The following is a 144179-nucleotide window of genomic DNA, read 5'->3' as shown; positions in this document are numbered from 1 at the left end:
GGTAAGGTTACAACAGAGAGTGAGTTGCAGTAGGAGATGAGGTTGCAGTAGAGAGAAGGTGATAAGAGAACCGACATAGATCTGTGTAGAGGTGAACCGATGGAGAGACATATGTGTGAGTTACAAAGTTCTTTTGTAACAAGGATATTACTTTTATTTTAATATATGACTTTGTAATCACTGAGTCAGAGCTTGGTGTAGGGGTTGGTGCTCCTTGGGTCGGTGCCCTAAAGAAGGAGTGGCACTCCTTGGGTTGGTGCCCTAAATGTTGTAACCAAGGTTTTCATTGTGAGGTTGGATTGGAGCAGTAGTCTCCAACAACATTTCTCATCAAGGTTTTTCCCATCTTGGGTTTTCCTCATACACTTGATGTTATGTGATGTCTCTTTTATGTGTGGTTGCATTAGTGTTATCTTCCCATCTAACCGGTATGTCTTCTTTATGTTAGATCAGTTAATCGGTATATACACATAGGATACAAAAGGGAAGGATAATAGAGATTCCAAAGGAAAAGGAAAGATGGGAGAAGGAAGATTCACCAGAAGCAAGATCAAAAGAAAACAACATAGAAGACCTCCTACCCGTAGAAGACAAGGAAATGCTACCGCCCACAAGACAAAGAAAGTGTGGGAAAAGAAGGGATCATATGGAAGAACTGCAGAAAGTGAACATCCCAGGATCCATCACCGGAGAAGCAGACATGGAGATACTAAACCAACAAGATCTCCACAAGCATGGCAAAACAAATTTGTAAGTTATGTGCCCCCTTTCTTTGGTTACTATTTTGCATGTAAAGAATATGGCCATAGGGCAAATGAATGCACAATATGCTCTTCCTAGAAAAAATAATGTTGTTTGTTGGAGGTGTAATGGCTTTGGCCATAAAAGTCATAATTGAAGAAGGATGAACTTGTAGTCATATGGCAACCAATATAGCAGCTTTGCTCAGTATGAAAATGGGGTTAGAGCATATGAGAAACAAAATGTTGCGTGGAACAAAAGGAGAAGAGGTTTTGTTCCTGCAAGATCAAGTGGTCAACCAGTTTTGGTAGCCGGTTACAATAGCATGACCAAAAGAAGATGGTCAAACCGGTTTGATAGTAGGTCCTCCAATATTGTGTATGGCATGAAAACAGTTTGCTTCTACATCAATGCTTTTGGTCATGATGCAGAATCCGATAGAGCAAGGACCAACCAGAAAAAGAAGGTAAGACCTGCTCCCAAGACTGAAAATGGTAAGAAGAATGAAGTCATGCAGGTGTGGAAGAAGAAGGAAGTAAGTAGAACCATGGACCGACATTGTGCATTCAATGCACAAGTGATATCTCCTAAGGCTTAAAGAATATGCAAAACCTTAGGGGGAGTAGTACATTGACCATATCATTCACCCCCTTAGTGGAAGAGGACAAATGGAAGAACATGTTGCTGCCAACATAAAGGAAGAAAATGAGATGACAAGTGTGTGTAGTGGTTGCCTTGGCTACACACCTACAGATGAGAGATGGATCATTGTTGCATGTGTCAATGGATGGAAAATTTGCAATTGAGATTAGAAGCAAATTGACACAAGAAGACAAGTGGTAGAGGAAGGTGCTCTGGTAGAGATGATGGACCGGTGTAGGAAACAGATGTGTGCAGTATGGTACTGGTATGAATACTAACCGGTATTGCAGGTTATGTAAGACAATGAGGTCCAAGATCATTGCATTAACTCGGGAGGCATGGATTGAGGTGATTATGTCTCAGGTGGTATTGGAAAAGTCTTGAATGACATATGTTGGCCCAATAGTTGACCTTGTATGCATGCATCTTTGTGGGCTAACCGGTTTGATTTATGGCATGATAGTGATATTGTATGGCATTGTGTACACCTAGGGTCATGTCATCTGCTGTGGTGGAAATGGTGGAGTTGATAGATCATCAGATTGATCATATATGCACAACTCAACCAGTATAAGGGGCAGGTTGGCTCTGGTTTAAAACCTAATAGCCAAATGAGGATATGAGATCTATGACATAGGGGGAGTGACAAATGTCTATGGCTGTAACTGGTATGATTGTGTCTTTGGAAGTGTCCGGGGTTGTGAGATATTTCAATGTCTATCCAATTGAAATCACAACTGGACCACTGGGAGAGTTTCTTGCAAAGAGGGAAAGTTACCTACAAAAGAGAACATGCATTTGGTATCGGAAGAGAAACAAGTGGTATCAGTGTCAACTTCAACACTTGGTATCAACAATTTGGGGTCAGAATGGCTTCTGCATATCATGGGGAGATGATGTAGTCTGACCGACAAGTATGTTGTATTCACTGACACATGTGCCTTCAATTGGTTTTAGACTTGTATATGCAATAGCGTTTTGATTTGTATATACACTTGGTTGCTGAGAAATTGGTGTCAGTTGGTGATTGAGCCCTCCATCTCAAGGGCTATGAATTGAGAGGATCCAAAGTATGAAGGTAAAAGGAGGAGAAGCATTTGTTAGAGAAAAAGGGGGGAGAAAACCCTACCAGTGCCCTTTGCCATTGTTGTCAAAGGGGGGGAGATATTTTGTAGTATGCCGCATACTACATGTGTGAGAATTCATGGAACACACAAAGGGAGAGAGAGAGAGAGAGAATCTATAGTATGCTAGATACTACATGTGTTGACATTGATGCCAAAGGGGGAGATTGTTGGTATTGTGTTGTCATTAATGTCAACACATGTAGTATCTAACACATGGTATGAAAACATGGCATCAGAATTGATGAAGAGGCAAAATGATGACATATGTAAGAGAGAAAGATGTTGGGATGTTGATTGTGATGAAGAGATGAAATGTTACAAAAATCACATCAACACTAGAGGGGAAGTATGTGTAGGCCACCGGTATGTTGTTAGATGTATAACTACATGACTCCCACCGGATTAAGAGAAGTCTGATAGTAAGTGTGCTCAATCGGATCATGTGTGTCTGATTGAAGATCTATATGATCAATGTCAGCTAAGGCATGCTAGTGCAATGCCGGAAGAAGAATGTGATGACAAGGATCCTCTCCCACCGGTAAGTGGTAATAATGAACTTATATCCCAACATGCATGGAACGCAACATATCTCTTTGAGATAAGACAAAAGAATTAAAGACAAGTGATTGAAGGCTCACACCGGATCAACCAGTGAAACACTAAGTTGCCTTAGGTGCATGAGATCAGAGATATGCACCAGATCAGTCGGGTAGACATGATGAGTTGCCAGTCAGAGAAGGAAGGATATGTTTGTCACTTTGACAAACCAATTGGTAGGAGAACTGGTCAAATGATGAAGAAGACAAGGTTGAGTAGTTGCAGACAGAGAGTGAAACCGAATTGAAGAAGGAGAAAGGTGTTGCCACAAATGCAGATAGATGGAGTTTGTTGAAGGTTGATGATATGGTGTCATCAAGGTGGTTACCGACAAGTATGTTCACTGGTAAAGATGACAAGGTGCAAAAGTGAAAGGCTTCCATTTGTTGAAGATGTGCATGAGGTAGGTTGGTAAGTGTGCTGACCGGTTTAAGTGTTCCATCGGAAGAGAAGCAAAGTGCAAGGTTGAAGACATAGTTGTTAGGGTATAACTGGTAGAGTGTGTAAACCAGTATATGAACTCGATTGTGTGCTATTGGTTGGTGACCAAGTCAGACTGACATAGTGAGCCAAGGTGGATGTCGACAAAGGTGCCATGTGAAGGTGAAGTGGCATGCATGCATGCACATGTTGGTGAGGTCATTGGTGGTTGGTACAACATTAAATGGTGACTACGAAGCTTGAGGAAGGATGACAAAAGATTGCGGCTAGAGATTTAGGAAACAACAGAGATCCAGGATAGAGAGATATAGCATATCGAAGTGGATGAAGGAGATGACATCATGCATGTGATTGACCAAAAACAAGGCCGAAAATCATGCTATAGACGGCTAAAGATAGAAGACGTGCGTTGAAATGTAAATAGGATGGCAATGCTCATTGATGGAGAGTTGATCATCAAGCAAGGACACGATATCAAATTGGATATGATATGTCATGATGATCAAAGATCAGATTGGATGCAAATTCAGTGCATGGCAGAAACCCTAGCGTGCCAATGTTCAAACTCATGTTTAGGCGGGAAAGTGTGGATATAAGAATGTGAATCAAAGATGTGAATGGTGTTGCTGCATGAGAGAGTGAGGCTAGTGAAGAGAGCCAATCAATCAAGTTCTCAGCGTCAATCAGAGAAGAGACTGAGTGTGTGAGAGAGAACCGGTCTGAAGAGTTCAACCGGTGAGAGTGAGACAACTGGAAGACTGTCATTAAATCTGACAGAGGGGTGCACCGGTAGAGAAGATCCATAGAAGATTGCAGAAAAGAGAAGAACATAGTGAGAATCAGTGGAGAACTGGTAAACTGAGAACTGACAGTGATCAGATAGCAAACAACTGATAAAGTAAAGAAGACCGGGGGTGGCCAACAACAGTATGATAGAGAGAAAAGAGAACCAACAGAGATTAGTGTACCAGCAAAGAAGTAGAGGCTAAACCAGTAAGGTTGCAATAAAGAGTGAGTTACAGCAGGAGATAAGGTTACAGCAGAGAGAAGGTGAGTAGAGAACCGACAAAGATCTGTGTAGAGGTGAACCGGTGGAGAGACATATGTGTGAGTTACAAAGTTCTTTTGTAGCAAGGATATTACTTTTGTTTTAATATATGACTTTGTAATCACTAAGTTGGAGCTCGGTGCAGGGGTTGGTGCTCCTTGGGTTGGTGCCCTAAAATCAGGGGTTGGTTCTCCTTGGGTTGGTACCCTAAAGTAGGAGTGGTACTCCTTGGGTTGGTGCCCTAAATGTTGTAACCGAGGATTTCATTATGAGGCTAGATTGGAGCAGTAGTCTCCAACACCATTTCTCACCGAGGTTTTTCCCATCTTGGGTTTTCCTCGCACACTTGATGTTATATGATGTCCCTTTTATGTGTGGCTGCATTAGTGTTATCTTTCCATCTAATCGATAAGTCTTCTTTATGTTAGATCAGTTAACTGATATATACGCATAGGATACAAAAGGGAAAGGATTTGGAAACCATTGCTAACGTATTAGATCAGTTAAACAATTTATAATGTATTACAAACTCATCTAATGTACGAAGTGATCGACATTTTAATGTATAACTTTATGAGCCTAATTTGTAATCTAGGCATCTTATGTTCATGCATAAAATATGTTTTAAAAATATGGGTTATTACATTAGGGTAAACTATTAAACCAACCATTAATTTTTGTTTGTGATATCAATTTGTAATATTGGGTGATTTATATTTTTTGTGAAAACATAAAGAGAACTTTTTGGATTTCAACAATTTTGGAAGTCTTTTAGGTGATCTATTATTTAATGACTCATGGATTGAGATTGAGATATCAAGGTTGTTGCATAAATTGTGAGAATTTTAGTTTTATACCAAATTTGATTAAAATACTTTATTTAAATAGTGGTATTAAATCATATCACTTGATTAACATATACAAAGGGTTTTAAATAATTTGCATACATATTTGTTAGGGACATTACAACTGGCAAGGAGGGGTCCAACTAGAGCGTTTTCTAACTTATAATAGAGTGGTGGTTCTTTAATGGCTTTCCTAGTGGTTGTGTGAGGACTTTGAGTTGTTGCACACCAATCCAATTTGTCTAGTATGTGATGGTGAAGGTGGTAATTTGACCATAGTGCATGGGACATTCCCCAAATGGTCGAGAAAAGTATGCAAATGTTTAAGCTCTAAAACAACCTTGCTAGCTTGAACTTGGATTTAGAGGACCACAATAGAGATACCAATAATTTGGAATGAAATGGCAAAATTTATATCCCTAGTAGAGTTAGGAAAATTAGTAGAATTTGTATATTTACACATACAAAAAATAGTCCAAAATCTAAAAGCCTAAAAAGCTAGTAAAACCCAACAAGAATTTTGTCCTCATCTCCAAAAATGATATTGTGCCAAGTGAAGAATTTGTGCCCTAAATGTTGAAAACAATCACATATATAGTGTCTTGCATTGAAATGTCCCCCTTATTTTTTTTCAATTTAAACACCACACAACACCTGTTAAGGTTAGGAAAGATAATCACAATATTGCTGAAAGATAACCCTTCCATTTTCAAATCACCAAGAGCCCAATGTGGGAAGGTGAGAGCATACGGTGAATAGGGGATTGTTAGCTTCAATAATCAACTGAAAATACAATGTTGGGCGGCAAGCCAGCCCCTTCCGCTTGTCTAGCGGGCAAGAGCAACTTAAAGTAGAATCACTCAACCACTTTTTAGCGGGAGGACAATCATTACATTTCTAAAAAATAGAACACTCTACCACTTTACAGCGAGAGGACAATTATTACAAACCTAGAAATAGATCAGCCAACCACTTATTCAGTAGGAGGACTATGAAAACTTCTGAAATTAACAAATAGGCGGCTAGGCCATCCCCTTCCACTTTTTAGTGGGAATACAAAATGTAAAATGCAACTAAATAAAGGTTGGTCAGTACTACTGAATTCAACATTACAATGAGAGCATTAGCTTGCAGATTACAATAGAAAAATGATATTCAAGCACACCAAAATGTTAGGAATCAATCCTCTAACAAATAAGAACTATCCAGCATATGAAGAATACTTAAACAAGTAAATAACCCAAGTCTGATAGGAAAAACAACAATATAATAATACAAGCCAACAAGACTAGAATTCACCTAAATGCTCATAACTTCGTCCACGTAGCTCTGAATGACGTGAAATCAAATGCAAAGGGGGCCAAGAGACAAGGCATCCACTCCCAAACCAACCAACCGTTGCAACTCGGATCAAATCATCACTACACACTTTCCATTACTCTCTCCATCATGTTACAGCCTAGGAAGTAGGGTGATTTTCTCTAAAAAATCCAAATCAACTCCAAAACCCACACAAATTAGCAAAATGAATCGCCTAACATTGAGGAAGACATAGGAAAAATACCCAAAAGTGACAACTGGACTCCTAGAGACTTATGAACGAATTTCACTTTCAGCTCTATGCAACCAACAAACTCCAAAACTAAAAAAACACACTCCAAAATTCAGAAAACCACAAATATATTCATCTTCGTTGAGCTCAATTTGCTCCTCTTGATGAGAAACGGTCACAAGGTTTAGCTAGGCGCTATCTCTCAAGCACGAAACTGAAGGCACTAGGAGGTACGAATCCCTTGAAGCAAGAGTCTGGAATAATTTCGACATCACTTCATTATATTAGCAATGGATAGTCTCAAATGAAGGCCAAGGCACTTATTTATAACTTCCTCCCAAATCGAACCTCCTTTTCCCTCCAATCTGGGACTAAACTTGATGACATTCAAATTTTCCTTAATTTGCATTTTCATTTCATTTCATTCCTTCACCAAGTCATCCCATTTTGCCTAGACAAATCACTTTATTAAAATGCAAATAATACATAAAGTGAGCATCCAATATATAATTGAAAAAATGACTCATAATATTAATATAACTTAAGCAACCCCTTAGATAAATTGTTCATTTTTGCCTTAAGTTATAATTCACTTAAAACACCATTTTCATCAAATACTAAACTTGCCAAAACAAGCTCCAAGAATATGGAAGATCAAACTTAGAGAAATGCCCTGCCAAGTATAGCCACTGCACTGAGTTGCAAAAACACTGCCAAAAATAGCATTGCTATAAATAACACTTACTAAAAATAGCATACTACCAATAATAGTAATTGTGTCCACATGCATTTTAACTACATTAAGAGCAACCATCACAACTTACTAAAAATAGTAAGTCCAGAAAAGTCTTCAGATCCAATTGCATGTCACACCATCGCGAACCTCTCTGAAAACCTAGAAAAACTCAAAAAAATGAGTTGTCCTCGCCCCCACTTACTAAAAATAATAAGTTTACAAAACTCCACTGATTGCTACGCATGTACTATCATTGCGAAGCTTTCTGAAAACCTAAAAGGAATCCAAAATCAAAACTGTAAAACTCCAACATGCAAGCCACCAAAACTACCTAAGCATCCTCCTAGAAAATAAGAAACCCTAATTCTGCCTCTAACTGACCAATGGGTCTTGGGATTGACCAACAATCCCCAAAACAAACTAGAGCAGAAAAGGGGACATTACATGCATCTTGGGCTAAAACCTATTATCAACATTCCAATGACATTTGTCTCTCCTTTTGAGTTGCAACAATCTATTGTATGATCCTATACCCATTCTTTACTTTTATACATTGTTCTACGATATTACTAAGTTGTTTATGCCCTTTTTAAGTTTTTAATCAAATGCTACTCTTGGAATTTGTGCTTGCAAATTGAAGATGGAACCATTGTAGCATGGAGTACATGTAGATCATCCATCCTATCAAATCCTTTTTATACGCTCTTGTTATTGACTATCATGTTGGTTGCTTCTTTACTTTAAAATGCATGATTAATGGTAGTTTGCATGCAAGTTAAAGTAGGCACAAAACATAAGGGTGAATAGTGTGTCCTTTATACTTTTCTCCATTTATTTGACTTGCTTTGACCTTTTGTTTTGAATGTAACAATCTAGTATCCAAATGACATATTTTGAGCAAAAGTTACCAACTTGATCTAATTCCAAGTTGTTATTCCCAATGCTTCGAACCTAATTCTCAAACTTCTTGTTTTCAATCTTAGTTCAAGACCATTAGTGCTAACTTGATGTAATGTCCCTGTAAAAACATCAAATATATCCAATAAAATTGCAATATATTCGACAAGTGAACAATAAAAAATGAATAATAAAATATTAGATAATTAAAAATGATTACAACTCTCTGAAGTTTCTGATATAAACTCTGATTCTTATGCACAAGAAGATGATGTTGATCTGTATGAAAATCTTCTTGATGTTCCTGAATAATGTCCTTAAAACCATGCATAAACTTGGATATACATCTGCCTATCTGAGATATCGATGTTCCTGATTTATGACTATAAAATCATGCATTGAATTAAGTATATGCCTGCCTGAATACATTAGATTTTATAGACCTTTGATCTGATTGCTTTACATGATTGAAATCATTATAAGCATGCGATCTGGCTTATGAAGCCTTCCCTGATTTGGCTATGACTTTATGCTTCCATGGTGAAGTTATTGCTGCTCAGCTTGAGCGATCAACACATGGAAATAAATATCAAAAAATGTTTTCTTATCTTGTTCCCTACCCAACTCTCCATATTGATCTTATACGTTCCTCATGCCTCTTCATAAAGGGAGGCGATTATTTGAAGGGAGGTGTCTCAATGAAACAATCTTCATTCTAATCATTTACTTTATCTTAAGCGCTGCCCTTCTTAACTATACTCGTTGCTAACAAATGCTGTCTTCTTCAAGCGCTACTTAAGGTATAACCTTTGTTGTCTTGTAAACACTTTTGGTTATCATTAAAAGCTGATCTGAAGATAGTCGTTGCCTTTGCATCTTGCTTACTCCTGCCACTTCATTATTAAATCACTCCATAAGGTCACTTCTTAATAAGGTGATCGCTCCTACATACTGCTTTCCTTATGATAGTAATATTATGTCTTCAAACATTATAATCGCTGCTTTTATATATATATATATATAATCGTTGGCATTTATCAGTCATATAACAAGCCTTTAAGCACTATTTTTTTCTCTGTACTTTCATTGCTGGCTTGTATTCATTAATTTCTGCTATTCCTTCACTTCAATTATAACTGATATTCATAGTTATTCCCTACTTGGCCAATTAATATTTGTGCATTTGACTTGTGCAATTAAGAATATAGTCGATGAGGATTAGTTAATACACTGCTTTTATCTACAAAGTCGGTTAGCAATAAATAAAAATCTGAATGCCTTGCTTATATGCTAATATGAAGAGTGCTCGTCTTTTAATCATCTTGAAATAATATAATATGTCCTTAAAATGATTAGCGGCCTTTGGCCTTTATGCTTCTTTGTTAACCAATAGAATCATTACACTTGAACCCATTTTACTTAACTTAAAATTTCTCATGGACCCAAACCAACTTGTTTCCAACTACTCATTACTTGTCAAGTCAATTACAAAAGATTCAATTATGTATGTTGGAGTGCTGTATAAAAAGACAAAGGACCTAATTCGTTTTAGAATTGCTCTCATAAATTCACATGTAAATCATTTGATTACTATCTATAACATTACATCAACATATCTAGTAATATGGACAAAATTGAGCATTTACATTCTACTTCTAAAAAATTGTTCTAAATCCTTGAATTGGTCAAGGATTTAACTTAGGTCAAGGTGGAAAGCTAGTTAACTCCCTTCCCTAGCATAGCAAGTTCCAACTATGCTTTGAGCATCACCATTTTTAAGCAATTAGGTAAATTAGAAAATAGACTTGAAGAGCACAATCCAAGGCTGCACAACTTCAAGGTTGCAAAAAGAGGTTTAAAGATTTAGTTTTCGAGATCAAAGCCACACGTAATTTTACAACCTAGAGTCAATTTCCAATATGTTGAAGTCTAACCATGGTAGATTTGATAGACCACAAAGCCTATGATATAACAAATCTTCCACTTATAGCACATAGATAGCACTATTTTGGAGCTCTGATACCAATTTTCAGAGGCTTGGACTCACGCCCAGAACTTTGCGGCACTGAACTTGCAAACAATCGCCTCAAGGAGACATGACATCCACAAATCGGACTACGCCTCACGGAAATAGATCTAGGTACTCCATCTTAACGCGGCACAAAAGAACTCGGAAACATCGCACCAACATACAACTAACTTCAGAAAATAAAGAATCCGCACAAAACTTGAAGAGTAATGCAAAACTTCACGCTGCATGAAATAAAGACATTCAACACAAATTCCACACAATAGCATTTGGGGAAAGGAGTCCATTTCATTGCCAAAGATGTATCTATAACATTACAAGAACCCAGACTCGGATTGCAGAGGTCGGGTTACACCGATATTGCCTGGCATTCCAGCAAAACCCAAAACCCCTAAAATACAAGCACAAGGCGACTCGGAAAATCCTAAGCCCACTCATCACTCATATATTTAATCCCAACACTTAGAAATCCTAACCAGTACTCATAATTACAATTGCATTGCAAAATATCAAATCCGCACTAACTCGCTCCAGAATTACACATAGCACTCGAAAATCCTTCCAACCTCACTCTAGGTAAATGCGAGGCGACTTTATACTGAATCAGCCACAACCGCCTAAGAAACAGACTTTGCATCGGATGACTTGGGAAAGCTGAGCGCACACAGATCGACCCAAGTCGGATCGACATCATGCAACTTACATCTTAACGCGACGTGTAGGAATCGGCCTCCAACTGAGCTCCAGCTGGCACACGATCTCCCCGCATCGGTCGGGATGCGCTTTCTTCTTTCCCAACAAAGCGTTGAGTTTCATGGGACATGGTCGGCTCAAAAAAGACCGCATCGCTTTTATTTCACAAAGAATCCGACTCGGCTCAACATCTGCATTGTAATCCACCTTATCCAATTGATCGGGCGATTGGGACAGGTCGTGAATTTTGGGCCATTGCGCACCCAGCGATCTGCCATCTACAAGATTCGCATTACATTCGAACTCGGACTCGGATCGGGCGACGTCAAGCTCAACAGTGCAACCTTGCGAACGGAGAGGCGAAACGAATGTTCATATCCCCTTACATTCTCCCCCACCTAAAATAGGTGACACCCTCGACGTCGGTGCTTTGTCTTCACACCACGCAAAGACCTCTTCGCATAGGGGTGCGTTGCACAATCTTACCCAGATCGGGTCGAGCTCCCTTGCAGGAACTCTAGGACTTTCTCTTCATGATGCCAAAGCGACTCAGCTCGCTCCCAGGTAGCAGTCTCCTTCAGCTCACCTCGCCACCAAATGAGAAATTCCTTATATGACTTTGATCCATATCCACGCGACCTCATTGCCAGAACCTCTGCAACTTCTTTGTCGGGTCGGTCTAATACATTTGCAGGTCCTCGACTCGGGATATTTCGGACTGCATCCTCAGGATCGGCATAATGCAGGCGAAGTTGGCTCACATGAAACATAAGGTGCACTTTTCAATGTAGCTATTATAAAATAGACTCGAAGAGCACAATCCAAGGTTGCAAAAAGAGCACATTTCAATGTTGTCTTTAGACTCAACCATTTTATCTAAATTAGTTGTTATATTGATTACTTGATTAATTATCTCACTAATTTGTAAAAGAATGTTTTCCTTCTTTTCAAATACTATACAACAATGAATTTAAGAAACTAAAGATCTAAGAATAAATTAATAACTTTTAACCAAATAGTACATATTCAAACATGAAAAAATAATTACATTAGATCAAAATGGTCAGAACACAGAAACAAATGATGAATGCCTATATAATAATCAATTTTAGAAAAAGGCAACAAAATTTGATGATAATTATATTCATGATGAAACTAACTAGCATACCTAATTTTTAAAAACCTATGTAAAATATGTTAAGAGATATCAAATTTCAAAATGTGATTCATAAATATGAATAAATCATGAACATGAATATAATAATTTTTTAATCAAAAATCTCAATAGATCTAAGCAAGTTAGAAGAGCTGCACCCAACTCATAGATTGATGCAATAGAAAGCTACACAGAGGTTCAAATCTCATTTACACAATGTAAGCTACAAAGAAAATTAATCATTGTTAGAAATCATTCAAGAGAGAATGTTTGCATAAATGTGATCTCATTATATGCAATGACATCTACAATTTAGTATAAATTAATATTTTATAATACATGAATTTAAAACAAATAAAAATCTAGAAAAATCTATATTTACAATTGTTTTTATTTATTAATATTAACACAAAGATTATAATAAAATTGATTGTGAAAATGCTTCAAGGTGAAATGGCATGTAAATGACCACACTACCTAGCACATTGAAGAAATATATTGAACTAAGATACTTCATTATGTGGTAAAATGAGTGATATAACATATTCATACAATGTCATCAATAACCAATCTTAATCAAAACTTAAGAACACTCTGTAGAGGTGGTTGGTCACAATAAGCATTATTCTTACCACAAAGAATCATTTGTACATGCTTCTACATATATTCATCTATTGCAAAGTTGTAAAAATAAGAAAGCCCTTTTAGAAGACAAGAAAATAAGCTCTCACATTAATGACAATGGGCATGCATTTGCCGCACCTTCTTATTAAAATGGCTATATGACCATATGTAAACATTTGTACTCGAAAATGCAATCAGTTTTAAAAAATTATATCACTAATTTAAATGTTGGGGAAGTGAAAAAGATTGAGAATACTAAAAAAATATTCAATGAGGCTTGAAGAAATGTCAAAATTGGATTGAATTGAATGAGTTTTAACAACGTCCATGAGACCATTAGTCTATGGGACTGTAATCTCCCCTTCTCTGCAGTGATTAGTTAAGTTGGTCGTTAGTCTATTTTGGAGGCTCGTAGGCTAGTCGAGAGCATAAATTAGGGTTTCGTATTTTCTAGGAGCATTCTTTGGAGTTTTCAGGGGGTGTATGTGGTAGTTTGACAGTTTGAATTCTAGATTCCTTCTGGATTTTCAGAGAGCTTCAAGATGGTTCGACATGCATCTGCATTGGGTGACTTTTTCCAGACTTACTATTTTTAGTAAGTGCGACGACTGCTCAAAATGTGGTTAAAATCACTTTGGAAACACTTACTATTTTTAGCAGTATGCTATTTTTAGTAAGAACTATTTTTAGCAGGATATCACCAGGCCTGCTCAGATGGCTATTTCCGACATATCAATTTGAACAGTTGGTTTTCCAAGCATTTTTTGGTGCTATTCTTGACAAAGGTTCTTTAGCTCAGTTCAGTGACTCTTTCTGACAGAGCAATTCTCTCAGCTTGTTTCCCCATATCCTTGGAGCTTGTTTTGGTAGGTTTGGTATTTGATGAAAAATGGTGTTTTAAATTAAATTATAACTTAAGGCAAAGGTTGGACGATTTATTTTAAAGGGATTGTTTTAAGTTATATTGATATCTAAGTGATTTCTTTAATTATATATTGGGCGATTTATTGTTGAGGAAAAATACTTTATAAAGTGAAATATTAATAAGACAAGATGGACGCCTTATGGAGAAATAAGTTAATTTTATAATATATTTCACTTATCTACCTTGGATGCCACATTATGATTTTATTGTCATTTTTATAAAGTATATTTGCTCCTATGAGAAGGTCGATTTGGAGAAGGAGAAATGAAATGTAATTTCAAAATAATGTGAAGTGAATGTGCATTTGGGTTTGGCGTTCGTTTGGAGGGAATGTGAATTTGAATTTGGAGACACAAAGTCTATAAATAAGAGTGTTGGACTCTTGTTTTTGGTATCCAAGAAATTTTATAGTGCAATGATGTCGAAATGCAGAGTGAAAGCTTCGGGGAACACTTACCTCCTAGCCATAGCTTGATTTCTTGCTTGCAATACAACAACTATTCGAGCCAAAGACTACTCTTCATTCAGAGGAGTGGATTGAAGATAATGTTGCAGATTTATATATTAAATTTCTGATTTTTGGGAGTGTTGTAGTGTGTTCTTGTTGCTAGTCGCGGAATGTGCTGAAGTGGATTTTGAGTCGCAGGTCTTAGTGTGTCATTCTCCTCGTTCTGGGTATTTCATCTATCTTTCTTTATGGTTTAGGCGATTATTTTTGCAAGTTTATAGAGCTTAAAATGGTGTTTTGGATTTTATTTTTGCAAAATTGTACCTTAGCTGGTCGTACCATGTGGCTGAGCACTTTGGAATGCGTGCATAAATTATTGGGGTCGGTTTGCCATGTTTTGTTGTCCTAGGAATGATTGCCTACCTCCTAGTGATCATTTGCTTTCAGTTTCATGTCATTTGGTTAAGAATTGGGTGAGTTGTGAGTGTTTTAGTGGGATTTGGTGTTGCTGGTCTGTGTGTTTTCAACGTGCTGGGAGTATATCAGAATTAGAGTTTTTGGTGTTTGGAATTGTTTTTAGTGTGTGTGAGTTCATTGGGGTGAAGAGAAAGGACTCAATTTCATTTGCAATTGTTGGTCATGTTATTGCACTTGGTTCATCACTCTTATATACTATGATTCATATTGTAATTTTGGTAGTAGTACTAACAACAATTTCTATTGTTCTTTTTGTCCCACTGCATAAGTGGAAGAGGCTGACCTTGCCATCTATATTTAGAATAGTGATTTCCCTTAAATTCTAATCAATTTGTGCATTGTAAAGCTGGTTAATAGTACTAACAACTATCTAATTGGATTATTGCTCTTAGTCCCACTGCATAAGTGGAAAAGGTTGGCTTTGTCATCTATTTTGAATATTGTAATAATGTCCTCCCACTGCATAAGCGGTATAGTTAATTGTAATTTCATTTTTAGTCCTCTTGCTGAACAAGCGGTTGAGTGATTGCATTATTCAGTTTTTTAGCTTGTCCTTGGTTGGTTTACCGCCAAGTGATTACATTGTTTTCATTATCCTGTTGTATAAGCGGAAGGGGCTGATATGCCACCCGAAGATTGTAATCATTTTCAGTTAGTGGCATCTAACGATTCCCTCGACACTGTATGCTCTCACCCTCCTAGATTGGGCTCTCGATGATCAGAAAGTGGAGGGTTACTTTCAACATCATTTGGTTTTCATTTCCTAACCATAACAAGTGTTGTGTTGAATGTAATTGTGAACAAAAATTGGAAAAAATTAAGGGGGATATTACAGGGACCAAGAGCATCCTTGTTAGAAGAACCAAAAGAGAAAAGAAACTAGCACATGCACCCCAAAAGTTGTGCAACAAAGGAAGAAACGATGGCTAAAATGAGTTGTACATTAGAAAAGGACATGGTGTTGGTACAATTCCACCCAAGACAAAGGCAAATGGAAATAAATCAGTTGTTTTTCCACTTAAACTATGTTTGAGATATCATTGTAATTTTGCTTGTTTTTTAATAGTCGTTTATCCAGATTTTAACCGTCTTTTTCAACATAATTATAAGTGTATATTAATCATAAATATTTTCTTGTGTTGTATTTTTGCTTTCAATCCCCTGTTTTTCCCCCCTTAACCCTATCAGTGGTTTAGTTTGTCGCATGACTAACATTAAGGTATGTTGAAGATTTGGAGGCCAATCAAAACGCATCAATGCAAAGTAAGATTTACAGGCTTTTTGATTGTTGTCATAAATGAGAGGCAAAGCTTTAGTAAAGATCACTAAAAGTAATAGTGATCTCCCATCCCTCACTTTACAACGACCTTAATGAAGGGCAATTAAAATGCTAGCTTCTTGAGACAATAATTGATTTGTTGTACTTAAGGATCTAGTATTTAAAACCTTTGGTATTCGTCATTACTAATATGGGCTTTAAAGTTAAAAGCATATTGAATCAAAACATTGAAATTTCCATTTTCAAATGATAAATTTCGCTCAATAGTAAACTCCCAAATCAAATGAGATAACCATCTAACATAACAACAGACCAGAGGAACGACAAGGACATGGGAGCGGAGCGGCAAGGAGAGCGGCGAGCGGGAATTTCAAATTTCAAATCTAGGAATGGCGGATTTCCTGGGGATGGCAGTCTTTCTGTGGGTGGAACTGGTAATCATGTTGGTTTCCAGGCATCTCAGGGTACTGAAGGGGACAAGGAAACAGTCAAATCGGTGGAAGACAAAGATTCCAAAATCGGGGACCCACATGATAGAGGTAAGGAAAAAAAATGGTCTTCGCTTTTTGGAGTGAAGTCGTTGGTAAAATCAAGGCTACCAGAAGTTAAAAATATATCCGATCCTGCGACAGGGGTTGTTGCTATTTCTATTCCGGATAAGCTGGTTGATCTTATTGTCTCTGGATTAGCTATGACCTTAGTTGGAAGGTTTGTTGGTTTTAGCTCTAACATTGATGTTGTTAGAAATTTTATAAGGAGGAAATGGGCTCTCAAGGGTCAAGTGGATGTGGCGGCTTTGCCTAGGGGTTTTTTTTCCTTTGCTTTTAATTCTGAAGAAGACATGAATAAAGTTCTATGTGAAGGACCATGGATGTTCGACAAGTCAACTTTGGCTTTACAGTAATGGGCTCCAAACCTTTCTCTTGACGAGTCCTTTTTTGTGTCGGCGCCTGTGTGGACGCGTCTCTCGGGCCTCCCGTTGGAGTTCTGGAATGAGGAAGTCTTCAAGGGGGTAGCGAGTTCTTTTGGAGAACTTATCTTGATCGATCCAATGACTGCTGCTAAATCAAGGTTGGTTTTTGCACGTATCTGTGTTAATGTTAATCAAATGACGGATATGCCCCAATCTATTGAGATTATATCTAAATTGGGTAAATGGACCCAAGTGATTGAATATGAATCGCTCTCGTTTGCTTGTTTTTATTGCAAAAAGTCAGGTCATTGGGCAAAATCTTGTCCGCTTAAGAAGAGTAAGAATAGCAAGAGTGATAGCAGTTTGAAGCAGAAATGGCAAACGAAAGATAAGAGAGAAGATCCACCAATAGAGTGTGTTCCTGATAAGGAAGTGAATGAGCTGGAAAATGAGGAGAAGAAGGATGTGAATAGTAATAATGAAAAACTTGTTTGTGCCTGCTCTAATAATCAAATAGAAAGTACCAAAGAAGAAGAGCAAAGTATAGAGGCAAATGCGCAAAAACATGATCCAGAGGACCAGAAGGGGGGGCCTGTCAGTCAGGATAAAGTAGAGAAGAGTTCCAATGATGATGCTTCTGCTTCATCTTCATCTTATACAAAAGCAAACGGGGAAGACTTCAATGAAGTGCCAGACTACAACATCTCTGATTTTGAGCCTCTTTTGTTTTTAACCAATGGAAGCCCTAAGCCGTTTCAATGCAAAACCCCATCTAATAGTGTGGAAATGGTGGCCCTGGAGGGAAATCTTAGGATTCTCAGTACTAAAGAGGGAAAATCAAAGAAGGAAGGACCCAATGGAGGTATCTCAACTAGAAACAAGAATAAGAAAAATGCAAATGTTGGAAGCCACAACAAAAAGAAGGGGAGACCTTCTCTAAAAAATCAAAGGGAACAGGAAAGTTGGAAGAACTGTGCTGATGGAACACAAAGCTCCATCGAGTCAGCTCTATCTCCAGTTAAAGTATGAAGATAATTTCTTGGAATATAAGAAGGTTGAATGCCCTTCATAAGCAGGATGTGTTACGTAATATTATAAGAGATCATAAATCGGATGTGGTCCTTGTTCAAGAAACTAAGATGTGTAAGGGTAAAGTGGAAAGGATCAAAATATTTAAAAATAATGGAGTTATAGGAACTAATTCGGAGGGTGCCTCCGGAGGAACATCGATTTTTTGGAACCAAAAAACTATTAAAGGTAAGGAAATCATTTCAGAAATCAATAGGACTTTTGTGCTGCTCGAGCATATTAAGGATAACTTTGTTTGGGTTATCACTAATGTCTATGCGCCTGATACCAAAGCTAGAAGATTTAAATATTGGAGAAGCCTTGCAGAAGACAGATTCAATTTTGTTGATAAAAGTTGGATAATAATGGGAGATTTTAATACTCCACTTAAAGAGGATGAGAAGATAGGAGGCCTCCCCTTGCAGCTTGATTGTAAACAAGATCTTATGGATTTTATCAATGATCAAGCTCTTATGGATGTGGATCTCCAAGGGATCAACTATACCTGGACTAATAGAAGAACTGGAGCTGATCTTATTCAAGTAAGGTTAGATAGAACCTTGATTTCTCCTGAGTGGTTATCTAAGTATAGTTGTTCTTTGGCTTCTATTATTAAGATTGGATCTGATCATTTCCCTATTTCTTTTATTGCCAATTCTTTTTCTGCTAAGAAATTTCCCTTTTAGATTTAAAAAAGCGTGGTTATCCCATCCGTCTCTGGAAATTTGTGTTGCTGATTGGTGGAGCTCTGAGGTTGAGGGAACGACTTTATTTAGAATAGCCAAAAAGCTAAATATTATAAAGGCCAAAATCAAAATTTGGAACAAAGAGACATTTGGGGATATCTTCAAAAGTAAAGCCCAAATTAAGACTGAAATAAAAGAAGTCCAAGATAAAATCCAAGAGGATGGGCTTTCAGAAGATTTGAGATCTGTTGAAAATGGTTTGTTGTTTAAATACCACACTATTATTTCTAATGAAGAGACATTCTGGAGACAAAGATCTAGAGCCTTGTATTTGAAGGAAGGTGATAAAAATACCCGGTTTTTTCACTTAACTGCACTTAAGCATAGGGCGGTTAACAGGATTTCCAGGTTATCCTGTAATAGGGGGATTTTAACAAATGATAATGACATAAGAAAGGAAGCTCTGGATTATTTTAGCAACCTCCTGGGAGAAGTGGATGATCTTGACGTCAGTAATCAAAACCTCCTTTTGTAGGCTATACCTTCTACCTTGACTGAGGAAGACAACAAATTTCTCTCTTGGATACCTTCTAGTCAGGAAATAAAATAGGCGGTCTTCTCTTTTCAGGGAGATAAGTCTCCTGGTCCAAATGGTTTTCCAATGTTCTTTTTCCATTCCTTTTGGCACATTGTGGAGACTGATATCTGTAAAGGAGTTAAAGAATTATTTGGTTCTAGAAGGCTTTTAAAAGAATTGAATGTGACATTCATTGTTCTTATCCCGAAGATTTCGGGAGCTGACTCTCTCAATAAGTTTAGACCTATTAGTCTTTGTAACTTTGTTTACAAGATTTTGTCTAAGGTTCTCACTTCTAGATTGCTGGATATTCTTCCCAAAATTATTTCTGCTCAGCAAAATGGTTTTGTCCCTGGTAAACAGATTCTGGATTCCATTATTTCAGTTTATGAAAATATTCATTCTCTAACGGCTGCTAAAAATCGGGGCTTTTTTCTTAAGTTAGATATGTCTAAAGCCTATGATAGAGTGAACTGGCATTTCCTTTTCAGGATTATGAAAGCCTTTGGATTTGGAGAAAAAGTTATTCAGCTCTGCTCTCAATTGATGAAAACTTCCTCATCTGTTGTTATTGTCAATGGATCTTCTTCCAGTTTCTTCAAAAGCACTAGAGGTCTAAGACAGGGAGATCCCATCTCCCCTATCTTGTTTACTATTTTAGCTAAAAGTTTGGGTAGATTTATTTTTAAAAATGTGGAAGAAGGTAATCTCAAAGGTCTGAAACCTTCTTCGTCCAATATTACTTGTACTCATGAACAGTTTGTTGATGATTTGATTACCATGGGGGAAGCTACTATTAGGGAAGCAAGAAATATGAAGAATGTTATGGATATTTATGAATCTAATTCTGGCCAAAAAATTAATTGGGATAAGAGCTCTATGTTCTTCATCAACACCCCTGTTCAAAGACAATTAAGGATTGAAAGAATTATTGGATGTAAAATTGTTGAGTTTCCCTCTACTTACTTGGGGCTTCCCCTTTGTATTAAGCCTGCGGATAATTTTTAGATAAAGCTGGTTGACAGATTCAACTTTAAACTGGCAGGTTGGAAAGGGGCTATCCTTAGTCAAGCGGGCAAGGTGGCGTTGCTTAAAGCTACTCTCCAAAACTTGCCTATTTATGCTCTCAGTCTTTTTAAAATCCCTAGAAAGTTTGCGGAGGCAATTGAAAGAATCCAAAAAAAGTTTCTTTGGTCGGGAGTGGAAGACAAGAATAGAATTTCCCTTATAGCTTGGAACAAAATCTGTTCTCCCAAGGCCCCTGGGGGGTTGGGTTTAAGGAATATTAGCTCTATGAATAATACTTTATTAGCAAAACAAATATGGAGAATGAAAGGGGAGGAAAGAAAGTGGAATTTAATCTGGAAAAAGAAATATCTTCACATGCAACCTTCTGAGGAAGAATTTCTGGATAAATCTTTTACAGTTGAAGGTTCTGCAATTTGGAATGCAGTTCAATTGGCTAAAAGTTGGGCTGCTGCTAGAAGAATGTGGAAATTGGGGAATGGAAGAAGTATAAGATTTTGGGAAGACAGATGGCTTATGGATAAACCTTTTGAGGAAATTCCAATCCTTAATGATTGGAAAGATTGGTTCAAAAACAAGCATGGGGGTTTGGTTAGAGATTACTGGAGAAATGGGAATTGGATTGAGTGTAGCCAGCATTGTCCGAGTTTAAAGTTTCTTGAGATTTTGCTTTCTTCTAAAATTTTGAGGGACAACAAAGAGGATAGTTTGATTTGGAGGGAGACCTCGGATGGGAATTACTCTGTGTCGTTGGTTGTGGCTATCCACAACAAAGTTATGGAAGAGATTCCTATTTGGGCTAAAGTGTGGAATAAGAAATTAATTCCTAAAGTTAATATCTTTTTTTGAATCTTTATCCAAAATAAGGTATTGACTTTGGACAACCTTCAAAAGAGGGGATTTGTTTTTCCTAACCGGTGTTCTCTTTGTTGCAGGGAAGAAGAGTCTGCTTGCCACATTCTCCACCAATGTACTTTTAGCCTGGAAATTTGGAAAATTATTTTTAGTAGGTGGAAGTTGAGCTGGGTTTTCCCGAACTCTCTAGATGAGTCCTGGCAGCAATGATACTGTCCTAATTCCAACCCTAAGATTGTGGAACTTTGGAAACTTACTTTCCCTAATGTTATCTGGAACATCTGGAAGTAGCGCAATAATAGGATCTTTAGGGATAAAAGTGCTAACCTTGAAGTTGTGGTGGATAAAATATATAGAGGTATATTTGAATGTCTCAATGGTACTGATCATGGTTTAGCAGCTAAAGAAGACTTTAATGATAGATGGAATCTTTCTATCACCAAATCCAGAAAGGAGAAGGGTAGGGAAGGTCTGGCGTGGTGCTTTCCACTTCAGGGATGGATAAAGGCCAACTTTGATGGGGTGTCGAAGGGGAATCCGGGTAAAGCTGGTTATGGGGGCATTGTCAGGAATTTTGCTAGAAGTTGCCTAGTGGTTGTCGCTGGTCCTCTGGGTAGTCAAACCAGTCATTATGCTGAAGCTTCAACAACTCTGAATACTTTGATAATTGCTAAGAACCTAAATCATGACAACTTATGGCTAGAGGGAGACTCACTAAATATTATCAAGTGCTTGAAGGGGGAAACCGAGCCATCATGGTCTATAGAAAACATAATTTTTAAAGCTAGAGAAATTATTGCTAGCTTTAAAGTTATAATAATTGAACATGCCTTTAGAGAAAAAAATTTGGTTGTGGATGGCTTGGTGAACCTAGGCGTTAATTCTGAAGCTCAAACCATTTGGCACGGGGAAGATAATATCAATTTTAGTATTAAAGATCTCCTAAGAAAGGATAGATTCACGGAGAAAGAAGGACCGCACAATTATGATAGTTGAAATGAGTAATTTATGCATTTATAGAAAGGTTATGATTACTTGGCAAAGTGGCAGAATCATAATCAAATATATTAACCCTCCGCACACTTTGTGGGTTAACATTTTCAAAATTTTGAGAGACAACGGGAAAGAAGCTCTAAGTTTGCAGAAGAACAGAGGTGACATTTTGAAATTGAATATGGGAGGGGATCTAAGGAGGGAGGAACCAAATAACATATCCAGATGGAAGGAAATGCCAAAAGTATGGACGAAGCTGAAAAAAGGGTCCCTGACGAATTTTATGGAGAAGCTGGTTGATTACGATAAAGGTAGGGTTAATCTTGCAATCTCCAAAATAACTGAAAATTGGAGTAACGGGTCTTTTAAAATCCATGGTGTGAGGTTCAAATTGGACGCGGGCCTCATTGCGACTGTAACAGGCATGCCCCACTCAAGTCTCATTTTAGAGATCTTAAGGTTTCCAATAACGCGGTTAAACTTCTTCCGCGTAAGGAGAATGAGAGGGCTAAAATAGATAAAGCCATGGGGGGTTATTATGATGCCTCCAACATCAAAAAAATTTGGGGCTGTGTGTTGAATGCTATCATGGAATACATAACAGTGGAGGGTCGTTTTCCTAGGGCCCATACTTATCATTTTGTGCTATTAAACCACTTTAGGCATGAAAAAAGAGTTTCCCTGCCCTACTACCTCTTCAGGTCTTTGTTGAGGTCTCTCAACAAACACAACAAGAATCCTTCGAACCCGGTGCTTCATTGTGGCTCCATTCTGCTCATTTATGAGCACTGCAAAATCCTTGCCATTCAGTAAAACAAGAGATTGTCTGCTTCTTCAGGGAAAGGCAAGAGAAAGCTGGAGGAAGGCGGACCCAACAAGGAAGAGTTGACTCAGAGCAAAAAGAGCAAGAGTGCTACTGGGATGAAAACCCAAGAGAACAAGAATGACATAGAGGATACCGGAAAAGATGGCAGTGAAATGGAAACGGATGAGTCTGGAGGTGAGGAAAGTTGGAAAGATGAGGATGTGGGAGCAGAGGAAGATGAAGCTGAGGACATGTTCGACCAAGATAGTCCAATTCACAGTGTTAGCTTAGGCAATGTCAACAGCCAGCCTATGGTGGAGAAGGATGATAAGGTTAATGAGGAAAAAAAAATAGATTCTGAGAGGGAGAAGAATAAGGAACCCGAGAAGGAAACGACTAAGGATAGTCTGAGTAAGGATAAGGAGGGTGTTGGAGAAGGGTTATTCCTGGATAACCTCAAAAACCTTACTAAGGCTAGATTGGGTTTTGATAGGTGGACATATGGATTTTTGAAGAATATAGAAAAAAATGGTAAGCAGATGGATGAGAAAAGGAAGGAAGACGATAGGAACCAGAAGCAATGGAAGCGGGACATGGAGGAAAAAGCTAAGAAGATGGAAGCTCAGATTGACTATTGGGAAGAAGGTAAAGCGGTAATGAAAAACCTGTTGGGAATGATTCTGAACATCTTGACTGCTATTACAAAGAACCTAGAGGAAATCTCTAAGGTCCTTGAAAGCTCCAACTCTCCCAAACCGGTGGTGGACCTCGACATTGATGAAGATGCTATGGAGACTGGGATCGGGGAATCTACTCCTGGTGGAGCGACAAAGAGAACTAGGGCGAGCTTGAAGAAAATTGTTGTGGCGTCTGCTAAGGAAATCCCTAATCTTAGGGATAATATCAAAGAACTGTATGGGATTAGCAGTGGCTAATGCCCTGAAAAACATAAAATAGTTCATTTTCTGTGTTTTGTTTGGTTTGGCTAGTTGTCGCTGGTTTTTTGGGGCTTTTTTGTTGGATTTTTCTAGTTACTATGTGGTTTTTCTTGTTACTATGTGGTTTTTCTTTTGTATGTTCCTTTTTGGTTTCTTAATGCTATTGTCTCGTAAGGATCTTTTGTAAAAGGGTTTCGGAGCCCCTTCAAAACCTGTTTTTACCTTAATCAAAAACAACAGACCAGAGGCTCTTCGTTGAAGCTAAATCTTGATATACAAACCTCAATTAATGACATCACATACACAAATACATAAACTGCATTAATCCCAGTAAAACAATGCAAAATACACTTTTGAGAATTGACACGAAGTAAAATGCATTGAATATTGGCCATTGGCACCATTTTCAAACCTTTGAGCAAGTATTCTCTTTGAGGGTGAGGGAAATGGTGGGAATGTTGGGAATGTGAAGCCCAATAGTCAGATGACCTTTTGCCTTCTCCCAGCTATTCGTTTCATACCTGAATATGATTATATAAATTGTTGTGTGCAGCCCATGTATGATGTAGATTGGATATTGATTAATACAAGTTATCTCTGCTTGAGAGTGGACATAGCCTTTATGGTGAACCACTATAAATCTCATGTCTCGTGTCCTTGTTGTGTGTGATTTTCTTTTTGTTGTGTTTTGTGTTGATTATATATGTTTTCTTTGCTTGTTTTAAATTAACAATTGGTATCAAAGCTTTGGTGAAGTTATTGAGCAGAGATGGAAGAAGACGAGGCTAATTCCGTCAGTGAAGAAATTCTCAGCAATTTCGACTTGGAAGGAAGTCAGGTTGTGCAAATGAAGGCTGAAACAATCTGCCATGTACATTGGTGGGATGGCTAGAAAAAAAGAGGAGGTTTCAACAGAAGAGGAGGAGGATGTTGTGTATGTTTCCTTCTCAACTCTTGAGGAATATATCAATAGTTTTGACTGAGAAATGGATGTTGTCCTTGTGGTGAAGGGGGATTTTGGTGGCTCGCAAGTAGAAGCAGAAGAGTATGAAGAAGCTGAGGCAGACGGTGATTGTCCAGAATCTATAGACGATGTGGTTTTGTCAAGAGACAAAGAGAGAGAGTCTCGTGCGTGGAGAAGAGTTCTGTAAATCTCTTTCAGTTATTGTTAATTTCTTCTGCATAGCTTTCATATCATAAAAATTAAAAAAATTAGAAAACTACAAAACCCCCCAAAAAAAAACAAAAAAAAAACTAAAAACGCAAAGATTCATTTAAAAATCAGAATTACCATACCAAATTTCAGATCTAGGGTGGTATACCACAGTGGTATTAGAGCACAAATAATCCCTGCCAGCCTATGAACAATATACAATAGTTGGATGAGTGATCAACATTATTTAACTTATACCGGGAGAGGAATTCACAGATCACATTTTATAGCGAGTGACACCTTGGTAGATATCATGGCATAGAAAGAGAAATAGAAAGGGAAATCTAGGTCTCCTAGTTTCGATGCCAGGATAGAGAGAAAATTTTAAACTATGATGGATATGTTGTCACAACTGTTGGGACATATGGTAAAGCAAAACAACACTCAGCCACACACTACCCCTTCAGGTGAGAGTAATGGTTCAGGACAAAATGGTGGCCAAAATGGTGGCTTAGGGGAGCAAACTACCACTACAAGGTCAGATACTAGACGTCTTCAACCATCCTTTACACAAAGGGATGCCATACCTGCATATCAGGCCAACCCACATGAGACACACACTTCCTTAACAAAGGAGATTAGACAAAATTACACAGAGTACATGACCTTACCTCATGAGATTAGAGACATGTTGTCACTAGAGCAGTTCATGAGCCAGAAGAGACAGCGAGGAGGACCACATGGCAGAACAGATTACAGGGCACCACAGGGTAATTGGGATTTTCAACAAGTTGTGGGCAAATTGACCTTGCCACATTTTGACGGGTGATAAATGTACAACTCGTGCCTAGGTACAGAAGTTGGATAATTACCTATCACTGAAACCTATGTCAGAGGAGGAAGCGATCAGGTTCGCCACCTTGCATTTGGATGTTGTAGCGCATAAGTGGCGGTACTATGGGTTGATTACACTGGGGCACCACTACATAACCTCCTATGATGAGTTCACCAATAGACTCATCGAGTGCTTTGATCATAAGGAGCAAGAAATGTATTTCAGGGAGCTTGCACAACTCAAGTAGCATGGGTCATTAGAGGCATGCATATCTGAGTTCCAGAGGCTATCACTGATGGTGACAAATATATCTAAGAGGAGGTTGATAGTGTTATTTATAGCGGGGCTTTCAAATCCTTTGCACAACTAGGTTAGTGCATTTGACCCACCTACGCTACAACTTGCCATGAAGAAGGCTAGGACCATGGAGCATGCTAATTCAAGGAATAGGTCATCCTCCAAACACTTTCCAAACAGTAAGGAAAAGAAACCCTTTCATAAAACTACATAACAACAAAAGAAGCTATTTCAAAAACTTAACGATGAGTCCCTGAATGACTTGAGACGTGGAAATTTGTGCTTCAAATGCAAGGAACCATGGGACTCCAAGCATAAGTGTGCTCCAAAAGAGAAAGCAAACAAGTTAGAGTACCTATCAGGAGATTATGCAAGTTCTGAAAATTCAAACCAACAGACTGAGCATGGTAACAGTGGAGGGGATACTGCATCAGAAGGTTCAGAAAAGGGGAAGGATGATGAGACACCCATGGCACGCCTCTCTAGCATTCATAGAGAGGGATCATTCAGGATAAGAGGGGTCTTAGCAGGGCAGTGAGTGATCACCTTATTGGACATAGGGGCTACTCATAATTTCTTTGATGAGGGACTCGTGGCCAGGCGTGGTATTTAGACAGAGGAGTTCGAGGGGTTCAGAGTGAGTGGCAGATGGTTTCATCCTCACATGTACCATGAGGGTTCTCAACCTTCCCTTGAGGTTGAATGACTATGAGTTTAAGGCCAATTACTATGTGGTTGGTTTGGGGGAAATGGATGTCATCCATGAAATGGCTTCACATGATTGAGGAGTTCCACCTCAACGTGCACATCATGGAGATGAGGTTTGAGGTAGATGGGAGGAAGCATGCGATGAGGGTTATGACAGATAGCAGCATACTCACAGTGTCCTTGAGAAGAATGGAGAGGTTGATTTGACATGAGCAGATAGAGTGGGCAGCAGAGTGTGTGTTGATGCCTACAACAGTTGAGCAACAAAAGAAGGATTATCCTCCACAGATACAGGAGATATTGACTAAATGCAGAAAGGTGTTCAGTGACATTCCACCAGGGAGGCTACCAGACAGGGGAATTGAGCACATCAAGTTGGAGGAGGGTGCAAAACCTGTCATCATCACCCCAGACAACTCAAATATGAGATAGAGAAGACAATAAAGGAGTTGTTTGATATAGGACACATTAGACCCAATAAGAGCCCATTTGCATCTATGGTTGTGTTAGTGAAGAAGGATGGGACTCTATGCATGTGCATATAATAATATGCTTTGAACAAAAAGACAATTAAGAACAAATACCCCATACCTCGTATAGATGAGTTGATTGATGAGTTGCACAGGGCTTGTTACTTCTCTAAGATCGACTTGAAGTTTGGATACCATCAGATATGGATGAGAGGAGGATGTGGAGAAGACAACATTTAGATGTCACTACAGGAATTTTGAGTTCCTGGTTATGCCATTTGGCCTAACCAATGCACCTGCTACATTTCAATCTTGTATGAACAAAGTGTTTCAACATCAATTGTGAAGTTTTGTGTTGATCTTCTTCGATGATATCATGGTATTCAGTCGGTCTTGGGGAGAGCATTTGAGATACTTGGAGGAGTTGTTAAACATTTTAGAGAGGGAGTCCTTGTATGCCAAGGATTCCAAGTGCGGGTTTGAGATGACAGAGCTACTCTATTTGGGGCATATCATCAACGCAGAGGGTGTCAGAGTTGATCCGAAGAGGATCTGGGCTATCATTGATTGGCCTCCACCCAAGAACCTTACACAACTTAAGGGGTTCTTTGGGCTTTGCGGCCTCTACCGATGCTTCGTTAAGGGTTTTTCACAGCAGTTGGCACCACTAACAGACTTGACGAAGAAGGGGGAGTTTCGTTGGTCAGATAAGACACAACAATGTTTCGATAAGTCCAAGCAGTTAATAAGTTCATGCCCAATTCTCGCTATACCAGATTTCACTAGGCCATTTGAGCTACAGTGTGATGCTTTGAGTGAGGGTATTGGAGCAATGTTGATGCATGATAAGCACCCGATTGCCTTCAAGAGCAGGAAATTGAAGGGTATGGAGAAGAGTTACAACATATATGATAAGGATATGTTAGCCATCATGCATGCATTGGCAAAGTTCAAGCAGTATCTTGTGGGCAGCAAATTTGTTGTTAGAAGGGATCATAATAGCTTGAAGCATTTCTTAAATCAAGGAGACCACAATGATAGGCAACAAAAGTGGGTTGGTAAATTGCAGGATTACGACTTTGACATCGAGTATGTCAAAGGGAAGAGGAACATAGTTGCTAATGCCCTATAAAGGAGGCTTCATTTAGGTGTTATTGGTGAGATTAGGGATGATTGGTGTGGGTTAATTTCTACCGAGTATGCGAAGGACACTTGGGCAGCTAGCATTGTTGATGGATCAATACAGGATGGCAGGTACATCGTTGTAAATGAGCTCATCATTTACAAGGGGAGGATATTGCTAGTACTCAAGTCAAAGATGAAGAGGAAAATTTTGAGGGCCTTTCATGACGTCCACATGGCAGGGCACCCAGGATACTACAAAACTTATAGGCAGATTTGGGAATGTTTCACTTGGAAAGGACTCAAGACCGAGGTCTTTCAGTATGTCAGAGAGTGCCTTATTTGTCAGCAAAACAAGCAAGAACATTCCTTTCCAACATGATTGTTGCAGCCCCTACCCATTCCTGATAGGAAGTGGGAGTGTATTTCTATGGATTTCATCACGAGCTTGCACAAATCTCAGAGTAGGTACTGTATTTTTGTGGTGGTGGACAGGTTGACAAAATTTGCTCATTTTTTTGTAATTGCCACCACATACACAACAGTACAAGTTGCAAACTTGTTCTTCAGAGAGGTATTCAGACTCCATGGGTTGCCTCGGAGAATAGTCAGTGATCGGGACAGCAAGTTCATGAGTCATTTCTGGCAGGAGTTATTTAGACTCAGTGGGACAGAGCTTACTTCGAGCACTAGTTACCATCCACAGACAGACATACAAACATAGATTGTTACTAAGTGGGTGAAAGGTTACCCCAAGAACTACATAGTGGGGCAACAAAAGACATGGGTTAAGTGGTTACATTTGTGTGAATACTGTTACAACATCAATTACCACATGTCTATCTGGATGACACCATTTATGGCGCTGTATGGGTATGACGCACCTAACTTTTTGGATTTGTTACTAGGAGATAGTAGAGTGCCGAGAGCCAGAGTCGAGGCATTATGAAGTCTTTGAAGAAAAATTTTCAAAGGGCACAAAATTAACAGAAGTAGTATGTTGATCAGAGACAAGTGGAGCATTCATTTGAGGTGGGTAATATGGTGCATCTTATGTTGCAACCCTACAAACAGTCCACTCTCAGGAAGAGTGGCGCCAAGAAACTCAAGCCACGACATTATGGACCATTCAGGGTTATTAAGCATATTGGTGAGGTGGCTTACGAGTTGGAGTTACCAGTTGATAGTCTAGTACATAATGTTTTCCATCTGTCTTGCCTCAAGAAGGCGATTGGACATAATGTGATACCTTCTACAGTGCTACCATCCCTTGATGAGGAGGGGAAATTGATTTTAGTCCCTGAGGCTATTGTTGATGGCGATGAGAGGGGATTGAAGAAGAGGGTTATTAGGGAGTATCTAATGAAGTGGAAAGATCAACCAACAGAGGATGCGACATGGGAGAGTGAGCAAATTTTGCAGCACCCAGCATTGAGGTTGCTTAAGGACAAGCAATCTTGGGGAGGGAGGACTGTAATGTTCCCTCTTTAGACAAACCAAATGGTAGTTGGAGGTTGGCCTATTATTTGTTCCCATAGGCTAACAGATTGTGTAGGGGGCCCATTCAAGGGCTTAGACAGACACTTCAGGGCTTTGTGGGCCACTTTGGTTAATTTGGGATAGTCTCCTAAATTTTAGGAGGGGTACCTATTTTTTACGGATGGATTGAGAGTTGTCTAGGACACATAAGGAGACCCCGAGACTATTTGAGGAACTTTTGGCACAGTTCCTAAATTTTAGGAGGGCACGACTAGTTAGCTCACAATGGACAGGCGGCATCAATGGACAAGTGTCTTCAAACAGAACTCGAAACGGAGTCCAGATGAGCAAGTTTGGAATAAATTGGAAATAATTTAATTATTTACTAAGTTTGATTTCAATAATTTATTAATTAAGTGATTAATGTAATCACTCATGTTTATAATAAATCAAAATAAGCCTTGGGCCCTCTTCCGTAGGCGTGGCAATTCATGTGTTATAACTTAACACATTTGGCCCCCTTTTTATGAATAAACACCCCTCAAGTTGCATCAATCCATTATGGAGGGAAATTTATTAATAAACATTGTTTAAGTTTATTAAAATAAAATAAAATAAATTAAAACAATGCAAGGAGGGAAAGTTCGAACCTCCTTTGGAGGGAAAAAGAAATGAATAAAGGAGAAATTGGGTGCCATTTTTCCATTCATTCAGTTCATTTCTACTCGATCATTTTGGTGGAGGAGCTCTGAGAGGAGTTTTCTACAGCAGTGACTTCCAGGAACGATAACTCTTGGAGGAATTAAGGGTGGGGTCCCATGGAGGGGAGCTTCCTAAAAAATAGAGCTGGAGCTGTTGAGCTTTTTTAGGAATATTTTAAAGTTGGCGGTCCCATGAATTTTGTTTTGCACTTCAGCTTAAAAATTTAACGATGTCATGAGCTTTGTAGTTCAGATTAACTTAAGTTTAAAGTTTAAACTCCTAAATTTAAGTAAATTGGTAGTAAACAAATTTAGTTTTTTTTATAAAATTTATGTAATTGACAAATGGCATAATACATTCCTAAGCTGGTGGGGCAATTTCTATCCCCACCCCATTTTCACCAGCTTAGATTTTCAAGCCTAAAAGGTAGGGGCTCTATTTTTTAGGAAAAGATTCTAATTAATCCCGTAGCCAAAAAATATTTTTTTTCATGGGACCGCCTCTTCCTTCAAAATAGAGCTTAAACCCCCTCCATAGGACCCCTCCCTAAGAGTTGGACAAAACCCCATCTCTCCTGGTGACAAGACAACAACAAATCAGATTGCAAATCTTGTACTAGGCAGCATTTCAAATCAAGTTCTAAGCCAATTAGAAGCAGCCGTACGGTTACAGGCTGAGGTCACATTCCCATCATAGCTGAGCGTTCATTCCGCAGCAGCATACAAGAGGATTCTAGAGATTCAGATCTGTATTTTATGCACTTGTCTTCTGGGCGTGTACATTTCAGATCAGCCACATCACTACATTAACTATACAGTTTGGTGTCCACAAAAAACCCAAGCGCTCAGTTTCAACAGTGGAGGCAACAGTAGACAGTCACAGGATAAAGACAAATCGACCCAGTCTTGCTATATACAGATCTGATCTATTTTTTGCAATGAAATATTGAAAATGATTTATTTAATTTCCAGTACAAGCTTTAAGATTTTTCTGTATATCTCTTTCAGTTATTGTTAATTTCTTTTGCATAGCTTTCATGTCATAAAAATAAAAAAATAGAAAAAACTCAAAAACGCAGAGATTCAAGAAAAATCAGAATTACCATACCAAATTTCAGGTCTGGGGTGGTATACCACAATACAGAAAGAGATTTTCCCCAGGAGTAGGAGCATGGCACTTTGCTAGACTCCATTGATAGAGTTTCGGGTGGAACAGAGACAACCATCCCACTTGATGTCGGAACCTGCGAGAATCGAGAGGCAGTAGAGATTGTGGATATTCGAATTCCCATGGAAAGGGAGTCGAGAGAGAGCAAGGCACAAATTAGGATTTTCCCCAAAGACCAGAATCCAAAATGTGTTGATCCCATGGAAATGATTTTACAGATTCTAGGCAACTTAAATGTCATTAAGAAAGTTTTATGGCTTGTTTCAAATAGTGGCAGTTTTCTCATTGATTCAGACACCACCATTACCTTTCTGGAAGAAGCAGCGTACAGTTCAGTGATGGAAGAAGTTGTGAGATCGGAGGAAGCGAAAGGGTCAGGAAATGATCTGAGAATTTGTAGCGGAGGAATTTTGTTTTCCCTGGCTAGTTCCAACGATGATAGTGCCAACTTGGTTGAGGAAGCTGCAGTTGATGTTAATGGGGTACAGTCTGTTTCTCCCCTGACAAACATTGTTCCTAATGCCGCCGCTGCAAATGCTGCAGGGATGAAGAAGAATTCGTTGTGTTTGTGCGTGGAGAGGGTGAAAGAGGGCATCGGCAGAGTAAGCGATGAATATGTTCAATTGGGCATAGACTGCGGGGAATAAAATGAGGGCACGACTCGAAGTGAGGGAGGCATTCTTGTGTCGTCATGGTGGAAGCTTGTATTGGAGGATGTGATCACTGAGAATTGTGCTATTTGCAAAAGCCACACCATGGAACTCTATAGTAAGTGTCAGTTCAATCAAACCAGCGAAGAATGTGAAATCGTATGGGAAGAAAAAAAATGACAAGCCTTAAAATGATTTATTAGATATTGAATTTTTGAGAGAAAGGTTGGCTCAATTGCTGCTAGGTGAAGACATTGTTGTTGATGGAAAAGGCAGAAATCATAAGTGCTACCTTGTAGGATTTATGGATGTTATGGATGGAGTATACCTTGAATATGCAGAAAGTGGTGTTCCCCATTGTGGATTATTGTACATGTTTGTGCTGGAAAGGTAGCATTTGATGATGGCTTTGACAAGAGAATTATAAATTCTGGCCTGCTGTGGAGAAGGCTTATTCACAGTGTTCGAGAACAGTCTCTAGTGAAATTAAAATCTTTGATGGGTCTGGTGTAATGTGAGTTTTGGAATGGAAGCAGAGATGTGGTTGTGCATGGCTGTACCGGTTGGCCTTCACGGGGGAGATTGTTGGGAATGTGAAGCCCAATAGCCAGATGACCTTTCGCCTTCTCCTAGCTATTTGTTTCATAGCTGAATACGATTATATAAATGGCTGTGTGCAGCCCATGTATGATATAGATTGGATATTGATTAATACAAGTTATCCCTGCTTGGGAGTGAACATAGCCTTTATGGTGCACCACTATAAATCTCGTGTGTCTCGTGTCCTTGTTGTGTGTGATTTTCTTTCTGCTGTGTTTTGTGTTGATTATATATGTTTTCTCTGCTCGTTTTAAATTAACAGGGAATACCCTGCCTAGTATGAATCATCAACAAATTATTACCCTGACTATAGAATGAATTGGGTGGGCAAGAAATGATATTACCTGCATGTATGCAAGAAATAATGATGCACAGTGTCTACCCCAAGCTCAGCAGCAACGACCCTAGATTGATGTAGCAGAGAGAATGAAATGGGAATAGCTGATAGAATACTATTACGATTGCAGCTGCTATAATAATAATATGATTCAATTTGAGGTCTATGTTTAGTGCCGTGTTTGAGTAAATGATCTATACAGGGATCTTTCTCAGTTACGTTTCTTTGAAGATTCAGATGTTGTGATTAATACCTTCAGGACAGAGAAACGAATCTTTCCCTCTTCCACCACCGTCCAGCGAGGATAACGCTTGGCTTTCTAACTTAAACATTTCACAAGTGTAGACGGGTGTCAATTTAAAACTGAAAGCTAGAAATTCTAAATGAAGCTCTGAGCTCCTTTTAGTGGTTGTTGAGTACATACATTATAGACAAAAATGAAGGTTGGACAGTTATAGAAAATATTCCTCCTCATATCTCAGTAGAACAGAACTCAAACTTTTATCCCCCATCTCTGAAGAGGAAACCTTAAGTGTCTTCATCGGCAAGAAAAAGGATTAAGTGTTTAGTCCAATGGTTTTCCCCTTGGTTTCTTTAAACCTTATGTAGACTGTAAATAAAGAGACGTGCAGCTATATGACTCAAGAAGACAACAAAAAGTTTTGGAACACTTCAAGTGTACCTTCCTTACCTTGTTTCCCAATAACAAGGTGGTGGATAACTATGGACAATTTTAGGCATGTTGTTCTCTGCATTACTGTTTAAAAGATCATCACCAAGGTTAGTACTTATTGGAAAAAACAAAGAAATGTATCATATATGTATAGCTATAACCAGGCTGTCTGGAATGCTATATATATATAGGCAGTCTAGAATGCTTAATCAAACTATGTAAGTTCAGCTTTATAATTCGAATAAACATCATACCTTTCGATACAACCAAAAGTTTTAAGAGATTTGAAACAAAGAATTTGGAAGGCCAAAATAGCCCTTTTGACCTCTCATAACACCAAATGAATCTAATTGTGATATTGCTTAACATTATTAAAATTCATAACAGACAACCAAGTAAAGAAATTAATATACATGTGTATCTTTCAGGCATTTACTTCATCCCTGACATGACTGACCCTTCTCCATTTACATGCTATCCAAGAATGTCTCTTCTGGGAAACATATAGCAAGAAAAGTTTGCATTGAGATGGTTCACAATAATGTATGGGTTGCATATTGTGAATTAATTTTTTGGAATGACATGTTTCAGCATCAAATGTTCTTCACTCAGAAGAAAAATAGTGTTCACAAGTGTGTTTACCATCACAAGCATCAGGTTCTTTCCCACAAAATTCAATGATATTGTAAGAAAATGACACTTTAGACTTTCTGCGATCTCACAAATATCTGTAAATCTGCAAAGGAAAACTTTAGGCTACATGCTTGGCTGGTCCACGGTCCACCTATCCAACTAGTGTACTTGCTATTTATAACAGCTAAATTATTTAATCCGTCCAAGAACATATAGTTACTCTGTTATAAAAACTTTTACTGTTTATTGACATACATAATTAAGTTGGAATCAAGGAAACTAAAGTTACAACAATTTATAAGGTCATTCTAAATGTCACCAGTCTTATAGCTCATCAGATTGTGGTTCCTCTCCAAAATAGAGCTTTTACTTAGTCTTGATCTTTGGGTGAATAAATTATAATGTACCTATATAATTCCCAGGTTTCAAATTGGAATTAGAAATGCTGCTCTCTCGAATTGATATTGAGCTGTGTATACTGCTGCTTGCCCTCGACTGTGCTTCCACATTTAAAGTCCTCACTACATTCTGAAATCGACGCCTAAAAGTCGGTATTCTTGAAATTAACTTTGCAATCCCCTGTAACCTGTAGGAAAGCATATAAGCAGAAGATCATCAATCTGAAATGGATTTGAGGTCTCCATGCAAAGACAGAAATTAGCCAAATGCACAAAACAATAAATTTTCTTAGAAAAATACCAAAAGTGAAACCAAAGTTTTAGACCATGTTAGCTAAAGATGAAAGAACGAAATGTCAACATGGTCAGATGTAAGACACATAAACAAGTCATATTGACCATGTGGACATACTCCTCTTCAACCTGTCTTGAAACATTGAAAACTGTAGAGAACTGCTCATCGATGCAACCTTCCGCATTTCATCAGAAACTCATTTTGAGGATTAGATTGTCTTTCTTTTACTTGTAATATTTTATTGTGGAAGACCTAAAACAAGGCCTTTCTGAATTACATTTTGCAGAAATATTATATCACTCACATTAACCTGCTGAAGTAATGCTACATAAGATAGACATTATTGATATTAAGTGGTTAATCAGGGTAGTAAACCATTTGTGAAGTAACTGTGGTGACATTGGCATTGCCTGCATGCGGGTGCTGAGCTTGCTGATGCCACAAAATTTGGAAAGATTAGAGGCATATTTTGGGACCCGGGGAATTTTAGAGCATTGAAATACTCTGGCAATGAGATCAGTTGCCATCTGAAATTTTTTGGAGACTTCTTGACAATAGTTCCCACTTTGCAACTATATTAGATTGTATTGTTAAGCTGTCCTGTTAAGAAATAGTTTTTTCCTGTCAAATTCAGATAAGTCCCATTTTTGGCAGCCATGTAAAATTAAATAATTTATTTATTATGTTATATTAAACTATTTAAGGCAGATACAATTTAATTTTTAATTATTTAAATTAAAGTGATATCTGAAATCAAAAATAAAATATTAATAAAGTCACTTATGACTTAAATATTAAAATAAAATGGTTATCAAAAATTATTATAAAAAGGTGGTGAAGGAATTCATTCAATCTTTTGGAAAAATATATTCTATCTGGAGCACTTCTAGAGGAGCTTGTTTTACAGCGTCTGAAAGCCTAAGGACATAAACCCTAGGGATTTCTAAGGAATTGGACAAAAACCCAGTTCCAGTTGGAGGTATCATCCAGATATCTCACATTGTATCTACTTAATATTTCAAATTTGTGAAGTCTCCACAAGGGACAAATTTACAGAATAAAGGTATTTTCACGAATATATTCATTATTCTCCATGGTAAACCTTCACGAATAACTCCTGCCAGAAGTGACCCAGGAATCTGCTGTTCCTATCACTCCATGGTAAACCATGCAATCTGAATACCTCACGAAAGAAAAGATCGGCCACCTGTGCAGCTGAATAAGTAGTCGTGATTGGGAAGAAATGTGCATACTTAGTCAACCGATCAACTACCACATAAATGTTGTCACTACCATGGCTTTAGGCAAGCCCGTGATGAAGTCTATAGACAAGCATTCCCACTTCCTGTCAGGAATAGGAAGCGGTTGAAGTAACCCTGCAGGAAAGTTGTGCTCCTGCTTGTTCTGCTGGCAAACATAACACTCTTTGACATACTGAATAACATCAGACTTAAAACCCTTCCAAGAGAATCTCTCTCGAACCTGCCTATAGGTCTTAAAGTAACCAGAATGTCTAGCCATAGGTGAATCATGGAAAGTCCTCAATACTATGCACTTTACTTCAGAACCTGGGACTAGAAATATCCTCTCTTTGTAAATGATGAGGTCATTCGCAAGAGAGTAACTGTTGTCCTGTACTGTCCCATCAATAATACCAAAGGCCCATGGATTCTTGGCATACTCTGCTATAATCAAGTGTTTCCAATCCTCGGAAATAGCTGCCAAGGAGCTCAAATGGCGATGGCAAGATAAGGCATCAGCAACAATGTTCTGAGTCCCTTTGACATATGAGATGTCAAAATCATAAGACTATAACTTGCCGACCCACTTCTGTTGACACTCATTTAGATCCCGCTGCCCAAGGAAATGCTTCAAACTATTATGATCAGTTTTGACACAAAACTTGCTGCCAACTAAATATTGTCTGAACTTAGCCATTGCATGCATGATAGCCAACATTTCTTTATCATAAATACTATAGCTCCTCTCTGGACCCCTAAGCTTCCTACTCTCATAAGCTATAGGATGACGATCCTGCATAATCACTGCACCAATACCCTCTCCACATGCATCACAATGAAAGCTCAAAAGGTTTGGTGAAATCAAGTAAAGCAAGAACTGGACATGTAGTCATCAATTGCTTGAACTTCTCAAAACACTCATGTGCTAGAAGTGTCCAAACAAATGCACCCTTCTTTGTCAAATCAGTAAGTGGTGCGGCATGCCGTGAAAAACCACTAACAAACCGACGGTAGAAGGCACATAAACCAACAAATCCCCTGAGTTGAGTCAAGGTCTCAGGCATAGGCCAATCAACAATGGCACAAACCTTATCAAGATCCATGTGAGCTCCCTCTTTGTTGATAATGTGACCCAAAAACAAAAGTTCTGCCATTCCCAATGCACACTTGGACTCCTTGGCGTAAAAGGACTCCCTATCAAGTATGTCTAAAACAGTATCCAAGTAAACCAGGTGCTCCTCTCAAGTTCTACTGTAAACCAAAATGTCATCAAAGAACACCAGAACAAATCTCCTCAACTGAGACTGGAAGACCATGTTCATAGTGAACTGAAAGGTGGTTGGTGCGTTGGTTAACCCAAAAGGCATAACCAAAAACTCATAGTGTCCACAATGACATCTGAATGCAGTCTTCTCAATATCCTGCTCCCTGACACTGATCTGATGATAACCTGTCCTCAAGTCAATCTTAGAGAAATAACAAGCTCCGTGGAGCTCATCTAACAACGCATCGATGCGAAGAATGGGATACCTATTCTTTATAGTCCTTCTATTCACATTCGATAATCAATGCACATTCTAAGTGTCATCTTTCTTCTTCACCAAAACAATTGATAAAGCGAAAGGAGACTTACTCGACCTTATGTCTCCCATTGCTAGAAGTTCTTTGATGGTTTTCTCAATTTCATCTTTCAACCGCTTGAGGTGCCAGTAAGGTGCAATCATGATGGGTTTGGTGGCCTCTTCAAGCTCAATAGTGTGCTCTATGCCTATATCAGGAGGCCTACCAAGAGGTATGTCACTAAACACCTTTGTATGCTTAATTAACTCTAAGCTCCTGAATATCGGAATGGTAAAGTGTTTTATGCTGCTCTTCAGAAGTAGACATTAGTTTACACTCTGTTGCCCAATCCACCATGTCATGTCTGATAAGTCTCTCCATTCTTTTAAGAGTGATTAATTTTAAGTTGTTGGCCTTGATAGCTTTAAGAACATGATTAGTCCCATCAACCTTGAATTTCATGTCCATATCTCTAAGGTTGAGTGTAAATTCACCTATTACATAAAGCCACGTCATGCCAAGGACCACATCCATGTTTCCCATGTTAACCACATAAAAGTCAGCTTTGAATTCATAATTAGAGTTTCATGGGTAAATCTGAAATCATTCTATCACAAGTCAGCACATTAACATCAGCAAATTTCACCCTTATGCCTTCAAACTCTTGAGTTTGAATCCCACGTTTCTCCACCAACCGTGCATCTATGAAGTTATGAGTTGCACCTGTATCAAGTAGAGAGATGACTCTTTGACCAGCCAAGAGTCCACGCAACCTAAAAGAACCTTCTCCTTGCATGCTAGACATATGAGCTTCCCGTAAATCAAATTCTATTTCATTTTCAACTCCCTTCTCTGAATTTTCAGTCTCTAAATCATCTTGATCAGCTTGCTGGCCTGTGTTATCAGTCATGTTTTCTCCCTCATAAAACCACTCCATATTCCTATTTTGACCCTTAGGCTTGAGGGGACAATCATGGTTTTGATCATAAGGGCCCTTACAATGTAAACACGGCTTCCTTTATGCAAATCGTTAAGTGTTTCCCTGTCCAAAGGTGCTGCAAACTTCTTCCCTTGATCCACATTTTCTGATTTCCTTGGATCAGACTTGTTGTCATTAAATGATGAGGACTGTTTGGAGTTGATTGGAGTGAACTTACTACGAGGAGCGGTAAGTTCCATGCTACATGCCTTCCTCGTTCCATGCTACGTGCCTTCCTCGTGGCTTCTTGCAAGGTAGGGGGATCAAAAGCCTTAATCCAACCCTTCATAGGCTCATAAAGACCTTCAGCAAAAAGAATGACCAGCCTTCTCTTTGAGATGTTAGTTACCATAACTAAAAGCTTCTGAAATTCACTAATGTAAGATTCCAAGCTGCCCATTTGACTTAGCTGGGCTAGATCCCTAAAATACAACTCTGGATCTCTTTTATCAAAACGCTCAACCAATCTGTCAGTGAATTCTTGGTATGTAGTAATAAGGTCATGATGCAAAGTCACCATCCCATGGTGCCACCAATCATGGGCCACCCCATCCAAATGCAAAGTTGCAAACTTAATAGCATCTTCTTCTGACATAGGACGTAGGGTCAAGAAGGTATCCAACTTGCTAATCCAAGCTCTGGCTGTAACTCTACTGCTGCCATCAAAAGTAAAAAGTGTGAGCTTGTTGATTGCATATTTGAGATCATTAGTTTTGTTCCAAGGTTTCTGATTATTCCAATTCCTGTTATGATCTCTCTTCTGACTAATATATCTGTCAAAGTTAAGGTGATCCTTAACTCTCTATGGTAATCTATCCCACTCATCATGCATTGCCATGATATTGTCACCAAAAACCATGTCATCTCCAGCTTCGGAATCAACCTCATCTTCAGGTTCAGCTCTAACAAAAGTGGGGCGTGTGGGTCTGTCATATGTGCGTGTGTTAGTCACACGAGCTCTAGAATGACCAGCAATACTGCCATTCTCTTCTTGATTCTGATCATTACCTTTAGGTATTGAAAGTTGTTGCATGGCGGTAGTCAGCTGTTGCAACACTATTGCTACTTGTTCCTCTCCAAATGCTATACCTCTCATGACCTCCCTTGCCTCGTTTTCATCATTTTGTGTAGTGTTTCTGGTGGCTTCTTCATTCTTGTCACCCATATTTTCAATTCGGTTCTGATCAAATTGAAATCGATTTCCCTGTGAACCGAATCTCCTGCGGGTATAATACCTGTGATGCCCAAACTGTTGGTGATGCATATAAAATCCCCTAACCCTCCAAGATGGCAAGATCAGAGCTCTGATACCACTGTGATGAACCCTTGCTAGTTTAATTCTTCAACCTGTTGTAATTTATTATTTTTTCTCTGTGTTTTGATTATTAGAGATGGTCTTTCAGAAATAGACAGAAGTTGCAGAAGGGTTTCTTTAATTCTCAACACACATTGAAAGAATACATGAAATTAATCAACTGAAACAATAAACTGGAGAATTTAGAAGCATACCCGTAGGTCCTTAGCCGATTTATTAAATTAAAAGGATTCAATCAGCAACTTACAAAATTCTGATTTTTTCTTCTGAAAACTATTCAAATCTGCTCTTATTTAATACTAAGACGCCCAAACAGTGGGAAGATGGTGCCAATAAATGAGCAAGCTGTGTGTTTGGGAAAAGAAGCCTCCAAACCATAGAAAAATTAACAGCAAATAGGAAACCTACAACAAATCTGCCCTGTAAGAAGCCAAATCTGCCCCAATTTGAATCAATTTGACTTCTGAATGAAGCCAACCACAACTGCAACAATTCAACTAATCTTTCACAGTTTCACCATTACCATGCACTGAAGAATAAATGTTCTCCAATGAAGAATCTAGTCTCAAACCCTCAAGCTCCAAAACCCAGAGAGGAATGAGATATCAAGTAATCAACAACTAATGAATTTGATTTCTCAAGGGGGCGGCTTTATGCAAAAACCCACGATTTTTATTTAGGGTTACTTTTAGGGTTATAGAAAATCTCATAAGTGTCAAAACACTTTTAATTTGGGGGCTCAACTATAGAGAAAAATAAAAGTCACTTAAATAAATTTAAGTGAAATATTTTATTAAAAAGTCAATGTGACTTTATAATAAACGTCATTAATTAAATATAGCCTGTAATTCACTGAAAAATTAATATCTATCTCAATATGACTCCAAAAGATGAATCGTCAAAAGCTAGAGATAAAGCTCCCAAAACCCATGTGACCAGGGGCCTGTCTAAATATAGCCAACTTCCCCTCTATAAATAGCCAAAATGCTATAAATAGCAAATCCCTCAAATGGAGTCAGAAACTGCTCAAACGAAGCCTGAACTGAACCCAACACTGAACTGTCTCCATGACCCTCTGTCCATACCCTGTTAGCCTACGAGGGTCCAGGAAATAAGCTAACTCATCAACTCTCAAGCCATGACTAGAATGGGGACATCACATCTGCCAAGGAAGAAACAATAATACGGCACAAAGAGCTTACTTTAAGCAACCACTTTGCATTGCAAGATGAAATTTTCTTCAATTCTCCATTGGGTAAGAGCTTATGTTCACAAAAATAATATCTTCTCTAGGATGTCTCCTAAAATAGAAAAGAGATAATGCTTTTAATAAATAAAAAATTCCTAAAATCTATACAAAAACAGAGACTGATATTATACTTTGTTTTTCTCATTTACATGAATATTGAATACACTAGGAGAGATTGGTTTTATAGAGTATATGAAAACTAATTAGAAACAAAGCACCGTGGACCTATTTTTATTTAACCAAAGTCAATTAGAAAATAGCAAATCATTCCACAAACTCACATATAATTCAGAAGATAATACACACAGTTCAATAGGCTGCAGTGATATAATTTCATTTATGATGACACTGCTAAATTTTTATTGGCTTTAGTTCAAAAATACAATAATTAAATTTGTGACATTCTGAGGAACACTGGATAGAACACATCTTGATTGACCCACATTTGATTCAGGAGGAATGTCAGCCAACTAGAGGGGGAAAAAATTATAACAGTTGACAAAATTTATATTCTTATTAGAAAAGGATACCACAATCCTCTTACCTAAGGAGTCTACCAAAGCCACATAAAATTTCATCTTTGTAAGCCAAAGACCATTCACATATTGTATCAGAGCTCAATAATATGACTGTTACAAACACAAAATGAAGGTGGAAGGAATTACCTTCTACTTAATGCTTCCAATTCGGCTCTTCTTATATCATCTTCGGGAGAAATCCCTCCATTTTGCCAGGCTTTCATACGATCTGGAAAACCACTCAGTAGTACCAATTTCTCTAAGTAGAGTTCTTCACTCTCCTGTAGATTTTCAGCCATGATTTGCTCTTTTATAATCAGTAATGGTTCAAAGAACCACTCAAACACTCGATCTTCGGGTCGATTAAGGGATGTCAGTTCAATTCCATCAGCTGTTAATTTTGGCAACCAGAAATCAGAACGATTTGGTCCAGGAAAGCTACATGTTAACATAAATCTATTTATCATAGCAAATGCAGTTATAAAAAACATCTGTACATACACAACATAAATCCTTCTGAATTGTATTTTGCAGAATGAAGAAGATTCTTCAAAATACAGTAAGCAGGTAGCCCAGTAGTGAGTACACTGTACTTCCCTGTATGATTCCACTCCTCTATGTCTGAAACTTTGACAACATCCTCATCAACTAGAGCCATTCCAATTGTTTTGTAGGATTCAAAAAGTTGATCCCATATCTGAAAATGAACTGAACATCATTCAGTATGACTTAAGTAATATTGATTAGCTAGCAAACACCACAAATCAGATATTATACCAAAAGGAGAAAGTAAAAGAACAGGCCCAACTTTCCTGCACAGTATTTAGTTCTTGTATAGTCTTCTTCAATGACTTTGTGCGCTGAGGGCCTCGCCTTTCATTACCTGGAGCTATAGAACCATCCTTTTCATCCATTATTTCCTTATTAAGTGAATACCGCCTCGAAAATCTTCCAGACAAAGCTGCAGTATTGCGGCGGTACTTGAGCCTGGCTGTCCAATGTACAAAATCATTACAACAGACAATCTTACAAATGAAAATACACAGATTTCACAGATGCATTCAAACCAAACCTATTTGATAAGATCAAAAAGGTAAACCAATGACATTGAATGGAAAAAAAAACTTTCCCAATGCTAATAAATGGAAGAAAATTCAAAATAGAAAGTACCTACGAAAGCAGGATCCTTCTCGCATGTACAAAAGGTCATTTGTATACTCATCGAATAATGCTACAGAAGATACAACATAGGCTAGTCCTAGATAAAATGAGGATTCCTGGTTCATCCACAGGATATAGTCTGTGAGACAATGGGAACAGAAAATATGTGTAGTGTATGAATTATTTTAAAATAACATAATAGTTAAAATAGAAATATTGCACTTAAATTTAGAGCAAACAAGAAGAGGTTAATACAGAGTACTAATTGGAATAATAGAATGAACAATACTCAACAATTAAAATGAATGTATACCTGGTATACAACAACTCCGGCGTAAAGGCCAAGGAACAAACTTGACATGATTGCACTTACTAATGCAACAACCACTACCAAAGGCCAAAGCAAGATAGCAAGACCTGCAAATGGCACACAAACTGTCTCCAAGAAGGGACCCTCCCTCCCTATCAGATCATGCAGTAATCTTTGCCATCCTTTATAAAGCATGTAAGGAGCTTTAAACAGTGCTATCAACGACATCATTGGCACATCCACAATGACACCAAGCAGCCCTACTAGCACACAACCTGGTAGCTGTAACAACCTTAAAGAAAATACCAAAAGCATAATCAATTAAGAAACTATTTTCTTTTAATTATATCAGTGACATAACAGAGAGAATGGTGAAAAAAATGATATAATGATCTCTCAAAATAATAAATTTGAACTCATTAAAAACATACACACAAGCACACCCACCCACATACATGTGTGCAAAGTCACACACACACGCATAAGCATACATTCAAATTTTTACACTCTGAGAAATCAGCAAAACAGAAACCCTTCTAATGTCAAATCAAAGGTGTAGTTAATGGTGATAGTAGACACAGCGACCTTGAATGCTTTGGGACACTTTGCAACTTCCCTCAGCCAAAAGTGGAGCCATAGGAGTTAGCCAACATTGCTAATCTGATAAGAATTATAAGTATACCTGTAAAATGGAATAAATCTAAGCAAGGAAAGCCTAAGCATGGAACAAAACTTGGAATCGGAGACTTGTTGTGACCTTTTCACACATCGCCCCATTGCAAACGGGGACCCCCTCTTTCCTCCTTTCTGCTTCTGTTAGTTCAGGGTTTTTGGCAGTCAAGTGGCAATTTTGAGCTTTCAATGCCCAAGTCTCATTTTTTATGTGGTCATGTTCAGATGTCTTCAATGTGCAAGCAATGTTAAATTTTGAGTTTTGAAGTCATTAGGATCATGTTGAAAAGATTTAAAATGTTAGATGGATCCTAATATTTTCTGAATGTTGAAGCTGCAACTTGCCCTAAAATGTGAGAGAAAAATATTAAAATTGTTGCAAATTGGTGTGATTTTTGTGCTAGAGCATCAAAAGTCCCTATACTATCACTTTTCCACTCCTAGGAGGTAAAATAAGCTAAAAATGCACATAGTCCCAATAGACTTCTATTTTCTACACTCAAATCTTGATGAAATGTTAAAAGTCCCGATGGAAATAGAATTTCCATTGTGCAAAATGATAAAATTTGATAAGTTTGGGCTTTTTAAGTGTGAAAATCATTAGAGTCCCGATGGAAAATGTTTTTCCACCATGCAATTAAAGCATTAAAGTGAAAAGTCCTAATGGGAGGTGTTTTTAAACTCAGTTTTAGAGATGAAAATGATGAAAGTCTCGATGGAGCATGAATTTCCACTCCATCTTGAGCAAAAAAGAGTTGATTTAATGATAAAAATGGACATAGTCCCGATGAGGTGCGTTTTTCCACTTTTGGACTTAATTTGAAAATGATTTTGTGTGTAGTCCCGATGAATTAGGAATTTCCACTCAAAGCAGTGGAAGTGTCCCGATGGAGAACATTTTTCCACCAGGCCTACAAGAGCAAAATGTATGAAGAATGTGTGTCCCGATGACCCACATTTTTCCACTCAAAGGTAAATAACCAAGTTTTATTACAAATTGAGTGTCCTAAAGAGGTTCGATTTTCCACTAAAGGGGAAATGATTGAAATGAAATGAAATGATGATAAAGTTAATGTGTCCTGATGGAGGTCGATTCTCCACTTGGGCCAAAATATGAAGAAATGATAAAGTTAATGTATCCTAATGAGGTTCGATTTTCCCTTGGAGGGTATTATGATGGATTTTGATGAGTTTTAATGGGAAATTGAGTCCCGATGAAGGGCGAATCTCCACTTCAAGGTATTTTACATGGTTTTGATCTGTAATGTCCCCTTCACAGTGATGTGCATTCAGTGGTCCATTGGCCTATTCCGGAGACCCGTAGGCTATGTGGAAAGGAGAATTAGGGTTTCCAATTTTTGTGGAGTTCTGCTCGAGCTTTTTAGGGTTTACCTGGAGGGAATTCTTCAGTTTTGTCTATGGTTTCCTTTTGGGTTTTTCATGAGCTCCAGGGTTGCATAACATGCATTTGATTCTTTGGTGAAGTGAGAACTTACTATTTTTAGTAAGTTAGGGTTTGGTTGTTTGGATGATGTTGTCTTACTGAGTTTTCCAAGCTCTTTCTCCGGGTGCGAAGATCATGTTTTTCGGAGGAGTATTTCATGACTTACTATTTTTAGTAAGTGGTGGTATTGAGAAATTTTATTTTTAACAGTTTGGACAGGGTCCTGATCCTGCAGCAGTTCAGTGGTCTTCATTGCTCAGCTTCATCTTGGATTTTGTTGATAATCAGTATTGGAGTCATAAGTGATTTAATTAAATATTATTTCCTTATCCTAAGGTTTAATATTTAATTATTTTATTACTGATTAATGATATATTGGGGACCTTAGGAAAAGACATTTATATCTCATATCAATGTTATATTTTCCTAAGTTAGGCGTTGAAATTTGAAGAATGCATTATGTTATTATTGAAGACTTAGGCAAGTTTGAACTTGTTTAAATTATTGGTAAAAATGCAACTTGGGCGCCCACCTTGGGAAATGAAACGAAATGTCATTTGGACGCCATGTGTGAGTGAAATGAAATGCAAATTGGAGGTGAATTTGAGGGCATTTACATTTGAATTTCAGAGGAAAAAACTATAAATACAGGTGCTTGGCCTCCCATTTGGATATCTTGAAAATTGCATCGTTATGCTGCCAATTTGGCAATAGAAATTTGAGCTTTGAAGTGAGCCTTCCTAGCTAAGTGCAGTTTCGTACTTGCAAGACAATACCTAGCTGATTTCCATGTTCTCTCAATGATCTTTGTGAGTTTGTTGAAGTGTGGGATTGCTGGTTCTGCTGTAGTTCAAGTTTTGGTGTGTTTTCAGGCTGCTGGGAAAGTCATGGCTGAAGCATATTTTCATTCATAAGTCTCCGTGTGACCTCCTGCTGCTGGGTATTGGCTCTTTGTTTTTCTATGTCCCAGGTGATGGTATTTGTAAGTTTTCAACGCTAATCTCTGAGTATTTATTTTTATTTTGCAAATCGAACTTTCCAGCTTTGGCGTTTCTTCGTGTGGGCATTTTGGAAGCGAGTTGAGTTGAATGGGATGTTTGGAGGTCAGTTTGCTGATTGTACTTGGTCATTAATGATATATTAGCAGTTTGGGAGTTGTTTGGGGATGTTGGTGTGAGTTGTGAGTGAGTTTTATGCATTTTAGTGTGTCTGGGTGTTGCTGGTTGTGCATTTCAGCTTGCTGTCATTAAATTACAGATTTCCAGAAGTTGGTGTTTGGGTGTGCCTTTCGTAGTGTGAGTTGGTTAGTTGATTTGAGAGTAATTTGGGGTGTTTTTAGGTGAGTTTGGAGAGAGATTTGAGCATTTCTTAGTTTCTTGAAGCTGCTGGTCTGCGTGTTATTTTATCAGCATTGGACAGCATTACTTCTCTATTCTATCTCTCTATTGTATATTGTAAGGTTAAGTAGTAGTACTACTAACAATTTCTGGATTGTAAGCATTCCCACTGGAAAGTGAAAGAGGCTGGCTTGCCGCCTATATTTTCATATTTGTTACTCACATAGTTTTAAAACTCGGCGACTCGCCTCGGACTCACCACGGACTCGCAAGTCCTTTGGCGCCGCGAGTCGACTCGCCGAGGCGAGTCCAGGCGAGTCCTTGCGAAAGACTCACGAGAAAGACTCACGCGAGTCTTTTGCTCGGACTCGCGAGTCTTTCGCAAGGACTCGCGGGCCCAGAAAAAGATGCCCGTGAAGGGTTAAAATTGCTTTTTTTTTTTCATTTTTTACTTCATTTTCAGCTTTGTTTGGTTTTAGCAGGTTTGTAGGGTTTGAAGGAGTAGAGGGAAGAAGAAAAAAACAGCAAGAGAGATCTAGGTAAGGATTTTTTCTCTTTTTTTTTTTTTTCATTTGAATCATTTCATTGTTTTGAAACTGAAAAAAATCTTGAAAAACAAGGGGATATGCTACCAAATTTTTTTCTATTTTCTTTCCTAAGTTATTTCCTCATTTTTTTTTCTTGTTTTTGAATGCTATTTTTCCCAAATGATTCATTGTCATTTTTTTTGTTGATTTTCCATAAAACCCAGCTGATTTTTTTTTTTTCATGTTAAATCAGCAATGGCAAGTTCAACTCCAAGGGCAACCCAAAGGTCAGGAAGACAAAGAGATAAAGCATGGAAATATGGGATTGCAGGAAGCAAAAAGGGGGAGGTCACTTGCACCGAATGCACAAAATGGATGACTGGTGGAATCAATAGATTAAAATACCACCTTGCACAAATACCTGGATATGGTGTGCAGGCATGCCCCAAAACAACTCCTGAAATTATTAGAGAGATGAAGGCCATTCTTGCTGAGAATGATATGCATAAGGAAGAAAGACAAAAAACAAGAGAAGCCATGGCAGCTGCAATGAATCCCACATTGTCCACTTCGGGTCCCATTGGTCACACTCAGGGTCGTCAGTCACTTTCATCTTTTGGTGACAATGAGGGTGAGGCTAGTGGCACTCCTGTTAGATCAGACCCTAATTTTTTTGTACCAGGCAATGTTCCAGGTGCACAACCTTCACTTGAAGGTACAGGATGGAATAAAGAGAAGCATGAACAAGCACGGATAGCAGCTTCAAACTTTTGGTTTTACAATAATCTATCTTTCAATGCAGCAAACAATGTGTATTGGGAAGGTTTTGCTAATGCAGTAACAGTTGCGAGTAAGGGGTTTAAGGCCCCAACAGGTCATGACTTCAGTGGGCCATTGCTAGAGAAAGCTGTGAAAAATACACAAGGTGTGGTTGATGATCAAAAAAGGTATTGGAAGAGAAAAGGATGCAACATTTTATCTCATGGATGGACAGATGGACGAAATAGGACTCTTCTCAACTTCTTGGTGGCTTCAAATGGTGCAATGGTATTCATAAAGTCTGTTGATGCCTCAAATGAAATAAAAAATGCAGAGACTTTGTGTAATCTGTTGGATGGTGTGGTTCAGGAAGTTGGAGTTGAGAATGTTGTCCAAGTTATCACGGACAACGCAGCTGCATATGTATCTGCAGGTAGAATGCTTATGGAGAGGCATCTTTCGATTACATGGAGTCCTTGTGCTGCACATTGCTTGGACTTGGTGCTAGAGGACATTGGGAAGATTGGATGGGTGAAGAAGGTGGTTGAAGATGCAAGAAGTGTCACCAAATTCATCTACAACCATACTTGGGTGCTTGCTTTGATGAGAAAACACACAAATGGCAAGGATCTTGTGCGACCTGGAGTGACACGATTTGCTAGCCACTTCATCACTTTGCAGAGCATTCTTAGTGCCATTCCTCATCTTAAGCAGATGTTTGTGTCAGATGCTTGGTTGGGGTCTGCATACTCCAAAAGACCTGAAGCAGAGAAGATTGTGAGCATTGTTTTTGATGAAGAGTTCAATAAAAGTGGAGAGGAGTTGACTGCGGTAAGAACAAACACAAAAGTAAAGTTTATACAATCTTGTCTATTTGCTGATTTTATTTTTTAGGGGTTGATTTTGTACTAATTTAAAATTTGTTTTCATTTTTTTAGGTGACAGAACCTTTGGTAAGGGTTCTTCGTATGGTGGATGGAGAGGGCATGCCAATGGGTTTCATTTATGAGGCCATGGATAGGGCCAAAGAGGCCATTTCACATTACTATCGTGGAAATACAAGAAAATGTGAAATCCTTTGGCGCATCATTGATCGTAGGTGGACAAACCAACTCCACCAGCCGATACATGCCTTCGCCTACTTTTTGAACCCGAAATTCTACTTCTCTGATTCATTTAGGGCTGATGAGGAGGTCATGGCAGGTGTTATTACATGCATTGATAAGATGACACCTGATCCTGAGTTGAGAGACAATGTTCTTGATGAGTTGGAGGTGAGATTTGACATTTGCACTTGCTCTATCTTTATTTATGAATTCGGAAATGTTCATTATTGAATTTGAGTTTGACACTTTGACTATCTATTTCTGAATTTGGAAATGTTCATTGTTCAAGATCTACAAAAGTGCAGAGGGGAGACTCTTCTCATCACAACTAGCAATTGATAGGAGAGGAAAACAACAACCAGGTAAAAAATTTAGTAACTTAGTTCAATAGTGCAAGAAAAAACCTAAAAACTTGATTGTTACATTTTTTTCTCAATTCTAATATTTCTAAATGTTTTTTGTAGATTTATGGTGGGAGAATTATGGTGCCGGCACACCTAATCTTCAAAAGATAGCTATCCGTGTTTTGTCTCAGCCATGCAGTGCTTCTGGGTGTGAACGAAATTGGAGTGTATTTGAGAGCATTCACACAAAGAAGAGAAATAGATTGTCACAAAAGCGGCTCAATGATCTAGTATTTGTTCGGTACAACCTTCGCCTTCGAGTTAGACAGGTGGAGGGTGTTTCACATGAGGCAATTGACTTGGATGAAATTGATCCATATGGTGATTGGACCATGAATGAACAAAATGATGGTGATGATGTCCTCCTTACCGAAGAAGAAATTGCAGAAATAGAGAGAGGAGCAGCACAAGATGCAGAAGGAGCAAGATTGGATGAAATGGAGGATGAAGATGAGGACGAAGATGAGGACAATGATGAGGACTTTGACTTTGAAGAAGAATCATCTCACCATTTAGATACCACAACACCCACTGCTACTACTTCTAGCTCAAGGCCTAAAAAATTGAGCTATATTAGGAAAAATACAAAGAGGAAGATGTAGTCTTCTCTTTGGTTTGTTCATTCACATTGTTGTTTTTCACATTTGGAGTTGGACTTGGACATATCATTATATGTAATTTTGTGAACATTTATATACTTATGCTGCCATTATAGATTTTAGAGTTGAAAGTTGAAACTTGAATATGCTGCAAAACTTGAATATGCTGCCATGAATGATGAAATTTCAAATATTGCGTGTTTGTAGATCATATGACATGTGTAATGTTTCAATTATGGCACTTATGTTCTCTAAATGCATTAATTTCTTTATGTTTTTTTTGTAAAACTACGGTTTTTTTTTTTGCCGAGTCTTTCGCGAGTCTTTCACGAGTCCGAGTCCGAGTCCAAATTTTTGGTTTGCCGAGTCCGAGGCGAGTCCGAGATTTTCAACTATGGTTACTCAGTCCTCCCGCTGCATAAGCGATTGAGTGATATCTATTTGTAATGGTCCTCCTACTGCATAAGCAGTTATGATCCTCCTGCTGCATAAGCGGTTGAGTTGAGCTTGTTTGGTGTGTTCAGTCCTCCCGCTGAAACATTGCGGTTGAGTGATTCATGTTTCTGGGAGTGTTGTTCCCTTGGCTGGTTTACCACCAAGTTTCTTGATTCACCCGCTGAATAAGCGGAAGGGGCTGGCTTGCTGCCCATCATTGTATTCAGCACTTCAGTAGATTATTACTAACGATCCCCTACTTCCATATGCTCTCACCATCCCAGTCTGGGCTCTCGGTGATCAAAAGGCATAGGGTTCCATTCAGTTGTTTGGATTTCATTATTCTAACCCTAACGGGTGATTGGTGTGATTGTAATCTTGCTATTAAAAAATCAAAAAAATTAAGGGGAATATTACAATCAAGTCTTATTGTCTAGATGGAGGTCGATTTTCCATTCAAGGCATAATTATCAAAATGGGACTAATTTAATTGCAAATGAAGCGTCCCAAAGACCCACAATTTTCCCCAAGAGGCTGGAAATCAGGTTTAAGTGAAATTTTTGAGGTAAAATGAACACGATTTTGATTACAAGTGTGTCCCAATGGAAATCGATCTTCCACCATTTGCATATGGTGGATAAACGAGGTGAAAATAAGGTTATGTGTTGACATCCCAATGCATATTGATTTTCCTATGTGGCTGATAAGTGCAAATTTTATCCCACATTCGCTGTGTGGTGACTTTTCAAGGTGAAATGTGAATAAATGACTCAATCCAGCAACTATTTTATTATTATTAAGTGACTGATTTGAAGTTTGGGCGGATGGAAGAGCTAGTGTGAAGCATGCCATTGCCAAGTGAAGGGTGCGATTTTGTTTGAGCCATCAATTGCCTCTCTATTGGAGGTCACTAGGGCTGAGAAAGGAGGTGCCATTGCTGATTGAAGATCTGAGACACATTTCCAGCCACCCTTCCTATACATATCATTGCTTCCAGACATCATTCCCATGCAAGATGTCATTCCCAGCTGATAATACAAGGCCAAAGATGTGACTGATATTCAGTTGATTGGGTGAAGTCGCTTCAAGTTCAAGTGTGGTGCAATGATTGTGAGGGTTTCCAGCCATTGAAGTTCAGTTTGTAGAGGTGTTTTCAGACCTTTATACTCAGAAAATCTGACTTGAGACAACATTTTGGATATCAAATTTCCCCATTTTCTGAGTTTGAGGTGTTTTCAGACTTAAATAATCAAAATCAGACTCATTCTAAGTTTGAAATTCAAGCTCTTGGAAGGCGTAATGCCTTATTTTGATTGAAATACCCGCATTTTCAGAATTTGTATCACATATTGTTTAATTTCTGATTTTAATGAGCTCACAAGTCTGAAAATCATTAGAAAATCAGAGCTTAGGGTAATTCTGAAAATTAATTATTTGAGTTATTTTACATGTTATTGACTTCCAACTTCGTACAGGTGCTATGTCTAAGGCGGGGATAGCTGTGAGAAAGACTCAATTGAAGAATGTACAAGAAGGTTACTATCCGGAGTCGCAGATATCTTCCAGATGGAAGAAAATTGGAGATACAAACATAGAGTACTTGGATAGAAAGAGGATGAAGTGGAGAATGTACGAAACAAAGAATCATCTACCCTCTCCCTTGGCGATCAATATCATGAAGAGTGGAATTTACCACACAGCTGGTTTTCCACCATCAATACAATGCAAAAAAATCATGGTTGAGGACGCCCAAGCTAAATTTGAAAAGAGATCAAAGTCATGTTTGACAGTTATCAATAACGAGTGGTTCCTTGAGACTATGCGTCACCACTCTAAGTTACCCAAGAGACTCCTATGTTCAGACTTTAAGGAGGAGTACAATGATTTGATATTTCTACTCAACGGATTCATGGGAGCACCTTAAGGGGCGCTATATGAAACATGGATGTTTTACTTTATTGAAGATATAGCGGATGGAGTAGTGATGATCAATTGGGCAAAGATTATAAGTGACAACCTAGACATCCAATTGAGGAGTTTGGAAAGAATGAGGACTTTCTACATGACTTCCTACCTAGTCTACACGCTAGCAAGGCAAATAGTTTACAAAGGATTGATATGCAAGGGTGAAGTTGGAAACAGGCCTAGACAATACAAGATGTACGAGTGCTATCCACAACTCCACTTGCATGAGATTGATCAATATAGAAGGGTGAACGATGCTTTCACCATGTACATCACAAGATTGCTGCAAGGCGGAATACATAAACGATTGTCTAAGGAGGCAATGTCACTCATTGAGAAGTATGGATCATGGTATATTCAGTTTCCTACCTTCACATACCTAAGGATTCAGGGATTCACTTCAAAACCATACAAGCTTCTTAGGTATCCAACAGATAAGATGGTGTTACTTGAGGTAGTGTGGCAGCTATCAAAGTTTGATTGCATCCAGAAGGCGAACCACAGGCAAGGGATCACTTTTCCCATCATGCTTGGGAAAATGATGGAGATATGCCCCACCGCAACAGCAGCAGAGACAGTAAATGAAGAATTGGATTTTCTTTCATCTTGGAATTTATAGAGCCAAGGATCGATTTGATCCATTTTAGAGAATTTTAACAACTAAGGGAGGAAAGTTTACACACAGGATTGACATCGAGGATTATTAGGCTAATCTTATGGACGAGCTCAAAGTTAGAAGGAAGATGTGATCTCGGATGTCAATGGATTTCATGAGGAAGTGTAACTTCTTCTTTATTCGAGACCAGGTGAAAGATGATGGAGATCATATTCATCCACAATATGCAAAGCAAAGGGACAAGCCTATTCCATTGCCTAATTGGTCACAACTTGAGTTGGTAGATTTGGGCATTTCAATAAGAGATGTGAGTGATTGCTCCAGAGAATGGGTGGACAAGCAGATTAATGAGTTGAGAAAACAAAAGATCACCCTAACCTATGAGAAGATGAGAAATGAGGAGTCCTCTCTCAATGATGATGAAAACAATAAGCAATGTTAGAATGCATAATGACGAGGAGAGTCAGGCTCCTAAAAAGAGGAAAGGTATGCCTAGAGGATCACAAACAAAACACAAGGAGATTGTTAGTCAAGAGTCAAGGCATAAGAAGCATAAGTCTAACACTCCTCAATCTACCATGAGTTCTTATGTGAAGGAAAGTGATATGACAAAGAAGAACAGTGAGTCTAAACAGGTTTTCAACACGGAAATCCTACCAAAGAATGATCAGGATGTACATGCATCAACACAATCCACACCACATGAAAATGATGAAATGCAGCTAGGATCTCCCAAAATTCAGCTTGAGGTCCTGTTGATGTGTTTTTTATGCACATGCGAACACAGAATAAAATACCTAAAGGTACCTTATCCTCTCTTGAGCAAAGTTTCTCGACTGCTGAAGATCTCGCCGAAGGATCAGTCGAGCAACTCCAAGGTTCTTGTATGTAGGTTTTCTACTCGTGGATAAGCTCTCTGTGGTACGATGTGATTTTGCTGGAATCACAAGGGGACTTACACTTGATGATTGAACGTCTGATTTGCTTTGAATATTGCTAGAACACAAGATTTCACTAGTCTAGATTTTGAAAAAAAAAAGGAAAAGAATGAGGGCAAGGAAAGGATTTAATTCGGACACTAAGAATGTAGGAGCAATGAATAATCTTTGATGAAATTCTAACTAAGTCTTGTTTTGACATCCCAAGATCATCTCCACAAGGTTAGTGTGATCTTCGGAGGAAAACTTTATGATGTTCAGATCATCGCTACAAGCATAGACACCATCAGGCTGATGCATATCAATGAAGAAGCGACAATTGAAGTTAAGCTTAAACTGAATGATTCCAGTTGACTACACAAGGCAAATCTGCAATCAACAAACTGCTAGTAGTATGGATATACGAATTTCACCATCAATCAAACACATTTCTTCCACTCATCTAATAACATGAAATCAAATCTGAGAAGTATAGAGACCATGCAAATTGTTGAATCGACCCATAGATTTCACCATTTCTTCAATGAAGTTTCACAAGCCTTTTACAACAACATTTTGGCAACAATCTTTGCCTTCTCTTTCTATTCTACTCTAATTGCTATTCTATCAATTGACTATTCACTATTTCTAACTATTCACCTTCTAACTACTGACTAACTATCATCCTTTACAAATGAGGAGCCAGGGCTTATATAGCGCCCTCAATACAATTCAATGGCTTAGATCAATTTGAGATCAATGGCTGAGATTTTACAACGAAAACCCTAATTAGGGTTAGTTACAACAAACTTAATTCTAACCAATGAAATAATTGCATTATTTGGACACATGTCTTCTTTGGAATATTCGACCAATGGATAGCCGGGGTAGGTACATTGAAATTAGTGCCATCTTTGATGAGTCAGGTACATTGAATCTGGACATGCTGAAGTGGACCAACCCGACTGGAGGAGTGATGACTGGGATGCCACCTTGTCTTTCCTTCAAATGTTGGACTGGAAGAGGTCGTCCTTGATGAGGCTGGGCTGGAGAAGGTCGTCCTTGTTGATGCTGGGCTGGAGAAGGTCGTCCTTGTCCTGGCCTGGTCTTCTTTCATCTGCCAAAACAAACCAAAAGATGATTAAGGACACATGATAAATTCATTTCAACATAGCATTTTCAACTTAAATCATCAACAAAAAGATATTAACATGAAACTTGCCCAAGATTTTCTCCAGGAACAGACCCTATAAGAATTTCGCCCTGGACCCTTTGGAAGGGTCAGGAGCGAAATTCCAACTTTAGCTCAAAATTCACATTTTTGAAGGTCTCCAGGAATAGACCCTATAAGAATTTCGCCCTGGACCCTTTGGAAGGGTCAGGAGCGAAATTCCAACTTTAGCTCAAAATTCACATTTTGGAAGGTCAAACATTTTTCCAAGGCATTCCAAATAGCTTTTCTCACCCTAGTCTAGGCCTGACTTAGCACAAAATTTGGAGAAAAGGATGGTTTTAGTGTTTTTCGCTCTGGACCCTTTGGAAGGGTCAGGAGCGAATTTCTTGTTTGTAGCTCATTTTTTTCATCATTTCGACTTCAATCCACCTCACAAGGCAAGGAAACACTTCTCTTCTCTCATCCAACCCAAGTTTATCTTTATTTTGCAAGGCAAAATAGGTGATTGAAGGATTTTCGCCCTGGACCCTTTGGAAGGGTCGGGAGCGAATTTCCTCTTCTAGCCTAAAATCATCACTTCTGGAGACAACCATCGACTTAAGGGCAATCACAAGGGCATCTTTTACCTTGGTCTAGGCATAGCTTAGCATAAATTTGAAAGGAATAGATTTTAGGATTTTCGCTCTGGACCCTTTGGAAGGGTCAGGAGCGAAAATCTCATTCTTGATCCAAAATCATCATTCTTTCAACTTGAAACTTCTTTGCAAGGTAGAATGCCATCCTTCATTGCCCTAGGAACAAGGTTTCATGTCCAAGAAAGGTCAAAAAGTAGGCTTATAAGGAATTTCGCTCTAGACCCTTTGGAAGGGTCAGGAGCGAAATTTCCTTTCCTGGCTAAAATCCTTCATTTTCACAACTTCCAAACACTCTCAAAGGCAAGATCATGTCCATTTCCCCTTTCAACATGCTTTGGACATCACAATTTGGTCAAATAGGGAAGGAAATGAGGTCTAGGAGGATTTTCGCTCTAGACCCTTTGGAAGGGTCAGGAGCGAAAATCATGATTTGGGCTTGATTCTTCCTTTTTCCAACTCAAAATCACCTCAAGAGGTAACTAAACATCATCCTTCACCCAAGGGATAAGGTCTTAAGCCAAAACAAGGTCAAAAGAATGGGCTTGCAAGGAATTTCGCTCTGGACCCTTTGGAAGGGTCAGGAGCGAAATTCACCTTCTTGGCTAGAATCCTTCATTTTTTCAAGGCTTTCAAACATTTCCAACGTCCAAACATGTCTACTCTTCCCTTCAAAATGCCTTGCAAATCAAAATTTGGTCAAATAAGGCAAGAAATGAGTCTTAGGTTGATTTTCGCTCTGGACCCTTTGGCAGGGTCAAGAGCGAAAATCTTGATTTAGGCTTTAATTGCTCATTTTTCAAACTTCAATCTTCTCCTGGAGGCAAATATAGATTGTTTTCCACTTGAGGAACCAGGTTTTAAGCCCATTCAAGGTAGCAAATGAGGATTATAGTGAATTTCGCTCTGGACCCTTTGGAAGGGTCAGGAGCGAAATTCCTAACCTTGGCCAAAATACTTCACATTTCTACGTTCCATCACCTCAAAAGGCAGAGACATGTTATTTCCTTCCCAAATTCGCCCATGGAACAAGGTTGGTATCCAAAACAAGGGAGCAAATGAGGCTTATGAAGAATTTCGCTCTGGACCCTTTGGAAGGGTCAGGAGCGAAATTCCTATTTTTGGACAAGATCCTCACTTTTCAAAACACTTCTCAAGGCAAGAACACATCAAGACTCACACACAATGCCTAATAAACCAACGCCCATCCAAAACAAGGAAGGAAAATGAGGGTTATAAGGATTTTCACTCTGGACCCTTTGGAAGGGTTAGGAGCGAAATTCCTCTCCTAGGCTAGAATCCATCATCCCAAGGTCTAAAATCTCTTCTCCAAGGCAAAGTTGCATCAAACCTTCTCAATTATGCTTCAAAAGTCTATAGACTTGGTCAAGCTAAGGAGAAAAATAGAGGAAATATGAATTTCGCTCTAGACCCTTTGGAAGGGTCAGGAGCGAAATTCACCTTAGGCCATGATCCTGACTTCATTCTTTCGCATTTCTTCATTCAAACAAGTGCTTTTGCCTTCATTAAAGCCTAGGAATGCGTTAGTTCTAGGTTTTGGTCAAAGTAGAATGTCTTATGGAGAATTTCGCTCTGGACCCTTTGGAAGGGTCAGGAGCGAAATTCGCTTTGAACCCTTTGGAAGGGTCAGGAGCGAAATTTGACATTTTGAACTCTCCGTCAGGATCATTTTATGGAATATAACATTTAAGTATAAGTCACTTATATTTTAAGTTATATTCCATATATACTTTCAGGATGTTTGAGAGTAGTTTCGGACCTCCAGGAGTTATATTGCAAAATCTGGTTTTTGGAGGATTCTTCAGTTTTCTAGACTTAGTCAAATTTCAGGATCAGGACATTCCAGACTTAGCCAAATTTCAGGATCAGGGCATTCTAGACTTAGCCAAATTTCAGGGCATTTGAAGATCAGGATGACATTCCAGACTTCATCACTCACCAACTCGACCTAACTCAGACCTTCAAGGATGATACTCACTCACCAAGCAAGACACAATTAGCAACAAGAGCAAAACCAGGCCCTAAGGAAGACTCTCAAAGAAACCCTAATTTTGGGGCCCTGTGGACTCACCCTGGCTCAAGCAAAGCCTGCAATCCAACGATCCCCTCGACAACACTCATCCCGCAAAGGCTAATAGACAAAACCCTAAAAGACCTAGAAAACAAACCCTAGAAAGCAAAAAGCAGGGGTCCCCATTTGCAATGGGGCGATGTGTGAATACGTCACAACAGGTCCATTTGGGCAACGATGTAGTGGATTTGACTAAGGAGAAAGCTGATGATGAGGTCATTTCAGCCTTGAGACGACTTCATGAAGATCATCAACTCAAAGATGGGATGGAATTCTCCACAGTTCCCAATTGGTTGTTGAGTAGCAGGGAGAAGAAGAAAGTGATAGAGGCACAGCCCATTGAAGATATTGATGACTTCCTAGCCCGGATTGGCAAGAATAAAGAGAAGAAAAAGGCGAAAAAGTTCTCTAAGATCATTAGAGATGATACAGGAGCATGCATTGCACAAGTGGTTGTCTCTAATGGTGATAAGACTAGAGATGCGATCACTCCTTTGGATTATCAAGTCACCACAATTGACCTTGGACCTACTACAAAGCAGGAGTTCAAGAGCTGAATGATACCGCTAAGGCAATTGAGGCATGAATGGATAGAGTTGTAGAAAAGAAAGAGATGCTAGAAATTAAAAACAAGAGACTCAAGGAATATATTGAAGGGTTGAATTCCTTATGGCGTGAGGATCCTACCTTTGTCTCACCTATTGCTATTGCTCATGGATCACCCTTTGATCATGAGGCAATATGGAATATACATATCAAGAGGTTGGTAAATGGATAGAAGATGTTTCAAGGCAAGCGGATGATTTCCTAGCTTAGTTCGTCCAAGCATATGATAAGACTACGATGCTCATATTCAAGATGCAATACTTGGAGGGAGTGTGGGAAGATTTCCAACCGGTGCAAGAAAAGACTATGCCTTGCCTCAGGGTGTTGAAGCAAATTCCTACTTCTACATTGATCTAGGAGGGAGTTGTTCAAGAAGGTAATGTGTATTATTTCCATGGATGGTATTGTTCTTTGGCCATGAGGAAGTTAGTGTTTGATCATGCAAAGCAAGAGTGCATGGAGATATACGAATCAATTCAAGAGATACAATCCAAGATCCTCGCACCTATTGAAGAGTTATTGGGACAAGATGTCCACACTTCCAGCAATCTGAATTTGGAAAAACCGAAGGAGAAAATGAAGTTTATTTACTTCAAACAATTGGAATCCGTCAAGAAGAATAAGCTAAATGATTTGGTTTCTCTCATGATTCACATCAACAACTTGCAGAATTTATGCAGGATTGGGAGAGCATTTTCGATGCTTGCTCAGATGCCTTGGATGTGATCGATTTGCAACAGGTCTACCAAATGTTACGATGGAGGAACTCAACTCAGTCTTGGCTAGATTCGTTGAGAATGCAGTTAGAGAGAGGGATGCAAGCCGGAATCTTCTAGAAGATTCTCTACTTGATGACTAAGTGTCATCCCATTGGACCCCATTTTTTATTCCACTTTTTTATGTAAACCCTAATTAGGGCAATGTTGGCATGATCTTGGCCCTTGATTCTAAATGAATCTTAGCCACTCATTTCAGTTGGAGACTCTATATAAACCCCTTTGCCTCTCATTTGTAAGGGAGAGATTTTTGAGAATTGTCGCCTATAAGCTGTTAGATTGAATTTAATCTAAGTTACCGGTTTGGGTTCGGATTCAGCAAAAAAAAAAAAAAAATTCCTGGGTATGGGTACGGGTTCGTCCGTACATACATACATATATATATACATTATATATTTTAATTATATATATATGTTCAATATATACAATCCATACAAAAATAAAATATACAATGTGACTTTCCATACATAAATGATAAATCCATAATTGCCAATGCCAATAAATATTCATATATCGCAAATGTAATCAGTAAACTAATAACTAAAGTCTAATATCATATTCATAATTTGCAAAAAAGATAATATTCAAGTTTCAAGTCTTTTTTAAAAAGTCGTAAAGGGGCGAATTAGGGTTTTATTATTAAAAAACTATTTTAAAAAGTCCTTTTTTATTTTTTTTTGATACGTGGGCCTCGTTTTTGGGAACCCACGGGCCTGGGTTCACGCAGGTCCTCCTAGGTTCGACCTGGGTTCCACCTAGGTCCTTCCCAAGTGGTCGGGGACCCTGGTCCCACAGGGAACTTGGCCACCTAGGAAGGACCCAGGTTGAACCCGAGCCGAACCAAGACCGGGACCCAGGCCAAAAGGGGAAGAACCGGTAACTTAGAATTTAATCATTGAAACTTGGTGATTTTATTGAGATTTTGAAGTATTGTGTGGTTGTCATACCTCCAAATTTATATTAGAATTTGTTTCAAGTATTTTTTTAGTTGAATGAAAGAAATTGTTGAGTGCATTCATATGAAATTCATTTTATCCATACCACTAGCTTCTTGTTGATTGTAAGTTTGCCTTGTGTGGTCAACTGGAATCGAATTTGAAGTTAACTTCAAATTGTGCTTGCTCCTTGATATGCATCGCATTGATGGTGTTAGTGTTGTTAGTATGAATTTGAACATCTATTAATTACCTTAGATGATTGCACTAAGCTTTTGTTGAGTTGGTCTTTGATGACAAAGCCTAGCCTAGTTGAATTTCATTTAATCATTTGCTATCTCTTGCATTCTAGGTTTAAGATAGGATTAGATTAGAACACCTAAACCCTTCCTCTTTTGCATTTTATTTGGAAATCTTTGTTAGAAGTAGATTGAGAGCTCATATTGCAATATCTTAAGTCATTTGAAACTATTCGCAAACCTACTCCATTCATGATAAGTTCAAGTCTTCAATAACAATTACATAAGTCCCTTTGTGCATACAACAAAATCACATTCGCCATTGAGTTACCCACATGTCAAGAATTGATATTAGAAACCTTAGAATCGTCATAGTTGATCAAATATTTAGCATCTAAGGTGATTTTGTTCAAAAGGGTGTAAAATACTTTGGTATTTTATTCTGAGTTAGAGGTGCCTAAAAAAACACATCAAGAAGACTCAAAAGTTCTAACAAGTTACAAGAAACTATGCAGTACATCTCTAAAGAATCAGCATAGAAAATTGTTTTGTTTCTGAAAGAGTTGTTCCTGTTGACATGTTTTTTATGACGACGTCTAACACAAAATAAAGTTACCAATGGTCACTTCACTCTCTCTTGATCAAAGTTTAACCGTATGCTAAGATTGCGGAAAGTTCAAACGGCTAACTCCAAGGTTCCTTCATGCAACGGATGTGACTCAGTTGGCGGATGTGATTGCTAGTAATCCAAGGGGCCTTACGTTTGGATCGTTCTTTCACTTCTTCACTGTGGCTGGAACTTCATCATTGGATAAGGCAATTTTGTGATGTTGTTGCTTCAAATGGACTAAAATGAACTAAAAATAAAGGGGAAAGGGTTAGAAGGATCTAAATCTATTCCTAAGGGCAATGATATCAACAGTTAATGCTTTGGTGGACAAATTCCAAATAAACCAAGCTCTGCTTTGCTAAGATTAACTACAACTCCGCAAGAACTGGTGCAATCTTCTGAGGATGTTGAAGGATATTCACATTGAGAAAGTGCACTTGAATACCCAACACAGCACAATCCAAGCAACTATCACAATCGAACTTAGCACAAATTTGGGGTTCAGGCTAACTTTACACTGCAACTTACAATCAACAAGATGCAAAAAGTATGAACCATGGAAATTCATCAAACACCATTACATTCTCTATTGAAATCAAAGCACTTTATGTAACAACTGAGAAAAATAAAATTCTACTCTAAGTGAGGAAGGTGAAACCATGCAAGCTTTGAAAAGATAACTTAAGTGGACACCATCAGAGAACAATGTTTTACTGTTATTATCTCAAAACTTATCGCAACAATTTCATACAAGTCCCCCTCGTACAAATTAGGGTTTTCCATAAAAGATTCTCCACTCAAGATGCAACAAGGTGGGAATCAGCAATTAATACCCATGAAACCCATATACAATCAATTCGAATAAGTCCAAAAATGCCATCCATTCATGCATTAAATGCACCCCATTACATTAAATTTGTCCAACATACAATGGATATTCCCCATACAGAAATAAATGCCCATCATTCCTTCGTGTGATGGCGAGATGCGGAAGGAATTTGTCATAAAACCATAAATATGGCGGTTGCATTCAAAAGATTATTCATGCACTCAACATGCACTAACCGGGTCGCCACTTAGTCAAAATATTCCAACAATAAATGCGTCGCCACTATGCCTTCACGTGACGGCTCCATGCAAAAGATGCTTCATTGACTCAACATGCACTAACCCAACTGCCACTTGGCGAGAAACCCCTGGAGAGAGAAAACTTTATCTGGTAAGAATTTTCCTAAGATTTTGAATTTTCCTTGCCTTGGAGACGATTTTTCATCAATTCTGCACATTTCCTATTTTTTCAAATTAGGGTTCCACGGTCCAGGAGAGAAAAAATTCCCTCACGACTCCAAATCTATCATCATTTTGAAATTTGGATGATTTTTGATGCCCGAAAATGGATTTTTCTAAATTTCTCCCAGGTGGAAATTCCTTGTTCAATTCATCCTTGATTTCTTCCTTGCCTTAGAAATTGTTTTTTTTACCTTCAATTTATCCTGGCGTGGAATCCATGTTGTGAAGGAATTCTCCTTTGGAAAGAAATTTGTTCCTTACCCCTGAGGAAGAAAATTCTTCATGCCTTAACTAGTTTTCATGATTTTCAAGAACTATGTCCTAAAGGAAGGACTTTCCATCACTTAGCCAAATTTTCACCTTTTCCAAGAATTTGTCCTGAAGGAAGAAATTTCCAACACTTGTCAATTTTTATCTTTCCTGGAATTGTGTCATGAAGGAAGAAATTTCCATCACTTAGTCAATTTTTCACTTTCTCGTGAAGGAAGGAATTTCCATCACTTAGTCAATTTTTTCACTTTCCTGGAATTTCTTCTTCTTGGGCGCAATTCTTCCCTGAGGTAGGAATTTTTTGAATTTTGAACCTTTTTTCCTGAACCTTGATTTTTACGTCTTGCTTCCAACCTTGGGCACATTTTGGAACAGGAGAAGAAATTCTAGAAATTTGCTCCTTGAGGAAGGAATTTTTTGTGCTCTTTGAATTCATCATATTCGCAAGGAGCTTTTCGACCAATTTTCACATCTCCTATTTTTTAGGAACTTTCCTAAAATTTAGGACCCGGGTCCAGGAGAGAGAGAATTCCCTCATGAGTCCAAATCTGCGAAAATCTTCGAATTTTGACAAGATTTGGTGTCTAAAAATAGGATTTTTCAAAATTATTCCCGAGGGGATTTCCTGCATTTCCATCCCTTTTTGACCTTTGGATTTTCATGCCTTAGAGAAATTTTCAATTTTCCAACTTAGGCTTGGAATTCATCATTTCCAAGCATTGGAAGAATTTTCAATTTTCCTAACTGGGTATAGAATTTTGACTTTGATGGATGAAATTCTTGCTCTCCATGGATACCTATGTTTGGTGCCCTCTTGACACTTTGGGCGGTATTCTGCATTGAGGGAGGAATTCATGATGTTTAACTTTCTCCTTCATTACCTCCCTTTGGCGCCTCCTTCCCTAGGGCGCTATTTCCCTTTGGTCAAGGAATTCAATGACTTCCAAATTTTCCTTCCTACTTGATTTTTGGCGCCCTCCAAAGTGCTAGGGCAGAATTTTACCTAGGCCAAGGAATTCACAATTTTTCTATCCCTCCATGCATACTACAATTTGGCGCCCCTTCTACTTCATGGGCGCTATTTTCCAAGGAGTAATTTCTCCTTTTCTTCATCATTCCAAGAGCATTCCATTTGTGCGCCTTACCCTGGCTTGGGGTAGATTTTGACAAGGAGGAATTCATGATTTTTCGTCTCTCCATGCATTCTTCATTTTGGTGCCTCTCCTAGGCCTAGGGTGGAATTTTGCCTTAGTCTTCAAATCTTGCACTTCTTCCATTTCTCCATGGGGATGTGAATTTAGTGCCCTTCCTTGTCTTAGGGCGGAATTTTCACCTGAGGAAGGAATTTCACTTGTTTTTGGACTCTCCATGACTTACTGATTTTAGCACCCTCCCTTGTCTTAGGACGGAATTTTGCTAGGAGGAAGGAATTCAATGCATTTTGAACTTTCTATGACCCCTCACTTTTGGCACCTTCTTCTTGATTTGGGCGCTGGATTGCCTGAGGGAAGGAAATTTTTCTTTCTTCCTTTCCTGCTGCCAGACTCCTTCATTCGGATGTCAGATTGACTTACTGAAGGATTTTATGTTGCTTTCCAGACTTGGATGATTTTTTGAGCTTTCCACTTCACGACTTGATGCCAACACTTAGCCATTTTTTACTGATTCTATCTACTTTTCAAACCTTCCGGATTTAGAAATAGTCGTGAATGCTTGATCTTCATCGCTTGCCTGAATAGTCATGTCAAAAATAATCTTTCCAACAATAGAAACTTTTCAAAATGTCAGCGTTAGACCCTAAAACATGACACATAATTACTTACTATAAATAGAAACTAACTAAAAATAGAAAATACTAAAGATAGTAAGTTTGATTTTTGGCAAAATGAAGACATTCTGGGACTCAGTAAAATCCCTAAAAAATAGGAACTTTCTAAAAATAGAAAGTTGCTTCGTTTTGGCTCAAATTTTACTGGGAGGTTCCTTGAGGGGTCTTGATTCCAGTGATATGTTCAGTTTTTCCAAAACCCTAACAAAAACCCCTAAAATCTAGGACTAAAGACAGAAACCCTAAAATTGATGAAACAAGCCCTAGACTTCACCAAATTCACTCAAACGAAAAGCAGACTTAATCAATATGACCCCCAAACACTTGCAAAGTAGAGAGACTGACGAGACAGTTGTGAAAAGATCCAAAAAACAAAGCCAAAAGATCGGAAGGGCCTAAAAAGTAAGGGGTCCCCATTTGCAATGGGGAGATGTGTGAAAACGTCACAACTATTCCCATAGTTAAATTACTACAAGAAAAACATGTTTTTGTTAACCTTATTTCTTTCTTAGATTTACAAGTTGACTCCAACATAGGCAAAATAGGATGGGTTTGATGTTTTAAGAATCTATAAATTTTGGTTTCTTAAATGTTGCGAATATCTGTTAGCGGTTTCCTATATTGTTTTTTTCCTATAACAAAATTCAACTCATGGGACCTTTTCTTGTTTGCAAAAGGTTTTCTGAATTGCATGGGTTGTAGAATATGTGGTCTCCTCTTCATTGAAAGTGATGGGAGATCCCTGCAAGTTGGGCAAGGAAGCAATTTTTTACCTTATCCTACATATTTTTTAAAATTTTCAATATTCATTATGTTGTCAAAGGGTATGCAATATAAGTGACCCTCATTCCACACTCAATCATAGCCTTCCAGGATTGAATTTTTGTTTAAAAATTGTTCCTATTGTGTTTTCCAATAAACTCATAGTTGTGTTGTTTCTTATGTTGGGATACAAAGATTGTTAAGTTACGTTATTCTCTAAGAGTCTTGTAAGACTTGGTAGCTAGGAGACCTAATCTCTTATGTAGAGGCATCTTGACTCATCAGCAAACTCCATCCACCAAACATAGGGGAGGCTCATTCTATCTATGGATTTATCAAAGAATAACCCATTCTTTGTGATAATTTTCTAATTTGCAAGAGATGATTTAAACACAATAATTGTTTCTATCAAAGTCTCAAAAACTCACAAACTTGTGAGTTGTTTGAGGGAATAAGTTAGTCACCCTCAAAATAACATCCTACAAAGGCCAAGCCCATGTGTTTTTATCGATGTTCCAAAACTCACCAAGTACTCATGAGTTGTTTGAGAGGACAAGTTACTAGCCTAGTGCTTGGCTCCACATAGAAAACACATCTGAACACATCACAAATTCTACTACAAATGCACCAAAAACATTTTGTAAACATTGAAAACATAAATCCTTGGTCTAATCTAATGTCCCCATTTTTAGCAAAAGTGATTTGTGAACAATTAGCCTAGCTTCCAAATTCTTTCTAAGGCTAATTGGTGAACAAGTGATATTTTGGTTTTGGCCATTCCTTAATGGCTTTAATCTTCTCTTCATCTACACTTACTCCTTGTGCATTGATCATGTGACCCAAATAAAGGATCTCTTCCAAGCCAAACTCGCATTTTGAAGCTTTAGCATACAAATATTCTTGTTCCGAGATGTTTAGGGCTTCCCCAATGTTTGAGATGTCATTCCCATGTCCTATTGTAGATAAGAATGTCATCAAAAAATGAGTAGGTACTTCCTTAGTTGTTTCTGGAAAATATGATTCATACACGATTGAAACGTTGGTCAAGCATTTGCTAGTCCAAATGGTAGGACTAAGAACTCAAAGTGCTCATAATGACACCGGAAGGCAATTTTAGGAATGTCTTCTATTCTCATCCTTATTTGATGATACCCTGATCACAAATCAATTTTGGGGAAGTATTTGGCTCCATGGAATTCGTCTATTAACTCATCAATTCTTGGTATAGGATAATGGCTTTTGATGGTTTTCCTATTTAAAGCCCTATAGGATAATGATTTTTGAGGGTACTCTGGATTCTAAACGGACGATGCTTGGAGGCTTGGGAGATGGTGGCTAGAGTTACATGTTCCTCCTCTTCTCCCCCCTTGTTTCTTTTAGTAGGGTTTCCTTTCCCCCATTCTTCTTCATCGAATAATGCTTCTATTTGGCGTGCTTGACCTTGCTTCTCGCACCTATGTCCCGGTCTCCATTCTGCCTTGGATTTGAAACATAAGTTGGAATCTTCACGCTGTCTTTTACAATTGTGCCCTGGTTTCCACTTTTCCTTGCATTTGAAGCATTATCCCTTCTTTATGTATTACCTTTTGTCTTTTGTTGGTTAACGGATTTGTCCTTTGAAAATGATTTTGAAATTGACCCACTATGCCCAAAGGAAAGACAAACCAAAAAACTAACAGTTGGAGAAATTGCTATTTAAATTAGCAATTTTCCTCTGAATTTTAGAGGTACAGCTCCCTCATAAGATGTAATTTGATTTTCCTTATATTGGATATGCTTTTTACCGGAAAGCGAGAAATGCAGAGCTTTTTAACCAAAATACTCTTCAAAAGGAAAAGGGGAAAGATTTTTAGCAAATACATAATCGAATAGAATACAAAGATTCCACCATATTAAAATTTATAGAACCTAAACATTACCCTTCCATTCATTCAAAGCTAAATTTCAAAGTAATGTGCACATGCGAATTCCATTTTTTAATCCAACAAATTACAAGAAAGGAAATCCAGACACAAAATGTTTCAACATAAGAAGAATAACATAAGAACCATAACTCGAAGTTTATAATTCACAAAATTGCATTCAGATTTCTGCTTATGTAAACCATCAAAACTATTAAGAAGTCTTTTTATGCGAAAACGAAAGAAAATTCCTCTTCATCTCTCTAGATACTAACTAATATAAATAGAACACAGTTCATAACCGTTTCTTTAAAATAGCAATCTTTGAAAACGACAGTTCCAAGAAAAGAATTGGAAAGTTACCCAAAATAAAAACAAAAACGGCTCGTAAAGCCCGACCTATGTCATCTAATTATAAGCCTATAGGATGAGACTTATCAATTAATGAGAGGTGCAGGGTTCCTTCCTGCTAAGATTGCCAACTGGAGTTGGGTGTCATGTATTTCGGCCTTTGCCTCCTCTTCCTCCAACACAAAGATATTCCTCATGTATTTTGCATAGCTTCTTTTGCATTTCCAAGCCAGGGAAGTCAATCCAGAAAGGATGTCTTCCTATGGGTCTTCGACCATTATCAGGTCGGGTTGAAGTATGAGAGCAACACCTTCTCTTGGAAGAACCATTTTGTACCCCGTCGACTTGACCTTAGTCATAGCATTCGCCGAATTTCCGACTTCAGGTTCGTAATTTGGCGAATCTATAAAAACTTAATAAAGTTCAAAAAAAGCCGGCCAAAATTCGTACGGCTAGCCTAGCCGTCACTATTCCCGTGCCCTTGTCCAGCCACGACTTTCTCATCACCATCGGTTTTTGGTTTTTCGTAAAGACATTCTACCAGAAACTACTTTATTATTATTGAAAGGTGAACATAAAAGCTTTTATATTAATTAAAAAATTTCATAAACCTTTCTGCATCTTTCGTTAAAAGATTTACGTTCATTAAAAATAAAACAAAGATGATTAATATAGTTTTATTTATTAATACTAAATAGATTTAGATTTATTTATTGTTTCATAATTTTAATTTATATTAAATTTTCATTGAAAATTTAATATTTAATACATTTAATTTATTATTATTTTAGTTTATTTTTAATATGTTTATAACGCTTTCAAATCTATTTTGCAATCTTAAACTATTTTGATAATTTATCAGATATATTATATTTTTTTTTTTAAATTATTTAAGGCAAATTTAATGTCAATTTTTTTCCGAATTTTTTGCGTTTGCCGAATTTCATCCAAATTTTATGGTTGCTGAACTCGAATTTGAATTTGAACGCGATGACTTAGGACTTGACTAAGCACTAGTTTAATTTGCTTCAGTTTCCAAAACTATGGCTGCAAGAATTTCCCTCTGCAAAAACTGATTGTGAACTTCGGCTCGTCTTTCTTCTCACTCCAAAAAGGAAGTTATCCTTTTGTATTCAACATAATTGGCCTTTTCCCTCCACGCAACCATGTTCAATTGAGCAACAATGTCTTCCTACTCTCTTTGGATCCAATACAAATCGAGTTGGGCGATGGGGAGTTGATCTTCATGAGGGAGTACCATACTGTTTTAAAGCAAGGGAATAACCCATATCAAATGTTGGCTTGAGAGATTCTGAAACGGAAATTGTAGACACCTATTTCTGTCCACCCAATTAAATAAATGATATATTTGTTTAATTACCAACTATTAATTAATTTAATATTTCATTAATTTATCCTAACTATGTTCTTATATTAATTAAATAAATTATTCAATTTATTTGATTTAACTCACTTAACCATATTCTGACAATTAATTAAATAAATAAAGCATATTTGTTTAATTAATCCCATCTCTTATATTTAAATAAATTAACATTTATTTAAAGCCCATCCCTCACATTTAAATATATTAATATTTATTTAAATTCCTAAATCCCTCACCCACTTTCACTTTCTAGAAATTGCAAGTTGCAAGTTAAACCTCCTAATCATTTCTAAACCCCTATTATTAGCCTAATCATCCTCTAAGTGTTTGCACATTCCTAAACCAAGGGATTAGGGAAGAGTCACTTCTCAAAATATCAAAGGCTCTTACAAAGCATTAAAGGCCATCTCCCTTCCACAAGCAACCCACATGGGTCTTGTTGTGACCTTTTCACACATCGCCCCATTACAAACGGGGACCCCCTCTTCTTGCTTAACGTGTTTTGAATGTCCTCGTCGGTGATATTTAAGTGCCCAAGTGTTTTAAGGTTCTTTAGGGGTTGTTTTCTCACTCTTGAGAGCTCATTCAAGTTAGATTTGCATTTTATCTCAATAGGTTTCCTTTTGTTTCGCTCAAATTTTGGTGAATTTGCCTAAGTCCCGATGCATTTTATTGAAAATTTCATATGTCTAGATGATTTTGAGTGGTTAAATTATTTAATTCCTGATGAAAATCCATGTTCTAAGGGTCAAAATGTCAAAATTCCTGATGGGAGATGCTTTTCCCCCCACATTTCCGATGACCCATGATTTTCCTCCACTCAAAATCCTAATGGGAGAAGAATTTCCATTGGATTTCCGATGGACCTCTTTTTTCCCCCATTCAGATTCCCGATGCTAAGTGATTTTCCACCAGGAGGGCAAAATTTGACTAAGTGTTGGGGAATCCTCTTGATGACCCACGTTTTTCCCCTAGAAGTGCAGATGACCTTAATGCGGATGAAGTTCATGTTCCTGATATAGATCGATTTTCCACCAGAGCTATTCATGATCAAATTTTAAGGATTTTAGTGCGGATGATGATTCTTGATGTGGGGCAGATTTCCCCAAGTGATGATTTTGACGAAATTTGATTTGGAAAGTTGTCCAGACAAGGGTCAATTTTCCCCAAAAGTGATTTTTGGAGCTAAGTGATGAAATGTGTTGGAATTTTCATTCCAAATAGGGGTCGATTTTCCCCTAGAGACATTTTTATGCAAGTGTGAAGATATTTCATTGGGATTTTTATCCCAAAGTAGGACGATTTTCCTCCAAGAGCATTATTTTTAATATTTTAATTATTTTTATTGGGATTCTTATCCCAATATGGGGCGATTTTCCCCAAGGGTTAAAATGAGTTAAATTTTGAAATATTTTAAATGAGTGGGCCCCAAATTTAAATTATTTTTGCAATGGTTAACGATTATTTTAAAAATAAAAAATAATTAATAAATGATTTGCAATAAACATTTAATGATTTCCACCTTCTAGAAGGAAATCGATTTTTCCCAAGCAAGCATAAAGGCAAATATTTTATCCCACATTGCTTGTGTGGTGAAAACTCAAGGCAAAAACAAGTTTAAAAAGAGAGGCCAGCATTGTAAAAATAATATACTTGCTGAGTGTGATTGCTAAGTTGCTGATTTGGGTGAATTTCTCTAATTGGACGACTTTTGTGAATTGTCAACTTGACACCATTGAAGCTGGAAATTGATTTTATTATCTATTTTCTGCCTATTCAGACCTAGGCGATATTTTTTTTGACACCATTGGAGCAAGTTTGGAGAGCTACATTGCTGCCTTGGGCGATTTTGTTGGGTGGTGCCATTATTGAGGAGAGGCGATTTTGTTGGGAGGTCAAATTCCTCCATTTTTGGGTGACTTTCCTCCCTGTTGGTTGGAGCAATTGCTGGGAGTTTGCTGTGATTGCCATCAGACCTGATTTTCTTCCATTGCTAAAAACTACTTTACCTCCATTGTTGACTGGGAAACACATTTTCAGACCTACATTTCATTCCCAGCTATTTTCCACCTAAAGGCGATTTTGATAGAGGGCTGTTTGGAGGAGTTTTCAGTGCATTTTCAGAGGTTATTGCTGTTGTTGCAGGTCTGAGTCACCATTATTGCAGGATGTCTTCAGACTTGATTCCATTTCCAGCCACTTACTAAGTTAGGCGATTTCACTTGGAGGTCATTTTTATGTCATTCTTTGGTCATTTTCTGGGATAATCGACGTTCAAGGTGCTGGTAAGTCTGAAACTTCGATTTTCCGACTTGTCTTCAGAATAATTTTCTCTTACCAGCCCTACATTCATACCCGAAATTGATTGTTTTGACCTTGGGAAGATTGTATTTACATTCCAGGTGGCTGCAACATGATTTAATGACTGATTTTAGATGTTGCAGGTTGTCTTTAGACTTATTGGCAGCCATTAGAGAGCTTGGGAAGGTGTCCTCAGACATTTTTGAAGTGAAAATCAGACTTTCACACCTTTCCTAAGACATTTCCAGATCTGGTATACTCATTTGGACTTCAATTTTCATAATTTTCTGAGTATATCTAGGTGTCTCCAGACTTAGTTTTACATATCAGACCTTAGTTAAGTTTGAAAGTGATAAATTTTAAGGGTTTTGTGAGGGTTTTACACCCTAATCTTGTTGCATTTAAGTTCTATTTTCAGAATTTGGTAGAAATTTAGAAATAGCTTATATTTTCATCCCTAAAATTGTCTAAATCATTAGAAATCAGAACACTTTTAATTCTGAAAATAGTTATCAGGATGATTGTTTCTGAAGTTATTGACTTCCATCTTCATACAGGTACAATGTTGAAATCCGGAATTGCAGTTCGGAAGGAGCAGCAGAAGATAGTTTAGGAGGGATTCTACCCAAAATCCAAATTGTCATCCAAGTGGAAGGAGATTACAAATACGAAGATGCACTTCCTGAACATGGAGCACATGTGGCAAAGGATGTTTGGAACAAGAGACCAAATCCCCTCTCCTACTTATGCAAACATCATGAAGAGTGGTATCTATCATGCCGCTGGATTTCCGCAATCTGTAAGTGCAGAGTGTTGATCCTAGAGTGCACAAGGCACTACAATCCTCTCTCCCTAATGATCAAGACTCCCAAAGGTGTGACCATTGCTTACCTTGCCGAGGACACCATTGCCGAAGTGTTTGGAATTCCCCGCAGTGCAGACATGAAGAATAGAATGAAGGATGAGTATGAAGCGAAGTTCAAAGCTAAGGCGGATGCATGCAAGACTATAGTTAACAAGGAATGGATGATCGAACCTAGACCTCATCATTCCAAGGCTCCAAAGACACTCATGCACAGATTTGAAGGAGGAATATAGCGACTTGGTATTCCTATTGAACCGAATGATGGGGATGCCACAAGGTGCATTATACGATGGATGGATGTTTTACTTTATCCAGGATTGTCTGAGAGGAACAGTGATCAATTGGTCAAAAATCATAAGCGACAATCTGGATTTTCAGCTGAGGAATGTGGAGAGATCCAAGTCATTCGCCATGACTTCTTACCTTGTGTATATACTTGCGATATTTGTCACATATAAAGGATTGGTATGCAAAGGTGAAGTCGGGAATGGACAAGGGCAGTACAAGAGTTATGAATGCTACCCACAATTGAATATGAAAAGAATTGAAGATTATAGAAGGGTGAATGATACATTCACCATGTACATTACAAGGATGTTGCAAGGCGGAATCCACGGAAGGTTGTCCAAAGAGGCAACAGAATTAATTGAACAATACGGATCGTGGTACATACAGTTTCCCACTTTCACATACCTGAGAATTCAGGGATTTCAGTCCAAACCATACAAGCTTCCTAGGTATCCTACAGACAGAATGGTCCTATTGGAAGTGGTGAGACAAATTCTGGAATTTGATTTCATCCAGAAGGAGAAGCATAGAACAAGGATGACATTTCCTATTTCCGTAGGAAAGACATTGGAAGTGTGCCAATCCGCTGTTGCAGCTAGTTCGGTGATTGAAGAGATTGCATTTTATCATCTTGGAACGTACAAGAAGAGAGAAAGATTTGATCAGCATAAGAAAGTTGGAAGGATTGGAGGAGATAGATTCATACACAAGGTGGACGTTGAAGATTATTGGGCCAACCTAATAGACGAGCAAGCAGTGAAAAGAAGAATCTGGTCCAAAATGTCTGTGAATTTCATGAGAAAGTGTGAACTTTTTCTCATTCCTGATCAAGTGTTAGATGATCAAGATCATACTCATCCACAATATGAGAATGAAATGAAGAAGGCTATCCTATTGCCTAGTTGGTCTAAGCCAGAAGTGACAAATTTGAACGATTTGATGAGAGAAGTCTTGAGTTTCTCCAGAGGATGGGTAGACAAACAGATGAACAGATTGGTAGATATGGGTGTTATCTTCACGTATAATAAGATGAAACAAGAGGAATCCTCTTCTGAAGATGATCAGAGGACAATCAACGACATAAGGATTCATGCAAATGAGGAGAGTCAAGCTCCAAAGCGAAGGAAGAATACACCAAAAGAAACCAAGGCTAGAGGGAAGAAGAAGCAAAAACCTTTATCTCCTCTCAGTGTCTCATCAATCAAGGAGATTGAGATGTCAGAACCAAACAGGGATTTTGAGTAATGCTCAAACACAATGATATTACCAGAAAATAATCAGGAGTTGCATGCCACAACCACATCTGCACCACCTAATGAAGATGGTGAACAACCGGGGTCTCCCACGTCCTTTTGGAGGTTAGCTTGGGGAAGAATGTGTATGATTTGACCAAGGATAATGATGATGATGATGATGTTTCTCGGCGTTAAAGGAACTTGATCGAGAGATGTGTCTTGACGACAGGATGGAGATGACTGCTATTCCCGATTGGCTAATGAAGAGCATGGAGAAAAGTAAGAAGATGATAGAGGCACGGCCCATTGATGATATTAATGACTACCTAGCTAGGAGAAATCAAGAGAAAGAGCCTAGGAGGGCTGAGATACTTTCGCACATAGCTAGAGATGAGACCGGAATGCGGATTGCACAAGTGGCCGTCCCTATTGGTGATGTGACTATGGATGCAGCTACTCCCATGGATTTCCAGATCACTTTGGTTGCCCTAGGACAAACCACAAAAGAGCAGGAGTTCCAAGAACTCAATGATAAAGTTCAAGTGATCAATGCGAGGGTGGATAGGGAGATTGAAGAAAAAGAGAAATATAAAGAAGAGAATATCAGACTTAAAGAGTACACTGCAGGGATAAGGCGTGAGAATCCCGCCTTTGTTTCTCCTATTGCAGTTGATTGTGGATTTCATGTTGATTACGAAGCAGCGAGAGCTACTCTCAGAATTGGGAAAATGGATTGAAGATGTGAAGAGACAGGCCGATGATTTCCTTACTCAGTTTGTCCAGGCATTTGATAGGACAACGGCACTTATATTCAGGATACAGTATTTGGAAGGAGTTTGGAATAATTCCAGCCTATTCTAGAGAAGACTATTCCCCGCCTTAGAGTTTTGAAGAGGATTCCTATGTCCACGTTGGTAAAGGAGAGAGTTGTGCATAATGGAGATAGATACGATTTCCATGGCTGGTATTGTTCATTAGCCATGAAGAAATCCATTTATGAGTACAAGCGTAAGGATTGTGCAGAGATGGAAGGATCAATTCAAGAGATACAATCAAAGATCCTTACATCTATTGAGAAGTTATTGGGAGTAGATGTCAGTGAGGCTAGTGGCCTACACTTAGCAAAATTGAGAGATAAGACGAAGTTCATATACTTCAATCAATTGGATTCTTTGAAGAAGAATCAGATGGATGATTTAGTTTCCTTGCTGATCCATGTCCACAATTCGCAGAAGTTTATGCCAGATTGGGAGAACACCTTAGATGCTTGCTTGGATGCGTTGGACGTGATTGATTTGCAGCAAGATGCCTTGCCCAGAATTTCCATGGAGGAGTTAGATTTTGCATTGGCTAGATTCTTGGAGTATGTTGTGAGAGAGAGAGAGAGAGATGCAGGATGGAATCTTCTAGAAGATTCCTTATTTGATGATTAGGCATTATTTCATTGGGCCATATGTTGGTGGCTCCATTTTTTATGTAAACCCTAACTACGGCAACTCATGATCTTGGCCCTTGATTTTGATTGAATCTTGGCCATTCATTTTGTTTTAGACTCTATATATACCCCATTGCCTCTCATTTGTAAGAGATATTTTTGAGAATTGTTGGTATATGCTAAAGACTTGAATAAAAATCATTGTTCGAATAGATGGTGATTTTTGTTTAAGTGTTGTCTTGCATTCAAGGTTCTCAATTCCTCCAAGTTAGATTAGAATTTCCTTTCAAGTATTGTTAGATTGAATGAAAGAATTTGTTGGATGCATTTGTGTGGAATCCATTTTGTCCATACCACTAGCCTCTTGCTGATTGTAAATGTGCCTTGCGTGGTCAACTGGAATTTCTATATGAGTTTAACTTCAATTGTTATATGTCCATTGTTATGCATTAACTTGAATGGTATCAATGTTTGATGGTAATGATTTGAACATCTTTGAGATATACCTTAGATGATTGCACTACGCTTGTGTCAAATTGTTTGATTAGATCATGAGACCTTACCTAGTAGGATTCCAGTAAATCATTCACACTTTTTCTTGCATTCTAGGTTTTAGAATAGATTTCCTAAACCATATTTCCTTTTGTCCTTTTTTTTCAAAATCTTTGTTAGATTAGACCAAGAGCTGAATTGCAAAATTCTAAGTCATCAGCATACCTATTCCAAATCCTATTCATGAAAAATCTCCATATTGAACAATTACGTAAGTCCCCAAGTGAAAACAGCAATTCACATCAACCATTGAGTTACCCACATGTCAAGACTTGATCGTAGAAACCTTGGAATCGTGATATGAACTTCCTCGCAATCATAGCATATACAGCGATTTTGTTCAAGAGAGGGTAAAATACTTTGGCATTTTATTCTGTGTTCATATGTGCGTAAAATACATATCAACAGGTCTTTGACTAATCTAACCCACCTTTACCCCTTGCACATTCCCCCAACCCTTGGGTAAAAGATTTATCCATTAACCTAACCATCCATGGTAACCTTCATGTCTCTTCAAGCATTTAATGCTTTGTCCCCCTCTCCTCTCAAGCCTTCCCTTGTTGACACTTGTCAACATGTGATTGGCTTTTGAAGGGGAGCACATGGATTGAGGATCAACACTTCCTCAAGCAATCCTAACCCTTCCTCAATTAATTCAATCTCAACCCTTCATTTGCTCATTTTCCCTATAAATAGAGCTCATTCCTTCATTGTTGGAGGTCACAAGAGTTATCCATGCATTGTTACTTTGCTTAGAATTTGAATGTTTCTTGTAGGAGTGAGTTCTATTATGTTTTAGCTCTTCCACTAGTTGGAATTGCTATTTAACCTCTAATACTTCATTTGCATCCTCGTTCAACACTTCACATAATCAATTATCTCCCATCCTCCATTTGACATCCCTTTGTTCTAGTGCTCAAGCTGATGGCATACTTCACATAGCAACAAGATCTTGGAGAGAAGGAGGACAAAGAAGAGTCATGGCATAGGGAGCATCATGGGGAAGTAATTTTGTTTCATTTATTTCCTAACTAGCTTCTTGTGTTAATCTTCTTTGATAATGCTTTGAATGGATTTGTCTTCATGCAATGCTTATGGTTGAAAGCTCTTACTAACATGATTTCATATTGATTTTACTAATCTCCATTTTCACAACGTTTCAGAAATAATTGAAATTCTAAATTTTTACTTCCCCAATAAACACGCCAACCTATCAGCTTACCGTTTTTCTAGCTAATCCCTAAAAAAAGAATATGGAAATTTGCCACCTTCCACTTATGTACAGGGCCATCAACTCATTAAATTTTGGCTACGAAAAATAATATCACCATCCTTCAAAAATCGCATCAGCAACTTTGCATGCTTTAGCCACCTAATTTGTCATTAAGGAGATGTACCTCCCATATCCTCGAGCAGATTACACCTCAAAAAATGGAAAATTTCATATAGCCGAGTGGCTGCAAAAGCTCTTGATTCTTTGCACGAGAATTGAATCACCAAGCTAGACGATGTCAACTTGGGTGGCGCAGTACATTTAATATGGTCAGGTGACAGGCAAATTTCGGAACCGTCTCAAGACAAACAGCACAAAGAAACAAGATAGTTGGTCAGTCAAGGACTTTTAGTAATTTAGAACCAGTGCCATGGTTCAAAAATACCCCGACTATCCGACTTTATAGACCTCGACGTTATTTAATGACTGACGATGCCAATTTATCTTAGATGCTCAAGAAGTTGGCGATTCTCCAAACTCTAGAAACATGATGGTTGGGCTCAAAAACATGCGACTTAGCCAATAATTGCGAAAGTTGACAAAGGGGAAAATTGAGAGTTGGCCTTTTAATAAGGGCAAAATGAAAGTTTAAAATTAGGGGTAACATCTTTGTAAGTTAGAGCGGATTTCCCTCCTTCGTTACGAAGAGATTTGGCATGGTTATTGGAAGATTGATTCCTCAAAGTGTATTTGTCTTTTGTGGGTGTGACATCCATATTTAGTGCTTTTTGAATTGCATCCTTGAGTGATAAAGGGTTAAGGGCAATTACCAAGCCACAAATAGAATCTTTTAGTTCTTGGACAAATAAGTAGGCTACTCTTCTTTGGGATACTTCAAGTACCATTACGGAAAGTTTTTGGAATTGAGTGACATACTCTTCCACAATTCCTTCTTGCCTTGGTAGTGTGAGTTCCCTAAAATACTACTCGGGATGTTTTTGGTCAAATCTTTGGATGAGTTCTTAGGTGAGTTCATCATAGGTCGTTATGTGTTGATCTTGAGTAAAGAGGCCATGGTGCCACCAATCATGGGCTGTCCCCTCCAGGTGGATCGTGGCAAACTTGATGGCATTTTCTTCAATCATTAGGCTAAGTGCAAGGTAGGTGTCCAATTTTTGGATACAAGAACGTGTCGTTATCTTTCCCGATCTATCAAATTTGGGAAGGGTCACTTTGCTAATTCTATCTTCTAGTCTTGGTCAAGTTGCCCTCATTTCCTACTTGGAGTTCTTTGTGTTTTTATGTCATAGTAATCCTTTAAGGGGATATCCTTCTTAATTTCAGGGTCTAATCTTGAGTATGCTTCCCAATTTCATCCACATAATCCATGATTGGATTGTTTGCTTCTTCCTCCATCATATCCTCTTCCTTGGGTAGGAAAGGAGGTCTTGTTGGTCTAGGGGTTGAGGCCCTGGGAAAAATATTATTATTCTTAGAATGGTCGGAATTAGCATCCCTCCCATGGGTTTGGTTGGGTTGGGAATTGTTGCTACTCATGTTTTGAATAGCTTAGAGGAGTAATCGATTTGTTCTTTCATTTCTCTTGTTTTGCTCCACCAAAGCTTGAGTGAGGATTCTCAGTTCGTTGCTCATTTATTCGAGCCATGGTGTCATTTGGTGTAGGGTGGTTGGTAAATGCAAGTTTTCTCCTTTCCCTTTCTAACGCCTTTTGAGCCCTTTGACTAGTTTGCATCGACTATTTTCCACAAGGTTGCAAGATTATGCTCTAATACCAATTGCAATGTCCCTTGCAGGAACCTTCCTCAAATTGCCCTAAATTGCCCTAATTTGCTCTACGTAGGGTTTGGAATGATGTTCAGAACTGAGATTGTTGTATTAGTTCCTTAATCTTGAGCCAGCAATCAGATTAGTAACACAAAATAAACATAATATTCAACAATGTACACATATAATTTCCATGCTCATGATATTCAATTAATGTTGTTGGAGCTCCATCCAATCAATCCATTACTATTGTGAAGTATCATCGGAGGTCATACAAGGTGCCTTTGAGCCAATCGAACAAGTTCAGGGGCATGGGAGTACAACTATCTTATTTCTCCCTGCTTAACTCTTTAAAGATCAGGGGTACGGAAGCACATTCACCATTTGACCTCCTGCTTAACCCAAATGGACCTTTGGCTACTTGCCCTCCTTATATGTACTATATCTCCCCCCCAACAATAGAACATCTAATTGGTTGGGGTTCTAAAGGATTTATTCATTTTATCTTATTACATAAATATACAGATTTAGAAACATATAGTCAGACTTAATAAAACAGAGATGACATTATTAAGATCATATGAAGACTATTTTACACATAAACGTATATTTAGTCATAATGTAGATCATACCACCAAAATTAATATGAATACTCAAATTGCTGATAAAATGATTTGTATATCTTTGTTTGAAGGGTACGTGATTGTTTCCCTTGCTGAAAATGCATATACTTTGATTTCCTTCTTGCCTTGCTTGGAATTGTCCTTTAATACTAATCCATCGATGGAGGAGAGTGGTGTCTTTTCCATGTGGTGCCTATTAGTAATCGTAATGACCATTGGTTCAACGCATCCTTTCACCATAACTAATATGTCCTTAACTAATTGTAGCCAATTCTATCTCATCAAAATGGATATGATTATCGATCACACATTTAGGCATTTGCACAATTTAATCGATTAGACACTACAGTCAAATATCATCTTCTATGTTCTTGTCCTTGAAGGTAGACGAAGCAATGTTCAATGAAACTCCATTTGCTGATTAGGTTGTCACGAGGGACTGTCAGATAATGTGATCGTTGTAGGGGGCATTACAAAAGGAGAGGTAAAGCATGGTGCATTTATTACTAACATTCTTTGTCAAACCATTGAGGAAGTAGGCCCTCAAAATGTCGTGCAAGTAATAACAGACAATGCCAAAAATTGTAGGGTTGCTGAGTTATTGATTGAGGAGATGCTACAAAAAATTAGCACCAAAATTGATTGGATCAAACAAGTGTATGTTGAGGCCAAAGACATCCAAATGTTCATCACCAACCACCATACGTTACAAAGCATAATTAGAACATTTTTGAAATTGGAGTTGTTGAAGGTAAGTTAAATAATAAATATGTTTCACTTTAGTAAACATTTCATTTTAATTTTTGTAAAATAATTTTTTAGTTTATTTTATTTTCAAACAGGTTGTTAAGACCCCTTTTACCTCCAACACAATTGTGTTGAGACGCCTTGTGAAGGTGCAAGAGGCACTTTCTAACATGGGCGTTAGCCCATTGGTCCACATGGAGGCAATCTAGCACTATACAAAATTTTGTGGGATCGTGTAGAGTATCCCATATCGAGAATGATCCATTATATCGACATGGATAGGCCTTGTTTGGGTGAGATATATGATGGCATCAACTCAATGATTGAGAATATGAAATTCATCATAAATGCCAAAAAACAAGATCTTGAAGAAAACCTCTTCAAATAAATACACAAAATCATTGTAGCGAGATGGAACAAAATGACCACTCTGTTGCATCTTCTTGCCTTTGCATTGAGTCCCAAATATTATAGTTCTCAACTCCTTCCTTTCTATGACATCAAGAGTTGCCCCATATAGAGATCCTGAAGTCACTCAAGGGTACAAAGCAACACTTTGCAGACTCTTCACTAATCATGATATGCGGGATGCAATGAGAGCTAAGTTCATGGGTTTGCAACAATTGTGGTCTTTATGCTCTTCCAAACAAGTATATAGTTGATGCTCATAGTTGGTGGTACTTCCATGGCGAAGCATACACACACCTACAACCACTTGCAATCAAAATTTTATCACAAGTTTTATTAAAAAATCTTTTATCTATAAAGTTTTATTTATAATTTGATTTTATAATTTATATTTTTAAATTTTGTAGCCCTTAACCCTCTAATTTTGTCTTAATAGGTTGCTAGTTCATATGCATCTAAGAAAAATTGGAGCACATACTCCATCCATTCAATAAAGTGCAATAGACTCTAGACAAAAAAGGGAAAGGACTTGGTGTTTGTGCATTCAAACTTGCAGCTCCTTACACACAAAGAAAGTGGCTGCAAAGAAGGGGACACAAGGAAGGGGGATATCAACCGAGAGCGTATTGACTTGGATGCTTCCACTGCCTACTTTGCTGCACTTGATGTTGACAATGACTATAACCCAACTAGTGAGCAAGAGATTGCTAGTGCTAGTGCTAGTGCTAGTGCCAATGGCACTACTTCTGGTTCTTCTAATTTACCACTACATATATCATCTAATATGAATGATAATGATAGTTTTGATGACCCATATGATATTTGATCAATGAGAGCTGATTGTTGGCACTTTACATTATTATTTTTTAACTTTAATATATATCATGACATTCAAGTTTGACTAACATTTGACTATTAATATGGCGGTGTATTTTGAACTTAATTACTGCTGCAAATATGTATAGATTTCTGATTTTATATATTTTTCTATGGACAAACCAAAAATGAACCCAATCCCCAAAAAAAATTGACCAACCCAAAAACCAAAACCTCGAACCCGAACCCATCCCCAATACCAGCAATTTATAATATAATGAATATATATATATATATATATATATATATATATATATATATATATATATATATATATATATATATATATATATATATTATTGGCATGGCAAACTTGTCATTGCCTTTTTTGTTTTCTGATTAAATGGTATCCTCGTGGCTAAATTTGTTTGTTGTACTTTGAATATTATCCTAGAGTCTCCAAATGAAGAATTTACATTTTGAAAAGAGTACTTTGAAACATTTACAGTCAGGTGGCCTTGGAACGAATCTGGAAGATTGTGAAACTTTTGCCTAGAAATTTATATTCTATGTACAAATCTCCTAAATTCATTTTGGCTTATGCAAAGAAATTTGTTACAAATACACATCACAATGTCAAAATGGCCTAGAGGTAAGGATTTTACACACCATTTAGCAATAAACCTTGCTTATTTGAATGATTTTGTCTCAACAATTTGATTGTGGTTGTATGTCTATTGGGAAGGATTGTTTTGTTACCACTATTTACTAATAATCTTCCCCGTACCTACTTATATTCACAAAACCAGCTAGAATTGATTGTCATTGTCTATACATGAGTCAAGATGACGAATTTATGGATCCAGCCAACTTCAGCATGTCCTCTCTACTCAATTACGAGAAAAAACTAATCTCCTAAAGTTCCCTCCAAAGAGAACTTAATAGGGCATTCATTTCATGATGTAAGTGAGATGAGAAATTAACATGTGGTAAGTCCTAACTAACATCAGAGCTCCCACACTTTTTTAATGGAATTAAATAGGCCGCCAGAATGGCAGAGCCCTCTCACAACAATTATGGCTGACATTCTCTCTACAGTCATACTATTGAAGACAAACTGTTACATCCCACTTGTGCCCTAGACGTTTTATGTTATTTTATGCAATTATACTTGTGCTCGGTATGATGGAATGATGATTCGCAACATATATTTTGGTTATTTAGCATTAATCATGATGGAATATAAGATGTTTTGCTTTTGTTATTAAATAATGCAATGATAGAGATATGTCAGGATTTCAGACTAACTACTTGAAATTGGCCAAGTGTGTGCAGGAGATCGTCATCCTCCGAGAAGGGAGGGGAAGTATCATCAAGATGGGAGATAACGAAAGAGGGACTCAATGCCATCTATAACCCTAACCGTAAGTTGAGTCTAGTTGATTCGCGTTAACCTTGTTACTGTCAACCAGTTGTGTCAAGTAATCCTATTTTGGTCAATGTTGATGATTAGGGTTGAACTGTCCTAGACTTGGAGTTGGCAATCTTTTCTTGTGGCTAAACCTGTGTGAGATCCTAGTCCTTACTCCTTACGTTTCTATAGTTAGGAAACTCTTTGATGTTAAATATTTATTATTATTAAAAAAAAATCATTTGTGCATATGTATAATATATATTCAAATATATATTATATGCATACATGTATATATACGTAAGTATATGTATGTGCTCAAGACTTTAAGAGACACATACGTAAACATGCGTATATAGATAAGTATTCATATTATATATATATATAGATAGATATTATTTTTTTTTAAATTTTAATGCTAACTATGATATGGCATTGCTATGAAGCCATATATCGGGTGACTTGGTTTAGTATTAGATTAATACTTTATGAAGCGCCATTTGATATATACACATGCCAATGGATTGGTAGGATTTGAATACATTAATTGAATCATATTCGAACCCAAGATTGGAATGGATAGCGCCATAGTGGCTGGCCGACGATTGTGGCATGTTCTTCAAATTCATATGAGATTCATTGAAATTAAAATGAGATTTATCTAGAATGGGAAAAACCGTTTTTGAATGGAGGATATAGAAGACCCTTTTTGGAAATCTGAAGGGGGGGATGATCATTTTTTTTCATGACGAGAAGTGATTGTGCAGAAAGAAAATAACTTGTAGCTCTTTTGGGAGCACATACGACATTAATTGGAAGTTGAGTTGGGCAACATACCTAGATTTTATTGATAAGTGGCACCACAACTTAGGACAATTCGTGGAAACTATAAAGGATTTGAGGGAGGCTGCATAGTTTGGAAAGGAAGGCACAACAAGTCGCATTTCCTCTGAATACCAGGTCATGTTTGATGTAAAACTGGTACAGCTCTGTTATTTTTTTTCCTTTGGTTCTTATTATATGAAAGGAAGTACCTTGCATTGTTTGAACCAAACAATGGTATCGTATTGAGCTGAAGCTTGTATAGGAAACTCTAAATTGCATGGAAAGAAATGCATTGCTCTATACGGGTTACTGTAGTTTCTCATAGCTGTATTTAGTTTTGGAACTGAATTAAACCCTATTAAGAGGCTTAATCGAAATGTAGAATTGAAACCAAGAAGAACAATTGGATAAGTTTTCTTAAGGCAGAAAAGAAACTCATAAATAGAATTTTGTTCTATGAGAACTGGAAAAGATTGTTTGCATAGAGATGCCGAGAGTCATAAATTAATAATGACATTTCTTGAATTTTATTTATGTTCCTAAAATGAATTAAGGAGAAGTTTATATTTCCAGCTCTGTTATTAGCTAAGATTAACCAGAGAATAAACCCTCACGAAGGTGTATGCACAATCAACCTTAGTATGGAAAGGGTTAGATAGACATAAGGGAGCTTGACAGTGCTCATTTATGCAGATTGAGTTATTTTAAAGCATTCAGTTCACTTGAATAGTACAGTGACAGCTCTTGCAATTAACTCTTGCTGAACACAAAAACTTAGTGTAAACACGAGGACTAGCTGCCTTGTTGCCTATCTTACTTTTCCCACACTAAGGTAATATTTTAGACTAAGGACATGGAGTATTTAACCAGAGGGGTATGAGGACGCCTTTAAAAACAGTAAGGCTGAATCTTTAATTTCGAATAAGCAATGATACTCAGTGGAGGAATAATGTTTAAACTCAAATTATGTATTCTGTGATTGGATACCAAGTAATTGACAAGTGAACACCCATTAAATAAGTTCTTCGAAAAGAACCTATGTCCTAAGTCCAAGTTGCAGCCGAGTAGGGTGATGAACATTGCCTTTGTGCATAAGCGTGATTGAAACTAAATTAAAACCTTTGGCCAAGGTGATGCTCTATCTATGAGCGTCAATTAGTTCATTAATCCAGTTGTACAACCCAGTCAGAGGTCATACTAGTTAGGGGTAGCCTATAGTGTGTGACTGACTAGGGATTGTGTAGGATTAAAACACCAGTCTCAAATGACATGAGTTCAACTTCTTGTTACCTCCTTGCGAAGGGTCAGGCCTTTCCAGTTGGAAACAGCATAGGGGACTAGAAAGTTCATGGTTGGGCGAAAAAGCACCCTAATGATACTTTCCCTCCTCCAAGACATTGGTAAAGTTATGTAAAAGATCAAAACATTCATCACGAAAAATGTAATCTTTGAACTTCTCTCTCTCTCTCTCTCTCTCTCTCTAATTGAAAAGTTAAAATTTTCATTTGTACTAGAATTTAACATCGTAGAATATATCAATGTTTCATTTTTCAAGTTCAGTTTCAGTTCAATGTAGTTTTTTTTTTGTTTAAGAAAATTGTTACAAGGTTTCTATTTCTTAATCAGTTTCAAGAACTGTAATTTTAATTTCCATGGTTAGTGTATGTTACACTAACAGTACTTAGTCATAATGCTATGCTTGGGCAACTAAGGCATAATAAAAAGAATAAAGATGTGACAGAATTCTATAACATATATAAATATATATACTCCAAGTTTTGACTTTTGACCATAGATGAAAAACTCGGCGAGCAATTCAAAAACTCGCGAGTAATCGCGATCCATAATCCCGCGCGAGTTAATCGCGGAAATACTCGGGGCGATTTTTTTATATACTCGCCGCGATTTTTTTGGCAAATAATCGCTGTTAATGGCCAAAACCCGCCCGAAACGCGGCACAAAATGCGAGAAAAACACGACTTAAGTCGCAGGCAAAAAAAAAACCGAAGTCTTTATTCCATTTCGCGGCTCGCGCGACTCCGGAAGGCAAAAAACGCCACGCGATTTGCATAGGGTTTGCATTTGCACGCACGACCAGGTATCTTTTTGTATTGTTTCATTTCGAATACACAGTCATTTTGACTGTGTAATACACAGTCATTTGAAATGACTGTGTATTACACAGTCAAAATGACTGTATTGTTTGCATTTGCACGCACGACCAGGTATCTTTTTGTATTGTTTTATTTCGAATACACAGTCATTTTGACTGTGTAATACACAGTCATTTGAAATGACTGTGTATTACACAGTCAAAATGACTGTATTGTTTGCATTTGCACGCACGACCAGGGATCTTTTTGTATTGTTTTATTTCGAATACACAGTCATTTTGACTTACACAGTCAAAATGACTGTATTGTTTGCATTTGCACGCACGACCAGGTATCTTTTTGTATTGTTTTATTTCGAATGACTAAGACTGTGTAATACACAGTCATTTGAAAATGACTGTGTATTACACAGTCTTAGTCATTTCAAATGACTGTGTATTACACAGTCACAGTCATTTCAAATGACTGTGTAATACACAATCATTAGTAATTAGTAATTACAATTTACAGTCATTTCAAATGACTGTGTATTACACAGTCATCAGTCATTTGAAATGACTGTGTAATACACAGTCATTTGAAAATGACTGTGTATTACACAGTCACAGTCATTTCAAATGACTGTGTAATACACAGTCATTTCAAATTTTCAAATGACTGTGTATTACACAGTCATCATTACACAATCACAGTCATTTCAATTTTCAAATGACTGTGTAATACACAGTCATTTCAAATTTTCAAATGACTGTGTATTACACAGTCACAGTCATTTCAAATGACTGTGTATTACACAGTCACAGTCATTTCAATTTTCAAATGACTGTGTAATACACAGTCATTTCAAATTTTCAAATGACTGTGTATTACACAGTCATCATTACACAGTCACAGTCATTTCAAATGACTGTGTATTACACAGTCATCATTACACAGTCACAGTCATTTCAAATGACTGTGTAATACACATTCATTTTCAAATGACTGTGTATTACACAGTCATCAGTCATTTGAAATGACTGTGTAATACACAGTCATTACAGTCATTTTGTAATGACTGTGTATTACACAGTCATTTGAAAATGACTGTGTAATACACAGTCATTTTCAAATGACTGATGACTGTGTAATACACGGTCATTTGAAATTTTGAAATGACTGTGTAATACATAGTCATTTTCAAATGACTGATGACTGTGTAATACATTAATCATTAATGTACATTGTAATTAATGACTGTGTATTACACAGTCAATTGTGAAATACTCATAGTCATTTGAAAATTTGAAATGACTGTCAACTGTGTAATGTCAATGTGTATTAAAGTATTTCATTTAAATTTAAATTTGAAGTTAAAAACTTAAAAAAATACACAACCAATTAAAAATTTTAATTTTAGAGAGTCATCTATTTTGACTGTAAATAAAATACAGTTATACAGTCATTGTAATTTTTGGATGTTTGTGATTTTTTTTGGTAACAATGTTATTTATCTCTAAATGTTGCCTCTCTTTTGCTAGGTTCTTTTCCACATCTTTTTGAAAGAAAATGGATTCAGCTTCTACAGTTAAAGTTGGTGGCAAAAAGAGAGACCCTTGTTGGAAACATGGGAGACCAGGTCCAAAACGAGGAGATGTTTTTTGCAACCATTGCAAAAAAATTGTAAAAGGTGGCATTAATAGATTCAAATATCACCTTGCAAAAATTCAATGCCGAGATACCACAAGCTGTACGGAATGTACTGAAGAGGCTACGAGAGATGCAATAGCAACGCTTGAAGCATATGATCAAAGGAAGGCAACAAAAAAGAGAACAGCAGAGGCAATGGCAGCCCCAAGGGCAGATTTGAGTTCCATGGGGTCACATACAAATGTGGGGACATCTGGTTCTTCCCTTGGGCCACGGATACGAGCAAAGGGAACTTTGGACAGCAACATGGAAAACTTCTTTATTCCACGTAACACTCCTGGTGCACAACCTGGATTGCTTGGCACTGCATGGAATAAAGAGGCTCACCAACAAGCCAAGGTGGCGTGTGCTAGATTTTTTATCTACAACGATGTTCCGTTCAATGCTATTTCTAGTCCATCTTGGGACCAATTGGTCACCGCGTTGACTGTGGCAGGTAAGGGGTTCAAATCCCCAAGCCATTACGAGGTAAGTGGACCGTTATTGCAGGATGAGGTCCAAAACACTCATGCATTAGTGGAAGAGCAAAGGACTATTTGGGAAAAGAATGGCTGCACCATTCTTTCTGATGGATGGACAGATGGTAGGAACAGGACACTCATCAACTTTCTAGTTGCTTCAGGAGGACAGTTAGTATTTTTAAAATCAATTGATGCCTCCAATGAAGTGAAGAATGCGGAGACCTTGTGCAACATGTTGGATGAAGTGGTGATGGATGTGGGAGTGCAGAATGTCATCCAAGTTGTGACTGATAATGCAGCTGCATATGTGGCAGCCGGCAAACTTCTAATGGCTAGACATCCGACATTATTTTGGAGCCCTTGTGCTGCCCATTGTCTTGACTTGCTCCTTGAGGACATAGGGAAACTAAGTTGGGTAAAGAAAGTGGTTGAAGATGGAAGGAATATCACCAAATACATCTACAATCACACATGGGTCCTGAATCTTATGAGAGAACACACTGAAGGTAAGGATCTTGTGCGGTCGGGGGTCACACGCTTTGCTACCAATTTCCTCACCTTGCAGAGCATACTTGCTACATTGCCCAACCTGAAGCGGATGTTCGTGAGTGAAAGATGGTTGGGGAGTCCTTATGCTACAAAGCCTGAAGCAGAGAAGGTTGTGATTGCCATTTTTGATACTAATTTTGCCAAGATGGTGGAGGAGATCATCAATGTAAGTTTTGAAACTTTAATTGATGATTTATTATTTAATTTTCTAATATTTCAATCTGCTGATTTTGTTAGATTTTTTATATCTAGGTGTCGGAACCATTGGTGAGGGTGCTACGAATGGTGGATGGGGATCATAACTCCATGGGGTATCTATATGAGGCCATGGATAAGGCCAAAGAGGCGATTCAACACTTGTATGGGTCAAACAAGACCAAGTATGAACCCATATGGCGCATAATTGATCGGAGGTGGAACCATCAACTCCACCAACATATTCATGCTGCTGCCTACTTCTTGAATCCCAAGTTTTTTTACTCTCCGAGTTTCAAAGTAGATGCAGAGGTTAGAATTGGCCTTGACACATGCATTCGGAGATTAGTTGATGATGAGATCCTTCGAGACCTGATACTTGATGAGTTGCAGAGTTATAAGAAGGCCTTAGGGGAATTGTTTTCTTCACCTGATTGCAAACGTAGGAGAGCCACCTTACGACCAGGTAAAAAAAAACATATGTTTAATTTTTACCATTTATTTCTCTCTTTAAGATTATTGAAATCTTTACAAGTTATAAATCACATTTTGTATCCTTGCAGATTTGTGGTGGGAAGATTATGGTGCCACAACGCCTAATCTTCAAAAGCTTGCCATCCGCATATTATCACAGCCTTGTAGTGCTTCTGGTTGTGAGCGCAACTGGAGTGTTTTTGAGAACATCCACACAAAAAAGCGCAATAGGTTGACTCAACAACGCTTGAATGATCTTGTCTATGTGCGGTACAACATTCGATTACATGAGAAGAAGGTGCTAGGGCAAGATTCACATGAAGCACTTGACTTGGATGACATTGATCCATATGCAGCAGAATGGGTTGCTTCTCCTGATGATGTTGATAATGATTTGGATCCATTCCTTACTAATGAGCAGCTGAGTGAGTTGAAGAGGGCAGGAGAGGAATGGGATGCGGAAGTGGCAGCACGTGAGGAGGAGCAGGAGGTTGATCATGCAGAAGAGGCACCTGTTAGTGTTGAGGATGTTGCCACTACTTCAGCACCACCCACCCAGCGACCACAATCTATTTTGAGCTTTAGTCGTAGACGCAATTTATGATTTCTTATTTTCATAATTTCATTGATACCAAACTTTGAACTTGATATGTAATCAGAATTTCAAAGGTTCTTGTTTTGTGGTCTATGACTCTATAACTCTATGAGACTGTCACTATGGTACGTTGATATGTATTGAACTCTTATACATATGTTGCACTTGGTTTTTGGTTTATGCTATGATACTTGCATTTGTTGCTATGTATTACCAAAAAAATTTGATTTATATATCATGGAAATCATATATGTTATACAAATTTGGTGTAAATGTGTGTTTTTGAATTATATATAAAAAAAAAATGTATTTTCAAATGTTCGATAAAGTTGCCGAGTTTTGCCGAGTTTTTTGCCGAGTTTTGGCGAGTCCCGAGTTTTTAAAATTTTTTGGCCTTGCCGAGTTATTGCAAAATCCGAGTTTTTCATCTATGCTTTTGACATAACATCAAAAAATAAAATAGATATAACTATAACAAGATACTAATGATTTAGGCATTTTAATGCACAGTAAATTAAAAGAAATCAAAGTAGACAACAAAAACTGCATTTAGGTCCAAGTCAAAAAGACCAATAATTACTTTCTATTCCTATTTTATAGTACCCTATTTGAAAAGAAATGCTCCCTGAATGACTTGAGATGATAAGCTCTAACAAGGTCTACATCTATACAATAAATGTGTTGTTGACGTTTACTATCAAGATGACTCACTTTTCATCCAAACAAGCTAATTTTAACCCTATAATTTCTTATGTAAATGATAAAATTTCTCATCCCATAGACATTGATTTCACATGCACGGTCATCCCAGATTTCCTCTAAGAATTTTTCATCAGTCATGTTGGTGTACCTGGTGTTAAGGTGGATTCCCTTTAAATTCCCTATTTATTTGGTTTCATTGATTAATTTTATTGACCTACCCTTCTTAATTCCTATTTTTTTGTATTTCATATTTTTCTTCTGGAATAAATTGAGATTCCCCATTATAAGTTTTAATATATATTGACATTTCCTTATTTTATGTAGGTTTTTCATGGAACCATTGTAGAAACACACTAGAAAATTCCAGCTGATGTTAGTTATGCCACGAAAATTTGACTTATGGCAAACTCATACAGTGTCTCAACCAAGTCTATAATATTTCAGAAGAATGAATCTTCACATGCATAAAGTAAACAAAAAAATGGAATTCATCAACAATTTTACAAGCCTAGGACAAAAACAATTTTCTCCTGTACCATTCATCGGTCATCCCTTTCTTCAGTTAAAAATCTGAGATTGGTTCCTTTTGTGGGGGCACCCAATTTTGCCTTTTAGAGAGCAACTTTATTTTTGGCATTTCCTAGCTTGCAATGAAGGAATTTGTTAGCGTGAATGCCTATTGCAAGGGCAATCATAAAATGCATCCTCAACTGCATCCCAATGTCAACCAGGGAGCATTTTAATCCAAACGATGTAAAGATGAACATAATTTGAAATACATCTGTCTTTCTTATGTCTCTTTTGAAGTATATCTCACATCTTGTCTTATATCCAAATATAGATATTCATATATCAAATGGAAGAACTTTGGGAGTACACAATTTCTTCTACAACAAAAGATGAAAGATATTTTATTCATATAGCAAATAGAAGAACTCCTAGCATAGATAATTTATCTTACTATCATGAGAAGACACAAACATTCAACAAGGATTCCTGGTCCAGGGCATACTTGATATCCAAAGGTTTCCCGTTTTTGGGTTGCTGTTCATATAATTCATCCATTACAGAAAAGTAAGAATGAAAGCATATGTCTGTGAAGTCCCGCACTACAGTACAACTTCCCTTGATTGTACTCCATGTACCATCCTATAAATACAATACAAAGTGCTATAGCATCAGAAAAGAAATATGCATAAGAGAGAATCAAAGCAAATTTCTATATTTCATTTTCAACTAAAAGTAAACTTTATTGAAGTTAATGAATTGACAAGAAGGGGCAGTGAGCACCAAAAAGCAATCAACAAGCTTGTTTTCATGTTCCTCTCCAACAGCCTCAAACGTGGCCACTAAGGGTGTGAGAAGGCCATAGCTTAGGCCTGCCAAAATGCTTCCAGTAATCGCTACCACTGGCCACAAAATTAGTGGCAGTGGAAGGCATATACAACATATAGACTTCAAAGTTGGTCCTATACTTTTGGCTCTGCCTTCGGAAAATTTTTAAAAATGTAAGTATTTGAATCTCTCTTTAATTGAATTGATTCCTATAATTTCACCTGCTTCTGAAAAAAACTTAATTCCAATGTGTTTCAATAAGGTATTTAGAATTTCTCTAATTTTATGTCATAATAGGAATGGTAACTTGTAGAACTTAAAAAGTAAAGTTGAAAATATATACTTGATCACACAATAGTATGTCCAGATCACGTGTGCTGGCCAAAGCCCCAAAATCACTGCTGAATTTCCAACCGTCATAATAAGGCATACAATTGGACAGAAAATGATACCTGCAAACGTTTTCATGCAAATAAAAGCTCATTCACAACTATATAACACTAAGGGAAAAGTAACTATCTTGTTCATTCCTATTAACAACGCATGAATGTCTCACATGATTCCTGGTAAAATCATATGGGTAAAATAGAAATTAATGGATGGGAAGCTCAAAGAACACATTTCGAGAACACATAAATATATTTTGATTATCAATTTATCATTATTCAAAGAAGAAAATTAAAATTAAAAAGGCTTTGAAACCCCTGCCATAGTTTTCATTCAGCAGCCAAGTCTGAGTCTGAAACTCTCTGAGTTTAATTAAGAAACTCACGAGTTATGTGATGACCTATAGCCTAATAATTTGGAAATAGATTGCATAAACTGTAGAATTTTCACACACAATATAATGTCCCTTTTGGGGATACTACTATATTTTGACCTAAAATCACAAGTTCAATTAAAAATAAGAGATATAATACAATGAAGAGTATACATTTACCATTTGAAATGTCTTTAACAAGATTAATCCTGGTTTAGGTCCTGCAATCATGTTAGTCAACACTTGAAACGTAATTCATGAGACCAACTATTTTCATGTGTTGGGAATCCAATTACATATAATTATTTATATAAGCATTAATAATTATCCAAAGCATATTCCTATAGTAACTGCATTAGGAATTAGATAGAAACTTTGAGAACCGCAATCTCAAGGATAGTTATCCTCATATTGTGAGAGCATGGGTGTAAAATGGTCCACTCCATCTTTCAATCCACCTTGGAGGCGCTCCATCCTCCTTGATCAAGCCTAGGAGCACTAATCAGCATCCCAAACCACGAGCGCTCCATCTCAAGGTGGCGTGCTTGATAAGAGTATGAGACTACCCTGTCCACCAAGCCCGGGAGCACACATACGCCTCCCAGCCCACAAGCACTCTATCTCAGGGTGGCATACTTGGTGAGAGATAGGTCAGGACCTCACCTCTAGTGATTTCAAAAGGTTAATTGGCCTTCCTGTTTTGCAGCCATTTCTATCCAGTTCAAAATAGACTAAATATATGAATATATTATAACATATTTATCAAAAATAAATATAATTAATTTTACTTAAATTGGGAAACAATACCAAAATTAGAAAATAATGCAAACACTTACAATTATCCCTATATAGCGGGTGGTATTTATTAGTAAAGATGAAAACTTGTTCTATAGCACAAACACTCAATTGCTAAAGCCCTTCTAACAGCTTCTTGGAGAGATGGTGGAGCAAATGCCTTAATGTAATATCCCAGTTATTTTTTATTTATTTTTTAAGGCCAACAATAGGCATCAACAAAAAGATAACCCATTAAGGTTAGAAATCATAAATTGAAACATACTGGGAAAGTAACCCTTCCACTTTCTGATCACCAAGTGCCCAATGTGGGAAGGTGAGAGCATACAATGTTGAGGGGATCATTAGTTTGATTAACTAAAAACAATGCAGTGCTCAGGCGGCAAGCCAGCCCCTTCCGCTTATCCAACGGGAAGACAAGAAAACTTGGCGGTAAACCAGCCAAGTGAGATACACAAAAGTACAAATCACTCAACCGCAATATTTCAGCGAGAGGACTGTAGTTACATAACAATCTCAACTCGACCGCTTATGCAGTGGGAGGACCATTACACTCAGATATCACTCGACCACTTATGCAGTGGGAGGACTGAAATTACAATTTTGCTTGATAACAGGCGGCAAGCCAGCCTCTTCCACTTTTCAGCGAGATGAGAATTACAACATAGAACTGGTTAGTAGTACTACTACTTAACCTTACAAAAATAGAGATATGAGAAAGAGAGTAATGCAGATTATCCCAATACAAACATGAATTTCTGCTAATAACCAATCTGCAGGCTGGAATTGAAAAACCAGTAGCCTAAGAAAACTCTAAAAAACTCACAACTCTCTCAATACACATCCAAATCACTCCAAATCAATCCCAAACCCACACTAGATTAACTGCAATGACAACCAACCCAAACCAAGTTACCAAAATCCCCTTATTAATTTTGCACCCATCCCAATGCAAAACAGAAAACCACGCCTAGCTCTAGAATTTCGATTTTGTCTAGTAATTTCAAAACTCAACTAAAAATGCCACAAACTTACAAGTGTATCGCCATTACTGGGAAGGATGAAAGAGCTGATACCCATAACGGTCAGTCGCTTCAACAGAGAGGTGTGATCAAAAATGCACTTCAGCTACAGGCAAACCAGCAAGTCCCCAAAATCGTTCCAACACCAAAAATGACTATGGCATGCTCTGAGAATGTAGTAGAATACAGCACATAGCTAGGTACTATGTTTCAAGTACGAAACCGGGAAGCACTAGGGAGACGCACTCCGAAGCCTCAAGTTCTGTTGCCAAACCGACAGCATAACATTACAAATTTTCAAGATGAACCAGAATGGGAGCCCAAGGCTCTTATTTATAACTTCACACCATCAAATTCAAATGCAAATTGCTTCAACCTCAACTTCTTTCATTTGCATTTCATTCCACCTCACGTGGACCCCAAGAGTGGCGCCATTCTCACAAGTCAACCTTCACGCCAAAAAGCATGGACCCACAATATTCACTTGGCAAACATTAGAGATGAAACATAAAAATAACATCTCCCTTAATAATTTCGACATTCCCTTATTAAACATAAATTTCGCCAAGCACTTAGGGGATTTTAGACATTAATCCCAAATTCAATAAATCAATAGCAATTAATCAGATTAATTAAATATTAAACCTTAGGATAAGGAAATAATATTTAATTGTGTCACATATGACTCCCGTACTGATTACTGTCAAAAACCAGGATGAAACTGAGCCAGGAAGACCACTGAACTGTTGCAGGATCAGGACCCTGTCCACTGCTAGAAATAGAATTATGCCACACTGCCACTTACTAAAAATAGTAAGTCAAGAACTAATGCTCCGAAAAGCACGATCTTCGCGCCCAGTGACAGAGCATGAAGAGCTCAGTCGGACAGTATCACCAAAATAGCCATTCCCTGACTTATTAAAAATAGTAAGTCCTCGCCTCATCAATGTTGGACCCTCATTCTTCATCCCACCTAACCTACGAGTCTCAAGAATAGGCTAATGGACCACTAGGAGGTCATCAATGAGAAGGGGACATTACAGTCCGCCCTCCCCAAAATTGCTTGTCCTCAAGCAACTGTAAGGCTGGATGTAGTAAAATCTCCTCATTTTCCCACGTAGCATCCTCTACTGGTAGATTTTTCCATTTGATCAAGTATTCCCTGATCACTCTTCTCCTCAAAGATCGTTCCCTGAATTCAAGGATAGCTTCAGGAACCAAAACCAACTCTCCCTCCTCATCAAGGGGAGGTAACTCAGCTGAAGCAACAACATTATGTCCCAGAGCCTTCTTAGGACGAGACACATGAAATACATTATGGATCCTGCTGCTTGCTGGCAATTCCAACTCATACGCCACTTCTCCAATCCTCCTGCTGGCCCTAAAAGGCCCATAGAATCGTGGCTTCAATTTCTCAACCCCACTCTTCTTGAAAGTAGACTGTCTGTAGGGTTGGAGCCTCAGATAAACCATGTCGCCCACCTCAAAGGTGCGCTCAATTCATTGTTGATCAACATACAACTTCTGTTGATTCTGTGCATGTTGGAGATTGTCCCTCAGAATCCTCAGAATATCTTGACTTTGTTGCATCATATCCTTTGCCTAAGGGGTTCTGCTATCACCAAATACCAAGTCCGCAAAGCTAGGAGCTTCATAACCATATAGTGCCATGAATGGTGACATCCGGATGGACATGTGATAGGAGGAATTGTAACAATACTCTCCTAGGTGAAGCCATCTCACCCATGTATTTTGCTGCTCCGAGACATAGTTTCTAAGATAACCTTCCAACCACTTATTCACTATCTCGGTCTGTCCATCAGTTTGGGGGTGATAATTGGTGCTTGGAGTGAGCACAATACCACACAATTTGAAAATCTCCTGCCAGAAAGCACTTAGGAACTTGTTGTCCCTATCACTCACAATGTTCTTCGGTAACCCATGTAATCTGAACACCTCCCGGAAGAACACTTCAGCATCTTGAGCTGTTGTAAAAGAACTGGTGATGGCAAAGAAATGAGCAAACTTTGTGAGTCTGTCCACCACTACATAGATACTATCCTTCCCTTGAGACCGAGGCAACCCCGTGATGAAATCCATGGAAATACTTTCCCATTTTTGACTGGGAAAAGGCAAAGGTTGTAACAAACCAGCTGGTAGAGTGTGCTCATCTTTGTTCCTCTGACATGTATGACACTCCTTAATGTACTTCAAAACATCACTTTTAAGTACCTTCCAAGAAAATCTCTCCCGGATCTGCCTGTATGTTTTGAAATAACCTTGGTGACCAGCGAGGGGGATGTCATGGAAAGTCTTCAAAATCTTCTCTTTTAACTTATAGATTCAGCCACTATGAAGATTCTTCCCTTGTACAGTATCAATCCCTCAACCAATTTGTACCTTTCATCATGAAAATTACCTTCTATAAAGCTGGTTGCAAACTGATTTTTGGCATAATCAGCAAGCAACAACTCTCTCCAATCAGCAGTAAGCTCACATATTGAGCTTAAATGGGGCCTTCTGGATAAGGCATCCGCCAAAACATTGTTTTTACCCTTAACATACTCAATATCGAAATCGTAAGCCTGCAGCTTACTCACCCACTTCTATTGTCTCTCATTCAAATTTTTCTGATGCATGAAGTGTTTAAGACTATTGTGATCAGTCTTAACAATGAATTTACTCCCCACCAGATACTGCCTGAACTTTGCAAGGGCATACATTATGGCAAGCATTTCCTTGTCATAAATTGAATACAGTCTTTCAGGACCTCTCAATTTCCTGCTCTCAAAGACTATAGGATGCTTATCCTGCATGAGAACTGCACCAACACCTTCTCCAGATGCATCACACTGTAGCTCAAACGGCTTGGTGAAATCAGGCAATGCTAAAACAGGGCAGGAACTCACGATCCCTTTAAACTGCTCAAATATTGTCTGTGCCTTTTCGAACCATTCAAAAGCTCCTTTCTTTGTAAGATCTGTGAGGGGGGCAGCCAACTGAGAATATCCCTTCACAAACCTCCGATAAACCCCACACAATCCCAGAAATCCCATCAAATGTGTTATGTTCTCAGGAGTAGGCCAATCAATGATGGCTCTAATTTTTTCAGGATCCCCCTTCACACCACCCGCACTGATAATGTGACCAAGGTAGAGCAACTCTTCCATCCCAAACTCACATTTGGACTCCTTAGCAAACAGGGATTCAAATTCTAATATGCTTAACACTTCATCCAATTGTTGTAAATGTTCTTTCCAAGATTTGCTGAATATGAGTATGTCATCAAAGAATATCAAAACAAACTTCCTTAGCTGTTCTTGGAAGATTTTGTTCATGCATGATTGAAATGTAGTGGGTGCATTAGTCAAGCCAAAGGGCATGACTAGGAACTCAAAATGCCCAAAGTGGCATCTGAAAGCGGTCTTCTCCACATCTGATGCTCTCATTCTAATCTGATGATACCCCGACCTGAGGTCAATCTTGGAGAAGAACACTGCCCCATGTAGCTCGTCAATGAGCTCATCAATTCTCGGAATAGGATACCGATTCTTGATGGTTTTCTGCTTCAGGGCTCTGTAATCCACACACATGCGCATGGTCCCATCCTTCTTTCTCACCAAAACAACAGCCGAAGCAAAGGGGCTTTTGCTAGGCCGTATGTAACCCATGTCAAGCAATTCCTGAATTGCTTTCTCAATCTCATCCTTCTGCTTCTTAGGATATCGATAAGGGGTAGTCATAACTGGCTTAGCTCCTTCTTCAATCTCAATAATGTGTTCGGCACCTCTCTCAGGGGGTCTGCCAGGGGGTGGGTTTTCAAACACCTTGCTTCTCTTGGTTATCAAAGCTTGAATGTCTTCAGGATAGTTCCTCTTCTCTTTTTGTGGTTCTGAGGGCATGACCATGATCTTACTTCTATCCGTGATCATTGCTTGAATATCTGAGGAATAGCTGCCCTTGTCTACCAATGGATTTGAAGGCATTATCAAACACTTTGCTGCCCACTCCACCTGATTATGGTGGATCAACCTTTCCATCCTTTTCAAGGATACCACTTTAAGTCCACCATGCGACATTCCTCTCAATACTACCTTCTTCCCTTCAGATATGAATTTCAGCTCCATGGTTTGTAAGTTTAGTGTGATCTCACCAAGAGATCTCAGCCATTGAATCCTGAGGACTACATCATCAGTCCCACCAATGCTCACCACAAAGAAATCATCTCCGATTTCATGATTTCCCAACTTCAGAGACATGTTGGAAATCATTCGGTTACAGGATATAGTGGATCTATCTGCTACCATGACTTTGAAGCCCTCAACTTCCTCTGCCACTAGTCCCCTTTTTGCAACAATCCTCTCATCAATGAAATTGTGTGTTGCACCTATGTCAATGAGAGCAATGACACGATGCTCTCCAATCACACCCCGAACTCTAAACGACTCATTCTTGTGAATGCTCGAGAGTTGAGCAACCACTCCTCTATCTTCTGATCCAAATTCGGGCCCTTCAGGAGCCTCTTCATACTCGCTGTCCTCAAACTTCAGTTTGTTGTTCTGAAATTTCAGAATCTAATCCATCTGCAGAATAGCACTCCATGTGAAGCAAATTCCCCTTTCCATGACACTTATGTCCGGGGGCCTGTTGTGACCTATTCACACATCGCCCCATTGCTAACGGGGACCCCCTCTTTGCCAACTTCCTGCGTTGTTAGGTTAGGGTTTTGGCTGCTTAGTGGGCAATTTTGCATTTTCCGTGCCCGAGTCTCGGAGTTTTGATCATGCCTAGTGTCGTCTAGGGTTTTTGAAGTGTTAGGATCAAGTTGCAAAAGATGATATTTTTAATGATCCTAAGTTTTGCTAAGTGTTAGACATATTGAGCGTTAACGTGTTTTTAAACACACGCATCAGTCATTCTAAAGTACCAAGGTATTCACAGACCTTTTGGAGTTGTTTTCTCGCTCCTAAGGTATTATTTAAATTGGTTTCGCACTTTATTCCAATATTTTCCTAGCGTTTCGCTCATATTTTTGGAAAATTAGTATAAGTCCAGTCAAATTTAAAGTCGCTGAGCGATTTTGAGTGGTTAAAATGATAAAATCCTAAGGGAAATCCTTATTCCAAGGGTTAAAGGGTCAAAATCCATGCTAGACGTGTTTTTCCCCTCACATTCCAGACTACCCAACCCATTCCCCCACTCAAAATCCATACTACACATGGGTTTCCCCTGGAATCCATACTGGCTACTAATTTGCCCCACTGTTTATCCATACCCAAGTCGAATTTCCCCTGGAAGCGCTAAAATTTGGCTAAGTGTCAAGATTTATCTAGACTGAGGTCGATTTTCCACCGGGAGTGCGGACTGGAGTGTGGACTGAAGTGCAAGGATAATTCCATGCCTGGGTCGATTTTCCACCAGGATTTTTGTGACAACTAAGTGAGGATTTTTGTCCAGATTTTTATCCAAACAGAGGTCGATTTTCCCCTGAGCATTTTTGTAAGGATTTTTGTCCGGATTTTTATCCAGACAAGGATCGATTTTCCACTGGGAACATTATGAAGAGTTTTGAGTCCAGATTTTCATCCAGACTGAGGTCGAATTTCCACCAAGGAGGTATTTTTCCAAGTTAAGTGAGTTTTGAGTGTGGATTTCTGTCCAGACACATCGAATTTCCCCTGGGGGGTGATTTTTGCAAAATGAGTGCAATTTTGTCTGGATTTTTGTCCAAACTCACATCGAATTTCCCCTGGGAGGGTTTTTATGTGCATTTTGATGAAATTGAGCATGGATTTTTATCCAAGCATGGGTCGAATTTCCCTTATGGGGGAAATTTTGACACTTAAGTGATTTTTGAAGGGATTTTTCAATCCCAACCTATATCGATTTTCCCTTGGAGGCTTTATTTTGGATTTAAATTGGAATATTTTAATAAATAAGCCCCATTTTGATTGCTTTTAAATAATTATTAAATGATTATTTAAAATTTAAAAGCAAATTTAATAACTTGCAATAATCATTAAATGTTTGAACCTTCTAGAAGCAAGTTAGGGTTTCACCAAGCAAGTATTTATACAAGTGTTTTTTATCCCACATTGCTTGTGTGGTGAAAGTTGGAGGTGAAAGCAAGTATATGAGAGGAACTTCAGCATTATTTTATTATTATTTATGCCAAGTGTCTCCATGAAAGCGATTTTTCTCCAAGTTGGACGAATTTTTTAGCAAGGCGTTTTTGTAAAGTGTGGGATTAAGGATTTATTTTCCTCCATTTTTTCCAGCTTGCTGATCTATTCCTCTTGGCTGCCATTAAAGACCAGTTTCAGATTTTCGATTTCGTTAAGTTTGGCGATTTTTTCCAAATTCAGCATTTTTTGGTGAAAGTTGGCAATTTCATGATTGGAGACTTGGGCGATTTTTCCTCCACCATTTGTGCTTGCTGTTTAGACCTTCATTGCTGCAGATCAAGGCTGCCATTGACATCAATTTTCATAATTCCATTTTGGCGCTAGACTTGGGAAAATTTCGATTTTGCTTGGGAGGTGTTTTGGTGCCATATTTTGATGATTTTCATGCATGTTTTGTGGCTGCCATCATTTCCAGCCTGCTGATTCGCTTCAGATCTGAGATTTGCTTCAGATTTTGACCTCCATTAATGGCTGCCATTAATTTTCAGACTTAAGTTTTATTGCCCAGCCAATTCCAACTTAAACATTTAGCATTTGGAGGTGTTTTATGGAATTTTCTGTGCATTTTTTTAGACCATTTTATCGTTGTTGCAGGTCTGAAACTCCATTGTTAGGTGGTTGTCCTCAGAAATTTTCATTTCCAGCCACCTAACCAATTTTGGCGAATTTGCTTGGGGTTGTTTCCTTAGCAATTTTTCATCATTTTCAGGGATTTAAACCACTTTGCAAGGTGTTGGTAAGTCTGAAGTGTTTGATTTTCAGACTTGTCCACAGAAAACTAAATTTTACCAGCCATACTTACATCCCAGAAGATGATTGTTTTCATCAATAAAACTGATTTTTATTGATTTTATGCACATTTTGAAGATTATAACATGTTTTGAAAGTCTGATTTTTAGGTTGTTTTCAAAATTTTTGACCTCCATTGTTGACTGCGGAAGGTGTCTTCAGACATTCATTGTGTGAAAACACAACCTTTCACACCTTTTCCTTAGTCATCATCAATCCGGTATACTCCTTTGCACGTTAGCTTGCATATTTTCTAAGCGTAAGGAGGTATAAATAATTTTTATGGAAGGCTTCCATGCCTTAGTGTTGTCACACTTTGAACTTAATTGCTAAAATTTACCAAGTGTATGGATTATTTTCCTGACTCCATGCTCTAAATTAGCTAAATCTTTAGAAAGTCAGGAATTTTATTACGAATATTTTCCTAAGTCTAACTTCGAGCTTCGTACAGGTGCGATGTCAAAGTCGGGATACAAGGAAAGGAAAGAACTGTTGAAGACGCAGGAGACTGGATTTTATCCAGAGTTTAAGATTTCATCCAGATGGAAGGAGATCGCTGATACAAACATGCATTTCCTGGTCTTCGACCAGATGCAGTGTCGGATGTTCGGAGTCAGAGATCAGGTTCCTTCTCCAGCATATGCAAATATTATGAAGAGTGGCATTTTCCATGCTGTTGGGTTTCCACAATCCATACAGTGTAGTGAGTTGATCCTAGAGTGTGCACGATGTTACGATCCGCTCACAATAATGATTAAGAGTCCCAAGGGCGTTGTCATCGCCTACCTTGCTGAGGATGCCATTGCTGAGGTGTTCGGAATTCCACGCAGAACAGACATGAAGGATGTGACCAAAGAGGATTATGCAGACAGATACACAAAGAAGATGGGTGTATGTAAGAATTTAATTAACAAAGAGTGGATGATTGAACCTAGGTCTCATCATTCCAAGGCTCCCAAGACACTTATGTGCGTAGATTTTAAGGAGGAATATAGTGATTTGATATTCCTACTCAAAAAAGTGATGGGAATGCCACAGGGAGCAATATTTCATGGATGGATGTTCTACCTCATCCAGGATTGTCTTAGAGGAACACTAGTGAATTGGTCCAAGATTATAAGTGACAATCTGGATTTCCAGCTGAGAAATGTAGAGCCATGACTTCCTACCTGGTGTACCTGCTTGCACGATTTGTTTCATACAGAGGATTAATATGCAAAGGTGAAGTCGGGAATGGGCAAGGACAGTTTAAGAGTTATGAATGCTACGCCCAGCTGAGCATGCACAGAATTGAAGACTACAAGAGAGTGAATGATGCATTCACTATGTACATCACACAGATGCTGCAGGGCGGAATCCACAGAAGATTGTCTAAGGAGGCAACAGAGTTAATAGAAAAATATGGATCGTGGTATATACAGTTTCCCACTTTCACATACCTCGGGATTCATGGGTTTCAATCTGAACCCTACAGACTTCCTAGGTATCCAACCGACAGAATAATATCGTTGGAAGTGGTGAGATAGCTTCTAGAGTTCGATGTGATCCAGAGAGAGAAGCACAGGACAGGAATGACATTCCCTATTTCAGTTGGGAAGACGTCAGAGGTTTGCCAATCCGCCATAGCTGCCAGCACTGCAGGTGAGGAGATTGCATTCTACAGATTTGCAACATACAAGAAAAGAGAAAGATTCGATCCAGACAAGAAGGTCGGAAGGATCAAAGGAGAGAAGTTCACTCATAAGGTTGATATAGAGGATTATTGGGCTAACTTGATGGACGAACAAGCAGTAAAGAGAAGAATATGGTCCCGAATGTCAGTGGATTTCATGAGGAAGTGTGGACTTTTCCTCATCCCTGATCAGGTATTAGATGATAGAGATCATACACACCCACATTATGAAAATGAAAATGAAGAAGGCAATTCTATTGCCTAATTGGTCAGAGTCAGAAGAGATTGACCTGAATGTATTGATGAGAGAGGTCTTGAATATCTCCCGCACATGGGTGGATATACAGATGAACAGATTAGTTGACATGGGTGTTCCCTTCACTTATGAAAGGATGAAGCCGGAAGAATCTACTTCCGACGATGATCAGAGGACTATCAGTGATGTCAGGATTCATGCAGACGAAGAGAGTCAAGCTCCCAAGAGAAGGAAGAACACGCCAGGAGAAGTCAAGGCCAGAGGGAAGAAGATTGAGGATGTGAAGAAGAAACAGAAGATTATCATTCCTCCACTTATCCTTCCTTCACCCCCCTCCTAGTGTCTCATCAATCAAAGTGATTGAAGTAACAGAACAAAATAAGGAGACTCAGCAGTGTTCCAATACAGTGATACTACCAGAGAATACTCAAGAATTTCATGCCACAGCGACATCTGCGCCTCCTGATGAGAATGATGACCAGTCAGGATACCCTACTGTCCTTTTGGAAGTTAGTTTGGGAAATGATGTATATGATTGGACCAGGGATAATCCTGATGATAATGATGAAGTTATCTCGGCATTGAAAGGATTTGATCGAGAAATGTGTCTTGGTGATGGTATGGAGATGATCACTATTCCTGAATGGTTGAAGAAGAGTATGGAGAAAAGTAAACAAATGATAGAGATGCAACCTATTGATGATATTGATGACTACCTAGCTAGGAGTTCTAAGGAGAAGGAGCCCAAGAAAGCGGAGATTTTATCGCACATAGCTAGAGATGAGATAGGAATGCGGATTGCGCAGATTGTTGTTCCTATTGCAGGCGTGACAGCGGACATTGCTACTCCTATGGATTTCTAGATCACTTCAGTTGTCCTTGGTCGTACAACCCCAGGGCAGGAATTCCAGGAGATTGGTGACAACCTCCAAGCAATCAATGCAAGGTTAGACGGAGCGATTGCGGAAAATGAAAGGTACAGAGAAAAAAATATGAGACTCGGAGAGTATATTGCAGAGACAAGGCGTGAGAATCCCACCCTTGTTTCCCCTATTGCAGTTGACCATGGAATACATTCACACTGCGAGGTAGCGAGAGGTACACACTCGGAGGTGGAAAAGTGGATTGAAAGCACAAGAAAGCGGGCAGATGATTTCCTTACTCAGTTTGTTCAAGCATATGATAAGACAACATCACTTGTATTCAGAATCCAGTATTTGGAGGGAGTTTGGGAAGAATTCCGGCCTATCCAAGAGAAGACTATTCCACGCCTCCTGGCATTGAAGAAGGTTCCTGATTCCACCTTGGTCAACGAGAACATTGTGCACAGTGGAGACATATATGATTACCATGGCTGGTATTGTGCATTAGCCTTAAAGAAATCAGCTTATGAGAACGCCCAATCGAGTTGTATGGAGATGGAAGGATTAATTCAAGACATTCAGATGAAGATCCTTGTCTCGATTGAGGAATTATTGGGCATTGATGTTAGTGATGCTAGTGGTTTACACTTAACCGAATTAAGAGACAAAATGAAATTTATGTATTTTTGCCAGTTGGACTCTTTGAAGAAGAGTCAAATAGATGACTTGGTCTCTTTGTTGATTCATGTTCATAATTCGCAAAAGCTCATGCCTAAATGGGAGAACACTTTGAATGCTTGCTCGGATTCGTTGGACGTGATTGATTTATAGCAAGATACCTTGCCTAGCATTTCCATGGAGGAGTTAGATTCAATATTGGCTAGATTCTTGGAGTATGCTAGGAGAGAGAGAGAGATGCAGGGAGGAATCTTCTAGAAGATTCCCTATATGATGACTGGGTATCTTTTCATTGGGCCATATGTTGGTGGCGCCATTTTTGATGTAACCCTAATTAGGGCAATCTTAGGGTTTTGTTGGCATGATCTCGACCGTTGATCTTAGATCAATCTGGGCCATCCATTTTGTAAGAGACTCTATATATGCCCCTTTGTCTCTCATTTGTAAGAGAGTTTTTGTAGAATTGTTGGTATATGCTACAGCTATTTGAATCCTAATCATTGTTCAATTGTTGGTGATTTTGCTCTTCAAGTGTTGTATTTGTATTCATGGTTCTCAATTCCTCCAAGTTAGATTAGAATTTAGATTAGAATTTATTTTCATGTATGTTAGATTGAGTGAAAGATTTGTTGAATTCATTTGTGTGGAATCCTTAATCCATACCACTAGCCTCTTGCCGCTGGTAAGTGCGCCTTGTGTGGTCAACTGGAGTTTGAGTAAGCATAACTTCAACTATCATGCGTCCGTTGACAAGCATCAACTTGGATGGTGTCTGCGTTTGATGGTAATAGTCTGAAAATCATTAAGTATACCTTAGATGATTGCACTAAGCTTGTGTCAATACCTGATTGTGAGACCTTGCCTGGTTTGATTCCACTAGATCCATTCATCATTTCCTACATTCCTAGGATTAGAATAGATTTCCTGAACCCTATCCTTTTTCCCCCTTTTTTAGTAAGAAGCAAATCCAGAGCCTTATTGATAAATCTTAAGTTGTTAGCACACCTATTCCGCATCATTCATGATAATCCAAACATTTGCATAAGCCCCCAAGTGAAACACAGCAATTCACATCAACCACTGAACTTACCCACTCGTCAAGACCTGACATGTAGAAACCTTGGAATCATTTTAGTCTTAAGATCTTCCAAATCCAAGGTTTTTCATCCATGAACTGATAGTTGAACACATGGCTGAAGTTGTAGCAGAAATTATATGGAAACTGACAATGTTTTCAAAGCATCCAATCAATTCACTATATAACAGCAGGTGGGCCCACTTGGGTGCTCAAAACTCAACGCCCCATAACCCTATAAAAAAATATTAATTAATTATGTCAAGATCCTCCTCAAATTACTCCCACTTTATCTTGAAGTTCAGCTTGCAACTCCTCATAAATGACCACTCTTCGATGGAAACCCACATTCTCTTATGCTGGAATATTTCAGATTAACAGCATACAAATACTTGCTAGAATGATAGAACATGACCTTCATCACAAATTATAACCTCTAGATGAGATTGCCTTCATAAAATCATAGGGCTTTCGTCCTCTGATCTTGAACTAATAATTGAACACATGGCTCAAGCTGTAGGAGAAACTATATGGAAATTGGCAATGTTTGCAAAGAAACCAAGCACTTCACTATGTAACAGCAGGTAGGCCCACTTGGATGTCCAAAACGCAATGCCCTATAACCCCATAAAATAATATATACTAATTTTGGCAAGATCCTCCTCAAATAGCTCCCACGTTATCTTAAAAGTCAGCTTGTAACTCCTTATAAATGACCTCTCTTTTATGGAAACCTACACCCCTTAAGCTGGAATATTTCAAACAAACAGCATACACATAATTGCTAGAATGACAAAAGATAACCTTTAGCACAAATTACAATCTCTAGATGAGATTGCCTTCAGAAACTCAGAAGGTTTTCACCCTCTGATCTCCCAAACCCAAGGGTTTTCATCCTTGAACTGATAGTTGAACGCATGGCTGAAGCTGTAGCAGAAATTATATGGAAATTGGCCACGGTTTTCAAAACAACCAAGCACTTCCCTATATAACAGAAGGTGGGCCCACTTGGGTTCCCAAAACATAATGCTCCATAACCCTATAAAATAATATTTATAAATTCTGGCAACGTCCTCCTCAAATATTCCCACATTGTCTGGAAAGTCGACTAATAACTCCTCATAAATGACCACTTCTTTATGGAAACCCACGCCTCCTTATGCTGGAATTTAATATTATTTTATGATAATTTATTGACTGTTACACCTCAGATCCCAGCTCATGGCCCCCATTACTAAATTTAATTGTATTTCTCTATCCTTATCGAGGAAAATAAGGATTGGACCCACACAAGCCAATTTAACTAAAAGGGTACATTACATGTTATCTGAACCTCGGCAAATAATAGACCAGCTAAAGAAACTTGCCAGTCCTCACAAATTTAATGAGAACTTTTCAGACTTTCCAACTATGGGTAGTACTGGGATGAGGACCTCCCAGGCAACTTAATGCTACATACAAGCAACCATCGCCTGAACATTATGTTGCTGGTTCAGGTTAGGATTTCCTTTCAAAAAAAAACCCGCAATAAGAATCAACTGGTTGCAGAAGAAAGGGACGGGTGCTTGAGGCACTTTTGATGTAAGTCTGATGTGCTGCCTTTGTTTCACGGCCTTTCCTCCCCTATATATTGCTACCTTTGTTTTACTTAACGAAGGGTTTGGGCCTTTCTCTAATATACAATATTAAATGCAGAAATGAGAAGAATAACTAGAATTTAAGTCTCCAACAAAAAGCCTCAATAGAAAGCTTGGCATGATTTGATTGTAAGAATCAGACAAAACCAACCCCACGAATCTGAGTGGTACATTCTATATTTTTCCACAGTGGAGCGGAATTTTAATAGCAGTCCTACACTGCAAATTGAATTATCCTACGACAAAATTCGCATAGGACTCAAGGAAAGACTTATCTGAAATGAATAATTTATTATTATTGCTTGTGTTAAGCGCATCAAAATGAGATTTTCCAGTACTCCTTACAAGCCTAGTAGAATTCTAGTAATCCAATTATTGTGCTTTAGCCTTTACTGAGATAAGCAGTTGAGGAAAGGAAGAGAAACTTTTTTTTTTTTGAAACAGTCTTATACTTTTGGGGAGAAAAGACGAATTTGTTGTTCATTTTGGATGATGTATGAATGTATTGTAATTGAAACTTTTTGTCTTTCAATTATTGGTGTTGACAGACATTCAAATATGGCAGGTGTGAACCCGATTAAGATTTTCTCTATGATTGATGTTATCGTGTACGGACTCTGGAGGGGTCAGAGTGACTCACGGCTGAAGATGAAGCTCCACCAAGAGTTGTAAGAGTGAGCTCCAACATCCCATTGCGCAAAAATAAAAAAAATTCACAATAAATGCAGAATTTCCCTCTTACATATTGGAAAGCAAAATGTCCAAGCTTAAATGCCAATCAAATATTCACTGGACAGATCCCCAATCTGTTCAAGGTTTTTCCATGGAATAAAAAAGAGTTATAAAGGGAGAGATCTGATTGCAACCCAAATCTACTTTGAACTGAACAAAATTACGAAATAAAAAATTCATAAACATGACTCTAAGCTCTTACCTTTCACAGCACCGAGGAGAAAGAGCAGCATGAAATATGGTAAGAAAGAGAGGAAGCTCCAGAGTATTTCTGCAAACCCCCTTGGAGTGTCCATGTCTGAGTCGCAAAACACACAACACCCACCACTATATTGATATACACTTCTCTTTCAGCATTTCATGTGACACCAATCCAAGCAGACATTGTTGCCCAACAAACCAAAAGAGCTCTCACAGGCAAAATCAGCTGAGATTCCTGTAAACCATCAATAACCAAAGGCAAAAGCTCAAAACAATAAAACCACGTCTTTTGTAACAGCATAGGATGCAAATGGGTTGCCGCGCCAGGAAAGTAGTAATTTAATGGCGAACAGTGGCAAGAGGAAAAGCATCTCCACAGATGGCACGTATCTGGGATGGTGTAGACCAATCCAAAGCCTGAGGCTGAAAATATATTTAATATTCCGCACTTGTCAGAAGCATTGGCTTCTATAATGATGAACAAACGTGCCAAACTACCACTACCGATTGAACGTCGATTTTAGTTTTCGTTTTAACTTTATTTGTTGCTATCGACAGGTAGGTATAATATAACAATCAAATATAAAATTTGATGGTAGTCCAAAATTCTAACATTTTACAAAAAGTGTATCGTACGAAAAAGATAAACTTTTTTTAGTCCATGCCTTTAAGCAAAAAAAATTATTTATTTTTATTAAACTGTTTTAAAATTCATTAATTTTTTTTTTAATTTTTTGCTGGGGTATATTTTATTTTATTTTTGTCAAAAATATTTATAATTAACCGATAGACTTTGTATTATGTGGGCTTTGCCCACCTTAGATATCTCACGCTCGGAAAAAAGTCTTGTAAAAGTCTTAGAGGTTTCAGCAAAATTTAGTCGGCGCCACATTTCATTATGTGAGAAAACACCTAGCATTGTCTCACACAGGTAAAGAGTATCGGAATTATTTAATTAGTTTTACATTTCATGTTAGATTTTATTTTATTTAATATGTATGTTGTACGCACAATTCCTTAGGTTTTCATTTTTTTAGAGTGGCTTGTAATGGTAGGGTACTTTTGATGTAATGGGGATAGCGCCCTATATTGGTAAAAATAGAATTACATATGCACCGATCTGCAACAGGATATGGCCCCAACTATAAAAACAAAAAACAGTCAACCTCCTGGCGCAACCTATACCACTACACAAGCCTCAGAATTGTTGCAATTTGTTCACCCAAAGTAGCCACATTTTCCATATTGTTATCAGACATCCAACCCATATCCTCATGCATCATCCTTCGAAATCGACCCAATTCCCCTGAGGAGACCCCTGCTCAAAAAACATCCCAAGCATTGCCCATGAAATATTCCTTCTTCGTCCTCAAATCTCTCGCAATTACATGTGCCTCATCATCTGTGTCTGAAACTTCCACATCAGAGAAGAAGCACGCAGGGTTAAAAAAAGGCCCCAAAATGCTCGCCCACTCCTCTTCCAGTTCCATGAATGTGTTGCCTACCGCATTGGCATCTAGTTCCCTAACAAAACCATCCATTTTCTTGATACATGCCTCCTTGGAAGGAAGAGTATCCACTAACAGGCAAAGAATGGTCTCGTAGATGAAACTGTCGCACAAATGCCTGTCTCCACTGAGTGCCTCCATGACAATCACAACGATTGTTGCCTGCCCTTCGACATCAATGTCAAACAGGCGATCACATTGCTCTACCAAAGTCTCCTCTCGACACATACAACTCATCCCGAAGTGATGCACCATGATTCAAATAAGAAGAGACTTCATCAAAAAACTAAACCAGTCTTTGCAAAATACTAATTCGGATACAGCCCTGCTATCCTCCATACTTCCTAAAATAGTCAGTCAGGAAACAAATTCGAGGTTTCTGCCCAAACAAATCCTAGCAAATTTGCCTCTGCGGTCTAAGAAAAGAAAGGTGATCATCGTAATATGTACTTGTCATCCCACACCACATGAAGAGACCCTCAAACTCAGCTATTATCCCAAACACGCAAGGCCTAGGACTTAAGTCTACCCTATCCTTGCCCTAGGGATTGATGATTTCTCTCGGATCAAAATCTGCAACAAAGCATCCGGAATCTCATCTGCCGCAGACAACTGTTTGGGACATGTACTATTTATTCCCATGTTGGCCAGGTAGTCTGCAGCCGCATTACCTTCTCGGTATGAGTGAATAAAAGAACAGTTAGAGATGTGACCTATAAGATGTTGGATCCTCAGGATCCAACAATTTAGTTTCCAATCCGTGAATTGTTGATTAGATATACCATTGAGTATAACCTGCGAGTCACCTTCAATCAAAACCTTGTGAACCCCCTTCTCTACACACCATTCAAGGCCTGCCTCAAGAGCAGTTACTTCGGCAATGTTGTTAGTCGATACTCCTATCGGGCCAAATTTTGCCCCCAGCATATCACTAGACTCATCTCGAATAATTGCACCATATCCAGACACACCTGGATTCCCTCTGCAAGTCCCATCGAAGTTCATCTTCAAAAACTCAGGAGGAGGAGGACTCCACTTAATATTTTTTCTACAAGATTTCGAATCAGAGAATTTATAGTCACTGCACATCGGCAGTGACCAAATATTTTCCATCACCATATCCCATTTTGTATATGATTTAAAAGTTCAACCAAGGGATTTGACTTTAACCACTTCTTCAATGGCGTGTTTGATTTTTGAAATGAGAACGTCAACTTCCAAAGCCTCTTCATTAAAAATTTGGTGGTTTCTCTCCTTCCAAAGATGCCAAATCAACATAGATGGACTCACAACCTAGAGAATGCCCCATTTGGAATACTTTGCCAAATTTGGCCAAGAACAGAGGAAGTCTTTTAACGACTGATTCCTGACCATATGACATTGCAAGCAATCAAGGAGCCAGTCCCAACACCGCTTTGCATAAGGGCGCCAAAAAAGTAGATGCTCGACCGTCTCACTATCCTCCTTACATAACGTACATACACTGGGTCCCAAAATACCAATCAACTTCAGTCTTTCCCATGTAAGAATACGTCTGTGCAACACGATCCACAAAAAAGAACCCGCCTTGGGTAGCACACTTTTATTCCAACACAATGCCCTGGCCCACTCGATATCTTTCTCTCTGTGTCTTTGTAATTCATATCCCAGTTGCACTTTATACTTGCCTAATTTGGCCACACACCACAACAAACTGTCCTCTTCACAATTGTTGTGAATCTTTTTCCTACTGCCAAGCAATTCCTCCAATTTCTCTTGGTTTTCCTGATTCCATTCACCCACCTCTTTCCAGATAATCAAAGCGGTAGAACTAGGCATGTATTGCATAAAATCTACAACAAAATGGTCGACTGAGGCTTCCACCTGATTGACCCAATCTTGATCCTCAAAAGCCTCGGCCAAGGGGGGATCTACATTCCACGAGTCTCTCCTAAACCTTGCCTTTTTGCCATTGCCAATTTTCCAAGTCAAATGCTCTGTAATAATTCTCCTACTTTTCCAAATAAAACGCCAGACGGGGGATCCTCTATCTAAATTTGCCAAAGTGAAAATTATTTCTGGGTCTGTGGAGTCAAGATACTTTTTGGATAGAATTTTGCACCAAATTTTCTGAGGGTGCGAATACATTTTCTATGCCAACTTGGCACCAAGTGCCAAAATTATGCAAATTCATCTTCCTCAGACCAACCCCTCCCTCATCTTTAATTAGGCGAGTCGTACCCCAATTAATCAAAGGGATTTTCAACTTTTCTTTAGACCCTTCCCACAAAATTTTTTAAAACAATCCATCTAGATCATTAGCTGCTTCTGAGGATAATCTAAAACATGATATATAATAAATAGGTACGGTTGACAAAACCAATTTGATTATTTGGATCCTTCTAGCCTGTGTAAGCCATTTGTTTTTCCACATTGCCTCTTTGGATTGACATTTATTGAAAACCTCCTCTCAAATCTTATTCTAGGATCTCCCTGTAGTTAATTACACACCAAGATATTTGATGGGGAACTCACCAATCTGAAAACCCAAAATATTTACGATTTTCAATTGGGTTCTCTTGCTAATGTTGATAAAATAGATTGTAGATTTTGTTATATTCATGCTTTGCCCTAAACCAATCTCATTCCTCCAAGATGGCTTTAATTGTCTTTGCTTCCCTCTTCATTGCTTCTCCAAAAAGAATAATGTCATCAGCGAATTGGGAATGAGATATAGGATTAAGATCTTTATGAATTGAGACGTCTCTCCATTTTCCCAAGGCTACCATCTTTTTTATATTTCTACCAAGAGCTTCTGCCATCAGAACAAATAGGAAGGGTGACAGGGGATCTCCTTGTCTTAACCCATTAGAAGCACGGAAAAATCTGCATACCGAACCATTAACAATGATCGAATAGCATATAGAAGAAACACAGTGTTTAATACAATTTATCCAACCTCTCACGAAACCAAATTTCTCTAAAATAGAAAACAAGAATGGCCAAATTACCCGATCATACGCTTTGCTAACATCAAGCTTCACAATCATACCATGTTTCGTGACTCTACTCATAGAATGGATGGTCTATGCAGCAGTTATAATGCTATATGCGATCTCCCTCCCTGGGGTGAAGCCATGTTGTTCATGAGAAATCAATTTATCTAGAATAACCTTCAATCTATTGACCATAGACTTGGATATGATTTTGTACAGGGAATTGCCCAACGAGATTGGTCTATAATCAGCCATAGACTCACAAGTCTGATTTTTGGGGATTAAAGCTATCATGGTGATGTTGATTTCTTGGACAAACTTACCTTTCTTGCGAAATTATTCCACAACCTTCAGAATATCTTCTCCCATGAAACACCAGCACTTCTGAAAAAATTCCATTGTCACCCCATCCGGTCTTGGTGCCTTGTGGGGATGAAGCGTAAAAGTGGCTTCCTTGATTTCTTTAATCGAGAAAGGGCTCATTAAATATTTGTTGTCCTCTATAGTTACCTCTTTGTTGATAACCTCCAAGAGGTTTGAGAAACCATCATGTGTCTTATCGTTCGCCATTCCCAGAATCTGTTTAAAATATTCCACTGCAACTTCCTCAATCTCCTCTTTTTTTGAGGTGTGCATCCCATTCGAATCCTTAATGAAATCAATTTTGTTTTTTCCACATTTGGCCTCTACCGGTGCGTGAAAAAACTTGGTATTCGTATCTCCCGCACTAATCCAGAGTTCCCTTGATTTTTCTCGCCAATAGATTTCCTCCCGAAGCAAAATTTATGCCAGATCATTTTTTAACTATTTTTCTGTTAGGAAGTCTTCTTCAGACGTGCCATTAATAATAATTGAACTATTCAAACTATCAAGTTCCTCCTCTATTATGATCTTTTCATAAAATATGTTTTTGAAAGAGGCCACATTCCAAAGTTTTATTCTATTTTTGATAAACTTCATCCGTTGGGAGAAACAAAAACTGGGTGTTCCAACAAAGATATTGCTCTCCATCCACCACTGCTCCAAATTAATTTGAAAATTAGGATCCCTCCACCACATACTTAAAAACTTGAAATTTCCTTTGACCTTGGCTTGAGAGACATTGGAACAAATCTGAACCGGAAAATGATCAGAGAGAGAAAAAGGCAAGATGCTTGATTCCAATGTAACAGAGGATTTGACCCAATAAAGGTCCTACAAAAAATCTATCGAGCCTCTCTGGAATGCTTGCAATCTTGGCTCTTCCGTTGGTCCAAGTAAAATATCCATTTTTCGGGACTACATCAAAAAGATGATTATTGGAGACAAAATCCCTGAAGTCTTGCATTATTCGATTGGACATTCTTAATCCACCCTTCTTTTCATCAATATCAAGCAATGCATTGAAATCCCTTGCCACCATTACTTTCTCCCAATCTGTAGATTTGATTCTCTTTGTAATTTCATTCCAAACTTTGAGTTTGTCCTTTTGTTTTGGTCGGCCCGTACACATTAAACATAGGAAACTCAAAATCTTCTATTAGAAATTTGACCCAACAGAAAATCCAATTTTCAGATTCTGAATCAATTTGATTAAAACTTTATCAGGGTCCCACAAAGTTGCCACTCCACCCGCAGAACCATTGGCTTCCTAAAAAAAACCATCCCAATTTTTGCATGACAAAAGAAATCCTTAAGCTTTATCCATGTTCAGCTTGGTCTCCTGTAACAGAATAACTTCGCTCGATATTCTAGCCAAAGCGCGTTTGACCAAGCGACTTTTGTCAGGGGCCGAAAGTCCCCTAACATTCCAAGTGGTTATTTTCATTTCGCACCAAGGGAGAATCCATCTCCCTTGGATTTTTTCATAAAATCTAGTACATTAATAATCCCTTTCTCATTGGCCTTGTCTTCTCGCTTCTGGCGATTACTTTTCCTACCTCTGCCACCTTTAGCCTTATCCAACAAAATGTTTGTTGATTGACTAATGCTCCTGGGGTCGATGTTGTCCAATTCGTCATCCAGATGAAACTCATCTTTTGATTCCAAGTCATAGTTGATTTCATTATCAGAGAAACCTTTCTGATTGATAGGATCCGGTCTAGAGGGAGACAATCTAACATCGACCTCTTTTACCACTCCCGAACTTGCTCCCGTGCACTTTGGAGAAGGTTGTTTAGATGCCAGAATTGGAATTTTATCAACTTCATCGCCTTTGTTTGCATTTGTAACCGTTAACTGCCTGCTCGACTTTGAAACCCACTTCTTGGCATTCTTTGCGGGTTTGACAAAGACTCTGCAATCTGCACTTTGATGGTTCTTGAAACCACATCTCCCACAAATCAGAAGAAAAGCTTCAACTTCCACTTGCTGCATCCAAACCTTACTCCCTAATAAAAGTGAGAGATTAGAATGAATCTTTTTCACAGCCGCTATATTAAGCCTTGTGTACAAGTATGAATCACTTTCCATAATTTAATTATCAATATCAATCAACGTGCCCGTCGATCTTCCAATTTTTTCAAGGCAAGAGTCATTCCAATACTCTAAAGGAAGATTGTACAGACAAATCCATACAAGATGATTGTATACCCCCAAGGGTAAGGGATTAAAATTGGGTTGTCAAGGCTGCAAGTATAACAGACACTCCTCCATAAACCAATTTTGTTGAATCAAGATTTTGTTTCACTTCTTCATCCGTAAATATTACTATGTGAAAACCTTTAGGCATGCATTTAATAACAACATTGGAATCCCAATTGCTATGCACTCATTCTTTAATTTTAATCCCGTTGAATCTGAGACCATTGAATTTGCCAATAACAACATGTTTTGTCCACAGGTCCAACTCTTCTTCAACTTCACTAGAAATATCTATTTCCACCTCTAACGCTTCCGCCTCTGGTGATGCTTCTTTTTTACCCGCTTTGCCCGGATCCAAAGGCTCTCTCCTGCCATCCTTGTTTAAATTTTTGCCATTCTGAAACTGGCGATGAAACCCTCAAAACTTGTTGTGCTCCATTTTGAACATTCCCTCCTATATATATCTTATTCATACATATAAACATTCCTTCTAAAAAGTCAAAAAAACATAATAGATAATTGACATATACCTATTTTAAGAATAAATGTAAAATATCTATATTTCTTTAAATAGTGATATGTAGTAGTAGGGTTTGTTTATCTTTCAAAATCTTAGTGGTATACAAATGCAATAAGCATATTGGGAAGGATAATCCTATCTTCTACATGGATTTTTCTTAAATGGATATATTAAATTTATTTGTATTGATTTTTTTTTGAAATATTTATTATTTTTATGCCTTTGGTAAGTATATCTCTTGACATTTTCTATGTAGTTTTTCTTAATATATACATGCTAGATTATTTGCATTACTTTTAAAGTATATTAATAATTTTTAAATTTATTTTTAAAATTTCAAAATTATTGACTCCATCACATTTATTTTATTATTATTTTGATTTGTATTTTTTTTATTGGATTTAATTATTTATGTGTGTGTGCCCACAGAGTCATCAAAGGGTCAATATTGAACCAACCAAAATCTCCATATTATTTATTTTAGAACCTTTGCATGGAAGCTTCAATGGAATATTCATAAAATCCTTTAGCATAAGGCAAACACATTTCCTAACTCTTGTAACAAGCGAGTGGCTTTAGCAAGAGCAACTTCATCTCAACAACCTTCCATCGGTACAAACTTCAGATTGTTTGTTCTTTTAACAATTTCCATTACGAAAACAAAGCTAGATACAATGAACCACAATATTGTAATTAGCTTTATATTAATACTTTCTATACAATCCTTGGTCCATCTTATTGAGCATACTATCAACCTTTCCAAGTCTCCTATTTTTCTTAAGGCAGGGACTCTAGCTGTAGCACAACTCTTGTTAGATAAGTCATCAACATTTAGTATATGTGAAAGAAATATAATGGTTATATTAATTATATAGAATGCTGAATAAATTCAAAAGTAGTATTGGGTCAATAAAAATATAATATTTTATAAGAGATCTTAAATTCTGATCATAAAAGGTTAATGCTATACAAATATAATTCATTAATCAATCGTAAGGAAAATTATTAACTTATTAAGATGAGATTAAGTCGAAAATATTTATAATTTTATTTGAGAAATTATTGGACATAGATTGTCAATCAAATATAAATGTCATGTATAATTTTGTAACTAGATTAATAATTGTTCCTATTTTGTTATGGTTAGGGGTTCATCTTTTGGGGAGGTATATTCATAGGGTTGTTTGTTTTTATAGTTAAGTAGTTATGTAGAGTTAAGCATTTAATTGTGAATGTAGGTGTTTGTAAAATGTTGCATAGCATTTGGCATGATTTTATAAGCAAAGATGTTTGTGTCTTATGAAAGGAAGGTTTTCCAAATTAAGATGGATGACCGCTCTGATTTAGATCTGTGATGGTTGGAAGGTTTCTCTCTGTTTAATCCTTTTTAGTGTTTTATATGGGTGGGCTATCTAGAAATAAATGTTTGACCAGTCTTCATAATAGGTTTTGTCTCTAATTGCATATCCTTCAATATTGGATATGAAGGTAGTGCTTTCAATGCTAAAGTTATTCAGCGGATGATTTGGTATAGGCTGGGCATTATGGATGGGGGTATATTTTTCGACTAACATTTTTTGCAGTATTTGGTTGTATGGCAGGAATGAAGATTCTTGCAAGTATTATCTCGACAAGTTTAAGGGTTCGATACCTGCTGAGGGAAGTTGTCTTTAATAATCAATTAGAAAGTTATGTTTCAAGCTATTGTCATTTTTTAGAGTATGTAATTATTGTAAACATTGTAACATTGATCTGGGTTGTAAGGTGTGAAAAGGTTCTTATGCAGAACAATGGAATGGTTAGATCCAAACCGGGCAAAATAAGAATTTAGGTTAGAGTTGTGTTGATAATCATGATCGAGGTTATCATTATGAGGGAAGGGTCAAAACACAACACTAAGGAAAAGCGTGGATGATCTTTAAGCATTCTTTCAAGTAGATACACCTAGATATGCATTATCCAGGGATTCATGTATCACATTCTTTATTATCAGCTTTCTCTAGCATTAATTTTCTGATCCATTAATGGATCTGGGCTAGACCAGAGGTTTTCTTTCCTACTGGTGCCCACATTGAATGGAGTTGTAATTATCATTTTTAATTAATAAAATCTCTCTGGCTTCGGCCTTTTACTGATAAAAAATAAATAAAAAATGTTGCATAGCATTTAGTTAAACTTAAGGACATAAATTAACTCTTCATCTCAATTTGCATTTCACATTAAGATTTTTTTGTCAAATATCATAGTTACAACTTTCAAACATGTTAGTGGCATTGTGCTCAAATTGCAGGTCACATGGTTCTCGAGATGAAGATCCATGTTCAAATCCCCAAAGTGACATCTTAAGTTGGAATTCCAAGTGGTGGCTTTTGGACTTCCATTGTGGCTTCTAAGATGAATAAAGTTAATTAGTTAAATTAAGTTGAACATGATGAAGGAGAAGAGATCTTGAATACAATCTCCATTGGTGTGGGGCAAATCTAAATAATCCATAAATAAAACATGTGAATTATTAGAAAGAATTAAAGAAAAATATGTAATTGCATAAATTTGTTTTTGATTAAAAAAGCAGTAAGAATGAGGACACTGACCCTTTACATAGCAGAACTATTAACGAGACCACAGTGCAAAAAATAGCACTATAACATCATTAACAGTAACAGAACAAGTCTTTGAAAATAAAAAACAACAAGCAAAAAACACAGAAAAACAAACTACAGGGTCGCCTTTCGCACCCTAGTGGCATCAATGACATTGTTCCATTCAGTAAACAGGAACTTATACAGGTCCTTAGCCTCATGCTTCTCTTCCTCCGTGTCCGCAGTTCGTTCCCTCAACAAAGAGAGGGTGAGCACCGAGCTATGTAAGATCTGCAAATAAAATATGTTAAGACCCACAATTCGGGTGTCCCTGGCCTCCACCTTGCTCTTGAGCCAACTGACATCATTCATAAATTTGTTGACAATCACCTTATGTATTATATAATATATTTTTAAATTTTACTATGAATACATATTATAATTTCTATAAGGTGAAAAGAACATTGAATTTAGGAATAGGAAGGATATTATCTACAACATTTATAAAAGACATAACCAATAGAATTTATTCATAAAAGATATGTTATTATTCCATAATGGATTGAATTTGATTATAATAATCAAATGCAATTTTGAAAAATTCAATCTTTTTTTTATAATTTTGATATTTTTATAAATTATAGAAGATTAAAACAAATATAATTTATGTTTTCCCATTCATAGTATGGGTAGAGAAAATTCCACCTCCAAGCTTAGAAACAAAACAAAATGGTTTTCGCCCAACTAGTGGTTGGACAAAATTAAACTTCAATGAAGCTTGAAGCAAGAAAATAAAAGATGTTATAGCACAACAAATAGCCTAATATGACTTGTAAAAACCCTAAGGCCTAAATAATAGCACCTCGTAGCCATAAAATTTTTTGAAAACCTCATTAAAAAGTGTAGTCTTCAACTCTAAACGTTGGTATATGCATTGCAATTATTTAAACACAAAGTATCTTTTTCATGGAGCTATAGAATTTGAAATTTCATCTTATCCAAATAGTTGCTAAACTTCACATGCTCTTTGGGAACCCTTATAGCTAAGAACATAAGGAAACAGTTTGGAAAATATTATAAGCATCTACTTTTCCATATTAAGCAAAAAATGTGTCTCATAAAAACATGGTAAAAAATAAGAAGTAATTTTTAAAAAAAATAATAATAACATTCCATTTTTTTAATCCACAAACAGTATCAGAAAGTATGATTCAAACTTTCATTGTCTTGGCAAAACAAGCATTTAATCAATTAAATTTACACATCTTAATTTGTCACCTACAGGTAGTTTGTTACATGTTGATTTATTTTTGTGCTTCATCTTCTAAGCAATTACTATAAATAAAATATTCCATTGTTAGAGAATTATTATTCAGAGTAATAACATTGCATACAATTCAATCAACTTTAATGTAAATATCAAACCTATGCAACTTCATCCAACATAATTACGAAATCTTATGTACTATGAATTTTTGCATCTAATTATGGGCATTTAAAAGAATATTACAACACTGATCGTGAGGTTTCAAGAAAAAAATTATAATATAATATGTTGTAAAGTATTTGCAGCCAATTTAATGTGTTGGAAAGTGTGTATTTAGACTAGAAATTGTACATTATATCTTATTTGGTTTAGAATGAGAAGTTATACACGTGTTTTCAAATTATCTAATATGTAATTGATATAACAATAATATTGTATGCCTATAGATAAAAGGTTGCAAGATTGCACGAGCCAAATTATTAAATGTGATGGCAAGTACATAATATTTTAATATGTAATCTTTATTTTTTTTTAAAGAGAGGTAAAAAATTTATTAATCACTAAAGATTAGTATGAAGCAAAAATAACCAATAGGCACAACAACAACCAAACGAGAGAGAGAGAGAGAGAGAGAGAGAGAGAGAGAGAGAGAGGAGAGAGAGAGAGGAGAGAGAGAGAGAGAGAGAGAGAGAGAGAGAGAGAGAGAGAGAGAGAGAGGGAGAGAGAGAGAGAGAGAGAGAGAGAGAGAGAGAGGAGAGAGAGAGAGAGAGGAGAGAGAGAGAGAGAGAGAGAGAGAGAGAGAGAGAGAGAGAGTTTTCTAATATCCAAGAATACTATGTGGACAAGTGTCCCTAGTCCTTGACATTCCATATCTCATTTGCTTAGAAGTCCATTTCATAAAACAATATTCTACCCTATTTCCATTCCTAAGGAATGTGGCAGAAGGTAACAAAATGCAAAGATCAATAAAGTCTCACAATTTGATTTACTACCAAGGCCAATTGTTAGTTTTGTTGCCTCCACCTATCATTTATTCAACATATCAATCACTATTTATGAATCAAAATCATAGATGATCTTTCTCCATCCAAGGACAAAACTTCTCTCCAAAGCATAAAGGATAGAAAGAGCTTTCATAAATTTGTAAGTATGTTTACCTTTACACAAAGAAAAGAAGAAATGTACAACCCAAAAATTATCTCTACCAACTCCACCAATCCAACCATGCCCATGATTACCTCTAGAAGAACCATCAATATTTACCTTCAACACATCATGAGGATGGGGCAACTGGCAGCCATCCCAACAAACCTTTCTCTTGGCCTGTCGACCCACTCTAAAAGAGGGTAGCCTCATATTGTAGCCCTCCAAACTCAACCTTTAAATGAAAACCAAATCATCCGGATCCACATGGGCAAACACATCACATTTTGCCAATAAGGTTTCCTACATAACACTGATAGTTTCCATTCATCTATGTCGATGACTAAACATTTTATTATCCTAAAAATGCTTATGTCCCTTTTCAACCAGATTTGTCAAAGAATAAAAGAAGGGCCTATGTTCCAAGAAATGTGTGGAAAAGCATTCTTAGCTTGGGAATTTACCAAAAGGCCCCACAAATCAACCAAGGAGAAAGCATGGAAATAATCATTATTTTGCTAATGAAGGGGCACATGAAGAAATATATGTGAAGAGCAATTTTAACTGTTATTGCACAAAACACACATAGAAGGACCCTGAAATCCTCACTTCCTCAAATTATCCCAGGTGAGGCACCTATTTTGAACAACCAGCCACATGAAGAAGATGCATTTGGACCAAGAAAACTTGTTTTGCACCTGTTTCCACCAAGGAACACCAATTCTCTTAGGAATCTACCTATCCAACTACTGATATCTCGAAGCAATCAATGATTTTCTTTTCAAATTGAGACACTGAGCAAGACTATCTCTCTCCTCCAAGGAGTTACAAGCTTTGCTTGCTAAAATATTTCCAAGTTATTGACTCTCATCCTTAGAGCCCCTTGGAGGCCACTCATGAGGTTCTTTCCATCTAAACTTCTACTTGACCCAAATGTGAGAAGTTTTGTAGTCTTCCACCTTACTCCACCCTACCTTAAGAAAATCGGTACATAAATATTGTGAAATTGATATGATAAGAGGTTCACATACCAAGAATCAAACTAGAATAGAGAATATGAGCTTCTGTTGTAAATCCAAAATGTTCCTTGATTAATATAGCACCTCTTTGGAGTGTGCTTCAAATCATAGAGCCTCTATCCTCAAGGCTACATGAGGAGCATCATTACTCTCCACTCCATTCAAATACTTTTAAGTAAGAATCCTAGCCCAAGATTGGTCTTGATGATAGCACCACCATTAGTAGAGTTTAGTTGCCAAGGCCTAACTATTAAGACTTGTCTATTGAATACCAATACCTCCTTCCTACCTCAATCTACAAACAGACTGTTACTTAACCAAACTCCATTTCTTTGAAAGCAAGTCACTATCCCATAAGAATTGTCAAGAGAGAGTGTCAAAATCCTAAATGAAGCTAGAAGGAGATGCCTACACAAAAAACATGTATAAAGGAAGAGCTTGAATCATCAAATTTAAACAAGTCATCCTCCTAGAAAGAGAGGACCACCTACATGTCCAATGAGTAACTTACTTGTGAATTTTTTTTAAAACATTTTGCCAAAACCTGCTAGGAAAAGAGCCTATAATGATGGGAATACCAAGATACACAAGGTAGAGCACCAATATGGAATCTAAGAATCCAAGCAATCCTAGTCTAGATAGGCTTAGGTGTGTTAATAAGAATATGGAGGAATTTTCCTCATAGATTATTTTCCCATAGGATGCCAAGCAAACATCCAATGACCTTCTTAGATTGACTACCTTATTAACCCTTGCTAATCCCATTAGGGTGGTTTCATCCAAAAACTATAAATGAGAGTGAGGAGGCACTCTATTACCCCAATTTTATCTTTGAATCAACCATTTCCTCACATGATACTTTATAAATCTCCCCAAACCATCATCCATTAAAATAAATAAGGTGAAAGAGGATCCCTTGGTGAAGACACCAACAAGATCCAAAGAACTTAGAGGTCTCACTATTAATAAGAATAGGAAAAAAGAAGGTGAAATAACTCATGACCCACTTGATCCACTCTTTGTCAAACCCAAAAGCTTCTAAAAGCTTATGCAAAAACTCCAATTGACATGGTCATAAGCTTTTGCCATGTCAAGCTTAATAAACATAGCCTTCTCTTTAGAAGTTGTCATGGGATGAATAGTCTTTGTTGCAACCACAACCCTATCCAACTAGCAACAAAACCCCCTTGCTCCTCTAAAATTAAAGATTCAAGCCACAGTTTAAGTTTCTCTACAATCAACTTAATAATTGTGTAGAATACATTACATAGGGCTATATGTATAAAGAGGTCCAATGAATCACCTGCTTCTCTTTTTGAAATAAGAGAAAGGAACGTAGCATTCATGGATTTCCACATCTATTTATTCCTTTGAGATTCAAAACCACCTCCAAAAGGTCTAGTTTGACAATATCCCAAAACTCCTAGTCAAATTGTATTGGAAAACCATCAGGTCCAAGGGCTTTAGATATTTCTTCTTATAAAACACAATCCCATATAATTCATCCAAAGTGATGGGTTTGTCTAATGAATAATTTATCGCTTTATAAACCAAAGACGAAATGCACTCCAAAATAAGATCTTCTTCCTTCTTTGCTAAAGGGTTATCCTTAGTAAACAAAGTGGAGTGGTAATGAATGATCTCTCTCAAAATCATCCTTGAAGAAGAGAGTTGATTCCCTTTAAACGACCTGAGAGAGGTAATGAGATTCTCTTACCTCCTATCCCTAATAGAGTCATGGAAAAAGGTAGTTTTTCTATCTCCTTCATAAAACTAGTCAATACAAGACTTCTGCTTCCAGAATATTTCTTCATGCAACTCCCATTCCTCCAATTCTTTCATAGTGATTGATTCTAATTGAAAGGAATCCTCTATTAAGAAATGATTCTAGATATGATGATTGATTGATTCTAAATGAAAGGAATCCATAAAACAATATGATAGAACTACCTATTCCATCTTTTCAGGATGCACTTAACATATTGAAGCCTTTTGGTACATGAGAAAATTGTTGTCCCAAATATCAGCTTCCCATTTTGATATAATCTCTTGTAAAGAATATTCTTGAAGTCACATAAGTTGGAATTTGAAAGAAGGATTTTTAAAAGTTCTAAAGAAAGTAGTTGAAAGCTTGATCAGCTAATTATGTAAGCCTTTCCAATCAAGGAACTATGAATTGGTGGCCCAACTATCTCCAACCCAAAAATTAGACACAAGGAATCTATCTAACCTGTTAGATATAGCATCAACACCCCACCTCATATTATACCAGTTGAACATTCCATGAGATGGCTTAATGTCTACCAAGTTCAAAAAATCTATATTATCCCTCAAGAGACCGACAAAATACTCAAGCCTGACAATACCTCTCCTCTTTTTGTCCATACTTAAAACAACATTTTTAATCACCTCTAAGTATCCAAGGAAGATAAAGAGAAATGGATATAACCATCCCGATATGACACCAATGCAAATTGTTTCTTAAGAGATCAATTGAAGCATATACTTTGGTGTGGAGATTGACTTCACCTGATTCCAAACTTGAGGCAGCCATAAACATCAAATATCTACTAGAAATCCACCACATAGGAACAAATTTACGTGGGTCCCAAAGGGAATCCATACCACTTGAACAACCTTGAGCCCCAATGCATTAACATTGGCCTCTAGCTCAAATATTGGAAGCCAAGCTCAACATACCTTCCACAAACATCTTAGTCTCCATGATGGAGACGATATGTGGAGTATAAATATGGACCAAATCTTGAATAGCCTTTTGTCCAAGGATGTTATTCATATCCCTTGCATTCCATGAAAAAACTATCATTTTTAAGATAGAGAGAAATGGGAACCAATGGTTTTTACTGAATCAGACTCGACCAATGTCTCACCAATTAGTTTCACTTTCTTCCGATCTTTCTTCCTACCCACCTTAGAGCCCCCCTTTTGATAGTTTTTTGTTGTAACCCCAATGTAGGCGGGGTTACCTTACTTTTACCAAATGTATCTTAAGGTTCCTTCTGTAAACTAGCCACTCAAATGGTTAAACCTGAGAAATCTTTCACCTCTTTGCAACCACTTGTTTCCAACTAACCTAAAGTTAGCAAGGGAATATTTTTATCTATTTGAGCATCTAGGCCTCCAATATGTGGATCGATAGGAAGAATATTGTTCTTCTCATCAATTATTTGTTTCATACTCATATGTTCTTGACCAATAGGCATCCTTGCAAGGATCTCATCAAACTAGTCTAAATATTTTAGAGCATCAAATTTATTAAATATCTCATCAATCTACATATCATTTGGAGCTCTATTTTGCCTTCTTCCTTTGTTTTGGGCCTTAACCAAGATAAATCCCTCTTTATCTTCCATCATAGGAACTTCCCCTTTATCCTGTTTAGATGGTGGATGAGACAATTCAATACTTGAAGGCCTTGCAGAATTATATTTAGGACACATCCACTGCAAATGACTATATTCATGACAAATTTGGTAGCAAAATAGAAGGGTTTCATAATCAATCTACTAGATCCAAGAGGTGGATCCCAATCAAATTTCCATAGAATCTGGTAAAGGCTTACTTAAATAAATTTCAATACAAACATGGGCATAAGTGATTTCCTTTTTATCCATAGTTTGTTACAACGAGCCCACTAGTTTGCCAAATAGCTTCGCAACCAAATGATAATGTCATGTCTCCAAAATTTCAATGAGAATCACAAAAGTCACACCCAAAATGGAACCCTTGATGGAAGTTCCTTTGTAGGGTTGAGGCCAACATGTTAGGGATTAATGATAGTCCAACTTAACTTAAAAAATATGACCCCCCTTCAAAACCCTTAATTTTGTATGAAATGCACAAAAAGAAAAGTAGAAAATAGTTGTTGGTAGGCAAAATCACCTCCATTTCACCCTTTAGGTTCCATGTGCGACAAGCTCGTGATTCCAAAAAGGGAAGTGAAACCCGTATACTCATGAATTTACAAATCAAGGCACGGTTGGTCAAATAATTAACACCCTCATCCATAGTATCAGGTTCAATCACAAGCATGGGCCTATGTTCACTTCGTGCAAGACATCCATTCACCTTCAAAGGCCAAAATCCTTCATTTTGAGAAGCATTTTCAAACAATATATGTGTTATACAACCACATGCCATAATTTTCTTGCATGATGGGAGAGGAGATTTCCCCTATCATCTCATCTTTGAATGGAAGATTCAACATCAATAAAGAACCTACATGCACAACCATGCAACGCCCCAAGAAGGAAAAAGCAAAAAAGAAAGGAGCCCTACACTGGACCCTAATAAGAGACCATAGTCAAAAGCAAGAACACATAGAAAACACCCTTAATAGGAGGAAGAAACCCCAAATTTCTCTCCATAGAGCCACTAAAGTGTCCAAAAAACCCTAAAAACATAGTTAAAATTGTTAGGGTTTCAAGTAGATCCGAAGCAAATATGGACTAACAATTATATGCAAATTTAAATACAAAAGATAAAGAAATAAAATAGGACATAGATAACATAGAGATTTAACGTGGTTCACCCAGAATGGGTTACGTCCACCATACACAGTCGTCCAATCTTTCTTATTATCCAGCAAAAATAGTACATCAACCTTACAACGCCTTAAGCATCCTAGTCGCTTATAACATGCGTTTTAGGGCAAAAACAAAGTCGACCTTTTTAGGGTTTTATTAAAATGTCGATTTTCATCAACAAAAAAAGAATACCCAAGGATACGTGCTGAGTGTACAGTACTTTGCTGATCAGTCGCTACATTTCAACAATCTCCCACTTGGAGACTGATACTACACAACACCATTATACGTGCAACATCCACTGGATAAAACACTAGGACTCGACTGATATAAATTCCACAATTATCAATCAAGAAGACCAACAGAAACTGATGAAGAAATTAGCTTCTCCTGTGGAATTGCCTTCGTGAACATATCGATAGGATTCTCACTTGTGTGAATCTTCTCAAGCCGTAACTGACCCTCCTCCAAAACAATTCAGATGAAGTGGTACCTGAGATGAATGTGCTTTGTCCTTGAATGAAAAGCAGAGTTCTTCGCAAGATGAATGGCACTCTGGCTATCAGTATACAATGGGCGATCCTCCTGTGTTTGACCCAATTCCTCCAGAAAACATTGTAACCAAATCATCTCCTTGCTGGCTTCTATAGCAGCAACATACTCAGCTTCAGTGGTTGAAAGTGCAACAACCTTTTGCAGCCTAGAAATCCAACTGACTGCAATTCCCCCTATAGTAAAAACATACCCTGTAGTACTCCTCCGTGAATCAATATCACCTACCAGATCAGAGTCAACAAATCCACTCAGAGCTGCATTAGATCCTTTGAAACATAATGCCTTCGTAGGGGTTCCTTTCAAATATCGAAGGATCCATTTCACAGCATTCCAATGTTCCATACCTGGATTACTCATAAACCTGCTCACAACTCCCACTGCATGTGCAATAGCTGGCCTTGTGCATACCATTGCATACATCAGACTGCCAACAGCTGATGAATACAGGATGTTAGACATTTTATTAACCTCTTCTTGTGCCTTTGGGCACATCTCCTTAGTCAATTTGAAATGACTAGCCAAAGGTGTACTAACTTCTTTTGCATCCTGCATGTTAAATCTTTTCAACACCTTCTTTATATACTCACTTTGGGACAAATTCAAGGTTCCATTTTTCCTGTCCTGTGTAATCCTTATACCCAGAATTTGCTTAGCTACACCCAAATCCTTCATAGCAAATGACTTGGCTAATTTCTATTTAAGATCATTTATATGTTGCATGTTAGACCCAGCAACAAGCATGTCATCAACATAAAGCAACAGGATAATATAACTGCCATTATCCAATCTTTTAAAATATACACAATGATCGGAATGACATCTATGATAACCGTGTTCAACCATGAAACTATCAAATTTTAAATACCATTGTTGGGGTGCTTGCTTTAGGCCATACAAACTTTTCTTCAACATGCACACCAAGTTCTCCTTACCTTTGACCTCATATCCCTGTGGTTGCAACATGTAAATTTCCTCCTCCAAATCTCCATGGAGAAAAGTTGTTTTCACATCTAATTGTTCAAGATGTAAATCATCTGCAGCCATGAGACTAAGTACAGTTCTAATTGAAGTCATTTTTACAACTGGAGAAAATATTTCATCATAATCTATACTCTTTTTTTGTGCAAAACCTTTTACCACAAGTCTGGCCTTATATCTTTTCTGACCTCCTTCCTCCTCCTTTAGCTGATAAACCCATTTCTTAGGCAAGGCTCTTTTTTCTGCAGGTAAAGGGACTAAGTCCCAAGTCTTATTTTTCATCAAGGAGTCCGTCTCCTCTTTCATGCCTAGCTCCCAATGTTGTTTGGCATCCACCTGCATTGCTTCTTCATATTCTTCTGGTTCACCATAATCAGTTAATAATATAGAATACAAAGACGGAGAAAATCTTTTAGGGGGTCTACTTGACCTTGTAGAACGTCTAACACTTGCAGGAGTTTATGGGACATTATGTTGTTGCTGAGCATCAGGTACCCGTGGCATTTCATTTTCAGGAATCTCATCCAATATCACATATTCTTGCTTGTCCCGTTCATGCTTCTTTTCCTGCATTTGTTCTTTATACATAACCTTCTCATTGAATATAACATCTCTACTTCTAGTTATTTTCTTATTTTCAAAATTCCATAACCGATAGCCATATTCATCTATCCCATATCCAATGAAGGTACATTTCTGAGATTTAGCATCAAGCTTGGTTCTGTTTTCTTTATCAACATGGACAAAAGCTTCACAACCAAAGGTTTTCAGAAAAGAATAATTTACCTTTTTACCAGTCCATGCCTCCTCTGGAATACCACCATCCAAAGGGGTTGAAGGTCCTCTATTTATCAAATAGATAGTAGTATGTACAACATCTGCCCAAAAATGTAAGGGCAATCCAGCATGCAATCTCATGCTCCTCGTGCGTTCCATGATAGTCCTATTCATTCTCTCTGACACACCATTTTCCTGTGGAGTTCCTGGAACTGTCTTCTGCTTTCTAATCCCATTTAAGGAGCAGTAATCTTCAAATGCCTTGCTGCAATACTCACCTCCATTATCCGATCTGAGACACTTCAACCTTTTTCCTGTCTCATTCTCAACCAAAGCTTTCCTTTTCTTAAAAGTTTCAAAAACATCCAATTTTTGTTTTAGGAAATATACCCATGTTTTTCTGATTGCGTCATCAATAAAAATAACATAATAACAAGAGCCACCAAGAGATGATACCTGAGCCGGTCCCCATACATCTGAATGCACAAGCTCTAACTTCTCACTCTTCTTCTCTTTCCCAACCTTGAGAAATCTGACTCTTTTATGTTTGTCATAAACACAGTTTTCACAGAACTCTAAATCAATCTTCTTTAGTCCTAGCAATAGATTTTTGGAGTGAAGGATTTTCATCCCTTTCTCACTCATGTGCCCAAGCCTATGGTGCCACATTATCGAACATGTTCTTGCAACATCTATTGTTGTTGTTCCTGCAGTAACTTTATCTGTAGCAGCTAAGGTAGAGTAAGTGTTACCAGTACACAGATATAATGTGCCTACCTTCGCACCTTTAGCTACTACTAATGATCCTTTACTAACCTTCCAGATATTGTCTAAGAAGGTAACTATGCAACCTTCACTACCTAGTTGCCCTGCAAAAATTAAATTTCTTCTTAGGTCAGGAACATGTCTTGCCTCCTGCAGAAACCAGTCATTACCATTCTGCAACTTGATCTTTATCTTTCCTTTTCCAACAATTTGACAGGACTCATCATCACCCAAATATACCTGTCCAAAATCACGTTGAACATAATCTAGAAAATATTTTCTATGGGGTGTAGCATGAAATGAAGCCCCAGAATCTATTACCCAAGGATCATTAACATTATCCAAACATAAGATTAAAGCATCTTGTAAAGTATTACTTGCAATATTAGCTTCCTTACTGTCGTTTTCATTTTTGTCTCCTTCTTTGTTTTTCCGAGACTAACAGTCTTTCTTTAGATGACCAGGCTTTTCGCAGTACCAACAATCTTTCTTTCCTCTAGATTGAGAGCGTCCTTTCTTTGACTTCCCTCGTGACTTCTCATTCCAAGGGCCTTTTCCTCTTTCCTTTGATCTTCCTCTGTTCTCCACATTCAAAACACTACTTGATGATGTTGGAGTCTCACCTGTGCTTTTCCTTCGCATTTCCTCGCTTAGGATAACACCAACAATATCATCAAATACCAAAGTATTTTTAATAGAGATAGAGTTACTTACAGCCATAACCAAACTATTCCAACTTTCTGGCAAAGAACATAAAATCAAGAGAACCCTAACCTCTTCTGCAAAGGTAATTTTTACCGAAGACAATTGACTGGTAATTGTATTAAATTCATTTAAGTGCTCTGCTACAGATCCTCCCTCACTCATTTTCAAATTAAACAAATGCTTCATAAGAAATACCTTATTCGAAGCCGAGGGTTTCTCATACAACTTAGCCAATGTTGTCATCAAATCTACAACCGTTTTTGCTTCTGTTATATTGAATGCTACAGACGACGCAAAGCACAATCGAATGGATCCCAATGCCTTTCTATCTAAAATGTCTCATTCTTCATCTGACATTGTGGTCGCTTTCTTTGCCTTTCCTTCTAATGGCCGCCACAAATCCTTTTGATACAGGTAATCCTCCATCTGCATTTTCCATAACTGATAATTCTGGCCGTTAAACTTTTCGACCTTGAATTTAGAATCCTCCATTGCTCCCACTCAAATATGAAAGTCTTTCCAATATACATAAAACCTCGCTCTGATACCAATTGTTAGGGTTTCAAGCAGATCCAAAGCAAATATGAACTAACAATTATATGCAGATTTAAATACAAAAGATAAAGAAATAAAACAGGAAACAGATAACACAGAGATTTAACGTGGTTCACCCAGAATGGGTTGCGTCAACCATACACAGTCGTCCAATCTTTCTTATTATCTAGCAAAAATAGTACATCAACCTTACAATGCCTTAAGCATCCCAGTCGCTTATAACATGCGTTTTTAGGGCAAAAACAAAGTCGGCCTTTTTAGGGTTTTATTACAATGTCGATTTTCATCAACAAAAAAAATACCCCAATTTTTTTTTCGGGGGCTCCCGCCCCCAAACCCCTGCCCAGGGCTTGGCCCGGCCCCAGACCTTGGCAAGGATACATGCTGAGTGTATAGTACTTTGCTGATCAGTCGCCACATTTCAACAAAAACCCCTAAGAAAAATCCCATCCTACAATATAAAGACCTTGGTCCCACAAACCATACACATTTGAAAACCCCAATCACAAACCCCAACAAAAGCATATACATAATAGAAGAAATGGTTAGGGCTCACGACCCTAACTTGCGAAGGCAAATCACGTCACACCACAACTCCCTCCAACCATCTACTTACTAATATGTAATATTTATTAACAATAAATTAGATTGACTATTATTATTTGTATTTTGTATGGAATGATGGAAATTTGTACACATTTTGATGTATTAATGACGCGCTAGGATAAATTATGGTTCTTAATATTTTTAAAATATTTATTGATATTTTTATATTAAAATAATAATGAAAATATATTCCATTGATGGAACAACTATAACAAATATCCTCAAAACTATTGGAAACTACTGGGTCGTCTCCCCTAAGCTCTTTAGCAGTTAGATCATTTGTAATTTTATAATGTAATTTGCTATGATCCACAAAATGATAGAAAAACAATAAAAAAACAATCAATCACCCTAACAATTGACATGACTTACATTATTGATTTAATCACTTTTAATAGTCCAATTTTTTAACCAATCAAAGGGATAAAATTTTATTTTGAAAATTATTTATAATTATAAATAATTTGCATTTTTATTTTTAAAAAAACACAAACTTTTTAATTTGTTATCAAACATAATTATTAATGACTAATTAAACAATATGCATTGCAATAGTATTACCTAATTAAATTTGAAATGAATAAATAGACTGTATTCTTAATATTTAAACAACTGCCATGTAGTGGCAAGTACTTGCCTTATAGTATTAAGTAAAAATATTTGTTGTAATTCTTGATTATTAAATTTTGAATTATTGTTATTTTAAAATCTTTTTTAAAATATATTTTTGTGATATTAACTACAACTCTCACTTCAATAAGATAATATTAATAATTATTCTATAATATAAACATTATAGTGAAAATTTACATTACTCGTAAGAATATAATCCTAATTTAATTATAAAATCTATATAATTATTATTATAATAATAAAATTAATCTTAAACTTAATTATTAATTATTTGTTTAAAACTATATATTATCTTAAATATATTTATGTAATATGAATTATAATTGATTTTAATAATATAACTGATAATAATTATAAAATTATATAATATAAACAAAAAAGTGAAAATAGGTATTTTTTAATGACTAAATGAAAAATATTTAAGCGGATGCATGGAAATTGCTTGCAAATAGTTAAGATGGCAAATAATGATTTATTATGGTGTTTTCAAATATCTAGTGATAGTCTTTGTGGTCCGCAGTTGTGATTCAATGAAGTATTGATTGTTCCGACGAATAATCTATCAATCAGGTCTTTGGTCCAAATTGTGGTGGATATGTGTTAGATGATCATGCGATTGTAGTATGATACTCATGAATACATATGCTCATCATATTTCAGATTTCATATGCTCATGTGTTTTTATAGTTGAAGATGTTTAGGTTTGAATTCTAGTTGGTTCAGTGACATAGTAACAGTGTGCAAGAATGTGTTGCATTCCTCCTTCAATTGGTTAGAGTGATGTGGTTCATTGTTGTTTTGTGTAGCTATTTTGGTCATCCACAAGTATGTTTGGTGGTTCGCATTGAATATTGAATTAGTTGTGTTGGTGCATGTTAATAGAGATATTATTTAAGAATGACTTATGGTATTTTGGTTCATGCGGTATCTTTCAGTTGCATAAGAGCTATTTTGGAAGTTTCTAGAAGGTGTGTCAAGATGGTGTGATCCCTCACACATTTCTTTTGTCTTCCACATTGGCTTAGAGATTGATTTTTGGTGTGACCGTTTCACATTTACATGTTACACTTGTTTTGGCCAACCTAATTGATAATATTGTGGTTGCAGATGGTATATTAAGGATGGAATGATTAAGTAGATAAAAGAATGAATTATGTATATTGTACAAAGTGAATTTAAAGTAGTACATAGGTCAATATGTATAGCAAAGGAGTGATGAAGGTAGTTTGAGATGTCTTTTGAGCAATGAACTATGATCAACATTTCACTGAATGTGGTTCTTTGCAATTCAACCTTTTTGATGTTTTTGTATCAAAACTCATGTATCTTGCCCTAAAGAAGTAATCTTCAATTTTTGCAAGTCCTTATTGTATTTTTCCTTAAGGTTGTGTGCCTTTGTTTTGTATGTCCACTCAAGGGCAGTGAGCTCCTTGGCCTTTGGCCCAAACATTGTGTATGCGGGAAAAGCGGGTCAATAGAACTTAATATGTGAAAAATGTTCCAAAATACCTGTCCACACACACACACAGGACTTCTTGGTGCAGGCTATGGAGTCATGAAGTATAACTCAGCTTCCCAAGGTGGGTCCCATGGTTCTCTATCCTACAATGTCCCTCAAACCAATGTTTTTGCTCTCAGATCACTGAGCAAAATGGTTTAGGGATGGCAAATGTAAGAACGAGGGATGCTTTGATAGATTTTAGAATGAAATGCATCCTAAGCTATGCATGATTCTAGAAATACAATAAACTATATTATAAGATGACAAGGTTAGTATAAATACTATCCTAACATGATATATTAGTCTATGATTGAGCTAAATGATAAAGAAAGTATTCTAAACATGCATATTTAGACTAATTTCTAATTAAAAGAGGCTAAAATGATGAGCATAAAAATGATATATGAAAGCTTGAATGTATTTGAGCATAAGTGTGATACTACAAATTTGGAGGATGATTGTTAAAAATGGAGGAATGAGAGCTCTATTTATAGCAAAAACAGGGCAATGGATGGTCAGGATTGAAAGAGTTGATCAAGGGATGAGTTTGAAAGTTGGGGATCCATGTTTGCAATTTGCACCAATGAAATGGTGACAAATGTCAACATAGGGTTGGGTTGAGAGAAGGGGTAGGAGACATTAAATGCCTGAGAAGACCTTATGGTCATCTAGAAGGTAAGGGTCAAGCTTAAATTAGGATTACCCACTGGATTAAGAGTTAATCCAAGGATAAACCTTTGTGCAAATAATTAAGAGATAATCATGGTCAAAGCATTAAATGCTTGATGAGACCTTTGGGTTGGATGAAGGTTGAGTTAAAACAAATTCTTTAACCATGTGAGAGGGTTTGAGTTAACCATTAATGGTTATTGAAGACTTTGGGGAATTAAGTGGTTGAAGGCTTGAAGCCTTTAATGGTTATCAAAGACTTTGAGGAATTAAGTGGTTGAAGGTTGGAAGCCTTTAATGGTTATCAAAGACTTTGAGGGTTTGAGAAGTGACCTCCCCTTGCTTAGGGATGTGACAAAGTTTAGAAGATGGGTTAGGCTAATTAGAAGCGATTAGAAGAGTCTAGAAGGGATTAGAAAGGGGTTTAGGAAGGCAAGTGGGAGATGTAGGATTTTGCAAGTGGATGGAGGGATAATAGGATTTAATTGATTTAAATGATTTAATTCAATTTGGTTGCAATTGGGGGAAATTAAATAAATTAGATTTATTCAATTTAGGATAACTATTTAATTAAATTTGAATTTAATTGAAAGTGGATAGGGGGGATTTAATTGAATAAAATGATTTATTCATTAAATGGGTATAGTGAATTTAATTTAAATAAATTGAGTAATTTACTTAATTAAATAGAGGAATGTGGGTAATTTAATTAAATAGAGAAATGAACATAAAATATTCATTTAGGAATATGGTCATTTTTATATGTCTACATTTTGCCCCTCTTTGAAGTGACGTGTGTGCACATGTTATTTCAAAGAAAATGATGCCTTATCATGATTTATGATCAAATGCAATTTTTGTGCTATTTTGATTTGCAAGTCGTGCCCCAGATTTGATTTGATGCGTGATGCCCCAGATTCAATATTTTGATGGTGATGCCCCCTCGGGAGATGAATCAATTTTTTTTTGAAAATTTGTGATTTGATATGATGAGTTGCTTGGATGTGTAGGATTTTGTCGATGTAAAATGTGTGTAAATTGATTCATCTCCCGATAATGTACAACGTGTAAGGTATAGGGGAGACCGCGACCATATTACGGGTCCATTTGGCTAACCCTAATTTCATTTTCCTCCTATAAAAAGGGGGAAAGAGCTTTGATTTGATTCATTTGTGCCTTGTTGACTTTGGAGAAAGAGAATTTGGTCTGCAGAGAAAATGCCGATTCTATATTCTAGACACCGTTTCGAGCGCGTTCGGAGGTACCGGAGACCTGCCGCGTATGGACCACCAGTAAGTCAATGTTTTTGACCCTCTTTTGATTTTTTATTTGGTCGTTTTTAGTCCTTTTTTTATTTTTAAAACTCGGCTGTACCGTTTTAGCGCGTCAAAGTTGTAGATTAGCGCATACGAAGTTTTAAGTAGCGCATCAAGTCTATTTTAGGGGGTGCGTCTAGAATAAAATAGGGTAGTGCATAGGAAATAGAGGTTAGCGTATAGACGCAGAATAGCACATGGCGATAGTTGGGTAGCGCATTGGGTCAGCAGGTTAGTGCGTAGGGTAGACCTAGCGCATAGAGGTCACAGGGGTTTGCATGGGTAAGGGGGTTTAGCGCATAGGGTCAAACGGGTAGCGCCTGGGAGGTATAGATTAGCGCGTAGAGTCAGTCTAGCGCATAGGATAGGTTAGGTGGTGCATGGGAGGAAAGAGTTAGCGCATAGAGTCAGTCTAGTGCATAGGGTGAATAGATTAGCGCATAGGAAAAATAGCCTAGCGCATGAGGGAAGTTTAGCGCAGCGGGAGTCTGTTTTAGCGCAACTGGAAAATTTATGCAAGATGAGTCGATTTGTAAATTTGTTGTGTCTGTCTGTCATGATTTTAGGGATGTGTCCAATATGAGTGTTGGTATAACTTGTTTTGATTTGTGATTTTTCAAGTTATGTATAGATATCAATGCGGTGTTTTGATCAAAATATGATTGATTTGCGAACCGTGTTTCAAGTTCAATGTGTGAAGTCTGATTTGTGTTACAAGCTGATATGGGTTGGAAACTTGAGTTGTTTTACAAGCTGATATGGGTGGGAAACTTGAGTTATTTTACAAGTTTATGTGATTGTGGAGACTTGAGTTGTGTTACAAGTTTTGATATAGTTTTTGATAACTTGAGTTGTGTTACAAGTTGATATGAAATGATAGGATTTTGAACTTGATGTAGATGAGCAAATTGTTTCATGTTGTTGATGTGAGTTTGATTTTGATATCGTTGTTTTGATGTGGAAACTGATTTTGGATTTGTTTTGCTTGTTGACAGGAGCGATTGGGTGTGGTCCAGTCACGAGAGAGATTTCCCAGACCATGGACATTGATACCGCGGTTGTCTCAGGCCGATCTTGACATTATCGAGAGATGTGGGTTGACTTCCCTCTTGGATATGCCTCGGTTCACTGTGAACCGGGGCTACTGACAGCACTTGCAGAGAGGTGGCATAGCGACACGAACACCTTCCATTTTGCCACTGGAGAGATGACAGTCACACCAGAGGACTGTTACAGGATCTTGCGCATTCCTGTAGTAGGTGCACTACTACCATATGAGCAGTCAGAGGAGGGTGGTACAGAGGCACTGCGCCGCATTTTCCACGATGATACAGTCTGCGGCTATGAGATCCCGTGGCAGGAGTTCCTAGACCTAGATTACGCACCCCTGCCATCTATACTAGCAGGGTTCATTGGTGGATTCCTTTGTCCTGATCGCAGGTCATAGGGATTCTCGGTGGGATGGGGGCTAGTTTTGGAGGAGATGGTCACACAGGGCCGGAGGTTTTCATGGGGGTCAGCTATGTTGGCCCATCTGTACAGGGGTCTACATGAGGTGGTATACCTCGGTTACGACAGTGTGTCAGCTGGCGTGACATTATTACAGGTATGGTGCTGGGAGCACATTCCAGCAGCGAGACCTCTAGCAGATAGGGACAGGCCCGTGGGATGCGCATATGCGTATGGATACAGGGGTCTAGCTGTCCAGCGTAAGCTGGGCAAACTAGAGCATTGGAGGAGAATGTTGGATGATATAGATACGGTCACCTGGCGACCGTATACAGGATGTGAGGTGTGGGCAGAGGATGGGCTGGAGATGCCCTTTGTTTTCATGACCAGATACCTGATTGGGAGGACCCCGTTTATGATTGAGAGGTTTGTGGTGACCCGAGTTTTGAGGCAGTTTGGGCACCAGTAGGGTATTCCACAGGGAGCGTGCCTATATGCACGGCGACGGTAGGATGTAGCAGATTGGGGGCCGACCATTGATAGTGCAGTGGCGGTGGAGGATTTTGTTGGGTTGGCCGGGCAGATATGGGATTATGCCCCTAAGATTTAGGATGCGGGCATGACGGACGAGTTTGCCCTATTGTTTGCTACGCGGGCGGTGGCCAGGATATCTGATCCTGATGAGATGAGGCCAGCTTTTGATTCAAATGAGGAGGAGGGAGAGGGAGATGATGATGATGATGGAGAGGATTGAGGAGATGGACAAGGGAGAGGAGCTAGAGGGAGGTGGGGAGGTAGAGCTAGGAGAGGAGATAGGGGTGTGGAGAGAGCGGTGAGACAGGGGATGATAGATAGGGGGAGAGGTGGATTGGCTATTGGAGCCAGGGGAGAGGGGAGAGTGGGAGAGGTGCTAGCGGTGGTGGGGGGTGGTGATGAGGCGAGGTGACCGGCTTAGAGGAGGAGGAAAAATGTGCTCCCACCTCCAGTACCGAGGACAGGCAGGGTCGGAGGAGTTGCCCCGACACAGGTACCCCTACGGGTTCGGATCCCGACACATATTGAGGATGCACAGATCCGGACCCTACAGGTGACTGTACAACAGCTGCAGGCACAGATTTTGACATATCAATGACAGATTGCTCAGTTGACCACCGAGCGGGACACTGAGATAGAGTGGAGGGGGCGAGCGGAGGAGGTGGTGTCCAGCATGCAGAGAGCAGCGACGGGTGGTCCTATGAGAGACACCCTGAGAGAGATAGCGTTGAGAGCTCAAGAGGCGAAGTACTATCGGCGGCACTATGAGGTTGTGGTACCCAAGGACTGGTGAGTACAGAGTTTTGCACAGTCGAGATCTAGTCGATCTCGAGATACTGGGTCGCGGTCTGAGAGCCGAGGTGTTACAAGGCCACCAAGACAGGACCCTCCTGGAGATCCAGGGGCGGGCGCATCTGGAGCTAGACCATCTTCATCAGGGGATAGTCATACTTGAGAGACGTGGTCTCTGTTGTATTTTTGATCATTTGTTATTCTTTGTATTGGACACAGTATTGATATATTTTGTACATTTTGATCATTTTGAGATTATATATATATATATATATATATATATATATATATATATATATATATATACGGCACCATTTCCTTTGGTCATGTAGTGTGTTTATATGGATGCATGTGATGTGGGTTATTTCTTCATGATGATGCAATGTTTAAATAGATGATATAATGTATGATGCGGGATGTATGCTTTTATATGCTGTGAGATGTATCTTGAAAATGAGATGTATGATTTGATATGCAAAAAAAATGACATGTATGATTTGATTTGCACTAAATGTAAAATGATATGTAAACATGTTAAAATGATATGCAACTAATTGTAAAATGATATGCAACTAATTGTAAAATGATATGCAAACATGTTAAAATGATATGCAACTAATTGTACAATGATATGCAACTATTTTGTTGGTAGCATCCTCATTCTGTATTTGCCATCCGATATAGCCATTTGTTTGCTTTCTTTGTAGATATCATCATTGAGCATTGATTTGTTTAGGATATGTTGAAAATTTATACAAGCATAATGGTATAATTGAACCATAATGACCTGAGAAAAAATTACATGATATTTGATTTTGCAAGATAGCACAAGCGTCAAGGTATAATTGAACCAGGACGACCTGAGTGCGTATTGCGTAAACAGACAAGATTAGATCATTTGTATGCGTGAAGTGGAATCAAGCCTTCAGTGATATTCGACGATGTATCACGTCTCGAGGCAAGCATTCACACAGTACAAGTGATCGCCTCCCAGACAGAAGACTAAGAAAATATTGGAATTTCCCCATGATCTCAAGCTATGAAGCATTTTAGTGAGAAAAGGGAGAAAATTCAATAAGTCAAAAAAAAGTTCAAAATGCAAAACTAGTTAAGATGTTTATGTGATAATGCAACATCCAGTACGTCAGAAAATCATCCATCCTTGGTATTTTTGTGAATTGTTTTGTTGTCTTTTGCGATGAAGCGTCATTTTTGATTTGTTGGATGTCAAGCTGTTAAGTTTTGCAAATAGCCTTGATGTCTTGAATGTTTACCATTTTTAGACGATTGGAATGCCCCTAGCTGAGTGTGCCTCGTGATGTGAATATGTACAGTGATTTCCAAGCCATGGTGGATTTGTGGTAAAAGGATATATATAGACAAACCAGGATAGTGACTACGTTAAGTATGTCCTGAATAGATATGTGCTAAGTGTCGGGCGATGGCCGATTGTGTTTGCACGGATAAAATGGTATGGATATAGATGGAGGAGCCATTCTTTCACAAGAGCGCCTGTTTACTAGGTTTTCACCATTTGTTTTTATTGTACTTTGTTTTTGCTTCTTTTTTTTTTTTTGCTTTTTCCGTGCACTAGGCTACTTAAGTGTAGTATTTCTTCAGATGGATGTTGTTAGTTGGTTCGTCGAGCACATCTCCTTCTGAATTTGTTAGCTGATAGGCACCTAATCCATAGACAGATATGATAACATAGGGACCCAACCAGTTAGGTTCAAATTTCCCTTTCTTTTCTCGATCTTGCTGATTTTGTGGATTTTCTTTGAGGACTAGGTCACCAACCTTGAAGTTGCAGGGGATGACTTTGTGATTGTAGCTCTTGCACATGCGTTGTTGATATGCTTTGAGATGAGTATAAGCATGCTGACGTCTTTCATCTAATAGTTCAAGTTCTTGCAGTCGGTTAACTCGATACTCTTCATCTAGAATTAAACCTTTCAAAGAGACTCTGAGAGACGGGATTTCTACTTCCAGGGGTAAAATGGCTTCTAATCCATATACCAATGAGTATGGTGTTGCTCCTGTAGGTGTGTGGATGCTGGTCCTGTATGCCCAAAGTGCTGGATTGAGTTGTACGTGCCAATCTTTGCCTGCATCATTCACTGTTTTCTTGAGGATTTTCAGTATTGTCTTGTTAGATGCTTCCGCTTGACCATTTCCTTGCGGGTAGTATGGTGTAGAGAACCTATGTTGGATTTTGAATTTTTCACATAGTTCTTGGACATCTTGATTCTTGAAGGGCCGTCCATTATCTGTGATGATTGAACTTGGAATACCATATCTGTAGATCAGATAATTGAGGATAAAAGAGGCAATTTGTTTCCCTGTTACTGTAGTCATGGGAACTGCTTCTATCCATTTGGTAAAGTATTCTGTTGCTGTTATAATGAACTTGTGTCCATTTGAAGATGAAGGATGAATTTTGCCTACTGAGTCCAGTCCCCACTGACAAAAGGGCCAGGATGTTGTAAATGGCTGCAGTTCTTGTGCTGGTGCATGTATCAGATTACCATGGATCTGGCATTTAGGACATTTCTTAGCGAAGTGATATGAGTCTTTCTCCATTGTAGGCCAGTAGTATCCCATCCTTAGAAGCTTTTTAGCAAGAGTAGTACCACTTGAATGTGTGCCACAAATACCTTCGTGAAGCTCGTGTAAAGCAGAATAGGAATCATTACGATCAAGGCAACGAAGAAGAGTACCATCGAGACCTCGACGATACAAAGTATCGACGGTAAGGGTGTAACGGGCAGCTTGTCAGATAAAGTTACGTTTTTGGTTACGGGATTGGTCAATTGGTAAGATATTGCGCTTGAGGTAGTCATATATTGGTCCATATAATGGAGAATCTGAACCAGTCAAGGCATAGATAACCTGGGATTCAGAGTGGTCATAGGCGGGGGAGAACAGTTGCTCTACCAGGAACTCGTAACGACTTTGTTGCTCTGGAATTTGTAGTAGTGAAGCGATAGTAGCCATTGCATCGGCTTCTTTGTTGTTTAATCTTGGTATTTGTTCGAAGGTGATGTGCACAAAATACTGTTTGAAGTCATCCACCATTCGCTTGTAGGGTAGTAACTTGTCATCCTTTGTTTGATAGTCGTTGTTGATTTGATGGACTACTAGTTGTGAGTCTCCATAGACTTTTAACTCTGTGATTTTCCATTCTACGGCCATTTTGATGCCTATAACCAATGCCTCATATTCAGCCACATTATTTGTGCAGGGAAACATAAGCCTATATGATCTTGGTATAGTGTGTCCTTCAGGAGTGATGAACAAAATGCCAGCACCGGAACCATGTTGTGTATAGGATCTGTCAAAGTACAGGGTCCATTGTTTAGTAGAAAGAGCAAGAACGTCCCTGTCTGGAAATTCAATCTCCATGGTGTGTTTGCCTGGTAGTGGTGCTTCAGCCAACTGATCTGCAATTTCTTGTCCCTTGATGGCTCGTCTTTCTGTGTATTGGATGTCAAATTCACTGAGAATCATGACCCATTTAGCCAATCGGCTTGTAAGAGCTGCCTTACTGAGTAGATATTTGAGAGGATCAATTTTCGCGACTAGCTTGATAGTGTGTGCTAGCATATAATGTCAGAACTTTTGAGATGCAAAAACCACTGTTAGGCAAGCTTTTTCAATGAATGTATAGTTGAGTTCATAGCCATTCAATGTCCTACTGATATAATATATGGCGTGTTCCTTCCCTTGTTGATCTTCTTGTGCTAATAGTGCCCCCAACGATATATCTGTTGTGGAGATATATAGGATAAGAGGCTTTCCTGCGACTGGTGGTACCAGAACTGGTGGATTCATCAGGTACTGTTTGATTTGGTAAAAAGATTCTGCACACTTGGTCTCCCATTTGAATGGTACATTTTTGTGTAGTAAATGGTTAAATGGTAGACTTTTATCTGCTAGCTGAGCGATGAATCGCCTGATTGATTGAAGTCATCCTTGTAGAGATCTGAGTTGACTGATATTCTTTGGTGGTGGCATGTCCATAATGGCTTGTACCTTTGTTGGATCTACTTCAATACCTTTAGCTGAGACAATGTAGCCTAGTAACTTTCCTGATGTAACCCCGAAGACACACTTCTTAGGGTTGAGCCTGACTTGGAATTTCTTCAATTGATCAAAGATCTTTGTTAGGATGCTGAGATGTTTTGCTCTGGTGAAGGATTTAGCGAGTAAATCATCCACATAGTCTTCCATAAACGTGTGCATCATGTCATGGAATATTGTTGTCATTGCTCTCTGATAGGTGGCCCCTGCATTCTTTAAGCCAAAAGGCATAACATTCCAATAGTATGTTCCCCAAAGACAGGTGAACGCGGTTTTATCTTGATCCTCCGAGGCTATTTTGATTTGATTATAGCCTGAGAAACTGTCCATTAGTGAGAGCATTGCATGGCCTGCTGTAAGATCTACAATTATGTCGATACTAGGCAGAGGAAAGTCGTCTTTTGGACAAGCTTTGTTGATGTCTCTGAAGTCAGTGCAGATTCTGATACTACCATCTGGTTTTGATACTGGAACGATGTTGGAAATCCATTCTGCATAGTCAATGGGTCGGATGAATCCGACGTCTAATAATTTCTTTAGCTCAGTTTTGACCATGAGTGCCACCTGTGGATTCATCTTTCGTAGCTTTTGTTTGACTGGTTTAACTTCTGAAGAGATGGACAAGTGATGCATGATTAAGTGTGGATCCACTCCAGGCATATCAGCATATGACCAAGCAAAGTTAATTTGCTTTTCTTTAAAGAAGATGATGAATGTTGATCTTTCTTCCTCTGTCAGAGATTCTGCCAGGTGTAGGTTTCTGACTGCTTCCGTGGTACCAATGTTGATTGATTGAGTGGGCTCAATCAATATGGATGATCGCTCATGAAAGTGCTCAGGAAGAGTGTCAAGTCTCCCATTGTTAGGTGCCTTAAAAAGGTTTTCACCCTCAGATGCATCCTTTATTTTTACTTTTTTTGTGATCTAGAGCTGCCATCGACTGGTTTTCAGTATCAAATCCTTTATTTGGTTCATTTTTGCGACTGAGAGACTTGGCACTCCCTGGTTTGTAGACATCGTTATTTTGTTCACTGGTAGAGCCTGTTTTCGGATTTACGGTACATAGGTAATGGATAATAGATTCATCATCTGGGAAAATTGGTATATCATGGATTTCAGGTTCATCCCAATCGATGAGGTCAGGAAAGACAAGCGGTATGGAATCATTAGGTGGATCAAGTTCGGCTACTGTGAGTGTTAGGACAGAGTTTTCATCGTGTTTGTTCTTGGTTTTAAAGAAGTTCAGGATTTCGTCGA

At 37.9% G+C, this 144179-nt stretch overlaps 3 protein-coding genes across 4 annotated transcripts; 1 reads left to right on the top strand and 2 right to left on the bottom strand.

The window, feature by feature from the left end:
- The first annotated feature begins 27957 nt into the window (after nucleotides 1-27957).
- LOC131029868 (uncharacterized mitochondrial protein AtMg00860-like) lies at nucleotides 27958-28713 on the top strand. The gene has a single exon (XM_057960523.1). The coding sequence runs from the start codon at nucleotides 27958-27960 to the stop codon at nucleotides 28711-28713; it is 756 nt and encodes a 251-aa protein (XP_057816506.1).
- A 5939-nt stretch (nucleotides 28714-34652) lies between these two features.
- Nucleotides 34653-109404, bottom strand: LOC131029885 (uncharacterized membrane protein At3g27390). 2 transcript variants are annotated; one of them, XM_057960541.2, is made up of 10 exons: nucleotides 108889-109404; nucleotides 92566-92674; nucleotides 92178-92370; nucleotides 91900-92036; nucleotides 43974-44262; nucleotides 43674-43776; nucleotides 43315-43490; nucleotides 43001-43199; nucleotides 42647-42890; nucleotides 34653-35530 (listed from the first exon to the last, which is right to left on the bottom strand). In XM_057960541.2, exons 1-10 carry the CDS (start codon nucleotides 108980-108982, stop codon nucleotides 35341-35343), a joined length of 1734 nt encoding a protein of 577 aa, XP_057816524.1. In that variant the 5' UTR covers nucleotides 108983-109404; the 3' UTR covers nucleotides 34653-35340. The 2 variants fall into 2 exon arrangements, with proteins under 2 accessions (XP_057816524.1, XP_057816523.1); XM_057960540.2 differs by having other exon boundaries at nucleotides 43315-43486; nucleotides 43670-43776; nucleotides 108889-109403.
- Nucleotides 109405-110920: 1516 nt separating this feature from the next.
- On the bottom strand, nucleotides 110921-111514 carry LOC131029867 (uncharacterized). Its single transcript, XM_057960522.1, has one exon. It carries the CDS (start codon nucleotides 111512-111514, stop codon nucleotides 110921-110923), a length of 594 nt encoding a protein of 197 aa, XP_057816505.1.
- Between the last annotated feature and the right edge of the window lie 32665 nt (nucleotides 111515-144179).

Source organism: Cryptomeria japonica, chromosome 3 (genome assembly GCF_030272615.1).
Source record: "Cryptomeria japonica chromosome 3, Sugi_1.0, whole genome shotgun sequence".
Lineage (NCBI taxonomy): Eukaryota > Viridiplantae > Streptophyta > Pinopsida > Cupressales > Cupressaceae > Cryptomeria > Cryptomeria japonica.
This window is presented reverse-complemented; position numbering and strand designations above follow the sequence as displayed.

Coding starts and splice junctions, on each gene's coding strand:
- LOC131029868 (XM_057960523.1), top strand. CDS start 27,958: ATGGTATTCAGTCGGTCTTGGGGAGAGCATTTGAGATACTTGGAGGAG.
- LOC131029885 (XM_057960541.2), bottom strand. CDS start 108,982: ATGGACACTCCAAGGGGGTTTGCAGAAATACTCTGGAGCTTCCTCTCT. Junction 92,037..92,177: donor AGCTTGTTGATTGCTTTTTG/GTGCTCACTGCC, acceptor TTGTATTTATAG/GATGGTACATGGAGTACAAT. Junction 43,491..43,673: donor GCGAGAAGGATCCTGCTTTC/GTAGGTACTTTC, acceptor TACATTGGACAG/CCAGGCTCAAGTACCGCCGC.
- LOC131029867 (XM_057960522.1), bottom strand. CDS start 111,514: ATGGTGATGGAAAATATTTGGTCACTGCCGATGTGCAGTGACTATAAA.